Below are 144,179 nucleotides of genomic sequence, written 5' to 3' on the forward strand. Positions count from 1 at the left end.
TTTTCAGGCAGACTGAAAACCGGACACATGATTCAAAACCCAGACTGTCCGGGTGAATCCCAGACAGAGGGCAACCCTACTTGACCTCCCTCTTCTGCAAGGATACCCAATCAGGGTCCTGTTAGTGCCACGGCTGTTGCCTACGTAGACCATCAAGGGACACTAGGAGTCTTGCGGGAAGCAAGTCCAATAATCCCATGGATGAAGAATGACTGTCCATGATCTGAGGTCCACATCCCAGGAGTGGACAACTGGAAAGCTGACAACCCCAGCAACTATCACTTAACATCAAGGGAAAGGGGCTTACCCAGAGATGTTCAATCCGATATGTCAGAAATGGGGGACTCCAGTGTACAGTGGACATCCTACCCTCCAGATTGAACAACAAACTACCTCTGTCTGTGGCCAGGATGAAAAAACCTGTAGCTCTGGCTGCTCTGATAATTCTCTGGTTTCAGTTCCGAATAATATATGGCTTTTCCACAGTTTAAAAATGCAAGAGAGGAATATTGTGATTCTTCTTGGACAGACATACTCAGAATTCTATTAAGATGACCCCTGGCCTCTCACCAGTGGGCCAGATCTGCTGTCACAGGGCCCCCTCTTCCAACTTGCTTCTTAATCTCTGGCTTTAACGGCATGGTTGTGGAAGCCCGGGTTTTAAAGTGTCACTAAACCCTTATGCTGTCTCTTGGATTTATTTCACAATTAAATTATCCCTAAAACACACAAATACATTTCAAAAATACTTTTTTTTTTTTTTTTTTAATCCAGTGTTTGGAGGTCATGTGTTCCACTCTGCACAGGCTGGGTTGGTGAAGCAGGATGAACATGCAGCATGTCACATGTTGTTGCAACTCTTTATTCTCCCCTGGTCCTGGCTGTGCAAAGCAGAATGAGGCTAAAAAATGTTGAGTGTAAGCAACATAAACAGTTGCCTGCCAGCCACTGCAGCACTTATATTATTATTCCACATACAGTATCAGTAAAGTGCTCCCATGTGCGATCGCTGCTGATCTCCACTATCAGTCTATCTGATGCTAGTACTGCCCATGTAGCTTAGCATATGAGCGCTGCTTTGTGCTCTACCTTGCTACAATGCACCATACCAAAAATTAAGAGGGCTTCAAATTAATAGTGCCATTCAATATAATACATTCACATAGCAAGGCTCCCTGTTTGCTGTCCTACCTCCCTTCTTTTGTCAGTGAATAATCGTACCACCCAGAAAACCATAGACTGCCATTGACATGGGCAGCTGAGCTATTGAATGAAACACAGTGTGCGATGCAGAGATGCAGGTTTTTTTGGATCATGCAAACTATGGTAGCAATGCTGCACAGGCTAGATCTGTGCAGTCATTGTAATGGCTGAGAAAAAACAAAAAAAATTGAACATAACAAAAAAATTTTGGTAATAAATAAAGGTCATATATAGTTAGAATCATTTAATAGGGCTGCTTTTATGATTGACTTGATTTTTCTTTACACTTTAAGAGATAGAGGGGTCTCTGAGTATATTATACCTACCTCGCTGAAAGTAAGAAAAACCACTTCCAGAAATATTGTATTATTGCTCTCTGCCCTGCCAGCACCACCCTTTGAACACATCAGAGATACTTCCTTAGATGACCTCTCATGCAAAGTGGACTTTATGGTTGCTTTTACATCTGTCAGAAGTGTTTTTGAGCTGGCAACTCTCTCCTGAGCATTCCTCGTTCTGCAAAATGACAAAGTAGTCTTATGTGCAAAACCAGCCTTTTTTTTTTCCTAAGGTGGTTTCAAGTCTTCCACCTCAGTGAGGACATAGTTCTACCATCCTTAAGCCCCGTACACACGCAACGATTATCGGCCGACTGATCGTCCGTCTTTTGTCCAGAGTTGTGTTTTGTTGGTTGAAATTTTCTCGCCCAACAAAATTCTACTTCAGAAGTGATGTCATGTGTTGGGTTGCTTTCCTTGTGTTCTTTCTTCACTGAGCATGCCTAGACTTGCTCATCAGATTTTTCCCTGTCCAAATCTGTACTGACTGCACGAAAATCGTCCGTTGTGTTGACGGCCAACAAAAATTTTATAGTCTGCACACCAGATTTTTTTCGGCCGAAAAGGTTGTCGGAAGCATCATACGAACAAGCCGAAAATCGGCAGATCGGTCGTCGGACGAAAATTCCCTGCCAATTTTCGACGCGTGTGTACGGGGCTTTATGCTCTGCTCCAAAACATCAAAAGGAAACCTCTCTTTATTACATGGAGGTAGACAGAACTATTAGAATTTACCTCAAAGCAAAATCTTCGATTTAGTAGGACGGATTCCCTATTTGTCCGGTCCTCCAGGACCTCACAATGAACACTCTGCTTTCATGTCCACCATTACTCACTGGATAAGAAATCTGATCACTGCAGCTTACACTGTTGAGAAAAAATCTCCCGCACCTTTACACACCCGTTCCACCAGATGGGTTTCAATTCCTGGGCTTACCAGGCACCAAGCTTCTGTAGCCCAGCTTCATAAGGCTGCCATCTGGGCCTCTGGTTATGCTTTGGCAAGATTCTACCAGGTGAATGTCCAATCTTCTGCGAATGCAACTTTCAGATTAAATGTTCATGCAGCTGCACTTTGAAGCTGGGTCTTTTGACCCTTGTTATTGGTCATGTTGGTACTGAATTGTTTGCCTAATTGTTGCCCACCTCTCTCATTAATTAAGCATAAACAGTAACTCACCCTAGCTCCACCGCACTGTGGGAAAATAAAGAGCTAAGTGTCGGTGCTCAGGCTGAACGTCCAAACCAAATGTTATATGAATAAAGCCGGCACACGAAAAGTCTTCTTCCAAGTAAAATGCTTTATTCCAACATGGATAGCGGTGACAACATGACAGATGCTGACGCGTTTCGGCTTTACGCCTTCCTCATAGCATAGTGCCACGGCTGTTGCCTACGTAGACCATCAAGGGAGTAAAGCGTAAAGCCGAAACGCATCAGCATCTGTCATGTTGTCACCGCTATCCATGTTGGAATAAAGCATTTTACTTGGAAGAAGACTTTTCGTGTGCCGGCTTTATTCATATAACCTCTCATTAATTGCTTGGGGATGTCCCATGGTATATTAATAATTTACCTGTGTCCTGTACTGTACAATTAAAATAAAAGGAATTTGACTCCCCTGTAAATTCCATATATCGAAATACAGGACACAGGCTCTTTCATTCCTTTGTTGCTCTGCATTGCTTGCTACAAAACTGAGGACTCATAGAGTGGGGTAGGGTTATAAGGGAGGCGCCCAGTGGGCATGTCCTTGAAAGCTTTGCTAGTGTCCAATTAACCTAAAGGTACGTGCCTATGAATACTTGCCTGGGTCCTGTACAGTACTCCAAGACATGGAATTTACAGCAAAGAAAGCTCTTTTTTTTCTTCCAGGGATTGCTGTAGTGCATCAGTTTATCACTTTTAGTAAATTTCCCTCTGCATATTTTTCTATTCAAAGCTTGACATTAAAGAAGAAATTGAAGAGGAGGAGAAAACTCTTGAAGAATGTGTGGACAAGAAGATGGGAGATGTGGAATTCAGCTTGTTAGAAAAAATGTACTGCCTTGCCAGTCAGTGCTTGAACCAAATGAAAAACAAAAGACCAAACATTATCACAGTATGTATTATATATTTATATACAGTATAGTACATGGTCATTATCTGTCAATATGAAACCTGGAACATGACGCTTTTTACCCTTTTTTTTTTAGGTGCTGCATAGTCTGGAGGATATAAATGACTCTTCTTCTGGCTCCTGATCAATGCAAACCTGTCTATTTTATGTACATATGTGATTTTATATTCAACAGCATTAAGCTCTGACGTTACAGGGACAGCCGTTTTCACTAGAGGTCAAATGCCTTGACCTGACAATCAGGACAAGTCAAATATAAACTCTTCTCCATCTTCTCTCTGAATATACTCTCTTGGTAAAGTGAAAATTTGTGTATTTATTTAAATGGCAAATACCTTAAGCCTCTGTTCACAATAAAGGCCACATGTGACTCCTACAAGAACCACACTGCATTCCTGTGCAATTCAGTGCGGTGCAATTTGAGCCCATTCATTTTTATTGGGCTCAAATCGCACCGCAGAAGTACAGGTACTTTTTTTGAAGCCGCATTATACCTCATCACATGGTTGTTCTGTACCATCTGATTCAGTGCGGACAAAATGCACTGCATTTGCTATCACTTTGGGGTGTCGTTTACTTTGTATGTTCAATTGCGATGCAGTGAGGGAAATGTGCAGGGATCGCTGCATTTCAAGCACTGCATATGTGTGAACCTATGCTGAATTAGAGGGACATAGCTTAGGGCGGGAACTATGTTTGGAAGCCTGTTACATTGAATAAACCCTACTCTGTGACATTCACAGAGTGCAGCTTCATTTGATGCCCTTCTGTTCATGCTGATTGAGACGAGCTTATGAAAGCTGGCACCTGGTTCAGTGAAGGACCTGAGAAATATTCAGAGAGCTTGGAGTAATACAGGCTGCCTTTTGAACTTTTGCCGTTAAATCAGAACTACGTTTAAGAGAACTGCAAGCAGGCAGCTCTTTTATTGCGATAGAGACATGCTGTGGGCATTCCTACAGGAACAATATTTCAGTTTGGGTTCCTTATGTTATCAATCGCTATTAGGCTTTATCGTAACGGTTTGGTTTATTTATAAAGGATTTGATCAGTGACATGTGCAAGCCATAGTGAAAGATGCCATAAAAAGCTTTTACCAGTGAAAATGTAGATGCTAAACAGTCTTGTACCTGGAAAAGACTGCTTTTAAATAGTAGAAAATCAAATTTCTTGCTGTGGAATTCTCCATTCATACTTTATTTAGAATTGTTGGAATTACTGTGAACAAATATTTTGTCACTGTAGTATAAAATTTAATAAGTTTTTAATATCCGTGTGCACGCAAAAATATACAGATTATGTACTGCCCAGATAAAACCTTACTACCTTCAGTACACCTATCGTTTACATCAAAATAAAATGCTCAAGTAACCAGCTTGGGGCAAACCTGTCAGAAGCTCAATGAAAAGGGATTGGCAAGGGACCAAATGTTGAAATATGTTAATAAAAGGCCTAAAAAAATGGAATTTTTGTAAAATCTTACCGTAAAATTCCTTTGTCTGAGTCCTCTGACAGTCGCCGCCCCTCATATAGTCTTCACCAATGGGTATTGACCTCTTATCCATAGGAGCAAGCTAGACATAAGACTTGTTAAAATACAAAACAATTGACACACCTGTAGGGGCTGTCCCACTGGTCCAATACCCTCCTGCTATCAGCATTCCCAACTGAGTTTGGTAGCAAGCACTAATTAGTCCCAAAATACCCCAAAAGAGGGGTGGGGGCGATGACTGTCAGAGGACTCAGAGAAAGGAATTTTACGGTAAGATTTTACAAAAATTCCGTATTCTCTTACGTCCTCTGACTGTTGCCGCCCCTCATATAGTCTTCACCAATGGGATGTCCCAAAGCAGTGTAGACATGAGTGGTGGGAAGCGCAACCGTCACAAAGGCAACGCAGCACCCAAGTCAGAGAAAGGAACCTTATCGGAACCGGAAAGGTAAACTCCGGGTAACGAGAAAGCTCAACAGGATCAAACAAACCCAGGAAAGCAAAGAAACAAAAGGGGAAAACAAACCCCAACAGATGGGGACAGGCTAACTCCACGGCCCCCTCAAGGCACTGCCACGCACAGAACTTTGCGGCCAAAGGAGGCATATGTGCCCCCTTGGTGATTGATGTAAGCCACCGCAGTGGCGTCGTCCGTCTGCACCCGCACAGGGCGGCCCCAAAGGGCGGCACTGCCGCGCACAGAACTTTGCGGCCAAAGGAGGCATATGCCGATGCCAAAACATCAAGTTTGTAGAATTTGGAAAAAGTGTGCACAGACGACCAAGTCGCCGCCTTGCACACCTGGGCCACCGAAGCCTGATGTTGGAAAGCCCAGGACGCACTCACCGCTCTGGTAGAGTGCGCCTTGACAGGGAAGAGCGGCACCCGTTCCCTAATGGAATAGGCCTGAACAATCGTCTGTCTGATCCATTTTGAAATGGTCACCGCAGACACAGCCATACCCTTCCGAGGGCCCTCGGAAAGGACGAAAAGAGAATCCGACTTCCGAAAGGATTCAGTAGACGACAGGTACACCCTAATCGCCCGGACTACATCCAAGGAATGCAAAGCAAACTCCCTAGGATGCTTAGGATTCGCACACAGCGAAGGCAAGACAATATCCTCGTTAAGGTGAAAATCGGAAACCACCTTAGGAAGGAAAGATTGGTTAGGTCGCAAGACCACTTTATCCCTATGAACAACCAGGTAAGGGGAGCGGCAAGACAGGGCCGCCAACTCTGAGCAGATGTGATCGCCACCAGAAAGGCAACCTTCCGTGACAGCACAGGCAGAGGAATCTCCCTGATGTACTCAAAGGGAGGACGTTGCAAAACGGACAGGACCAAATTCGAGTCCCAAGGAGGTAAAGGCGCTCTCCAAGGAGGAGCCAAATGATGCACCACTTGAATAAAAGTGCGTATCAGAGAATTTGACGCCAAGGGGCGCTGGAAAAGGACTGCCAGTGCAGACAACTGACCCTCAATCGTGGTCAGCGCAAGGCGCTGGTCCACACCAGATTGCAGGAAGGCCAACACCCTCGCCACCGAAAAAGAGTGAGGATGGACGCCCCGGGACTCACACCAGGCAAAATACGCCTTCCAGGTACGGTAATAGATCTTACCGGATGAAGCCTTCCTAGCCTTGAGCAGGGTAGGAATGACCGCCAACGAGAGACCCCGATCTCTCAGGACCTGGCTTTCAGCAGCCACGCCGTTAAAGCCAGCGACTGTAGAGCAGGATGGAAGATCGGCCCCTGAGACAGTAGATCGTCTCGTAACGCGAGCCGCCATGGAGGCACGATGACCAGTTGCATGATGTCCGCGTACCAAGACCGGCGTGGCCAGTCCGGGCCACCAGAATCACCAACTTCGGTTCCGAGACCAACCTGCGAAGGAACCTGGACAACAACTGAATCGGGGGGGGAAGGCATAAATCAGGCGATACTGATCCCAAGGCACCACCAGCGCATCCAAGGCCTCTGCCAGAGGATCGCGCATCCTTGCCACGAACCTTCCCACTTTGTTGTTTAGCCGAGACGCGAACAGATCCACATCCGGGGATCCCCATCGCGGACACAGCATCTGGAATACCTCTGGATGCAGGGACCATTCCCCCTGGTCCAGGGTCTAGCGGCTCAGATAATCGGCCTGCCAATTCTCCACACCTGGGATGTGAACTGCTGAAATCGCCGGGACCTGCGTGTCGGCCCAAGACAGAATTGGTCACTTCCTGGGACTCCCGGGCACTCCTGGTGCCCCCTTGGTGATTGATGTAAGCCACCGCAGTGGCGTTGTCCGTCTGCACCCGCACAGGGCGGCCCCGAAGATGACTAACGGAGCAGGCATATTCTGATCGCTCGCAGTTCCAAGATGTTTATTGGCAGGGAGGATTCCTCCTCCGACCAAGTGCCCTGGGCAGACGGAGTGCCCAGAACGCCACCCCAGCCCGACAGGCTGGCGACCGTGGTGACCACTGTCCACAACAACGGCCGGAAGGATTTCCCCTCCGTCAGAGCCGGAGACCGGAGCCACCACAGAAGATCCTCTCTGGCTTGGTGGCTCAAAGAGATCCTCCTTTCCAAGGAATGAGGATGCCTGTCCCACCTGGCCAGAATCTCCGCTTGCAGAGATGTGTGGAACTGTGCAAATGGTATCGCCTCAAAGGCCGACACCATCAATCCCAGGGACCGCATGTAGGTCCTGAGCAATGAGGATTTGTTGTTCCTGAGGGACCTGACCTTGTTCTGCAGAGTCCGGAGCTTGTCCTCCGGCAGAAAGACTTTTGCCTGTGTGGAATCCAGGACCATTCCCAAATAAGGGAGGCGAACAGAAGGGGACAAAGTCGACTTCTGAACGTTGATGGTCCACCCGAACTCCTGGAGCGTCTGAACCGTAGTAGACAGATTGCGTAACAGGCACTGGCTGGCATTCAATCTTAACAAGAGATCGTCCAGATAACCCAAGATCGCAATTCCCTGCGCCCGTAACAGGGCCAGAACAGGAGCCAACACTTTGGTAAACACCCATGGAGCCGAAGCGAGACCGAAAGGTAACGCCACAAACTGATAGTGTTCCTCCGTGATTGCGAATCGGGGGTATCTCTGATGGCCCTTGAATATGGGGATGTGTAGATACGCATCCTTGAGATCGATGGAAGCCAGGAAATCTCCCGGGCTCAGGGAGGCCACCACCGAGCGGAGGGATTCCATGCGGAATTTTTGAACCCGCACGAATCGGTTCAGAGCTTTCAAGTCCAGAATCGGACGTACCTTGCCCTCCTTTCTGGGCACAGTGAACAGATTTGATTAAAACCCCCCGAAATCTGTCCCGATGTGGCACCGGGACGATTACCCCCTGGGCGAGGAGATCCTGAACCGCCTGATGAAGATCTTGTACACGATCTGGGGTCAAACGAAGATTTGAGGGAAAAAATCTGTCCGCTGAACGCGAAAGGAATTCGATCTTGCAACCTGATCTAATGATTTCCTGAACCCACCTGTCCGGAATCCGGAGCAGCCAAGGTTCGAGAAAACCGCGCAGACGTCCCCCCACCCCTGGAACGGGTGAGGGGCGTCCCTTCAGGTCGAGGCGGACTGGGCCGCCGCGCCAGCGGCTTTTGACTTGCCCGCCCACGGCTTCTTCTGGCCACCATGGCCTTTGAAGGATTTGCCCTTGTCCTGTGCCTTGAAGGCCCGAAAGGACCCCTGATTTGGTTTAAAAGAAGGGCCCCGCTTACCGTGGAAAAACTTACCCTTGGGATTCTCGGGCAGCAGAGTGCTCTTGCCCCCAGAGACCCCTTTAACCAATTCGTCCAGAGAGTCCCCAAAAAGGCGATTCCCCCCGCATAAGGGATGTCAGACACAGTCTTCCTGGAAGTCTGGTCAGCCGACCAGCTCTTTAGCCATACCAAAACGACGGTTTAGCACCGCGACAGCAGACAGTCGTGCGGCTAAAGGGGCCTCATCCAAGGCCGCGTCACACAGGAATAGAACAGCCTGAATAATCTGGTCCACCATCTCCAAAGTAGCAGGAGGGGCGGAATCAGCCATAAGGGTGCGTCTGAGCACCTTGGCCCAATCTACCACAGCCTGAGACACCATGACCGAGGCGAAAATAGATTTCAGCAAGGAACCCACCACCATATAGCAGTGGCGAGCAAGAGATTCCATCCGCCTATCCGTCGAGTCCCTAAACACCGGAGAATCCTCCGCGGGCATAAGAGTGGTCTTATTCAACCTGGACACCGTGTGATCCACTTTAGAAGCCACGGACCAGCGTAAATCCGTAGGAGAAGCAAAGGGATAACGGAGCTGAAACTGTTTTCGCACCACAAAATTGCGCTTTAAATTGCGCCATTGTTCGTTTACCGTTTCGTGAAACTCAGCGGGACAAGGAAAGACTTGCGCCACCTTCTGGGTTCTACGGGTCCCAAAAGAAGACCGCTTACCCGGCGGGATGGGCTCATCCTCTAAATGTAGTGTATCCTTAACAGCGGTAATAAGCGCAGACATAGCAGCACTTTCTCTGGCCGTCCCAGGGGGGGGGAATCATCCCCCTCCTCATCCTCCGCCTCCCCTTCCGACTGAGACCCTTCAGGGGCACACTGTCCATGGCAACCATATCAGATTCTGAATCAGAGGAGTGAGAAAGCCTAGGCCTTTTTCTAGAAGCCCGTTCAGACATCAACAGATCCACTTTGGACGCTAAAGTCGCAAGTGCAGCAGTAATCGTGGATGATTCAGGCGTACCTGAATCTTCCACCAAAGCTGGGGGGAATTTGCTGTCCTGGGACTCCATAAAAACTCTTTTGGCGCTGGCCCTTTAAATTGCGATAGCGGCGAACCCCACCGTAATGCACCGCAATAAGGACTAGACTGAGGTACCCCATAGGAAGGAATATAACTGGTAGCAAAGGAATATCCCCCGAAAAAACAGCAGAAAAAGACCCCCAGAAGTGAGCTATACAGTTACCACGCTTGCTGAACTATCTGGCTGCATGAAGAGAGGAAGTGATGTCACACCACTAGAGGATGAATAGAACTTAGGCTAAAGAAAAATGGTTGCCTATAGGAATCAATGGGAGGCTCTGGGAAAATGGCCGCCGAACACGTGTATAAAAACACCTTGCCACATCAAAGATGGTGCCTACACAGAAAATGGCTGCTGAAGTGCCCTTACTGAAGCCAGAGCAGCCGCCTATACCCAAAATGGTGGCCGCGCGGTTTTACACCGCAGCGACCCTCAAATGCATGTCTGCACCCCACAAAAACACACACAACAGTGCCGGAGGGGACAAGGACCCCCACAACCCCCCCCCCCCCCCACAGAGCATCCTGGACGTATAGTGCCCCCGCAAGGTCCGGGAGGGAATGCAAGCCCCAGATACACACAGACATGAGGGGAGAACACAGACTCTCAGCAGACTGACATCCCCAGAGCAGAGGCCCCACACAGAATGTACTCACCGATCCATGATGGTGTGGGTGCCGCTCTGCGACGGGAAGCCTCCCACCGCAGGTGGTGGGGGTGCCGTCAGCCAAACAGGATTCTAGCAACACACGAAAACCACAGTTGAGGCTTCCTAGCGAGGTAGCCACCCCGTAGCCTTTTGTCCCTGAGGACAGGGACAGGTCGTTTGCGAGGCCAGGGCATACGCATAGCCTGCTAAACGCTCAATGGCGGGCTGGGATTCCGTAAGGATCTAGTACAACCAGTCCGATTCCCAGCTCCGCAAACGCTGTAGTCTTTTGAAGATCCGACTAAGCGCAGGAACAAATAAAAAGCTAGTAGTGCAAGAAAACACTTAGCAGAAATAAAAGCAATAAAACAGAAGAAAGGCTGAGACTGTAGCCCCAGCACAGGGAAGCCGATCTTACTCCTAACTAGGCAGAAGACAAAATGAGTTGGGAATGCTGATAGCAGGGGGGTATTGGACCAGTGGGACAGCCCCTACAGGTGTGTCTATGCAAATTGTTTTGTATTTTAACAAGTCTTATGCCTAGCTTGCTCCTATGGATAAGAGGTCAATACCCATTGGTGAAGACTATATGAGGGGCGGCAACTGTCAGATGACGTAAGAGAAAAGTGATTTTCCTATTGTAAGGAATTATTCAGCATTCTTTAGAATACCTCCCAGAAATTATACCAATAAATAAAGCTGGTATGGTGGCCTTTTTCACTGAGTTGTCCTTTATAAACATATGCCCAGCGAGACCAGCAATGCTCTGCAGTAACCTGTTTTGCTGCGGCTTACACAAGCACGTACCACCATCTTCCTCTTATGTCATCTGAGAGCTGGCTGTCTCTTCCCGATTCTTGTAGCTGGGCCCCTGATGATCAACATGGCATATGCACTTTAGCCCAAGGCCCCCTAAGAAAGCCTGATGTTGTATTCCTAGATGAGACCCCCAGAAGTACAGGGAGGGTTCCCAAAAAAAAAAAATAAAAAATCATGAGAGATGTGGTTGGAGAAGTACATTGATGGAAAGTGGGTGGGTGGGGAGGGGGAAGGGCTGGTTTAAAGAGACAAATGTCACCAGACCATTCATTTCAACAAAATGTTTCTATAAGATTGGCAAGTTCAGAGGCACACTGCAAGTGAATAAATATTTTAGGGAAAAAATGCTGCAAGCTTTAAAATTCCTACTTCCTCCACTGATGGTTGGTGCGTCCTGTATACACACACAAGATTTGTGAGTAACCAGACTACTTTATAGTTGTAAGTGTCCTACCTTACATATTGTATGTGATGTATTGATTATTGCTTCTATTTTACCAGCATATTCGGGGATCTCTTGAGGAAGCTACTATAGCGAAACACGTTGAACTCACAGCCACCTTTCTACACAATTTATACTTATTCTTGTGCTATTGGTACATTGCACTTTTTGTATGGCTTCGAGAATTAATAAGTTGCATATAGGCTGATGATATTTGATGTATACATGCTTTTATTTTTTGCCTTACATATGGGGTTTTAATTTTAATCTTTGTATTTAATAAAACGTCCTTTGTTTTATATTCATGTGTGGTATTTTCCTGAGATGTTTGGTACTGAAAAGTCCCATTTCTCGATCTAACAATTTATTTCAAAGGTCTTTTATAGGAATGTGGTACCCTTTATACCCTCCTCACCAGTTTCCTTTTTGACAGGGATTTTTGATGGTAGAACCCATAACTCTCATGTGATGCTTATATCATGTTTTCCCTGGAACCTTCAATCAACGTGATTGCAACTACCAAGTTAAAAAAAAAAAATAATAAAGTGTTACCATTGCTATGACCGGGGCCATTTTTCATTACAAGTCTAATACCAGTTGGTATGGGCAGGTGGATTTTTGGATTTGATGAGAACTAATCAGAACATATAATTCCCCCCCTTCTCCCTGAAGAAGCCCATCTAGGCGAGCACTTTTGGTTCTTGTTTGTGGATTCATCAATATGAAGCAGCTATTTAACTGGCACCACATTGGAAATGTGGGGTAGAAATATCATTGTTTAGATATATATTTGATGGGGTTGATGTTCTGTAACATTTCTCATATTATGAGTACTTTTAACATGGGGTTTATGAACCCCCTTAAATATTTAGAACAATGTTCATTATTACATAAATCTAAAGTATATTGATGTTCTTTCTGAGACCAGCCACCTGAAAATCCTCTTTAGAGCAGTGGTTCTCAACTCCTGTCCTCAGGACCCACGAGCAGGCCAGGTTTGCAAGATAACAAATACATCACAGGTGATATAATTTGCTGCTCAGTGATTGCAGTATTCTCTCCAAGGTAATACTTAAAATCTGGCCTGTTAGTGGGTCCCTAGGACCGGAGTTGAGAACCACTGCTTTCGAGTGTTGCAGTACGCTCCTCTATTTGAAAAGTGATACTGAGCTAGCGTGGTTGACAGCTTGCTTCCTCCCGATTAGTGCTATTAGCAAGGAAACAAAGTGAGAATGACAGGCCTAGAGAGAAGGGATGGTGGTGAACAATGCATGTAGAGAGAGGCCTTGAAACTTTGTAACTGAGGAAATACTATAGAGCCCCAACTTGCCAACCTATTACTGCAGGGAGATTACTAAAGTAATGGATGCCAGTTTGTGTTTTGTTTGATAGTGGCTACAAGATCAGCGTGGTCATTCATAAAAACACAATCCAGCAGCTACTACTCTAGCCCCTCTCCTGCAATAGCAGGTGTGCTTAGTACTAGCTGCCAGCCTGTTTTTTTTTTTTTTTTATTATGGCACTGGCCACCATCATTCTTTCACTTCTCCCTTTTAGCCCTGTGCTACCAATGCACAGAGATAAAGTAGAAGGGCAGCTCCTCCCAAAAAGTGTTCCAAGACAAAGCTGGCGGCAACTTGGCACAGGACTAGAATAGTGACCATTAGCTGTATTTTGTGCTGTAATTGTCAGTATGAGCACTCTGCAGGAAAGCAGAGGTTTCAGCACAGACAAGAAGCACGTAGTCAGTGGTGAGTACCTTTTGTCTGTGCTATGACTATGCCTGTCTGCCAGTCTTTATTCCCTCTGGATGGATAAAGCTGATCAACAGTGCTGTGGGTGTTCACATTCACTATACAGGAGAATGAGGAGGGGGTAAGGGCCTTTTGCTGCGCCCCCATCGGAACACCCAGACTGGGGTGCAACTATAGCCAGCATAAAGATTTGATTTTTATGACATAAAGCAGCCATTGATCCGAATGGGAAGAATAAAAAATAGTGATGCAGTCGGGATTAAGCCTGGTACACGTTTATGTTTTTTTTCCATTCAACCCAGTGGGCTGAGAAAAAAAAAAAACAGATCGCTCTACTAACACAGGCAGAGTGGAATCTCAGCAACACTGGGCATAGCACAATAATCCCTGGGCAGCTGGCTGTCTACCTTTCATGTAAGTGGTTGTTTGTGTAATAAAGAAGATTGCTTTTCTTTGGGAGTTTTCCTCCTTTAGCTTTTAGGTGGCTTTCTTGCTTACTGCCTCATCTGCACATATCATTGAAACGTTTTATAGTATTTTAAATGACACTACCTTTTACTAGGTACGGCTGGGCTGTTGGTTGGAACCGCACATGGTCCACACCAGACATTGCATTGCACCTCAGGGCCATACCTAACTAATTTGTTGTCAGAATAATTTATGACAGACTGATTCCATCTAACAGTTGTGTTTGTGCTAGGGACAATTTGTTTTGTTTTTGATCCAAATGGGACCAAGCGCTTCTTGCACTTGACCACAAGGCTAATAAAAAAACACTATGGTGACTGTTCTTTTTTAGGTCACCCATAGTTAAGCTGATCCACCACTTGTAAAAAGGGTTCTTCCCCTGTGTTTCAGATGGCCTAAAGCAGGGGTGGGGAATCTTTTTTCTGCCAAGGGCCATTTGGATCTTTGGAACATCATTCGGGGGCCGTACAAAATAATCAACTTAAAAATTAGCCTGTTATATTTGACCACAGCGTGCCCCCTTTCAATGCAGAGAGACCACAGCGTGCCCCCTTTCAATGCAGACTGACCACAGCGTGCCCCCTTTCAATGCAGACTGACCACAGCGTGCCCCCTTTCAATGCAGACTGACCACAGCGTGCCCCCTTTCAATGCAGACTGACCACAGCGTGCCCCCTTTCAATGCAGACTGACCACAGCGTGCCCCCTTACAATGCAGACTGACCACAGCGTGCCCCCTTACAATGCAGACTGACCACAGCGTGCCCCCTTACAATGCAGACTGACCACTGCGTGCCCCCTTACAATGCAGACTGACCACAGCGTGCCCCCTTACAATGCAGACTGACCACAGCGTGCCCCCTTTCAATGCAGACTGACTACAGCGTGCCCCCTTTCAATGCAGACTGACCACAGCATGCCCCCTTTCAATGCAGACTGACCACAGCATGCCCCCTTACAACGCAGACTGACCAAAGCATGCCCCTTCAATGCAGACTGACCACAATGCAGAGTGAACAGCGTGCCAAGCCCCCCAGACCAGTGCACTTGACTTACCTGTTGTAGCGGCGGCTTCCTCTCTTCAGTCCCCGCGTCTCTTCGAGTCCTCCCGCCTCCTCCTCGGCAATGGCATTGGCCGAGGAGGATCCGTGAGACAATAGTGAATTTTCATTCGCTATTGTCACACAAATGGGCGGGCTCGAGGCGCACTGCTCTGCGCCTCGGGTCCACCCTTTTCAGAGACTCAGTGTCAGGACGGAGCCATCGGCTTCTTCTGACACAGCGGCACGGGGAGGGGGGGGGCGGACGTAACGATCGTGCGGGCCGGACGTCACAATCATGCGGGCCGCAGGTTCCCCCTGGCCTAAAGTGTTACTAAATCCACAACAGTAAAAATCAGCCTGTATATGCAGTAAAGCATGCTCGTTATACTCACTGTAAAATCAAAGGGGTTAATCCTCTGCATTGTGTAATAAGGCTGTTTGATCCTGCCTTCTCTGATCCTTCACTTCTTCCACTGTCCCCAATCTATCTGCTGATAGAACTGAGCTTTGAGGGCAAGTTGAACATGCTCAGTTTGGTGTGGATTGCTAGTTTTTTTTTTTTTTTCCTTGGGAGAGTCCATGTGATTAGCACTGTCCAGATAGAGGGTCAGGGGTCTTGCAGCCTCATAAATCAATCATTGCAAAATGAAAACTCCTACCAGCTTTACCCAGACACTGATGAGAAAATGTCCTTAGCAGTTTCTATTTACCAAAATAGCATTTCCATGTTCTGTGGGAGACCAGATATAGTGAATGCAGGTTCCTGGGTTTAGTAACACTTTCTGGTACACTCTTGAACTGTATGCACACGGAAATCTGTGCATGAAATAGCATTTATATTTTTCTTATCAAGTATCTTTTTCTTATAGTAGCAAACACTCTATTTGTATTTTTACCTACAGGTTAGCCTTTATGGAAGCTTACCTGTAGGTTAAACAAATATTTCCTAAAACATGCACCATTTAGGAGAGATTCTAGAGAGCAGCAGCCAGTGACGTCACCGACACATGTGCTCTGAAGGAACGGCATATACCCGTGCCACTCCTTTAAAGCTATCTGGAAAGCAGGAATCAAACACACGGATGCTTTTAACGAAGGTTTTATTCACAAACATTCTTCATCATGTGTAGGATACTTTTGAAATCCATCCCATCATTTGATGATCATACCTACATATCAAACAAATTTTCACTACTACATTTAAATATTATTGCAATCAGTCCAGAATTATAAAGTTGCATAACAGAATTGCATCAACTGTAAAACCATGCCATTCTTACAAAATCATTTCATTATACAGCAAACACACACACTATGTCTAAAGTTAAAGCCTTCAGAGAAAGGTGCTGCAGCTTTTAGACAGAGAAAGCTGCAATATAAAAACTAGATGAAGTTAAGCCCATTCACAGACTGGACTTGATTATTCAAGTATATTGCAATGGCCTAAAGAAAAGGAGTATTTTTTTTTTCTCATAGAGGGTACAAATTGAGTTCCTGAATGCAGTCAAAATAGGTTTGTGGTACAAAACGTATCAGATCGATCTTTGGTTATATAAAAGCAAGGATATGCTGATTATCCTACAACAGTAGAATAATTATAAAAGAGTTCATCAAAAGCTCAGGATATCTGCCAATGAATGGGCGTTTCACTGTATAGAAGTAGCTAATCATGTTTCTATTATAAAATATAATGAATGCCTTACAATTGTTATTGGGACATTCCACTAAATATTGCTTGATATTACATAATGAGCAGATTGTGCTGTATATATTTTAACATCCCAGTTTAGGCTGATAATGTCCTAAGCCAGAATCTTGCTCCGGTTCTTTGATTTGAGCAAGGAGCTATAGGTTAAAAATCCCAGTAAGTGCCTAAAAAGATTTTATACCAACACCTTCCTGAACAGTTGCAGGACTTGTATATACAAATTTGCTTCATAGAACTGCAGAATTAAACATTGCATTTTTATATCTTTTGACATTATTCATCTTGGGAGTAAGAGTCTCAGCTAAACCTGAATTTGTAACTATAAAGTAACATGGCCTCAGCAGTTATAATTTTCTCATCTTTTTATAGCCCATATTGATTAATATGTATAAAAAAGCCAGGATTTTTGTCTTCTTTCTACTCTTACATAATCACATAGTGACTGTTTCCAAGAGTAAACTCTGCTAAAGAACACAAACAGCAGTGACAAATTACATAGACAAGCTATGTAACTGATACTTTCTTGCACTTTTTGTCGCAGTTATGTTATCAGCAGAAGAGACCTTTCTCAATAGTTACCTACCTGCTAAAAGAAGACTCACTATACTCCAATTTCTTAGCAACCAGTTTGAAAATTCACCTCTTTCCTGCTTGCCAGAGGCTGCATGCATTTACCTTTCCGTGTAGAATACTAGCTTGGTGGGCTTGTCATTCACTGCAGGCTGTACAAACCGGCAGGAGGAAACAGTGAGGTTGATTTACTAAAACTGTAGAGTGTAAAATCTGGTGCAGCTCTGTATGGTAGCCAATCAGCTACTAACTTCAGCTTGTTCAGTTAAGCTTTGACAAAAAAAAAAAAAAAAACCTGGAAGCGGATTGGTTTCTATGCAGAGCTGCACCAGATTTTGCACTCTCCAGTTTTAGTAAATCAGAGCAACAGGTATTTAACTCAAATGGTACAATACCTGCAGCAGCCAGCAAGTAGCAGAGGTAACATTTCAACAAATGAGTCCCCTAAAAAGATATTCATAGCGACTCTTCTTTGAGCAAGTATGTCATTCTATACAAAGTGACCCTGTGCTGACAAAGTCACTTTAATAAAGTTACTTTTGGGTCAAGGAGGATGTTCTGTGTGTTCTAGAGACCCATAATAATAATAATACAAATAAAAAAACATCATCTATTTTGCAGGCAAGTAGCAGACATGCAAAATGATTGGACTCCGAAGAGCTCTGTTTTAAGTAATGTCTAAGATTACAGCAATATACCTTGTTAGTATTTCCTACTAAAACAAAATTATCAGCACCATGAATGCTTCATTAGCTTCAAGTTTCATGGATAGTAAAATTATTACTTATAGGATTTCCCTGTATGGAATGAATATAAAATGTGATTACAGCTGTGTTCAAAATTTAGTTTTGATATATTTGCATCACAACAAAGTAGTGTTTTTCAGATTTTTATTCCTAAAGGGTGGAACTTTTAGTGTTGCATAGTTTGTTTCCATGTATTCAACATGGAAGCTGCTGCTTATTTAAATGCATAGATTTAAACCATACCCCTCCAGATTATTATCTGGTGAAATCCATCTCAATTGATATTCATTTCCCCTGAATATAAATATCTGAGGATTAAAGAGACACAGTGCGGTTTGGCTTTCATCAGCCACAAGCAAACAATTTTTATGTGCATAGGGATGTAGGAGTAGTGGTTGGGATTAAGTGCATGGCAGTGTTCTTAGTGAATATTACCAGAGACCATGCACTGTATATCAAGTGAAGTAGAGACCAGTACAAAATGTACTTTTGAATGGCTGAGGTAAATACTTACTGAGTGCTGGTTACTGGAATGGCTGCGCCAGGCAGCCACAGGTTTGATTTCATAAGATACTAAATCCAAGTAAATCATAAAATATACACACAAAAAAATAGTGTTTTCTCTACTTCTATTACAGAACTAAAGCCGGATCAAAATCTATTTCATATTGCCAACCTAAAAAGTAAAAACATGTATGTGGATACATCAAACAAATCGGAATCTAATGTCAAACCTAAACTAAGGAAAATGCTAAGTAGGTTGATTTGCTTAAAAGAAAAGAAAGTAAAAGAAAATAATCCTACGTTTCATGTTATCAAGCAATCTACTTTACCCAACAGATCAATGACATGCTGTACTGTCAATCATTCTTTGGAAAGACTGTACACTGTGTAGATCAGTAATGCACTGCCACACATCTCTACTTCATCCATTTACGTGTGTGTATATAACACACTAGAACTCTATATTCTTCCAGCCTGAAATTAAAAAAGGGAGTAACATAAAAGGTGCAAGTGGAGTTTACTACATGGAATGACACACCTTAAGAGACATTGGGCCTTATGACTAAAAGCATCTGACGAGAGAATTGTGCTATTTGCTCATCAAAACCAACCAAATTCCCCCTTTATGCTTTCAGTGCAACATAGGAGAATAGGATTTATTGCTATAAGTAACAAGAGCTGTTCCCATCAGACCCTTTTGATGATGAAGCACTTTGTATTCTGCCTACAAAAATAAAAGGCATGGAATGATTACAGTCCTGTATCTCCACACATGATGTCTTGCTTCTAGTCGCTGGTCATTTCAGCTTCTGCTGGACCCCTGATCAGCCTCCTTATACCCCTCTTCCCTGCTGGGCCTTTGGGCTTTGCAAAATTCTGCTTGTGTGCATGTTGCTTCGGGTGTACCTCATCGTAAAGGAAGTCTGAAGTTAGTTCTTCTCCATTGTCTATCTCAATCTGTGTAAATGAAAATGAAAAGACTGAAGAGTCCTGGTTGTGCCATCATTTACATGCAATATATACTATCAATAACCGTATATGAACATGAAAGGTTAGAACTGAAACATACATATGCAACAGTGTGAGTTGGTGACACATGTAGCCCACAAAGACTCCAGAGGAAGACAGCATGATTGTACTTTTGTGCTGATGGTAGTACACAGTTCAAGAAAGTATAGAACACTGTTATACTGCACATAGCATTAGTAGCACCATTTCTTCAGCACATTTATACAAAGATTACAATAAAAAAAATACTGTGGATAAACTAATTATACCTCTTATTATTATAACAACAAATACTAATTGGCATTATGATGTTTAACCACTTTACCACCGGAGGATTTTGCTGTCTTACGTCTAGACCACTTTTTGCGATACGGCGCTGTGCGACTTTAACTGACAATTGCGCGGTCGTGCGACGCTGTACCCAAACAAAATTTACGTTCTTTTTTTCCCCACAAACAGAGCTTTCTTTTGGTGGTATTTGATTACCTGTGCGATTTTTACTTTTTGAGCTATAAACCAAAAAATAGCGTTTATTTTGAAAAAATAACAATATATTTTTCACATTTTTTTTATATGAAATTCCCCCCCAAAAAAATGTAAAAATCTAATTTTTTTTAAATTTTTGGCCAATTTGTTTTCTGCTACCTATGTTTGGTAAAAAAAAAATCACAATAAGCGTATTTTGATTGGTTTGCGCAAAAGTTATTGCGTTTACTAACTAAGGGAAAGATTTCTGTCATTTTTGGTGTTTTTTTTTTTTAACGCGTAATGGCGGCGATCTGCGATTTTTTTTTGCTGGACTGCGACATGGCGGCGGACAGATCGTACCCTTGACTGACATTTTTGACACTTTTGGGGGTACCAGTGACATTACTGCAGTAATCAGTGCTATAAATATGCACTGTTACTGTAAAAATGACACTGGCAGGGAAGGGGTTAATTTTATTGGAGAGGGAGGGGTTAATGTATGCCTGGTGCTTACTAACGTGTGTGGGGGGAGGTGACTGAGTGACAGGAGGACAGATCGCATGTTCAACTATGCTGAACCATGCTATCTGTCCCTGCCTGTCACTTAGGAGATCCGCCCGCTCTGTTTACACAAGCGGGCGGATCTCCAAACTAGATTCCCCGACGATTGGCGATCGCCGCCGCTCCTCCCCTGGCCCGACTCCCGCTGTGACTGAACACAGCGGGAGCGAGCCTCCGGTGGCGCGCGCGCGCCGCCCACAAGGGGCGGAGTCCAGCGACGTAGGTCTACGTCGCTGGACGATAACGAGCCACATTGCTGCAGTAGCAGCAATGTGACTGGAGGTAAAGTGGTTAAAACTGGAGAGGAAAAGAAAAAAAAAGGACATGAATTCAAATATATATGTAAAAAAGTGAATGTGTATATATAACCTAACAAAATACAGAAACACCTTTCCAACAAATTAAAAAAAAATAAAAAAAACAACATACCTTTTTGGCAATTTCCATCATCAGCCGGTTTTCAATAACATCTAACAAAGGCAGCTTGCAGCTGGAATAAAGCATACGTTCTCGTATACTGCATGTATAGCCCGGCATTGAATAAATAAACACTGAAGAAAAAAAATGCACATAATGTTATTAGAATCACAGGAGTAATTATGGTTCAGTATTGTATCTTTTAGTATGGATAACATGGGGAAAGGTTAGAACAAATGTCAGATTTATTTTACTGCTTCTGTTAGACAGTAAAATAAAGCTGACCCTTTAAGATTCACCATCTATATCTGTCCTGATCACCATTATTGAGACAGAAGATTATGGGCATTCCAAAATATTACACATATCAGAACAGAAATCTTCTCTAGGGTCACCTATTCTGGGGATAACTAAGACTGGGTTACTACTCCGCTTGCAGGCAGAGTTTTATTTTCACTTCCCTTTGTGTCTCAGAGCTATCTCTGGGATAAAACTATTCCAACCTTGCACCCCCTCTAACTGATGACTGCCAAGAAAAAAAAACCCCTATGGTTCCTTTCACACAGGCAGTCTGCATTCTGATCAGCAGGGGATCCGCTCACAGATCCCCTGCTGATTGGAACAGAGCAGGGCGGATGACAGGTTCGTGACCACTCAGTTTTTGCAAAGCTCTATGGGTGGCCAGGAGTAAATGGACTCTGATGTCAGCTTACACCCAGCTGCTTCTGATGCGGTCTGCCCAAACAGAAAAGAATGCAGTCATCCTCCATTTTATTTTTAGGAGGCCTGATTGAACCTGGAGGTAGGCAGGTGTAAAGGGACACAAATACATTTACACTGGCTGGTCCATAGGAATGTATGCAACATCCAATCAGGCCTGTCTGAAAAACTGACAGGCGGACCTGATGGAATCGCCAATGTGAAAGACTCTATATCTAAATACCCGTTTTGAAAAGTTGCAGTGACATGATGTGGAATATATTGGCTGAGTGGGACTTTAGGGTAAATCTTCCCAATCAGACATAGCAAAAAAAAAAAAAAAAACTGGTTCCAACCATTCTGTGGTCTCCCCAAAACTATACTTTAGCAACAGAAAAGTTTTGACGAAAGTCAAAATGTGAATTCTAAGCTCAGCCACAGCAGGGGAGAGTTAAGGTGAAGTTTTCCCTTCCAACACTTTGGATCATGCAGTCCACCTAGTTTAGTAATGTCCTACACTCTAATAATACATGAAGAAGCTAAAAACAGTACCTATAGAATTTAAATAGTCTCCTTCATGTGAATGCTTGTACAAGAAAAAGTGATAGCGTGCGGCATCCTTCGGAACTCTTGCCGGTAAATCCTTCATTTCTGTGTATGCTGTGTTTGCCAAAACAATGACTTCATTTTTTATATCTATTTTCTGTAGACAATAAATACAATTGTTAATAAAGACAGCTTGTATAAAATACAAAGCATATTGTACATATAATACATTTGCATGTAAGCGTTTCATTTGCAGTGTGTTCACACTAGCAAAGTATTGTCTTTAGCAGGGGCATCACAACCTGCATTCACACACCCTGTACAATTTCATTATGTGGGCACTTAAACATATAAATACATAAGTTAAATTTGCACAAAATACTTACTCCGTGCAATATGGCAAGTTATTAAAGCTACACGTGGGCTAAAATACTATTATTGATAAACAAATATGCAGATTAGGGACATCAAATGATTTCAGCAAGGGGGCCAACATATGATTTTGCAGTAACATGCCGAGCTGCTTATTGATAAACTGCCCATGTCTATTAACTGCTTGCCGTCAGCCTCATATAAGAGTACGATGGCAGAGCGACTCTCCTGTGCTGCATCACGTACCTAGTACCTGATACAACACTTTCGGGTAGAGGGGCGCGTCGGCTGTGCTGTTAGGCACACATGTAACCCTTTGATCGCCCTAGAAATTAACCCCTTCCCAGCCAGTGTCATTAGTACAGTTACAATTACAGAGTATAATTTTAGCACTGATCACTGTATTAGTGTCACTGGTTCCCACAAAGTGTCAGTTAGTGTCAGACTTCCGCCATACATTACAGTTCCTCTATAGGTTGCCGATTGCCGTCATTACTAGTATTAAAAATAAATAAATAACTCCAGTATATATACACACACCATAGTTTGTAGACGCTATAATGTTCGCATAAACCAATCCATATACGCTTTCTGGGATTCATATTGGCCTAAAATTTATGAAGAAAATTGGATTTCTAAATTTTTTATTGGATATGTTTTAGATTAGAAAATAAAACACATATATATATTATATATATATATATATATATATATATATACACACATACATACATACATACATACACTTATTTCCAAATGTTTAGTCTTTGTTTATAACGCAAAAAAAAAAAAAAAAATAGTGGTGACCAAATACCACCAAAAGAAAGCTCAATTTGTGGGGGGAAAAATTATATAAATTTCATTTGTGTACAGCAGTGCGTGGCGCACAATTGTCAGTTAAAGTAAAGCAGTGCCAAAAAGCATACAATGGCCTGGTCAGGAAAGTGGGGTTAAATCTTCAGGAGCTGACGTGGTTAAAATATACTTCTGGACTTACAGAGATCACATCTACTAAGGTGTGATCAATAAATCAAAAGTTAAGACACACATGTAGATTTCTTTTATTAATTTATTAGTATACAAAATAATATATGCAATGAATACCAGAATTGGTTTGTCTTACCGGAGTCGATTCAGCATTAGCTGCTGCTAATCTATGGCAATTGGAACATGACAGCTCTCTTTCAGTAAATTTGTATTTAGGAAATGTAAAACGTAATCAGCAACCTGGACCACTACCTATACTGCTTATTCTATACACTTGCACTAGGCAGCATTAAGCTGAAATTCAATACAGAAGTCATACAGCTTTCTCACATTTCAGATGTGTTCCCACACCACACAGCCAATACTAGGGTGTGTAAATGTAAGCTTGCAATCGATAGCCTAGTGTAGACTTTTCAACCTTTTCATTATGCCATGACCCTTCTGCAATATATAAAATTATAAATCACCCAATCTATTAAATTCCTACCTTTGCTATTACATAAAAAGGTAAACTAACCAAGTAATGTTTCTTAACTTAATAAAAAAAACCTGCTAAAACCCTATTATTTTGCCTCAAAATCTCCAGTAATACAAAATGTGTTTTCAGTCATTGACAAAAGAAAATGCAAATGTGCTTCTAGGTTCACATTAGTGTGGTTCTGCGTGCCGCGTTTGCAGGGGCATAGCAGCCTATTTATTTCAATGAACTGTTGGGTCTGCACTTTCCTGTAGGAAAAAAGGTTCCTGCACCTTTTTAAAACCAGGCCGGAGGGAAACCGCATGCTGCTTTGGCACCATGCAATTCCGTATTCAGGAACCCGCACTGCCCTTTTTAGTGTGTGGGATGTAAGTCATGCAACCACTCACAAAATGTGGTGCTTAAAAAGAAAAAAACGGAGGGGTGCCATTTAAAGCATCACATTTTGTGTGGGGCTGCATGACTTACAGCCAGGCTTGTTCCACATAAACAATAAGGCTGAACTTCCATACTTTTCAGAGTTTCACTTTTAAAAATAATTTTACAGAGAAAAAAAAAACATGGAAACTACTGGGAAATTACAAATGGTACATCAAAAAAATCATATGTGCAGATAACACAGCATTAACCTGCAAAAGATAATGGTGACATTAGGTACAATCTACATTAAATATCATATTAACCGCTTCCATACAGAGCAGTTAGACACCCTTCCTGCCCAGACCAATTTTCAGCTTTCAGCACTCTCACACTTTGAATGACAATTGCTCAGTCATGCTACACTATAACCAAACAAAATTTTTATCATTTTTTTCACACAAATAGAGCTTTCTTTTGGTGGTATTTGATCACAACTGGGGTTTTTTTTTTTCGTGATATATGCAAAAAAAGAGCAAAAATTTTGAAAAAAAAACACTTTTTTTTAGTTTCAATTATGAAATTTTGCAAAAAATAAATTTTTCTTCATACACTTGGGCCAAAATGTATACTGCTACATGTCTCTGGTAAAATTAACCCAAATTAGTGTATATTATTTAGTCTGTGTGAAAGTTATTGAGTCTAGAAGCTATGGTACCAATTACTGAAAATTGATCACACCAGATGTACTGACTGCCTATCTCCTTTCTTGAGGCCCTGAAATGTCAGGACAGTACAAATACCGACCAAATGACCCCTTTTTGTAAAGTAGACAGTCCAAGGTATTTAGTAAGAGGCATGGTGAGTTTTTTGAAGTTGTAATTTTTTCCCACAATTCTTGGGAAAATGAAGAAAAAATTTTTTTTTTCTTTTTTTTCCCACAAAGTTGTCAATTTATAAGCTATTTCTAACACATAGCATGTACACAGCAAAAATTACACCCAAAAATACATTCTGCTACTCCTTCCGAGTATGGCGATACCACATGTGTGAGACTTTTACACAGCCTGGCCACAAAAAGAGACTCCACGTCCAAGAAGCACATTCAGGCGTTCTAGGAGCATAAATACACATAAAACTTTCTTACTACCTATCACACTTTTCAAGGCCCTAGAGCACCAATACAATGGAAAAGTCCACAAAATGACCCCATTTTGGAAAGCAAACACTCCAACGTATATTCTATGAGGCATTATGGGTCGTTTGAACATATCATTTTTTTCCACAGGTTTTTGGAAAATGTGGGAAAAAAATGAAAACTTTTTTTTTTTACACAAAGTTGTCAATTTATAGGATATTCCTAACACATAGCATGTACACAGCAAAAATGACACCCCAAAATACATTCTGCCACTCCTCCTGAGTATGGCAATACCACATGTGTGAGACTTTTTCACAGCCTAGCCATATAGAGGGGCCGAACATCCAAGGAGCATCATCATGCATCCTAGCCACTTGCCTAGGCCTATTTTTGACATTTGGTGTTTACAAGCTAAAATCAGTTGTTTTGCTAGAAAACTGCTTAGAACCCCCAAACATTATATATTTTTTTTTAGCAGAGACCCTAGAGAATAAAATGGAGATTATTGCACTATTTTTTATCACACCGTATTTGCGTAGCGGTCTTCCAAACGCAGTTTTTTTGGAAAAAATTCACTTTTTTTAATTAAAAAATAAGAAACCAGTAAAGTTAGCCCAATTTTTTTCCATAATGTGAAAGATAATGTTACGCCGAGTAAATAGATACCCAACATGTCATGTTTCAAAATTGCGCACGCTCACGGAATGGTGACAAACTTTGGTACTTAAAAATCCCCATAGGCGACAATTTAAAAATTTCTACAGGTTGCCATCTTTGAGTTACAGAGGAGGTCTAGGGCTCAAATTATTCCCCTTGCTCTAACGATCGCGGCGATACCTCACATGTGTGGTTTGAACACCGTTTACATATGTGGGCGGGGTTTCTGTATGCATTCGCTTCTGCGCGCGAGCTAACGGGGACAGGGCGCTTTAATTTTTTTTTTTTTTTTTTTTTACTATTTATTTTATTTATTATTTTTTATTTTTACACCGTTTAAAAAAAAAAAAAAAAATTGATCATTTTTATTTCTATTAAAAGAAATGTAAATATTCCTCGTAATAGAAATAGGCACGACAGGACCTCTTTTTTGTGAGATCTGGGGTCAAAAAGTCCTCAGATCTCACAAGTACACTAAAAGATAGAAAAAAAAAAAAAAAAAAATAATTATAATATAAAATGAAAAAAAAAAAAAAAAAGGACCTTTAACCACTTAAGCCCCGGAGGATTTGGCTGCTAAAGGACCAGGGGTTTTTTTGCGATTTTTTACTGCGTGACTTTAACGGACAATTGCGCGGTCGTGCGACGCTGTACCTAAACGAATTTGACGTCCTTTTTTTCCCACAAACAGAGCTTTCTTTTGGTGGTATTTGATCACCTGTGCGATTTTTTGATCACGCGCTATAAACAAAAAAAGAGCGTAAATTTTGCAAAAATAACAATATTTTTCACATTTTTTTATATGAAATTCCCCAAAAAAAAAAGTAAAAATCAAAATTTTTTAACATTTTTCGGCCAATTTGTTTTATGCTACCTATGTTTGGTAAAAAAAATTGCAAAAAGCGTATTTTGATTGGTTTGCGCAAAAGTTATCGCGTTTACTAACAAAGAGAAAGATTTTTGTCATTTTTGGTGTTTTTTTTTTTTAACGCGTAATGGCGGCGATCTGCGATTTTTTTTTCGGTACTGCGACATTGCGGCGGACAGATCGGACCCTTGACTGACATTTTTGACACTTTTGGGGTTACCAGTGACATTACTGCAGTAATCAGTGCTATACATATGCACTGTTACTGCAAAAATGACACTGGCAGGGAAGGGGTTAACTTTATTGGACAGGGAGGGGTTAAGTGTGTCCTAGGGGCGTGCTTTCTACTGTGTAGGGACATGGCTATTGGTGTAAAAGCAAAGATCAACCGTTCTACATAGTAGAACGGTCAGATCTTTACTTTTACACAGGGAGAACTGACAGGCAGCTTGTTTACACAAGCTGCTCTGTCTTTCTCCCTTCACAGGAGCGATCGCAGTGTGACTGGCGGACATCGAGTTCGCCGGTCACACGCACTGACTTGCCTGTGAACGAGCCGCGGCGGGCGCGCGCCTCGGCGGGCGCGCGCCCGCTCGCTATAGGCTCGCAAGTCAGTGACAGGCAAGTGACGTACCGATACGTCACTCTGCCTGGCCGGGGCTGACCGCCGCAGTATATAGTCGTGCGGCGGTCGGCAACCGGTTAAACTGGTTGCTAGGCAACAACATTTTCCGTAGCTCCGGTCCTCCAAGACCATAGAGTCAAGTGAGGGCAAGCTTGCCCTCACTCGACATCCTGTCTGTGAGGATTCGGGACCGGATCGTTTTCCCCGCTGCCGGCGGGTCCGGTAAGCGGGGAAAAGGACCGGAACGCGTCGGGAGGGGGGGGGGGCGCCTCTTCCGCCATCCCGGAAGGGTGATCCCACGGCGAATCCGCCGCTGGGACCACCCTTATCGGAAAGCCAACCGTCCACCGTTTAAAAAAATACCAGGGTTATGGCAGCTATCTGCTGCCATAACACCGGTATTTAGGTTTAAACGGACGACGTATATAAACCTTTTTGGACTTGGACATGGTGGCTGTATGAAGGGTGACAGGTACTCGGGTACTTTGTTGGGCAGGTGACAGGTACTCTGGTACTGATGAGCAGGTGGCAGGTACTCGGGTACTCCGATAGGCAGGTGACAGGTACTCGGGTACTCTGATGGGCAGGTGACAGGCAGGTGATAGGTACTGATGAGTAGTACTCACTGACTGATAGGTGATAGGTGATACTGTACTGATGGGTACTGATGATCAGTACTGATACGTGATAGGTACTGATGAGTACTGATGAGTAGTGATGGGTACTGATGAGCAGGCGGCAAGTACTTGGGTACTTCAGGCGTCAGGTACTCTGATGAGCAGGTGGAAGGTACTCGGGTACTCTGATGGGTAGGTGACAGGTACTCAGGTACTCTGATGACGGGTACTCCGTTGACAGGTACTCAAAGTACCCGAGTACCTGTCATCAGAGTACCCGAGTACCCGTCATCAGAGTACCCGAGTACCTGTCATCAGAGTACCCGAGTACCCGTCATCAGAGTACCTGTCATCAGAGTACCCGAGTACCTGTCAGAGTACCCGAGTACCCGTCATCAGAGTACCCGAGTACCCGTCATCAGAGTACTCGAGTACCCGTCATCAGAGTACTCGAGTACCTGTCATCAGAGTACCCGAGTACCTGTCATCAGAGTACCCGAGTACCCGTCATCAGAGTACCCGAGTACCTGTCATCAGAGTACCCGAGTACCCGTCATCAGAGTACCCGAGTACCCGTCATCAGAGTACCCGAGTACCCGTCAGAGTACCCGAGTACCTGTCATCAGAGTATCCGTCATCAGAGTACCCGAGTACCTGTCATCAGAGTACCCGAATACCTGTCACCAGCCCATCAGAGTACCCGAGTACCTGTCATCTGAGTACCTGATGACAGGTACTCGGGTACTTTGATGGGCTAGTGACAGGTGCTCTTTATTGGGGGGGGGGGCAATCAGTGTGGTTGGGGTGCACTGTAGTTGGTAACTAGCTGTTACCACAATCTCCTCCTCACACAGGATCAGTGTGTGAGGAGGAGAACACGGTGACAGCTAGTTACCGTGTTCTCTGTTGACATTTGTGACCGGCTGTGATTGGACACAGCCGGTCACGTGGTAAAGAGCCAATTTCATTGGCTCTTTACCTAGATCGGGGATTGACTCTGTCCGAGGGACGAGCCTCGTCCCCGATCGCTGCTCTGCGCGCCCCCGGGGGCGCGCATTGCAGAGAGAACGAGCGGCTCGTGCTGGAGCCGCTCATGTGATCGGCTGTGATTGACACAGCCGATCACGTGGTAAACAGCCAATTTCTATTGGCTGTTTACCTTGATCAGTGATGGGCTATGTCCGAGGGACGAGCCTCATCCCTGATCGCGCCGCTGCGCGCCGCCGGGGGCGCGCAGTAGCAGCTAGAACGGGCCGACGTCATATGACGGCGGCCCGGATCTAGACAACCACCTTGCCGACGTCATTTTACATGACTCGGTAAGGAAGTGGTTAAACAATCATCTGCATCAAATATATCTTGCATTTAATTTGCAATAACCAATATTAAAAATCAAGTTCTACATACCAACTGAACATAGTTTAGCTTATAGTTTTTTAGCTGTTCCAGCGCCTGGAATGCATCGCTCTGTATTGGGAAAGCAACCCCTTGGAGAGTCTGTTGTTTTGTGTCTACTCCAATATCCGTTTGAATCTGAAAGATTAGACATAACCATACAGGATTAGATGAAATAGCCCGTGTTTAGGTACAGCAAAAAAGTATTAGTTCCCCAGCCAAACATGAATTTTCCACTGTCTAATATATTTACTTTGCTGGACCATGCAATTTTTATGTAATATGCTGCTTTGAGTTATTTGCTCACATCTGTGTTTTTACATTACGCCATTTATGTTTGCTGACTGGATACTTTTTTTTTTTTTTTTTACGTATTTAATGAATGACTATATTGATACAAGACTTTATAAAGGGTTTTCCAGCATTAATGGTGGCATAATAAAAATGGACATGTAAAGAAGGTTAATAAAATTGTGTATTAAGGCCTTTCTGTGAAAGCAGGTAAAAGCAACAATAACTTGTATAATGTAATATTTTGTATGAAAAGGATATATATATCTGTTCAGATTAAATGATGGGAGTAAAATGTGAAGGGTCCTTATCATACTACTGTGCAAACAGTTTAAAAAAAAAAAAGTTTAAATGGTTACAAGCCAAGTTTTACCTCATTAATCTTGATTTGCCTAAGCTCTTCTTCTGATGCAGTGAGAGGGGCAGGAGCTGAACGGCAAACTAAATACTTATTATATCCACTAAGTGAAACATCCTCCTGTTGAAAAATCAATCATCAACAAACAAATTAAATTAAAATTCTACAGAAAAAGTGAAGAAAAAAAAAACTGCTAGATAATGGAATATGTAAATGTCAAATATATAATGCACTGCAATGTACTGCTGTAATTTCCTTTTCTTTCAAACACTCAATAAAACAATTAAAACAAAATATGTAATGCAAAAGAATAATTTCAGAAGTTAAAAGCAAAGGGCAAATCAAGTATAAAACAATATATAGTGAGTGGTACAGTCATAAAGTAGAAAACTTTGAGGCTCGATTCACACCTGAGCGTATTGTTTTCAGGCGTTTTTTGGGGGGCTTTTTACAGGTGTTTTTGTCTGGCTTTTTTTCAGGCTTTTTTGCAGGTATTTGGAGGCAGGCATTGACATCTATCAAAAACGCTTGTAATCTGCCAAAAAAGAAGCTCATGTACTTTAAGTTAAGCTTCAGGAGACAAAACGCTCAGATGTGAACAGGGGCCATTGAAATGAATGGGATTTTGCTTGTTGGGCGTTTGAGACTTCAGAGATGAGCGTTTTATGAGCTAAAATACACTCAGGTGTGAACAGGGCCTTAGTCCAAGACATCCCTGAAAATCAAAGGGAACAGGGGCATCTACTCTTGGTTGTTTTTTTTTACTTTGGAAGCAAGAAAGAAGGTGGGGGTGGGGTAGAACTAGAAGAACAGAAATAGGAGGCCAGATGTGAGTAAAGGTCTAAGGGTCAACATAATTGGAAAAGGGGGTGGTAATCATGTGAACTGCAGTATGTAAAGGAAGGAGGGTGGGAAAAGAAAAAAGGACATGAGGGTAAAGAGGAGTGAGGGGTGGATCTTGGGAAGAAGTAGGCGGTGGTATAAGTGGAGCTCTCAGGTGAAGTGTCCAAGGTGGTCATGGGTCTCCATTCACAAGAGCATTGCCTCTGAAATCGTAGAATCTATAAAACATTTTTGGTATGTCTTATTTGTGAAGATCTTCCATCAACCTGTTATTCTCTACTCTACGGAATAAAAGATGTAAAAATAAGAAAGCAGGGTTTTCCAGGAAAATGAAATCTCTAAATTTCTGAGACATTTTTATAAAGAGAAAAGGCCTGTTTGGGACAAGACCAGAAGACATTGAGGACTGAGCATACGTCAGAGTTCCTAAAACAGCACAGGTAAATTACCTCAGGGTATAATAAATGGAGGATTGACTGAGTTCTGTACCATGTGAATAAAATTTTAACACTGGTTGCAATAGAAACATTTTAAGGTATACCGTATTGTTTGTTTCACAAAGTGATCCTAAACAGCATTTTAGCTCCCTTCAAACCAGCTATTCAATCCATGAACAGTTGGTCACCCAGACATTTTTTTTTTAAATTTACCTTGAATTTGTGTGCTTGATTTACTAAAGTAGCACCTTTTTCCCCACTTAGGGCAACAAAGTAATATACAGTACAATTCAGTCATCCAATTATGTGCAATTATTTTTTCTAGTATGATCAGGTGTTCTATTGACTAAAAAAGTAGGAATTTTGTAAAAAAGTAGGAATTTTGTAAATCACATTCCATGTGTACAGGTTTGACTGTTTTCAGATCTGCTGTTCAGGATTACAAAAAGAAACAAATCTTAATAACTCCTTGTAGGCAGACAATTTGTTGATTTATCAGGATTCCAAGCCTTAACAGCAGGGTGGTGGTCCTGCACCTGGGCCTAGGTGAATCGTAGCTACGCACCTATGTGGTAAATAAGTTGTTACTTTGTGTCACATTAAATATTCTGTTGAGTTAGAGGCCTATGACATTAACAGAGTGATAGTTAAGTACGCCAATATTTTACCTTGCCTAGACAGATTAGAGTTGTGCAATTTATTTAAAAGTGCAAATAGTACTGCAATGCATTTATTCAATGGGGAAATCTTTACTTGCAAGGTAACATTATAATAGAAGTAATAGTGCGTATATACAACTGAAAATGTTTTGTTATATCTGTCTGGTAAATGCAGAAAATACCTATTGATCATGTCAGAAATTTGGAGCTGTCCTGTGCCTTACTATGTTATCTCAAGGAGTCAAATTATCCCTCCTATTTGTTACTTTGGCACTATAGAAGGATTAGCCTGTAAACTAGGACAGGGGATGGTTTGACTAACTTAACAAAACTTGACAGGTCTGACACCATTCAGTCAAAAAAATGCTGTGTGTTGACAGCCCACAACAAGACTTGGTGGTGAGTGCCTCCAAGTGCAGTCCCTAGATCATGGCTCCTTTAGGGCTTTCTATACTCTAAAGACATTCCATATGCACCCGCTGTTGTTTTATGGAGACTGGAAGAACCCTGACAATTTTTCTGTGGTTCCAGCTATTTCTTGTTCATAAGTTTAGAGGTGACCGTGAATAAATGGCCTAGATGTATTGTTAACATTCTGGCATGCGTGGTGATATGTAATGTGTAGCCCAATCAATGATTTTGTTTGTAGGCACCCCCAACATATGTGTTTACATTCATATGTGGGGCTCAATTTTTGGGGGCAAGGTTTCAATGCTCTTCTGTAAATTAACTTTTTTATATCTTTCTTTTTTAAACTAAACTTAATTTCTTATCACAAAGAGGACAAAAATCCCCCTATGTGATACTTTTAGTTGTGGTAGGTTCTCTTTTAAACCTTGATGTCTCACCTGTCCTCCACTGAAGTTACAGAGCTTCTTCCCTAGCCACAGTAGCCAGAAAAAGAAACAACAGGACCCGGAAGCGCTTCTGGGTTCCTACTAAGATCAGCAAACGGACAATCACTGGTCTCCCTCCCCTCTATCCGGTAGCCCGAACCATGCCAATTCCGGGTCTGTCTAAGGGAGCACTGAGCCTGAGAAAATTGGTGGGGGCATGTACAGGGGAAGGGGGAGACTAATGATCCTGAGGTGTGTGGAAGCAATTGGGCAGCTGCCGCCCAATAGCTTCGATCTGACAACCAAAAGTTGGCTTGTAGGACTTACAAACATTCCCAGCTGCTATTTTTTCACTAAACATTTTTTTTAACACATAGGGGGGAGAAAAGTCACCTATGTGGTACTCAAAAACAAATTCTAAAAAAATTGAATAGACTATAATTATGTATAAAAAATACGGTTTTCGGCCAAATGCATCCTAAATTTTCAGTTTCGGTGCACCACTAGTTTAGCACCAGACTATATAAGCATTTAGATTTCTTTGTATTTTGAGTCATGGAGGTATCTGCTTTAAAGGGTGGAATTCATAGATCAACTGCAGGTCAAATGCACCCATCAAATAATTTTGAATCATCTCCAAAGCATTTCACACTAACGTCATTGACACAAGCTCAAGGTCCATTGACAAAGGCCCAATAGTTACTGCTTTTGTATACATTTTGGATGAGTAGTATCAGTTTAACACAGCCTTCTAGGTTTGCTGAAATCATAAAACTTAATAGATATTTTCCTTCTAAACAGTGCATCAAAACATAAAAATAAATCTAGTTTAATTTAAAGTATTTGTAAAGTTAAAAATAAAAAACACACTGCCAGCCCCTTCGTTTTATGAATCCATCCTACACACTGTTAGTGTAAAAATACCTTGTGGAGTGCCTCTAAATACCTTATCGATTATCTTTTATGGCCGGTCACTCTCCTCCTCTGATCAAAGAGCTACAGCGGGAAGGCCAGAGATCCCCTCTGACGTCAAGTGGGGAAATCACCAGACCGCTGTCCTGCCCGCTCAGCCCCTCCCGCTGTAGCCTAAGATAGAAAAGGTATTTAGAGGCATCATTTTACACTAACATTTACACAGTTTAGGATGGTTTCATAAAAGAGAGGGGCTGGCAGTAATATTTATTTAACTTCACTTTACTATTAATAGTGGCAGAAAGTAAGAGGAGGAGCGGCTCAAACACACACAGGAGCTGACAGGCAGGGGGAGGGAGGGGGAGAGAGGAGAGCAGCGGGATGACCGAGGCACATAAACTGACCATGCCACTGTAATCAGGGATCAGCAGTCATGATTACCTAAGGGGGACACAGGAACAGGCAGGATCAGCCAGGTTTTGACAGGTTAGACAGCCCAAGCATTGTGCTAGAAGAGAACAAGAGCTCTTTTTTTTTTTTAGGGTTACAACCACTTTGAGGAATGGTAAGTGTGTTGGAAATTTACCAATATGCTACCCTTTAATTTGCATTGACAGTTTAGCTTAGTCAACAGGGCTTCAATTATCCAGTCATGTGCAGCTGAAATAAGTAAGCAAATGGGTATTATGCCCATAGGTGTCCTTTAGTCCCTCTGTTCTCATTTGTTTTCCTCTAAAAAAATTGAAGTGTCTGCCTGAGCAGTGGGTTTTCTTAAAAGGAGAAGTTAAAAACTAATGCTAAACCTGCTCTTTGCCACTATTCTATCTAACCCTGTAAAGCAAAAATCGCTGTACTTAACTTTTCTACACCCGATCCGGTCCAGTCCTATGCTGAGTTGTCAGCAGTGGCTTCAGCATGGAGGCGGGTGCAGGAAAGGCACTCAACTGAAGCCCCATAGTAACTCTAGGGGTGATGTAATCTCCCATTCATTATACAGCCATTGTCTGTCCCTCTCCTACACAGAGCTTCATCGCTGGAGACCGGATAGGGTGCAGAATAGGTAAGTACAGTGATTTTTGCTTTACAGGGTTACATAGAATAGTCTTAGAATGTGGCAAAGAGCAGGTTTAGCATTCGTTTTTAACTGGACTTATCCTTTAATGTCAGAATACCTTGCATTTTCTGTGTCTCGCTTTATACTACCATGCTACTTTGAATCCTCTTTGTATTATGTGAGATATTACCCATTCTGTTGTACATTGCTCTGCTGGATGCTTTTTTCTTTTATATAAAGAATTTGAAAAAAAAAAAAAAAAAAAAAAAAAAAAGCAAATAGGAATTCGTTTTTACATGGTTGGATAATTGAAGTGAATATTCACACACTTTATTATGTGAACATAGTCAACTCCTTTAGTAAATCAGCCTCAGTCATAAATAAGCTTTAGAATTTCACACACCTTAGTGGTTCCAAAAAGCTCCTCTTTTATATGCCCGCCTCCGAATTCCTTTTTCACAGTGGCTCTAGTTGCAGCATACAACATTTTTTGTCGTACCTAATAGAAATAATTAGTAGTTGTTACAATCAATTTAAAGCATACCTGCATATACGGTTAAAGACAAACAGCCAAGTACACAGTTGAAATGCACATAAGGTAGCCATTTTTTCTTCCAAAAGGATTTGTATTTGTCTATCCATCCTGAAACTTACACAGCCTAGCCAGCAAGGCTGAGCAAACCAGACATAAGTTCAATTCATTGGATGTTCGGTGAACCCAGTGGGAAGTCCGTGAACCCTAAACGTCGTGCCAAACACTATTGAAGTTTATAGGAGCCAAAAATTGGGATTTTTGACTTACCGTAAAATCCATTTCTCTGATGCTTATTGATGGACACAGCTCCGGATCTTCTTAACCATTGGGTTATACTGCCCCCTACAGGAGTAAGACACTAGGCAGAAAAAAAAGTCTGGCTACGCTTATAGGCAGTTCCAGGGGGTATACTCCCTCTCTCTGCTATAGGTACTCAGTTTTGTTACAAGCAGTGTCAGAAGAAAATACAACTCCACAGAGGGGTGGGTGCTGTGTCCTTAAATGAACATCAGAGAAATGGATTTTACAGTAAGTCAAAAATCCCATTTTCTCTTTCGTTCATTGACGGGGACAGCTCCTGATCTTTTTAATCATTGAGAAGTCCCAAAGCAGTGTTAAACATGAGGTGGGAACAGCAAAAAAATTCCCAAGGCTAAACAGTAGCCAACCAGGCAACAGGAGCTCAACCAAAACAACTGGAGCTAGCCTGGAAAAAAAAAAAAAAATATATACCCTCAGAGGACCAGGTCCTCTAAACAGCAGCCTGCAAACCCATGCGGCCAAAAGAAGCATATACAAATGCCAACACATCCACTTTATAGAACTTTGTGAAAGTGTGCATCGACAAGCAGGTGGCCGCCTTGTAAACCTGCGTCACCAATGCCTGATGACGGAAGGCCCAGGAGGCAATGAGCGCCCGAGTAGAGTGCCCGATGGAATAGGCCTGAATCACCGTCTGTCCGATTCATCAGGAAATGGTCGTGGAGGAAGTGGACAAAGGCCCATCCATATGCAAAATAGAGAGTCTGACTTCCTAAAAGACTCCGAAGCTGCCAGGTACACCCTAATTGCCTGAACCACATCCAAGGCATGCAAGGCAATTTACTTAGGATGTTTAGACCTGGGACACAAGGAAAGCAACACAATGTCTCCATTCAAATAAAAAAACAGAGACAACCTTTGAAAGGGACGGACAGGCTGAAGGACCACCTTATCTCTGTGAATCATCAAGTAAGGTGGACAGGATAAATCTGCAATTCTGACACCCTGCGTGCAGAGGTGATAGCCACCAAAAAGGCCACCTTTGAGACAGCGTAAGCAGGGGAATTTCCTGAAGATTCTCAAAGGGAGGCTTCTGGAGAACTGTAAGCACCAAAATTGAGGTCCCAAGGCGGCAACGGAGACCACACTGGAGGAACTAAATGTCGAACACCCTGAAGAAAGGTATGCACAAGGGAGTGTGTGGGCAAGGATCGTTGGAAGAAGACCACCAAAGCCACCACCTGACCCTTGATGGTACTCAAGGCCGATTTCTGTTCAACACCCCCCCCCCCCCCGTTGAAAGAAGGTCAAGATCCGAGCGACCGAGAAGGAGCGAGGATGAACCCCAAGAGACTCACACCACGCGATGTACTTCTTCCACGTAGGATGGTAGATCTTCCCAGAAATAGATTTCCTAACTTTTAACAGTGTTGGAATCACCGATTCAGACAAACCCCTATCTTTCAGCACCTGGCTTTCAACAGCCAATATGTCAAAGCCAGTGACTGAAGCAGGGTGGAAGCCCTTGGAACCACAGATCTTGCTTGAGAGGAAGCTTACAAGGAACATTGGCAACCAGCTGCACGAGATCAGCGTACCAGGTCCGACGAGGCCAGTCCGGGGCCACTAAGATGACCGGAATCCCTTCTGCCTCAATCCTGCGTAGAAGTCTTGGCAGTAGCTTGAGAGGAGGGAAAGCGTAAATCAGACGATACTGACCCCACAGGGCCACCAGTGTGTCTGTGGCCTCTGCCAGAGGTTCCCGTGCCACGAACCTCTGCACCTTTCTGTTGAGCCGAGACGCCAACAGATCCACCTCGGGGGTGCCTCACCGGAGACACAACTGAAAAAACGCCTCCGGATGCAGAACCCATTACCTCTAGTCCAACGCATGCCGACTGAGGTAATCCGCCTGCCAGTTTTCCACTCCGGGAATGTGTACAGCAGAGAGGGCTGGAACGAAACGTTCTACCCACCTGAGAATGCCGGCTACCTCCAGAGCCACCAGGACACTTCTTGTGCCCCCTTGGTGATTGACATAAGCCACCGCCATGGCATCGTCTGATTGAATGCGCACTGAACATCCTTGGAGACGATCCGTCCAATGTTCCAGGCACAGTCTGATCGCCCAGAGCTCCAGGACATTGATCGGTAGTCTGGACTCTTCCAGGGTCCAGACCCCCTGAGCAGAATTTCTGTTGAGAATGCCTCCCTACCCAGATAGGCTGGCATTAGTGCTGACCACTGTCCAATACAAGGGGAGGAAGGATTTGCCCTGCCAGAGCGCTGGAGAACAAAGCCACCAGATCAGGGACCCTTTTGTACCCAGCTCAGCTGGATTTGGTTGTCCAGAGACTGCAGATTATTGTCCTATTTGATCAGAATCTCCCTTTGCAGGGACCTCGTATGGAACTGTGCAAACAGGATCACCTCGAAGGTCAACACCATCAGGCCCAGCAGCCGCATGCAAGTCCGGAGGGATGACTATCTGCTGGACAGCAGGAAGCGAATTGCAGGCGGCAGATTCTGGAGTTTGTCCAGAGGAAAGAATACTCTGGCTAAGGCCGAGACCAGAGTCAGACCCAGATAGTCTAGCTTAATGGAAGGAACCAAGCCAGACTTCTGAAGATTCAGAATCCAGCCATATTCCTTTAGTGTCAGTAAGGTGATCTCCAGGTTTTCCACCAGCGCAGTAGGAGACTCTGCTTGCAGAAGAAGGTCGTCCAAGTACCAAAGGACCGCGATTCCCCCACTGACATAACAATGCTAGCACTGGGGCCAACACTTTTGTGAAGACCCGAGGAGTATAGGCAAGACCAAAGAGTAATGCCACAAACTGATAATGCTCCTCTCCCACGGCAAAGCGGAGGAAGCGCTGGTGACCAACACATATTGGAATGTGAAGGTCCTTGATGTCGATGGAGGCAACAAAATCCCCCTGATGCAGGGAAGCCACCATCGTGCGAATGGATTCCATTCTGAACTTCTGCACCCACATAATGCAGTTCAGCACCTTGAGGTCCACAATTGGATGCACTTTGCCTTCCTTCCTAGGGTCTGTAACAGGTTTGCATAAAAACCCCTGAAAACATTTCGAACTCTGAATTGGGACGATCACCCCTTGAAGCAAAAGGTCTTGCACCTCCCCAAAGAGAGCCTGTAAGCGGACCAGTGACAGTCGCACGTTGGATTTAAAGAACCTTTCCGGAGGGTAAGAACGAAACTCGATCTTGTAGCCGTCACGTATGACTTTGTGGACCCACTTGTCTTGTACCAAGGAAGTCCAGGCGTCTGGTAAACTTCCCACCCCAGATACTGGTAAGGGCGCACATTCATGCTGAAGGGGCCTTGTCCACGGGTCTGGAGAAGCCCGCTCTTGACTTTTCAGACCAAGCTCGCTTGGATCCTCCAGAGGAGGCCCTGAAAGGCTTTGATCCCTTGTCAGTTGACCCTGAGGGACGAAAAAACTTCTAATGAGCCGAGAAGGAGGGCCCACGTCTACGAAGAGGGTCTTTGCCCTTATTAGCCTGTGGAAGAAAGGTACCCCCCTGTGAGACCTTTAATGATGTCATCCAGGGTAGCACCAAACAGGCGATCTCCTTAAAAGGGAAGATCAGTCAAGGCCTTTTTAGAAGTCTGGTCCACAGACCAGCATTTGAGCCAAAAGACAGGCCGAAGTACCACAGGTGAAACAGAGAGCCAAGCCGCTAGGGGAGCCGCATCCAAAGAGGCATCACAGATAAACTGCAGCCCCTGGACCAGCTGGTCCGCCAGCTTAGCAGAGGCGAGCTGCTCCCCCTCCAGGTCACGACGCAAAGCTTAGCCCATTTGGTCTGAGTCTGCGACACCAGGGCAATGGTGAATACCAGCCCCAGTGCCGAACCAGTCAGGGTGTACATATTGCGGGCCACAGCATCTGCCTTCCTGTCAGCTGGGTTCTTAAAGGTCGGGGACTCTTCAACCGGAATCATAGTTGCCTTGTTTAAACTGGAAACCGGAGGGTCCACCACCAATGGAACAGTCCACTTCTTAAGAAGGGGCTCCTCATAGGGGTATCGCCCAGCAAATCACTTTGGGACCCCAAGGGGACGCTTTGGTTGTCCCTACTCTTTAGTGCACAATTTTGTCAAAATAGAAGGTGAAAGGGAACACCTTTGCTGCTCTGGATGGCTTGGGAGTGCCAAAAAAAACCTGGGCCTCCGTCGCAGCTGCATCCTCCATCTTTAAGGTCTCAGCGCCATTTCGTGCACGGTTGCAGAAGTGGAGGAAACATTCTCACTATCTGAGGATTCAGGGTGCGTGGTCGCAGACCCAGCAGGGTGACCCACGTCCCTGGCCGCTGAATCAGATTCAGGATCTGATGAGACAGATGAGGCAGGGTAAGGCGGGGGGCGCTTTTTGCCCGTCGCCCAAAAGCCACCTCCACCTGAGACACAAAGGACTCCAGGACCGCTGTCAGTGCATTGATAGATGGTTGGAACCCGGAGGGCCCCGCAGCCTCAGAAATCGGATTAGGTGGTGAGATGTGCTCCAAGATTCCATGAGTCACCAGGGGGACCCTACAAAAAAGTGGAAAACACTGCTAAGGGACAACTCCCACCGCTCTGGCAGCACAGCCCAGTTGCCAGTCAAAGAGCACCAATGGCTCCTCGGCAGAGAGGGAGAGGACCCCACTAGACTCACCACCCCGCAGAAACCAGGCACCGCAGCCACCAGGAGAATCTGCACTGCACGAGCGGCGATCAGGAAATGAAAGTCCAGGAGTCAGCATCAGGGGATGAGGAGGGGTTCCCACCGCCGAAAATGCTGCCCAAAAGGCTACACAGACATGGAGCTCCAGCTGTTTTCAATGGCAAACCACCATAAAATGGCCGCCGGACTACACAACCATGGCCACCGTGCATTGCAGCACAAGGCTACAACAAAATGGTGGCACCACAAGGCTCCAAGGGACCCAGAAAGGCCTAGACCTCAAGGACAGGCACAGGCAGGACAGGGGGCCCTGGCAGGAGCCCCCCCACGATGGCAGCCCCCCCCCCCCCCTGCACAGCCGATCCTCCTGTTGCAGGCGGCGCACCCCCCCCCCCCACCCCCATTGCCAGCATAGCACCATGCCCCCACCCCAGGAGGTGGACCAGACCCCCCAAACAGCCCCAACAGAAGTGGGGGGTAGGATGGGGGGACAGCCTGACAGGAAGGAGGGGGAACCCGGGGGTCCCACTATCCCATGGAGGGGCCCATGTCCACCCCCAAAACCTCCAGGGGGAGAGGCGGGACAGCTACTCACCATACCAGGTACCAGGCGGGCACCGCTCCAGACAGAACCCCTCTCTATCGAAATAGGGGGGACTGCCCGGTCTATTGCCATAACTCATTACCTTGTAGTTGCTCAGAGTTACCCTGCTAACATTTTTAGCTCTACTGTGTGCTTTCTTATGTAATATTGTTTTGTTGATATCACATGTTGGTGTTATTTACCTTACAGAAGACCTGTTCCCCTGGTCCTAAGTCCTGTACATCTCAGTCATTCTCTCCTACTTGCTTACAGTGACCCAGTTAGGGCGGCCCCCCATTCGGGTGCCTTTTTTTTTTTTACCCCCGCCTGGGGATCCATTTTTCTCTGGTACTCTAGACCAGTGGTCCTCAACTCCGGTCCTCAGGGCCCACTAACAGGCCAGATTTTAAGTATTACCTTGGGGCGATGCAGACTAGGGAACTGCAATCACTGAGCAGCAAGGTATATCACCTGGGATGTATTTCAGTTATCTTGCAAACCTGGCCTGTTGGTGGGCCCTGAGGACCAGGGTTGAGGACCACTGCTCTAGACTACTCCTTCCCCCCTTTTCTCTCCCTTCTTTTTTCCTCCCCTTTCCCCCCTCTCTCTACTGCCCCCCCCCCCTTCTCCTCACCCTTCCATTCTTTTTTCTTCCCTGGGCCTGGCCTCTCCGGCTCCGAAGTGTTATGGGTTCCCCCACCCTGCTACATTGCGGGACGCCATGGGTCCCTTGAAGATCATCTCCCTCAATATACGGGGTCTGACTATCCCTGAAAATCACTCTCGACTGTTGGCTGACTTATGCAAATTCAAACTCAAGTGGCCTTCCTACAGGAGACCCACTTTAGGGGTGACAGCATACCCAAACTCTCCGGTTAGGGATTTCCCGTTAGCTTTAGAGATGGGGGACGTGCTGTGGTAAGCTAAGGGAGTCAGTATCCTGATTGCCAAATCGGTACCATGGATCTTGGGGGTGATGCAGCCGGATGTCTAGGGTTGCTTCCTCCTTCTCAAGGGGAGGATTGGGGAGGTGCAAGTTACTTTTGCTAAGGTCTACTTTCCGAACTCAGACCATCCCCGGTTCCTCCAGGACCTTATCCTGGTACTACTGGACTTCATGGAGGGGACTCTGGTCTTTGGCGGTGACCTTAACTGTGCCATGGATCCTCAACTTTATGTCTCCCGTGGTTCCTCGCATCTGTCGTACACATGCCTGCGACATTTAAAAACAGACCTCTCCTCCCTCCAATTGATTGATCCTTGGAGACTATTGCACCCAATGGATAGGGATTACTCCTATTTTTCGCAAGTCCACCACAGGTGCTCCCACCTCGATTATCTCTGGGTTGCCCACAAAGACTTCACCAAAGTAGTGTCGGCTCAAATCGATCCCATCTATCTCTCAGACAACGCCCTGATACATCTTACCCTTCATTTATTCATCTCTCCTAGGACCCCCCTCGATTGGAAGCTTAACAAAACTTTGCTTCAATCTTCAGACTCGCTTACTGCGTTACAGACCGCTCTGATGGACTATTTCACTACTAACCGAGATTCTGTGGACAACCGTTGTACTGTGGGAGGCTCATAAACCGGTAGTTAGAGGGATCCTCATTAAAATAGGGACTAAACTCAAAACGTGAACAGGCTACCGATAACCTTTTAAAAAAAACTGCAGACCCTTGAGCCCTCACACAAGGCAACTCTCGCCAGCTCTACCTTCTCAGAACATCTCAAGGTCCGCGAGGAACTGCAATTCCTCCTCTTTCACAAGAAAAAACAAAAAATGGCGTGGGCTCGACGCTCCATGTTCGAGTTTTCAAACAAAGCCGGTACGTTACTGTCCCGTGCCCTACGTGGCCCCCGCACCAGGACTTTTAACCATCTGTTTTGAGCTTTAACGGCCTGAAACTAATCGCTTCTAGGGATATAGTGGCGGAATTTTGCTCCTTCTTTCAGATTCTCTATAACCTTCACTCTAACTCGCCGGCTTCCCAGCTCTCTGTGGAGACCATCCGGTCCTACATTTCTGCCTCGGGCATGCCTTCGCTCCCCAGGGAGGTGAGGGAGGAGCTTGAGGAACTCATTACCATGGAGGAGCTGGGGGTGGCCCTGGTGAACTCCAAGCCCTAAAGGGCCCCAGGACCCAAATGGCCTCACTCCTATCTACTACAAATCCTTCTTTGGGACCCTCTCCCCCATCTGATTACGGCATTCATCTCTCTTAAGGACAGTCACCATATGCCCTTGGACACACTTAGAGCCCACATCTCTTTAATTCCTAAAGAGGGCAAGGACTTAACTCAATGCCGGAGCTATCGCCCTATTGCTTTATTAAACACTGATCTAAAATTGTTTGCAGAAATTTTGACCAATAGGTTACTTCTCCACATCCCGAGTTTAATTCATACTGACCAGGCCGGTTTTATCCCACTTAGAGAACCCTAGGAAAAGAGGATCAAGGTACTTAACCTCATTCATGCATCCAGATCCACCTGACATCCCCTTCTCCTGCTATCTACAGATGCGGAGAAGGCTTTAGATGGGGTCAATTGGCAGTTTATCCAGGCCACGCTGTCGCATATTGGGCTGGGGCCATCGATGTTGACATGGATCCTTTCACTTTACTCCAACCCCTCTGCAGCAGTGGCGTTTTTATTTTTATTTTCGGGATTTCTAATGGCACCCGACAGAGTTGCCCACTCTCGCCCCTGACCTTTGTGCTCTCCTTGCAGCCATTTGCGTGGTCCATGGGGATCCAAGGATCGCAGGCTTCCAGAAGCTGTCTGGAGCCCACATAGTCGCAGCATTTGCGGATTACCTGCTTATTTTCCTTACAGACCCCCTGTCATCACTACCGCACTTGCTGCAGGCCCTTCATACATATGGGTCATTATCATGCTTCCAGATCAATTTCTCCAAATCCTGGGCCCTACTCTTCGCATTGGACAGTACCACACTGTAACAACTGCATCCGCTCTGCTAAGTTTGGCTTGGTTTGGACTCATTCTGTTACCTAGGAGAGAGCATCGCTGCCGACCCCGCCAATCTATATAGCTCTAATTTTGACCCTCTGCTCCAACAAATACCTAATGACCTATCACGCTGGCACTCTCTCACCCTTATCTGGTTTGGCCACTGCAGCGCTCTGAAGATGACCATTCTACCCAGGATTCTGTACCTGATGCAGGCCCTACCCATCCACCTTCCTCTCCTCTTTTTCAAGCATATTGACACTGTGTTCAGGGAATTTGTTTGGTCTCATCAGAGACCACTCATACAACTTCAGTCTAGGAGGGGTTGGTCTACCATGTATCAAGACTTACCATAGAGCTGCTCACCTCACCAGGCTGGTCGACTGGCCTTGTCACACTGCAGCCAAGAGCTGGGTGGCCATGGAAATGGGAGGACTCTGGCAACACAGCTAGAAGTTGGCCTTGGATTACCCTTCCTCTCCCAGAGGAATTCCGTAAACACCCTACCCTGGGGAGCACACTCACGGTTGTCCGGGAGGCTCTCCCGTCACACTTCAATCTCCCCTATGCCCTCTCCGATGTGACCCGTCATGGACAACCCGGATTTTTGAGCCAGGCCTTGGGGGTATGCAATTCCAGAACTTGAGGCTTGGAGGCCGCCTGCACCTTTGGGACTTCCTCGGGCCTGACAGAGAGCTTCCAGCGGCCTCCTTGACTGCACCTGGAGATTTCCCCCCCCCCCCCCTGGACTTCTGGCGTGGTCTCTAACTCAGGCATTTTCTTTTGTAAGTGCAGCCGACTTCCCGGTATTTATAGACCACTCAGGGACTTAGAGCGAATCTGCCACAAGCGTGAGCCGCTTAGATATTGCTTGTCCATTATGTATGCCTCCCTGATAGGTCCCCCTCCTGACTATTTCCCTCCATTTCTGACGAGGTGGGAGGCTGTCAAATTCACGGACTCCCAAAAAGAGGAAATCCTTCACTTCGCTCATAAATCATCCATGGCTACAAAAATTCAGGAAACTACAAGATACTCACAAGGTAGTACAGGGTGCCCTCACTCCTTCACCGTTTCTTGATCTCTGCTGGCGCTGTTACACATTTTCCAAATTTTTTTGGGACTGTCCCAAAATTAAACCCTTTTGGCAAGCGGTTACTGACTTTATATGTCAGCTGACCAATGTAGACCTCTCAAGACGACCCTGCGGCATGCCTGCTCCATCTCTCCCTGAGGCCCATTAAAAAATATAAGGCGTCCCTTACCATTTACCTATTGAACACTGCTAAAGCCTGTATTCCGCTCTGTTGGAGGTCGCCTGCTGCACCCCCGTAATCCCTCTGGTTCTCTAAGGTCAACGAATTGAGAGACATGGAGGCTCTCACAGCCATGCTTTATGACAAGGGGGAGGCCTTCTGGGACAAGTGGAGACCCTAACAGCATTTTGTCTTTACGGATACTTATTTGCAGGAATTCCCACAGTCGGAGGCTCTGGAGCCGGGGCTGGAGAGGCCCTGCTCAATGCCCTATCTCTCTTCCCATTTCCCAGGCTTTCTTTCTCCCTTCTCTCCTCCTTTTCCTTTCCTTCTTTTCCCATTCCACTATATTATTTACTATTTCAGGTTATCTTCCCATTGATCATGTCTTTTACCCTCCGGTGAACCGTAGTTACCGGACGTCTTAGTAAGAAACAAAAAATACAAAATTAGGTTGTTATTTACTGGACCAATTAGTCTCTCTTACGTCTGTGTCCTTTCAGACAGTTGCTGCATTGTTGTGATATAATTTAATCTTGTTGCTCTCATTTGATGTGCTGCGACACTATTATCTATTCAGTTGTGCATTATGTTTTCTTGCTATCGTACAGATTGTTTACCAGGTATTGTAACAATTTATTAAATAAAGAATTACAAAAAAAAATAATTTAAAGTGTGCTTACATATAAAAATGTACTTATATAGTGCTGTCAATTTACTCAGAGCTTCACATATATAGTACATTGACATAAGACCCTTACCTCAAGGAGCTTACAATCTAAGGCAGTGGTCCTCAACTCCGGTCCTCAGGACCCACTAACAGGCCAGATTTTAAGTATTACCTTGGGGAGATGCAGACTAGAGTACTGCAATCACTGAACAGCAAATGATATCACCTGTGATGTATTTCAGTTATCTTGCAAACCTGGCCTGTTAGTGGGCCCTGAGGGCCAGGGTTGAGGACCACTGATCTAAGGCCTCTAAAAGTTAGTACACACTAGAAGATAATCGGGAGAATATTTTCGTACGATTTTTGTATAGTGTGTACACAACTTTCAACAACCGATTCCGACTTTTCGTACGAAAATTCTCAAAGGGACAGACTCAACAATTTTTCTCGTACGGGAACAAAACTAACAATTTTCGTTTAATGTTTACTGTTTTCGTACGAATTTTGTACAAGAAAAATCAGAAAAGAAAGACTGCGCATGATCAGAAACAAATGACAAAAAAAGCCTTTGTCGTAAGAGAATTTTCATACAAATTTTCGTTCACTGGTTCCGATTTGCTGTAAAACGACGAGGAAAATCGCACTATCGTTCGCCCGATTTTCTTATAATGTGTACCCCACTTAACTCACATTCATACATACACATTCTAGGGCAAATTTAGACAGGAGACAACTACCTACCAGCAATACCCAGTGAAGCAACTAGCCTCAGGTGTTGCACAGAGATTAAACAAATTCCCCCACGTAAGTTATACCTGTTTATCTGCAGCAATTTATTGTCTACATCCCTTCAAAAGTCCAGAATTTGCACAGGATCCCTCAGCTCTGACAAGCAGGGAGCAGGGATCTGAAGTCTCACAGTGCAGATCTCAGAGAGAATAGCTCTGATCTCCGATTTGAGGGGAGGGGAGGGAAGGGAAGGAACCCCCCTTCGCCTCACACAGTACACAGAGTACATGCAGAGCTGAAGAGATCAGTACCAAACTGTGTGCTGGAGCTTTCCTCCAACACTTTTTTTTTTTTTTTATCTCTTGGGTTGGGAAAAGCTGTCACAAGTGACTCATGCTGATAGCAGCGGAAGGACGCAGCAGACAGAAATCAGTGCTTTGGATAGAGACAAGCACAAAATCTAGGAGGGTGTACTTTGTTCATATTTCATGTCTGATGGTTACAACAACTTTAAGCACCATAAACTCTGACCAAATCCCCTAATCGTATTTAATTTTCTCTTGTAAATGTATTTTGCATGCCCCTTACATATAATCATCTTTTTTTTAACAATAATGAAAATAGATATCAATTCTGTAAAGCCAGCTGTGGCCTGCACTTACATGAGAGTAGTCTGGTGACCAGGCAATGAAGACCCATTCGTAGCCCTGTGCATTCTGGGTATCCAAACGATACAAAATGTAACATGGTTGCTTATCTTCTAAAACTGGCAATACAAAGTCGTCGTAGTCTTTGTCCCAAGAGCTTACTGGCTTTTCACGAACACTCACAGTCAATTGCTCTATTAGTAAAACAAAGAAGAATTTAGAGGAGACTAGAAATGTTCTCAGTACATTGCTGCTATACCTAGATTTCAGGACATATATGCAAGGTTTCATCTAATATATATGCCCATTTCAACAAATACTTGATTGCTTTAGTTACATAGAAAAAACACAAGCTGGAAACTGCCCTCTGGATTGCATACAGCAATGATATTTAAAAAAAAAAAAAAAAAAAAAAACTTAAAAGCAGTATTTAACCCCAAAACAGAATTGGAATACATGGCAACTTAGACATTTTTAGATGTGGTGGCTTGCGTTAGTTTCCTTTTTTTTAATTTTTTTCCACTGATTTTGACCTGTTGATCCCGTAATCAAATCTTCAACTTCCTTTAATGGATCAAGCTGTCCAGCAAAAGTGGCAGTTAGAAGGTTGAGACAAACCATTTAACACTGACTGGGGCGCTTGCAATGTTCAGCTTTTATACATATTAAAAAAACGTATTTAAAAAAAAAAAAAAGAAGAAAAAAATGTTTGCTGTAACATTTATGGTTATTGTAATAGCTGTAGTTTGGCTCTAATTGGTTAGTCAAGTTCATCGAAATCTGCTAGTGCATCTAACACTACCCTCTCGTCAAATATGCAATGCCAAAAGACGTCTTTGTTGCTCCTTCAGTGGAGTGGGTGGAAAGTGTGTTGCTGCCTTGCTGGCCAGATAACCAAGGGAAAATAAAGGAGAAAAAAAAAGCCAAAAAACAAAAAAACGAAAGCAGCCATCACATTTAAAGTGTTACTAAACCCAGGACCCTACATTCACTGTACAGTATCTGGTCTCTCACAGTACAAAGAACATGCAAATGCATTTATTTTAGAAAATATAAACTGCTAAATACATTTTCTCATTAGCAGTATATAGCAGTCTTGTGACTTCTATCAGTGTCTGGTTAAAGCTTGTAAGAGGAGTTTTCATTCTCCTCTGACTGTCTTTGAGGCTGCAGGACCCCTGACCCTCTGTCTGGACAGTGCTGATTGGGCATGTGCTAATCACATACACCCTCCCAGAAAAAATAAAAAAGCTCTCTAGCAATACACACTAAACTGAGCATGTGCAGAGTGCCCCCAAGGCTCTGTACAGGTAGGAGATGGATTGGGGACAGAGTAAGAAGGGGAAGATCACAGAAGACAGGATCAAACATCCTTTTTACACAATGCAGAGGATTAACCCCTTAGGTTCCACAGTGAGTATAACCAGCATGCTTTACTGCATATACAGACTGATTTTTACTGTTGTGGGTTTAGTAACACTTTAGGAATTGGTAAGCTGCAATATATTCTATTTCTGTTTTGAGGTTTATTAAGGCTTGAAACCAATGTAATATATTGCAGCTTACCAATCCTTGAATGTGATGGCTGAGTTTGTTTTTTTTTTTTAGGCTGCTTTTTTGTTTAGGCTGCTGTTTTCCCTGTTTTCACCTGGTGATCTGGGTGCCCTCACTCTGGATGAAGGAGAACAGGAGCACATTTGAACAGCAGCATTGTCAGTCTGGGTGGTGGGTAATGTTAGAAAATTTAAGCCAAGCTCCAGCTCACAATGCAGTCACAGCATCAGTTTTTTTTCTTTTGGGATAAAGGTTTTACATGAATAAAAACTGATCATAGTAAGCACCCCTGCCAGTGATGAAGGGTTTGTCTCAAGACTAACTGCTACATTTACAGGACACTTTGTTCCGTTGAAAAACAACAGTGTTACTTAGCCAGATCACCAGGCAAAAATAAATGAAAGAAAGCCTAAACTATAGCAGGCATCACATCTACGAATTGGTAAGCTGGAATATAAAAAAATGTTTGCTTTTGGGTTTAATACTTCTTTAAGTCGTTTTTCTTTTTTTAAAAAAAGTATGTCTACAGGAAAATGGTTTTTCATTTTGGATAGAGAAGAGAATAAAATCTGATTATGCTTTATATGTGTCATCTGTGTTCCTTTTGAAAGACTTTCCCTAAAGAGGCACTGTTACTTTTCACATTTATATTTCCAGCGATCCAGAGCTGCAGTCATCCTGTGTCGGAGGACAAGGGGAGTGGGGTTATAACCCCCCCCCTCCCCCGTGTCCTGTGACAGTGCTCAGGCCTAGTGACCTGTACATGGTCAATAACTGGATGTCATATGCTCCCCCATATCAGGAAGCATTGGGTTTTCTATCTGGTGGCAGCTGATGCAGCAGCAATGCTGGATCACGGATAATGTGAGTGTAACTGATATAGATGGGAGGGGAGGGGAGTAGAAACACACTCTGGATAGCACAGTGACATTATCACTTTAACCAATGTCCCTATTACAAAACTCCCCATTTATTTTTGTTCGAGCGACAACTTCAACTTTGTTTTTCCTTCACTTCCAGTCCTGGTAACCATAGTCACCAGGACACACAGAGGAATTAAATGAAAAAACAACATAAAACTGCTGTTTATGAGGCATGGAAGGAGCAGTTCTCTAAATATATCTGTACTCTGGTGCATGAACACGCACTTTGCATTGACGGCAGAAAGAATAGAACTGTATTACAAACCATCTTCTATATCCAGCTTTAGCAGTCTGTACTTTCCATTTCTGGCTTTGGCAAAGGTTTCTCGAACATCGTCGCTTGCTGTTAATAAAAAGAGACATTATTGTATGGTGGTGGTATTAAAAATGCAAAGACATTTTTTTCTAATCAGTTTGAATCAGATTAGCATTTCTTTTTTCAAAGCAGTACTGGTGGGGTAATACACAAATACATCTGGAGTTTTAAGTATTTAAATTGTATTTGGGGCATATATCCCTCCATATTACTCAGTACAGCATCCAGCCTTCACGTATTTTAGCCTTTCATCAATTTTGACAAGCCGCTGACAGCGACTAAAGACGACAAACAAACACAAGGGCGCACCGGCCTAGTGCATTATCCTTAAAAAGTCTGTTAAAATAATGGAATAAAAATACTCACAAGCGAGTTCTTGATAAAGGCATATCAGACAAAATATAGAGTCCTCAGCATCGAGAGCAAGATTGGATCGCCCCCCGAAGCTGTATAGGCTTACACATTTCGAGGCATCGTTTCTTCTTCAGAGCCAGATCGTCAGAACAAGATGCTGCCCCTGTGCCTATCTGGTGCCTGAAAACATCAAGATTTGATGCTCACAGGCCAAACCGCCTGTATTCACGTAGCCTAAAGCCTAGTACACACGCAACGATTATCGGCCGACCGAATGTCCGTCTTTTGGCCAGAGTTGTGTTTTGTTGGTTGGAATGTGCTCTAGACTGCCCACAAATTTTCCCACACGACAAAATTCTACTTCAGAAGTGATGTCATGTGTTGATTTGCTTTCTTTGTGTTCTTTCTTCTCTGAGCATGCCCAGTCTTGCTCATAAGATTTTTCCCTGTCGAAATCTGTACTGACTGCACGAAAATCGGACGCGTTTTGATGACGGAGAAAAATGTTATAGCCTGCACACCAGATTTTTTTCGGCCGAAAAGTCGGAGTCGGTTGTCGGAAGCATCATACTAAACAAGCCAAAAATCTGCAGATCGGTCGTCGGACGAAAATTCCCTGCCGATTTTCGACTCGTGTGTAGGAGGCTTTAGGCTCCATGCACACTAAGGCTCCATGCACACTAGTGTTCTTTTAACCACTTTACCACCGGAGGATTTTGCTGTCTTCCGTCCAGGCCACTTTTTGCGATTCGGCGCTGTGCGACTTCAACTGACAATTGCGCGGTCGTGCGACGCCGTACCCAAACGAAATTTACGTCCTTTTTTTCCCACAAACAGAGCTTTCTTTTGCTGGTATTTGATCACCTGTGCGATTTTTACTTTTTGCGCTATAAACAAAAAAAGAGTGTTTGTTTTGAAAAAATAACAATATTTTTAACATTTTTTTATATGAAATTCCCCCCAAAAAAGATGTAAAAACCAATTTTTTTAAACATTTTTGGCCAATTTGTTTTCTGCTACCTATGTTTGGTAAAAAAAAAAATCGCAATAAGCGTATTTTGATTGGTTTGCGCAAAAGTTATTGCGTTTACTAACAAAGGGAAAGATTTCTGTCATTTTTGGTGTTTTTTTTTTTAACGCGTAATGGCGGCGATCTGCGATTTTTTTTGCGGGACTGCGACATTGCAGCGGACAGATCGGACCCTTGACTGACATTTTTGACACTTTTGGGGGTACCAGTGACATTACTGCAGTAATCAGTGCTATATATATGCACTGTTACTGTAAAAATGACACTGGCAGGGAAGGGGTTAATTTTATTGGAGAGGGAGGGGTTAATGTATGCCTGGTGCTTACTGACGTGTAGGGGGGGGAGGTGACTGAGTGAGTCATGGACAGATCGGATGTCCAGCTATGCTGAACAGTCCGATCTGTCACTCCCTGTCACTATGGAGATCCGCCCGCTGTGTTTACACACAGCGGGCGGATCTCCAGACTCGATCCCCGACGATCGGGTAAGAGCAGCGGCGATCGCCGCTGCTCCTCCCCTGGCCCGACTCCCGCTGTGAATGAAAACAGCGGGAGCGAGCCTCCGGCGGCGCGCAAGCGCCGCCCAGAAGGGGGAGTGCCTGACGACGTAGTACTACGTCGTCAGACGATAACGAGCCACTCTGCCGCAGTAATATTACTGTGAGCAGAGGTAAAGTGGTTAAGCTACAAACACAGCTATTAGTAGCGTTTAGGAGCATTGAACATTTATTTATTTTTTTTAACTGGAAAAACACTGCAAGAAACTTTTTTTTTCTGCTCCTAGATGCCGAAGCTCAAAAAACGCTAATAGCGTAGCGTGCATGGACACATAGGATAACACTATTTAGCTCCTAGGAGCAGAAAAAAAATGCTAATAACAGCTTCTAGTAGCTTAAAAAAACACTAGTGTGTATGAAGCCTGAAACAGAAGTTGCCTTAAACAAATAAGAAATAAAAGATATTTGTAGTTTTACATATCACAATATATTAAGATTCTTTGGGTTTCCAACTGCAACAGTATTTTTTTTTTCAAGTTTATTAGTGTTTATTAGCCTGGGTTTACACCAGAACGTGGTGTGGGAAACCCACGATCTGTGGCAGTTTCCACACTGCATTCAAAATGCACTGCAGTTGGGTGTCCATGTTAAGTTAACCCAAAAAATGTCACCAGCACACCAAGGATCTCAAGAGTACCTCCTAACCTTTAATTAGCAATCACATAGTTACAGCAGATAGCACCATTTCGCAGAGTTGTATAAAGTACTCGAAACCCATACTTGAGTAAAAGTACAAGTGCTCGATCAAAAAGTGACTTGAGTAGAAGTACTAAAGTATTCAACATTTTTTGTACTTAAGTATTGCAAGTAGTTTTTAAAAAAAAAAAATTGCTACTCAAGTACTGAAAGTAAAAGTACCAGTAGTTTTGAAAAAAAATTGCTACTCAAGTACTGAAAGTAAAAGTACAAGTACTGTGCTATGTAGTTATTAAAGAAAGAAGTCAAAAGTTTGATCATCATATTGTTTTTTATTATTTCAAATGCAGCTTTTATTTTTACATACAGTAGCATTTATTTTCGTATGCGCTGATAATACACATATTTTGAGCTTCATGAAACCTGCTATCTGCTGTTCTGGCAGTGGTAATTTTTATAATTGTAACGAGTAACTATGCAGCACAAAAAAAAAAAAAATATCGGAGTAGAAGTATTGAAATCATTGAAAAAAATGTAGTGAAGTAAAAGTGGAAGTAGGAGAAAAAAATTCTACTCTAGGAAAGTACAGATACCGCCTTTCGGTACTTAAGTACAGTAGTGAAGTAGTTCTACTTAGTTACTATACATCTCTGCCATTTCGTAACCACTCAGGAACCCTTCATCAGGCATGCGATGAAGGGGTCCTGTATGGCTCTGAAACATTGTTATCTCTAACTACGTGATCGCTGATTAAAGCTTTGGCCCCACTCTGGAGATCCTTAGTGTGCTGGCGACATTTTTTGATTTGACTTGACACAGTTCCAGCCGTTGGTCTCTACAACAACCACATTGCTACAGGAATGTGTGTGGTGGGATTAGTGTGTTAAATGGTAAAGTAACGACACCCTAAATGTAGGTCACAAACGCAGTGCATTTGCACCAGATCGCATGGTATAAAATGTACCATGCAATCCGGTTGCAGTGAGTTACTAAAAGTAGTGCATGGACTACTTTTGGTGCAACACAGTGCAATTTGAGCCCATCCAAAAATAAAAGGGCTCAAACTGCACTGAGTCACATGTGATTAAATAGGAACGTGGACGGCACTCCTGTGCCAATTCATAATGTTACCAGGGCTTAGTCAGTACCATATTACTTGATTTTGATATAGATACGTTGTCCCATGCTTTTCAGAGCTGATCATTTTCCACCTTGGAAACGGTTTGATACATGGTTTTATTTGGACACATGCCATTTTTGGCATGAGGGTAGTCAAAAGTGCGGGTACGATTTGTCCTCTTCACAGGCACTTATGTCTGTATGCATCTCTAATTACAGCAATGGCATTTGGAGGGAGAGGGGCGCAAATTGGGCAACTACCCAGGACCCCCATAATCCTACAATTTCCCTGGTTGTTGCCAAACTTTCACTGAGCATAATCTCCAAACCTGCTATTGTAGAAACTTTGTTTTATCTATGCAAATATATTTTTCCATCTGCATATTATTTCAGCACATGGGGACCCACTTAGAGCCCTATTTTGTCTAAAGCTGGCCCCTCTAATCACAGTTTGCCTTGGCAGATCTATTTTGTTTAAAGGCTAAGTTCACCATCAGGAGCAAGGTACATGTTATACCCATATTTAGGGTGCACTATGTAACATGATCGATCCTATGCAGCAATCTCCTGCCGCTAACACTCCCCACTTTGTGACAACAGGCGGGGGATCTTCTGCTTGCATCTGCTGTCACAATTGGAAAAAAGCCCGGGCATGCGGGGCACTGCCCATGCAGCCGTGTCATTCATTCACAGCTTCCTGTGAATAAGTTAGTCCATTGGTACCGCCACCCATTGCGGATGAAGGCTTGTAGTTCACAATGAAGTGCAAAGGTGCCGGTGAGAGCTCTTGTAGTCCATTGATCTTCCTGCCATTCATTAACCAGTTCTGGACCAGAAGGATTTGCCCCCTTAATGACTAGGCCATTTTTTGCAATTCGGCACTGCGTTACTTTATCTGAAAAATTGCGCAGTCATGCCACACTGTACCAAAGCAGAATTGATGTCCTTTTTTTCCCACAAATAGTGCTTTCTTTTGGTGGTATTTGATCACCTCTGCGATTGTTATTTTTCCAGCTATAAATAAACTGTAAAAAGAGCGACAATTCTGTAATAAAAAATAAAATTATATATATATATATATATATATATATATATATATATATATATATATATATATATATATATAGAATATATATTTCACACTTTGCTATATAACATTCCCAAAAAATAAAAAAAAAATAAAAAAAAGAAAATCAAAATTTATCATCCTTTTAGTCCAATTTGTATTCTGCTACATATTTTTGGCAAAAAAAAAAAAAAATTGCAATAAGTGTATATTAACCGGTTGCCGACCGCCGCACGACTATATACTGCGGCGGTCAGCCCCGGCCAGGCAGAGTGACGTATGGATACGTCACTCGCCTGTCACTGACTTGGGAGCCATTTGCGCTAGCGCCCGCCGCGGCTCGTTCACTGATAAGTCAGTGCGTGTGACCGGCGGACCCGATATCCGCCGGTCACACTACGATCGCTCCGGTGAAGGGAGAAAGGCGGAGCGGCTTATGTAAACAAGCCGACCGTCATTCTCCCTGGTGTAAAAATGAAGATCAGACGGTTCTACTATGTAGGACCGTTGATCTTTGTTTTTACACCAATAGCAATGTCCCATCACAGTTAGAATCACGCCCCTAGGACACACTTAACCCCTCCCTGTCCAATACAGTTAACCCCTTCCCTGCCAGTGTCATTTTTGCAGTAACAGTGCATATGTATAGCACTGATTACTGCAGTAATGTCACTGGTAACCCCAAAAGTATCAAAAATGTCAGTCAAGTGTCCGATCTGTCCACCGCAATGTCGCAGTACCGAAAAAAAAAAAAATCGCAGATCGCCGCCATTACGCGTTAAAAAAAAAAAACACCAAAAATGACAAAAATCTTTCCCTTTGTTAGTAAACGCGATAACTTTTGCGCAAACCAATCAAAATACGCTTTTTGCGATTTTTTTTACCAAACATATGTAGCATAAAACAAATTGGCCGAAAATGTTAAAAAATTTTGATTTTTACATTTTTTTTGGGGGGGAATTTCATATAAAAAAATGTGAAAAATATTGTTATTTTTGCAAAATTTACGCTCTTTTTTTGTTTATAGCGCATGATCAAAAAATCGCACAGGTGATCAAATACCACCGAAAGAAAGCTCTGTTTGTGGGAAAAAAAGGACGTCAAATTCGTTTAGGTACAGCGTCGCACGATTGCGCAATTGTCCATTAAAGTCACGCAGTAAAAAAATCGCAAAAAACCCCCTGGTCTTTTAGCAGCCAAATCCTCCGGGGCTTAAGTGGTTAAATGGTTGGCGCCAAAGTTATCGCATCTACAAACTAGGGGAAAGATTTAGGTAATTTTTATTTATTTTTTACTAGTAATGGCGGCAATCTGCAATTTTTAGCAGGACTGTGACATTGTAGCGGACAGATCGGACCCCTAACTGACATTTTTGATGCTTTTGGGGGGACCAGTGACATTACTACAGTAATCAGTGCTAAAAATTTGCACAGTTACTGTAATAATAACATTGGCAGGGAAGGGGTTAACATAGTGGTGATCAAAGGGTTAAGTGTGAGCCTAGGGGATTGTTTTCTAATTGTATGGGGATGGGCTTTTAAAATAACCACAGAGACCTGTGATCCTATATAGAAGGATCACAGGCGCTCTATGATCATTCCAGGGAGAAGAATGGTCAGCTGTGTTTACAGCAGCTGATCGTCCTTCTCTCTCAGCGGGGAGTGATTGTGGGTGCCCGGCTGCAATCACAGCTGCCAATCCCGTGGGTAGGCATCGCCGCTGCCTAGCTGGGGGCGGGTGCGCACCAGCACAAGCTCGACCCCCAGCACTACATGCGCGACCGACGTAGGGCTGCGACGTTTCGCGCAGCCGAGCCAACCTGCCGCAGTAAATATGCGGTGGGCGGTCTGCAAGTGGTTAACTGCCTGCCATTATTGGTGGTACAAGAAAACAATATACTCACAGTCTGCAGGATTCAGAAATTGTACCGTGATCTGCTGATTGCAGGTGCGCTGCTTTACAGGATGCAATGAAACAAAATAATAAATGCAAATTTTTTAACCTGCAAAATGTGAATTTATTATTATTTTTTTTTTTTTTTTTTTACAAAAAGGTGAACTTAACCTTTAACATCTAAAGCAAAGTAGAGGGAGTGCACTGCAGGTACCTCCAACACCGGCTTATCTCAAGAGGAAACAATGCTCAAGACAAGGTTTCCACTGCCTGACCATTTCTTTCTAGGCTGTTGGTGTTGGCAAGCACCTCATAAACAAAAAGCAGTTGAATCAACAGACAACCCATGTCTATGGGTAAATACAGCGATTAGCTTGAAAATAAGGAATTAGATCTGCGGGTTAACCCTTTTGCTGCCGTAGCCATTTTTGCACATGTTTTAAAACTATTTTAGGCATGAAGATTACATAAAACTCCCAAAACATTATATATATATATATATATATATATATATATATATATATATATATATATATATATATATATATATATATATATATATATATATATATATATATATATATATATATATATATATTTTTTTTTTTTTTGAACGCACACACCCCAGAAAAAAAAAATAGCAGTAGTTCCAATTTATTATGTTACACAAAATTGCAACGGTTTATAAAAAGCAAAATAAGGGTCCTTTCACATGGCCGCTCCGTGTGTCCGCAAATCATCCCATCCGTTTGCGGATGATTTGCGGACATAATGTAAGTGAATGGCACTGCGGGTGTCAGCGGAATACCATCCGCTGACACCCGATTTTCCTCCTTTCAGTTCTGTTCCGTTTTTACGAATGGAACAGAACCCCATTTTTCCTTCCGTGTAAAAAACGGAAAGGAAGGAAAATCGGATGTCAGCGGTGTCATCCGCTGACATCCGCAGTGCCATATACTTACATTATGTCCGCATATCATCCACAAACGGATGGGATGATATGCGGGCACACGGAGCGGATGACAGAAATGTCATCCACTCCGTGGAAAAAAAAAAAAAAAAAAAAAGTCCTGCAGCGGACCTTTCACACGGAGCGGCCGTGTGAAAGGACCCTTACAGTAAAAAAAAAAAAAACAAAAAAAAACCATTACACCTGCAATTGGGGAGAGGGGTGGAAGTTACCCGGCTGCTGCACATCCAGCAGATTGCTTCCATCTATAAACCCTCCAAAGCCACCAATGTAATAATAAAGTGAATGTCTAAGCAGAATTAAAAAAAAAAACTAGACTTACCTGATGTATGTCACACATTGTGCAGACAGCTGGATCCTGGAGAAATCTTCACTGTCAGGATGTCTGTCCTCTTCCTGTTATTAACAGTTTCAGGTCAGAACAACAGTCAGGGAAATGCTCCCTCCTTCCTCCTCCTCCACTACTGACCTGTGAATAGAGGGGGGGAGTCTGACCCAAGTCACAGGATTCCTTCCTCCATTCACAGATTGGGTTACATGCAGTGTAAATCAATGAAAGAACTTTTCTCAATGGAGAAGGCGGGGGCGTTTCCCTATCAGATCATCTGTGCTGCTGTTCTACCTGAAGACCTGAGGCTGTTACCCTTTGCAGGCATCCCATGCAGTGAAGATTTCTCCAGGATCCAGCTGCCTGAAATTGTGAAAAAAGTGAAACCAGGCAAACAGCTACACACATACACAAAATGCATATATTTTACGATTTTAACCACTTCAATACAGGGCACTTTCACCCCCTTCCTGCCCAGGCCTATTTTCAGCTTTTAGCGCTGTTGCTAAATATAACCAAATTTATGTCATTTATGTAATTTTTTTCCCACAAATAGAGCTTTCTTTTGGTGGTATTTGATCACCGCAAGGTGTTTTTTTTTTTGCTAAACAAATAAAAAAAAAAACTGAAAAGTTTGAAAAAAAAAAAAAAAGTTTTTTTGTTTATGTTCTACAATTTTGTAAATAGATACGCTTTTTCCTGCACTAATGAGCACTGATAGGCGGCACTGGTAGGCAATAATGGGCACTGGTGGGCAGCAATGATAGATGGCAATGATGGGCACTGGTGGGCAGCAATGATGGGGAGGGCACTGGCGGGCAGCACTGATGGGGAGGGCACTGGCGGGCTCCCTGAGCCCTGATTGCCATCCCTGGTGGCCATGGTGGGCATCCCTGGGGTCATGGGTGGGCATCCCTGGTGGTTCTAGTGGCACCCCCCCAGGGTCTGCACTGTTAGTCAATGATCTGATTACCAGTGCAGACCCCCCCGTCAGGAGAGCTGCAGATCGTCTCTCCTCTACTCGTGCCTATCAGGCACGTACTAAGGAAAGCCGATTAACAGCTCTTCCTGTGTACTATGTGACCAGCTGTGATTGGTCACAGCTGGTCACATGGTAAAGAGAATACATCAGTAGGCTCTTTACCAAGATCGGGAATGTGGTGTCAGAGTGACACACCGCAGCACCAATCGCCAATCTGCGCGCCCGCATTATCCTGCCGCCGTCATATGACGTCCGGTCAGGATAATGCAACCACCTTCCCTCCGTCAATCGCCTAAAGGGCGGGCGGGAAGTGGTTAAACAGAACATGACGTGATGATGTTGATTCACTGTCCACTGAGATCGAGGAGCTTGGGAGGTGGAGAGGTCGTATGGGAAGATGAACAGGCTTAATATTTAACCACAGGCGTCAATCACAGGGCTGTGTAGTATGAAAAATATACAGTGCCTTGAAAAAAGTATTCATATTCCTTGACATTTTCCACATTTTGTCATGTTACAACCAAAAGTGTAAATGTATTATTTTATTGGCGATTTTATGTGCCAGACCAACACAGTGGCACATAATTGTGAAGTGGAAGGAAAATGATAAATGGTTTTCAACATTTTTTACAAATACATATTTGAAAAGTGTGGCATGCATTTGTATTCAACCCCCAAGTAAATGCTTTGTAGAACCACCTTTCCCTGCAATTGCAGCTGCAAGCCTTTTTGGGTATGTCTCTACCAGCTTTGCACATCTAGAGAGTAAAATTTTTGCCCATTCTTCTTTGCAAAATAACTCAAGCTCTGTTAGATTGGATGGAGAGCATATGTTAACAGCAATTTTCAAGTCTTGCCACAGATTCTCGATTAGATTTAGGTCTGGACTTTAAGTGCTGGTTCACATTTGTGCGATGCGGGAACGCTGCGAATATGCAGCGTGATCCCGCATCGCATCCACACCCCTGGCAGTTCACACTGCCATGTGCGATACGCAGGGGGTGTCAATTAAAAGTTAACGACACCCCCAGTTGAGATCGCATATCGCAGTGCGATCTGCAAGTTCGCACAGAATCGGATCGCACTAGTGTGAACCACTATGCAATCCGATTCTGCTGCAAATAAAAAAAAAAGCCTCATGTGCAAGTTTAGTCCGGATGTGGTGCGAATTCAGCCATACAAAAGTGTATAGATGAAATACGCACCGCACATGAGATCGAATGTAATTTAGGAGCAGTGCGCTCCGAATTACATGCGATCTCCGCAATCGCACAAATGTGAACCGGGGCTGACTGGGCCATTCTAACACATGATACTGTGATCTAAACCAATGGTTCTCAACATCTGTCCTCAGGACCCACTAACAGGCCAGGTTTGGAAGATAACTGAAATATATCACAGGTGATAACATTTGCTGCTCAGTGATTGCAGTATTCTAGTCTGCATCTTCCCAAGGTAATACTTAAAATCTGGTGTGTTAGTGGGTCCTGAGAACAGGAGCTGAGAACCACTGATCTAAACCCTTCCATTGTAGCTCTCACTGTATGTTTAGGGTTGTTGTCCTTCTGAACCTTTCAAAGTCAGTTAGCCAATCAGGAGAGAGGGGATGGGGCCAAACAAAAGCTACATGTCTGAATGGACACAAGGAGCTGCAGCTCGGATGCCCACCCCATAGCAAGCTGCTTGCTGTGGGGGCACTCGACAGGAGGGAGGGGCCAGGAGCAGCAACGAGGGACCCAAGAAGAGGAGGATCCAGGCCACTCTGTGCAAAACCAACTGCACAGAGAAGGGAAGTATAACATGTTTGTTATTTTAAAAAAAGCATGAAGCGTTATAATCACTTTAAGGTTAGAGGTCACTAGTGGAACTTGTTTATCACTTGAGATTAGATGTGATAAGTGTATGCTGGAAAATAACATGCAGAGAATGTTAATGGAGCCAAAAACGTGCTATAACTCCAAAACAACTTCCAGAAGCCAAGAACTAATGTACTTTGCTATATTCTACATATCCTCCTACAATAACAAACTAGGCAAGAAAAAAAATCTTTTCTAGCTTGGACAGGTGTTTCATGTTTGCGCTAAACAGAATACTCATAAAATGGTAATAAAAGGTCAGGTATCCCTGTTTCACCACACGGTACAATATAAATAAGTGGAACAAAGTCCTCTGTTCAATGTCCACGCTCTCAGATAAATGGATATGAACAAAGATGGCCTGCATGTGAAAGATGTGCTTATGTGAAAGTCAGGGCACCACTTGACCAGGCAGGCCTCTGATCTGCTGTAATACATGATTTATTACATGTGCACTACTGATTACTGGGCCTGGAAAGTTAGCTCTGCTCACCTGTGTAACTTTACTCCTAAGGGTCCTTTCACACGGGCTTTCTGCCCAGCGGACTCAGTTATGCTCAGCGGGGATCGATCTGCCGATCCCCACTAAGCAGACGGATGATAGGTCCGTCTCCGTTTACTTTGCAGAGATGGAGCTGTCAGATTTCTGCTCTCCTCTATGGGGAATCGGATGAAAACGGACCGCCTGTCCGTTTTCATCTGATCCGATCCTCCAGACGGATGGAAAATGGGGTTTCACGGACCACATCGGATCGGATTGCAGTGGGTGTCAGCAGAGATGTCACCACTGACATCCGCTGCTCCATTGAGGTGCATGGAGCATCCGATCAGGTCCGCCTAAAAAAACTGACAGGCGGACCTGATCGGAAAACCCGTGTGAAAGGGGCCTAAGGGTAGACTAAAGCCTAGTACACATGATAAGAAAATCATATGAAAAATACCACTTTCGAAGGAATCATATGATAATCTGATCCTCAGTACACAGCTTTCGAGAGTCAATCAGGACAGCTCGTGCAAAATTATCTGATGGGATAAGCACAAAAAACTCTCTTGTATGATATTAAACCGTACAATTTGCATTTAAGTCAGGCATGTCCAACCTGCGGCCCAGAACCGCAGGCAATGCGGCCACTGCCCCCTGACAATTTTTCTTTCTGCTGGGGAGGAAGGAAGTCAGGTCGGGGGCACGGCCACAGCGGCTTCCAACTGTAGGCAGAGGCTGCCTCGGAGGGGGGGGGGGGGGGGTGGCATGTGCAGTGTTTCTGACTCCTACCACCATGACCACTTCAAATCGGTGAAGTGGTCATGGTGGTTAGAGTGTTCCTTTATTATCTCTCAGAAGAAATAAACCTATAATGATTCCATTTCATTTGGTCATCCTCTAGTTGTGTTATATTAGTGCGGGGGGCGCGGCTGCATTTTATTTATATATACCTAAACTACAGTATATATTTTATATGCGGCCCGGGAAAATTTCTCTACACTCATTGTGGCCCAGAGAAGCCAAAAGGTTGATTTAGCAGTACAGTTTTTGTCTTAAAATACTAAATACACAATACGTTACATCACTTCCAAATTTTTGTCCTACAAGAATTTTTGTAACTTTAGTATCCTTCATTTTCAAAATAGAGACTAGCATACAACCCACACAACCCCCCCCCCCCCCTTATTGTCTATTGTAGCTGAAGTGCCGGTTCACACTACCGCGGCACGACTTCGGGGGCGACCTGTGAAGTCACGTGCACCGCGACTTCGGCGCGACGTGCACGGACTTCATATAATGAATGTCTATGCAAGTCGCTCCAGGTCGCCCCGAAGTAGTACAGGAACCTTTTTCTAACTCGGAGCGACTTGTGTCACTCCTATTAGAACGGTTCCTGTAGCACACAATGGACCGCGACTTGTCAGGCTGACAAGTCGTGGTAGTGTGAATGGACACTAAGGGGGAACAATTAACAGAAGGAAAAAACGCAGCTCAACTGGGCATTTCAGCCACCCCCCAACCGCACACCTGAAAAAGCCTAACAGTAGTTCTCACCATACATCTTCTGACAGCACTGTAAGCATTTACTGAGTTTACCTTTTTTTACCATAAACAAACAGCTAGTTCTGTGTATAAGACAATCATGCATCTGCATGACAAACAAAGTATCCAAATAAAAGAATGTTTGAACAAATTAGTTCCACAGTGATATACTCAGAGCCGGTTCACACTGAGGCGACACGATTCCTTACTACTTCGGGGGCGACTTGCGCATTACATTGCACCACGATTTCGGAGTGACTTGCAGGGACTTCACATAATGGAAGTCTATGCAAGTCGCCTCCAGGTCGCCCCGAAATAGTACAGGACCCTTTTTCTAAGTCGGAGCGACTTGTGTCGCTCCTATTGGAACAGGTCCTGTAGCGGTCAATGGACCACGAGGGAGCGCGACTTGTCAGGCTGACAAGTCGCCTGACAAGTCGCGCTAATGTGAACCGGCTCTTCGAAACTAGAGATTTTACCTTTCATTAGTTGCGAAAATTCAGAATAATGAAAGACAATTGGCTACCATGGGTTACTGCACTTTCACTTACCTAATCATAAGCATTGTATATCTTCTAATTTTAGCCGTGTTTACATTTCTTAATACATATAGGCCTGCAATCAGCAGAGCTTGAAGTGAAATTAAAGGGTGGGTGCCCCACCATAGCAGGCTGTGTGCTACAGGGGCACTGCAGGCAAGCTCCTGTGTCGAGCATACTACTGGAGTTCTCAGGTAAGTGTTTAGGGATTGGGGCCGGCATTGGAAGGTTTTTACCTTTTTGCAAAGAATTCATTGTGTTTATCTACGGCTGAAATTTAAAATCATATATTTATTTCTATATTGAAGTTGAATTATTTCTAGCCAACTGCTTTTAATCTGAGCAATCATGAAAGCAGTAGTAAAGCCAGGTTTTCTTTTTACTTTAATGCATTAATCACCATGAAGGTAAAAAAATTCAAGTTAGACTTACCGGTAACTTGTTTTCCAATAGTCTTTCAGGACAGCACCTTAGAGAGATGGCTCCTCCCTCTCCTCATCAGGAAACACCCCATCCACCAGATTTTAAAAGGAGGCTTCTCCCACCATTCATCAGTTTGTAGAAGAGTACCTCCGGCCCATGCTGGAACACATAAACAGATATGGTTAATCACAGCAATACATTTTATACAATAGGGCGGGATCCTCCTGCTGTCCTGAAAGACTATTGGAAAACAAGTTACCGGTAAGTCTAACTTGAATTTTCCCTAAAACGTCTTTCAGGACAGCACCTTAGAGAGGATTATCGAGACTTACTCAATTTAGGGAGGGACCACAGCTTGCAGGACCTTTCTGCCAAAAGCCTGATCTTCAGCTGCCAAAAGGTCCAACCTATAGTGTCTTGCAAATGTAAAGTAGCTTGACCACGTAGCCGCTTTGCAGATCTGATCTGGAGTGGCACCAGCTTTCTCTGCCCATGTAGTGGCTAACGCTCTAGTAGAGTGAGCTCTGATCCCCTGTGGGGGAGACAATTTCATTTGGGAGTAAGCCTCTGAAATAGCTGATCTGAGCCATCTGGCTATTGATCCTTTTGATGCCTGGCGACCTTTTTTGTTGCCAGAGAAAAGAACAAAAAGAGAGTTTGATGATCTAAACTCTTTAGTAACCTCCAAGTAGTGTATAAGAACCCTTCTTACATCTAGGTAGTGAAAGCTTTCTTCCTCATCTCCTGATGGATTAGGGCAGAAGGTAGGTAACACAATTTCTTGTGAGCGGTTTCTCGTTGAAGCTACTTTTGGGAGAAACCCTGGATCCGTCTTGAGAATTATCCTGTCTGGATATATGGACAAGAAAGGTTCGATAGCTGATAAAGCATGTAATTCACTGATTCTTCTTGCTGATGTTATTGCCACCAAGAAGACCGTCTTGAGGGTAAGGTTTTTTAGTGTAACCGTTTCTAGTGGTTCAAAAGGTTCCTTTGTGAAGGCCTGAAGGACCACCGACAAGTCCCATTTGGGGAAGCTTCTGACAGGCACTGGTCTGGAGCGGGTAAGGGCCCTGAAGAATCTGATGATTAAAGATTCTGAAGAAATGGGCCTTTCCAAGAATACCCCCAGGGCTGTAACTTGTACCTTGAGGGTACTTACTGCCAAACCTTTTCCTGCGCCCTCCTGTAGGAACTCCAAAATTGAAGTAATACTGTTCAATTTTTGATCTTTCGATTCACACCAGGTATTATATGTCTTCCAAACTTTTGCATATATATTCCTTGTGACTTTTTTCCTACTGGAAAGTAGAGTAGCAATTAATGCGTCTGAAAATCCTTTCCTTTTCAGCAGTTGCTCCTCAGATACCAGGCGGTGAGCTTTAGCTTTTCCACTTCTGGATGATAGACTGGACCTTGAAGCAGTAGGTCTTGACGAAGAGGGAGCTGAAAAGCAGGTTTGACTGATAGTTGAAGGACAGTCGAAAACCAAACCCTTTTGGGCCAATAAGGTGTGATCAGGATCACTGAGGCTCTTTCCATTTGGATTTTTCTCAATACCAACGGAATGAGCTGGAAGGGGGGGAAGGCATACCCCAACCTGAACCTCCAGGGATGTGCCAGGGAATCTACTCCCAGAGAGTTGTCGTTTCTGTGGAGTGAGAAGTAAAGTGGAAGTTTTGCATTTTCTTTCGTTGCAAACAGATCCACCTCTGGCTTTCCCCAAGTCTTGGTTATCAACATGAAGACTTCTGGGTTCAAGCTCCATTCTGCTTCTCGGATCTTCTGCCTGCTTAAATAATCCGCCACACTGTTTAGTGTACCTTTTAGGTGGATTGCTGACAAGGAAAGTAACTGCCTTTCCGCCAATTGCAGAATTTCCGTTGCCAAAAGCTGTAGGGTTTTGCTTCTTGTGCCCCCTTGCTTGTTTAGATATGCCACAGTAGTGGCGTTGTCTGAAAGGACTTGAACATGAGTCCCCTGAAGATTTTGAGAGAAGGCAGTTAGGGCTAGGCCGACTGCCTTTAATTCCTTCCAATTTGAGGATTTTCTTGTCTCGGTCTGAGACCAAACCCCCTGTGCCAGGTTTTGGTTCCAGTGGGCTCCCCACCCCCACCTGCTGGCATCCGTTGTTAACCTCTGGTCTGCCGGGAAGGACCAGGCCAAACCCTGAGACAAGGTTATCCGATTTCTCCACCACCAAAGGGACCTCTTGACCTTGGTGGGGATTTTTACCTTTAAGTCCAAAGTCTCTGGATTGTGATCCCAGATTCTGAGGAGGAAATATTGGAGTGGTCGAAAATGCAGCCTTGCCCATTGGACAGCTGGAATTGACGCAGTCAGGTTTCCAAGGACTGACATGATCTCTCTGATCGACCACCACTGATTTGTTTGTAGCCTTGCTACCAAATTCTGTATTTTGACCTGTTTGTCTTCTGGTAGGAAGATTCTTTGTTCCACAGAGCATAACTGAAACCCTAGGAACTGAACCCGCTGAGCCGGTGTGAGATTCGATTTCTTGATGTTCACTATCCATCCCAGAGCTTCTAGATGACCTCTTGCCTTGTGCAGGTCCTCTTGAAGTTTTTCCTTTGACGGGGCAAAGAAAAGCAGGTCGTCCAGGTAAGGCACCACGGAGATTCCCTGAAGGCGGAGGGGAGCTAGACACTCTGCCATTACCTTCGTAAAAATACGAGGGGAGGATGATAGCCCGAAAGGGAGTGCTTTGAATTGGATATGGAGCATTTCCTTTCCCAGATTTACTGCCAACCTTAGGAATCTCTGTGAGTGAGGGGCAATAGGGATATGTAGATAAGCATCCCTTAAGTCGATTGATGCCATGAAGCATCCTTTTGTTAACAGGGTTCTGACTGTAAGAATTGAGTCCATTCGAAACTTTTTGTACAGAACTGACCTGTTTAATGGTTTCAGATTCAGTATAAGACGAAAATCCCCCGATGGTTTCTTTATCAAAAATATGTGGGAATAAAATCCCTGATGTTGTTCCTCCACTGGAACTGGACAGACAACTCCCTGTCGCCTCAGGTCCTTTAACAGGTCCATCATAGCCAGGGCTTTTTCTGCATCTCTTGGGAGGTTTGTGACAAAGAACCTTTCGGGTGGCGTCTCTGAAAACTCTATGTTGTAGCCTTGGGACAGCATACCCAGAATGTATTGATTTTCTGTTATGGCTGCCCAATAGGGGAGGAATTCCCTCAATCTTCCTCCCACCGGCAATGTCTTGTCATTGTGTTTTGTTGGTTGACACAGGAGGATGGAAGAGAACACCTCCTTTCCCTTTGGGTTTTTGTGTCGACCAGTTTCTTCTCTTCTCCTGGGGTCTGCTATTTTGCTGAGCTTTTTGAGGTCGAAAAAGCTTCTTTGCTGCCTGTTTCTTCTTCACAGGAAAAGACTTCTTTTTGTCTGCTGTTCTATCTAGAACAGAGTCTAGCCCAGGCCCGAATAGTAGATCCCCTTGAAAAGGAAGTCCACACAGCTTATTTTTAGAAGCTGTATCTCCAGGCCATGTCTTTAACCAAAGAGCCCTTCTGGCTGAGTTGGATAAAGCTGCAGATCTTGCTGTCATCTTCACTGACTCTGCTGAAGCGTCAGCAATGAAGGCTATGGCCGTGGAGAGCGTGGAAAAGGAATCCAAAATTTCCTGTTTAGGTGAGTCTGTTGTGATGTGTGCTTTTAGCTGGCTAAGCCAGTATTCCAAATTCCTGGACACACAGGTTACTGCCATGGCAGGTTTCAGACTCCCCATGATGGATTGCCAGGATCTCTTAAGTTGCTGGTCCATCTTCTTATCCATGGGATCCCTCAGTATTCCCATGTCTTCAAATGCTAGGTCTGTTGACCTAGAAACCTGGGAGAAGGCTGCATCAATCTTTGGCATCTTATTCCAGGGAGCTCCTGGGTCCTCATCAAAAGGAAATCGCCTTTTAAAGGCTTTAGGGAAGAAGGTTTTCTTTTCCGGATCAGTCCACTCATGTTTAATTGCATCTGAGATGGTCTGATGCACTGGGAAGATACGGCCCTTAGGCTCTTCCAAGCCTGCATACATTTTGTCATGTAGGGACAGTTCCTTCTTTTCCTCCTCTAGACCCAGGGTGATGTAAACTGCCCTCAGGAGACCATCCACTTGCTCTAAGGATAGTTTGTATTTAGTGGGCCTGCTTTGTGCCCCTCCCTCCTCTTCTTCCTCTGAATCCTCCTTGGAATGTGAGGGGGAATTATCTCCTTGGGTGGAAGGAACCCCTTCTGTCCCCACCGAAGGAAGCAATTGTGAACCCTGAGAGGACAGTGAGGCTGATGGCTGACTCAGGGCAGGGTCCTGTAGGGATGACCGAAAAGATTGGATGGTAGCATCCAATTCCTTCCTCACAGATGCGACTAAATCGCCACAAACTGTAGATGCTTCTTCCTTTACTAGTGCATCAATACATCCCTGGCAAAGTGTCTTTTTCCAACTTTCCGACAACTTTGCTTTGCATGAAGGACACTTTCTCTTGAAAACAGTTTCAGAGCTTTTAGCCTGGAAGACATGAATGGGAAAACATACACATGCTTCTTAAAAGTCAGCCTGATTCTCAGGGCCACCAAAGGTGCACAGAAAGACATTTAAAGGGAAGTCCCATGTGCCCTGACAGGCCCCCAGCCACCGGGGGGGAAAGATAAAAGGGATGGAGAGAGACCCCACAGTAAGATAGGCCATATAAAGATACCCCTTACCTGGGCCTTACTGGTGCCTGTGCCTGTCCCACTCGCTGAAGAAGCTTCCATCGCTTGGCAGCGGTATCACCCGTGGCTTCGGTACCGGAGACCAAAGCGCACCTGCACTGGACCGGATCCGGAATAAGGCACCAGCTTGCTCCTCCCTTCTTCCTCTGCGTCCGGCGGAAATGACGCCATACGCCCCCTGCAGAACGCTGCCCTTTCCGGAACCTCACTTCCGGTCCGGACGAGCGTCACTCGATCCGGAGAAATGGCGGCAAATTTGAAAAAAAAAGGCGGCGGACCTAAGAAAAAAACGTTCCGCTCCTCCAAGATGCCTTCCCAGGGCTGTGCTCTGCGGGGTCTTGACTCAGCCTAGAGCACTGAAGAGGAAGAAGGAGCCCATGCACTGCAGTCGGTCGCGTGAATGGGAGAAGCAATCGTCTCCAAAAAAGGGTAGGTGGACGTAGGAAGCCCGGTCTCTCAGGATAGCACCTTAAGAGCCCAGCTCCCCACAGAGGTGTTCCTCGGCCGGAGGAAACACAAAAACTGATGAATGGTGGGAGAAGCCTCCTTTTAAAATCTGGTGGATGGGGTGTTTCCTGATGAGGAGAGGGAGGAGCCATCTCTCTAAGGTGCTGTCCTGAAAGACGTTTTAGGGAAAAAAACCTTCTGCATTTAGCTCCCCCCTAGCCCCCACTAAATAATTTACCTGAGTCCGATTTGGATCCGGGCACTGTGTCTTAGAGCAGCATATCTCTCCTCATTACCCCCCCCCCCCTCAACTGGAGGCAGCAGTGGGAGCCATGCTTTTACTGCTGTCAAAACCAGTGAGGGCAGAGATGGGGGGGGGCTGGGTGGGAGGGTTCTGGCCGAGTCACGCTGTGCATGTGAATGGGCACACAGAACCCGGCTCAGGATCAACCCCACATGAGTGTCTCTGAAGCAAGCAGCATTAAATGCACACAAGCAACAGAGCCACAGGAAAACCACACACGTGTGAACCTTGCTTAAGGGCAGATGATGTAGCATTTACTTCATGGAATTCAGCTGCTGTTAGCTCAGGCATGCAGGCAGGAGGATGTGCTTAGCTGAGAAAGCCCCTCCTCCCCTTCTCTAGAGATGCATGACATCCATTTTGGCCTAGGCTAGAAACCAGAAAGCAACAGAAAAATTGCAAAGAAAAAATGTAAATGAGCAAATATAGTATACCTTCCTATGTACTAATGCTAGCAGCAAAATGATTAAAAAATAAATAAATAGGCAGACTCAATGGACCACTTGGTCTTTTTTCGGCCCTGACTTTTCTATTTTTGAAGTAAAATAGTTAACGCTGATTGAGAAAGTTCAGGTCCACTTTAAAGCAGAATATAATCAGCCTTACTTCCTAGTCTGTAATATAATCAGACTTACCTCCTAGTCTGCTCTCCTGCGAGGTGTTCTCTGGAGCAGCTAGCATAATGTTGCTGCTTATGGCAGACTTTCCTCCTAGTCTGCTCTCCTGCGAGGTGTTCTCTGGAGCAGCTAGCATAATGTTGCTGCTTATGGCAGACTTTCCTCCTAGTCTGCTCTCCTGTGAGGTGTTCTCTGGAGCAGCTAGCATAATGTTGCTGCTTATGGCAGACTTACCTCCTAGTCTGCTCTCCTGCGAGGTCGGTGCTCCCCACCCTGTTGCTCAGTTGCTACCATGGCTATCCTTTCCTGGTCTTCTTTCTTCACTGACTGAGCAGCTATTGATACCGTAACTCTGACACGTGAGGATTATAAAATGAACTTGGTAGTCAGTATACAATTTTTACAAAAATTGCCAACAGAAAGTTTTTCTGGTAAAAAGAGACATACACATTTTTAAAATGTTAAATCTAGATGCTCTGGAAGTTTGAGGTGAGAGGTCATTTGGAGTATAAAGCTAGTAATACAGGGCTTCAATTTCCTGCTCAATTGGCCGAAATTCAATCCATGGATGGCCCTAGCGATACCACCTGTATTGACCAAAGTCTACTTTAACCATTTAAGGACCACCCCACATGCATTTACTGCGGCATGGCAGCCCTTAAGCGCAAAATCACATACCTGTACATGAGTTTTTAGAAAGGCACTAGGGGGTGGACATACGCCGCCGGAGCTATGTTTCCGCTGTGATTCGACACAGCGGGAGTCAATCAGCGGGTCCGGTGGCTGCCGACCACAGGCGATTGTTTAGGAGAATGACAGAAAGGCGGTCGGTTTGCCTATGTAAACAAGGCAGACCACCATTTTTTCAGACAGGAAGAGAGATCTTGTGTTTCTACTAATCAGGAACACAGATCTCTCTCTTCCTGCAGTCTGTCCATCCCCCACACAGAAAGTACTCACTAGGAGCACACTTAAAACATTTCATTGCCCCTGGTGTTAACCCCTTCCCTGCCAGTGTCATTTATACAGGACCGGGGCATAATTTTAGCTTAAACTGATAAAGAAATTATATTTTTTTAATGGATAGGTTTCATAGCAGAAAGTAAAAAATATTGTTTTTTTTTGTGGGGGAAAAAAAAAGACATCAATTTTATTTGGGTACAACATCGCACGACCGCACAATTGTCAGTTAAAGCAACACAGTGCCGGATCACAAAAAATGGCCTGGTCATTGGGGGGGGGGGGTAAAACCTTCCGGAGCGGACGTGGTTAAATTGGCTTAGCTAGATGGAAAATTTTGGGCCAAATTGGGCCCAAATTTAGCCAATTGGGTATTTAGGCAGCCACAAATGTTGCTGCTGTGTGAATACAATAGTTGGAAGTGCAGATTTAGGAATAATAACGAAGGCGATAAATCTAAATATGCATAGCTACCTCCCTCTCCCTTTCAATTGTAAGCTCCATGAACAGGGCCCTCCTTTTCCTTCTGTATTGAACTGTATTGCAATTGTACTGGCCCCTTTTACATTGTAAAGCGCTGCGTAAACTGTTGCCGCTATATAAATTCTGTTTAATAATATTAATAATGTTAATATAGCTAGCTTAACAGTGACTGACCTGATAACTGCCACCCCTTATGCTGTTAACACAATCTGCCTACAGAAGTGGCATATTAGTATCACTTAACAGATCCTAAGTTAAGAAAAATAGTAGCATTAGTTCGGGCAATGAGAATGGTAGCCGATTTTAGACCCCAAGGGGCCTTGTACCTCTGACTCATCCTCAGGCAAAATAATTAACATTAAATATGTGGGTAAACTTCAATTTCTCACAAGTAACTATTTTAAATTATAATTTAAGACAAAAGGTCTTAAGACTGTAAGACAAATGAGAGCCAATAGGAAACCATTTGCCTCTATCCTCCTATACGACTGGTGTTTCCAAATTCTAATGCACAAATAATGAATAGAGAAAAGTATTCGTCCATGTGTGCATAGTGAGTCAAACTAAATGCATGCTGCGGTGTCAGTCAACACTGGCTTTAAATCTGTGGCTTCTGTCAATAGCTCCTTCCCGAGCAGGGCACTACCTTCTGAGAAAATAAAATCGATGCACCTAACATGCTTCTATGGACATTCCTAGGCCCTGCACATGGTTTCGCAATATAATGCATCTTAAGGCTGGGTTTCATAAAATCAGTTATAGATTAACCGACTGTAAAAATGACTGGCCTTTATCACTAGAACACATAATATAGATATTGCTTTTACAAAAGTAGTAAACACAGAAAAGGCCTTCAAATCTGTTACCCAGAAACTACATGTATGGGATTGAGTAATTCTATACAAAAAAAAAAAAAAAGAGTGCCTTTCCTTATATTTTTCTATAAAATGAGCATTTAAAGTATATGTTAAATAAAAAGACGAAGTGGCGCTAAGGCTCCGTTCACATTATAGCGTATGGATCACGGGCAGAACCGCCGCGGTTCTGCCCGAGATCGGGAGATTATTGCAAATCGCGGGACGCCTGTGCGTTGCCCGTTGATTTGCAATAGACCCCCAAACGCTGAGCGATGTTGCCGCGATTTCCGCCTGCCGAATCGCGGTAACATCGCGCAAAAAAAATCGCGGGACGCAATACGATCCAAAAAAGCTCTTGTACTTTTTTGGTCGTATTGCGTCCAGCATTTTTTTTTGCGCGATGTTACCGCGATTCGGCAGGCGGAAATCGCAGCAACATCGCTCAGCGTTTGGGGGTCTATTGCAAATCAACGGGCAACGCACAGGCGTCCCGCGATTTGCAATAATCTCCCGATCGCGGGCGGAACCGCGGCGGTTCTGCCCGTGATCCATACGCTATAATGTGAACGGAGCCTAAATCCTAATAGTGCAATCATGAATAATCGTATGGTAAACAATGTGGCATGAAAACTAAACATGCAGTAAATAAAATTATTAGCAAAATATATCATATATCATAAATATATCATTTATTGACACTTTTGTTTAATATTGAAAAGGCTTTTTTATGTTCACCTAACACTGGATTGTGCATCTATTTCATTATATCACTTTCATATGATTGATTTTTTTTTCAATGATATATTTTGCTCATAATTTATTCACTGCATGTTTAGTTGTTTTCATGCCATATTATTTACCATATGATTATTCATGATTGCACTATTAGGATTTAGCGTCACTTCTTATTTTTAGTGATCATTTACAGCTGGTATGGCCAAGTGGCTGCTTACCTTTTTGCTTGACCTAGCGCAGATTTTTTTCATGTTTTATATAATGTATATGTTACCCTGGACATAGTCCTGATATGTGTCTGCACTACCATGTACTTGTTGCAAAAAGTATCCTGTACTCTTTGCATTATTTCCTATGTGTTAAACACCTGCCAGTCCCTCTGCTTTCCTATATCAAACTAATCATGGCAGGAATTGATCAACAGCCATCCTAGTGTGGTCAGTTTTTTTTTCTTTGCTTTCTGCTTGGGAGCACAGCCTGCCTGTACTCGAATGCTCAGACTTGTGCTGGCACCACCCCTGCACAGCTAAAAGTATATTTAGGTCTGCATTTTACATGTACATGTGTTCTGGTTCAACTTCTGTTGCCACCCGCTCCCCCCGCCCCCCCCCCCTGCCATTCCTAATATGTCACAAAGAGTCTTCGTCCCCATCTCTGTAAGTCCCTTATGCAGCTAAGAACAGGGAGATCACTTAAAAAAATGTATTTGCTTTGTAAATCTAAAATATTTTATATATACATTATTTCCAGGCTCTTTTAGAGCCTGGATGCTGGATGGAGAGTGATGCTAAACTTGTCTCTTCAGAATTCCCCATAGGTGTTCGATTGGGTTCAGATCAGAAGACATACAGTACTTGGCCACTGAATCACTTCACTCGGTTCTTCTTCAGAAATGCAACAGTGGACTTAGATGCATATTTTGGATCATTGTCATGTTGGAAAAGTGCCCAACGACCAAGGGCACAGAGTGATGGTAGCATCTTCTCTTTCAATATAGAGCAGCCGTGAATTCATGATACCATAAATGAAATGCAGCCCCACAGAAGGACACTGCCACCACCATGTTTCACAGTAGGAACCACGCATTTTACTTTGTACTCCTCACCTTTGCAAAACCATACAGTTTTGAAGCCATCAGTTCCAAAAATATTTATCTTGGTCTCATCATTCCAGAGTACAGAGTACAGTAGTCATCTTTTTCAGCATGGGCCCTGGCAAAATGCTAGGTGGGCTTTTTTATGTGTGGGCTTTAGGAGAGGCTTTCTTCGTAGACGACACCCATGCATGCCATTCCTTTGCAGTGTATGCCGTATTGTGTCACAGGAAACAATCACCCCAGTTTGGCTTTCTACTTTTTTTAGCTTACTGCAGTGAACTTGCATGGTGATTTTCTTCCACCCTTTTCATCAAAAGACACTGTAAAGATGATATCTTCCGTGGACGGCCAGGACGTTTCTGTGAGATGGTTGCAATTCCCTCTTTGTTAAATGTTTTTATTACTTTTGCTACAGTATTCTGATTGATAAGTAAAGCCTTGCTGATCTTCTAGTTTTCTTGTATAAAGAAAATATTTTCTCTTTCTCGGGCCTTGTGACTAGAGATGGGCTCAGATGTGTTGAGTTCCCACATGCCCGATCCCGCCAGGAAGCCGACACCGCACTCCGCTAATCACAGACTGTGAGACATTTCCCGATCCACAGCTGCACAGATCGAGAAATGTCTCAGCGCCAGTGATTAGCGGAGTGCCAAGGGGTAGTCACATTAAATACTGATTTAATTTCGATTTTTCTTCTGTTTGCTCACTTTGCATTTTATAAAATCGATGAAAAACAAACAATTTAAAATATATTTCTTTAAAGCATTCTTTACAGCATCTCTTCACACCAGCCTAAAACTATAGCACATTACTGCATATACAGAATATATACACACAGTGTTTTGCCTTCAATTTTGATTTTAAAAAGTTAGGATTCACATAGACTTGTTGAAAGCCTTATTTTTTTTATGAATCATAATGTGATTGTCACCTCAAATAGACCACCTCATGGATTTGTACAAGCAGCTGCATGCAAACACTTCCACTGCAGAAGGCATAAACCTATTGCACTTCACGATGCATGGGCCCTTATAAAAGTGAATGTAGTCATTGGAGATATTTAAGAATAGATAGCTTTGAAAAGCGATTATAAAGAAATATGAAGCTGGTGCTTTTACTCGCCTGTAAATGCAATCTGTAATGCAAACAGTCTGGCTAAGTCCACCAGCTAATCTCAGTGTGCACAGTTCATTTGTTGCTTTGCACCAATCTGACCAGAGAAGGAAATCAGGAGCGGCAGCTCCCATATTTATTACATGTCATGTTCAATAAACTGCCATTATTTAGCTGCCCTTGTCCAAGTATAGCCAATAACATAGAACAAAAAGCTTAGCAGTGAGTTAAAGCTCCATTCTGGGCAAAATATGATCTCCTTTCCATCTATTCCCCAACCCATCCTATTGGGTTTTTATTTTTCATTACCTCGTGAAGAAAGTTATACTCACCCAAGTCCCTCACCAGAACCTTTTCGAGGTGCAGGAACCATCAATGTAGTGCTGCAGATGGTCCCTCGAAAGCCAATCCCCTAGTGATTAAGTCACTCCTCTTCTGGATCCTGAGAGCACCCACTGCTTTACAGCCAACAGGAAGTGCCACCATCATTCTCCACGATAAGTTACAAGGGAGAGCCCTATTGTGGGTTGACAACACAAAGCATTTTTCTAAATGGAGTAATGTCAAGCCCAGCAATTGTACCTAACCACTCCCACTTATAGATTTCTACAACATGCAAGCTAAACATCCTGTAGCCCAAGATAGGAACTTGGGAGGGGGGGGCAAATAAACTGTTCAACACAGAAAGCATGGCGAGAACATAGTACAGTTCCAAATTTCTTCTCCCCCCCCACTTATCAGATGTAACAAACTGCTTCCAGGACCAAAAGGGAGCAAATATGAGAAGTTCACTATTAGGGTTTGCATACAGTACACTTTAAATACTATGTAAACATGTCTGTATAAATATAGAGACTTTACAAGTCTGTGAATTTATTAGCATTTTAGATTTTTTATTCTAGATCAATTAAAAGCCTAGGGTATTAAAGTCCAGCTCCAGTATTACAGTATTCCTAACTGGTGTTTGACGCCTTACCATCACAAAATCATTAAAAGTCATTTCGTTTTTTTAGCTCCAAAAAGTAAGGCCTCATGCACACAGGGTGTTAGAATAAATGAGCTGCAAAGCCACTACCAATGCCAAGCGGCTGTAAAAACGCACTTTTAGTCGTTTTTTGCATCATCATTAATGCGCGTTAGCTTTTAGCAGCATTTCTCTGCCTCTATTCAAAATCAATGGTTCTCTATGAGAGCCGTCTTAACTGATCCAACTTTCAGCCCATTGATTTGAATAGCAGTCGCATCCAAGTCAAATCATGATGGTGCAATTTGTGCTCTGAGGATCTTAAAGAGGAACCCCACGCTAAAAAGAAAAAAAAAACAAACAAACACACACAAACACAGCATGGGGTCCCCACCCAAAATCCATACCAGGCCCTTATCCGAGCATGCAGCCCGGCAAGTCAGGAAAGGGGAGGGGGCGAGTGAGATTAAAAAGGGGTCCCCCAGATCCCAGTCCCCCTCATGTGAATGAGTATAGGGTACATTGTTCACCCATTCACCCCAAAAAAAAAAAGGCAATGTAGCTTGTCCCCTCCCCTTTCCTGAGCTGCCAGGCTGCATGCTCGGATAAGGGGCTGGTATGGATTTTGGGGGGGACCCCACACCATTTTTTTTTTTTTCATCATGTTCCCTTTCAAGATCCATACCAGACTCAAAGGGGCTGATATGGATGTTTTTTTTTTTTTAATCTGATGTGGAGTTCCCCCTTTAAGATCCTCAGAGCACAAGTCGGATCATCATGATCCGACTTGGATGCAACTTCCATTCAAATCAATGGGCTCTCATAGGGAACCACTTATTTTAAAATGTGAAAAAAAAAAATGCTTGACGCAGCTTAACAATGTATCCAGCCGTAAGCCGCATTTAGCAACATTAGACGTTTTTACAGCTGTAAGGCTGGTCCTCAGAACATGCTGGCCCTGGGGTTTTTTTTTTTTGCAGCTTGAAATCTAAATCTAGTATAATTTTACCTTTGACATCATAACTGCACGTCATTTCCCCCTGACATCCGCAACTTCAAGTCCCATGATTCCTACATGGTTCTTCCTCTTATCTCCCGAACTGGCCAAAGGGGAGGTGGAACAGGGCAGACTGTGGTAAAGCGGTAGTAAACTCCGCTTTTTTTATTTATACCTACAGGTAAGCCCATATTAAGGTGCAGTAAATATCTCCTATACGGGTATTGTTTAGGAGAATTTTACTTTAGTAGCAGACGGTGACGTCACCGGTGCACTGCCCTCCCAATGGACACCACGCAGTCCATTGAGAGAGTTGCGCCGCAGCCATGACTCCCGTGCGCATGCCCAGGATTTACATCATCGTGGCTCAGCCATTTAATTAGCCGAAGCCCGCAAAGCCAGAAGGAAGACCAGGTGAATAAGGAAGCCCTGTCAGTAATGACAGCGCAGCAATGGAAGGATTTGTTTTAGGGCAATCTGTCATAATGTGCTAGTATGCCATGTATACTAGCATAATATCCAGCTAGGGTCTACCCACATCCTCTTCACGCTGAGGCTCTGATGTCAGGCACCTGAGCCTGAAGAACTACAAGCAGTCTGGCCCCTGAACAGATAACGAGTGGTGAAAAGTGCTCAGTCCTTAGGGCAGGAAATTAGCTTTCCATATTGAGGAAATTGTGACTTTGAGTGATTACACTGCGTGATTGAGCTGGGAAGTTCTATTAGCAAGCAAGAGCAATTCATGCACTGTGCATCATTAAATTTTGATGTTTGCCTGGGCTTGAGCTTTAAGTACTATATGACATACAATGTCTTTATGGTAAGAATACTTTTGGGACAGTGGGATGCTTGCTGACCCTAATACTGGGAGACAAAGCACAAATAATGAAAAAACTACTCAACATTGCTATCCCAGAGTGAGGAATAAAATCAGGGCAAAGACTGCTAAAACTAATCAAAGCCTACCGATCTACTGTACTACTTAATGTATATGTGAACCCTCACCTTGTAAAACAGTCTATTTAGTTTAAAATAGAAATGAAAGGCAACGTGCGTGTGTGTTTATATATATATATATATATATATATATATATATATATATATATATATATATACACACACATATACATATACACACACACACATACTTTATTATTTTTTTTTTTAAATCAGCAATGGGGGTGGAGAAGCAAAGGCACACTGATCTTTCCAGTGAATGGCTATGGGAGGGCATGTCGGCAGAGCTCTGATCACTGGAGGACCAGCAATTTGGTCTCCCAGCACAGCCAGAAATCTGACCACGCTGGAATGGATGTGCTCTCATACCTAGTGTAGTCAGTTCTGAAATAGGAAAGCAGGACAACTGACAGGATCACCAGGTATTTCACACAAAGGAAGCAATACAAAGAACAGGATATAACAGATACATGTCAAGAATATGAAATGTTGGGGGGTAACATGGTAAAGTGACTGTTATTTCCCAAAAACAATTGTTTTCTCTGTGCCCTGTTCACACCATACATGTGCAGAAAAGCACAGCTCAGTGTCCTGATGTGAAAAATCTTCCAACCTGTTTCAATTCTAAAAAGAACATAGAGTAGTAATTTTGCTTTGAGAACATGAGAATCTAAAAAGGATGAAACCTGTGCCCACTTGTTGATTAGTGTAGCAAACCTGCCAGATATCCCTATCAGATGACATATCTGCTAACACAGACACAAAGAGGTTTTTCTATTGAGACGCCATGTAGCTTTGTTTGCAGACAAATTCCAATGCAGCAGGAAGCAACTTTTCTAAATTTGCTGTTAAAGGGAGCAGAAATGTTTACAAAGATTAGCACAAAAAGAATCCACAAACGGGAAATATAGCCGTTGATTTATTTACCTACCTATTGTAATCTAAAGTACTTTTTTTGCCCCAAAGGTCGTGGTAGGGCCTGTTCAAAGACTGTATTGTTAATCAGGCCTCATTCACACAGGTGCTGAACTTGTTTATGTGCCTGGAACCACCAGGTGCTGCGTGCTGGCAGTGTGCCAGTCTGTGGGGACCCAGCCACTCATCCTAGTTTGACAGGCAAGCTGGTGTGGGTCAGCAGCCCCAACATAGGCAGTTTGCGTTTGGGACTGCTTACCTGCACGCATGTCAAATTAGAATGAGTGGCTGGGTCTGTACAGCAAATTAATTCCCATAGACCTACAGGGGTTGCTTGAATGCAGTTCTATAGACTTACAGGGGCTCCCTGCATTCAGCCCCTGGTGGCTCCAGCAGCATAAACATATGGCCAATTCACAGTTTAGAGGCCTCAGCGCCCAAGTGAATGAGGCTTTAACAGTTACATATTAAAAAGTTTAGAGGCCTCAGCGCCCAAGTGAATGAGGCTTTAACAGTTACATATTAAAACATCAGCTGAAAAAGGGCCCATTCTATGGCATTATGGCAATTCACGCTGTGCTGCAACACACAAATACACCTTAAAGGAGTTGTTGCAATGCAGTGCATTGGTTTGAGGTGCACCCCAATGCACCATACTGGCAAACGTGTTGCTTTGCAACGCACAAACAATCGCCGAATGTGGCTGCTGCATGGGAAGACAATGTAATAGAGCAGCACGAAATGCCAGCAGAATGCTTGGATGTATAGGGAGAGGTATAAGCAGTAGAAAGAGAGAAGTGCTTATGCCGCTGTACAGAACACTGGTGAGACCTCACTTGGAGTATTGTGCGCAGTACTGGAGGCCATATCTCCAGTAGGATATAGATACACTAGAGAGAGTTCAGAGAAGAGCTACTAAACTAGTACATGGATTGCAGGAAAAAAAAACTTACCAGGAAAGGTTAAAGGACCTTAACATGTATAGCTTGGAAGAAAGAAGAGACAGAGGGGATATGATAGAAACTTTTAAATACATAAAGGGAATCAACTCGGTAAAGGAGGAGAGCATATTTAAAAGAAGAAAAACTACCACAAGAGGACACAGTTTTAAATTAGAGGGGCAAAGGTTTAAAAGTAATATGAGGAAGTATTACTTTACTGAGAGAGTAGTGGATGCATGGAATAACCTTCCTGCAGAAGTGGTAGCTGCAAATACAGTGAAGGAGTTTAAGCATGCATGGGATAGGCATAAGGCTATCCTTCATATAAGATAGGGTCAGGGACTATTCATAGGATTCAGATATATTGGGCAGACTAGATGAGCCAAATGGTTCTTATCTGCTGACACATTCTATGTTTCTATGTTTCATACCTTCCATTAGAAGGTGTGACAGGATACCATTCAGAATGAATAGCACCGTATCACACCAATGCATTTAATGTGAATTGTTGGAAAGCAAAAATGAATGCATACTTTACCACAATGCCATAGTGTGACCTTGCCCTTATACATTTTTAAACCAGTGTTTTATTGTATAACTGTTTACTAATAATGCAATATATGTTTTTATGAACATTTAATAAATGACACAGGACTCCCAGAGCACTACAGGTTAGCCAAAGCGACAGAAAGCACCAGTTGTCTCTCACTCCATTCACACTTGCGTGACTCAAAAGTGGCATGATTTACAGCGCAACTTTGAGAGCGACTTTACACTCTCTGGCACTAAGTGATATCAAAGTAGTGCTGTGACTTTGTCGCACCAATCTGATCAGGTGCCATTGAAAACAATGGGCTGCGTCATGCAATTTTGTGTGTCCAAAGCCACATAACAAGTCGCACAAGTGTGAATGGAGCCTAAAACTATACAGTGAGCTGTCAGATAAGAGAAAAGTAACTGTGATAAGTCATTCACTTAAGAATGTAAAATTCAGCCTAAGCCACTGAACTTTGTAAACAGTCTTTTCATTGGTAGTAAAGAGATGTAAAAAGAAGCCAAGAGCTCCACTCACTGGATGGATAAAAGACTACATTAGTACTTTTAAAAATATTTTTTTAGTCCTGTCCTTAATAAATAAAATATGGACAGTTCAGCTAAAGATTCCCTTTAAAAGTTAAATGATATTTCAGTACCTTGTGTTACTCTACATTCATAAGAGTAAGTAAGAGGGAAGTAAATAGTTTGATCACTTCAACTGCATAGAAGAGTGTTGTACAGAAGGCTTCTTCCTTATTAGGAGTGGACAAAGGCTGGTTTTGGTGCCTGATAACACTCAAGAGAAGGGACATGGCTATTGTATTGACACTGGAATGTAATAAATGTAAGGCAGTGTATACTTCTAAAACAGAGATATTCTGAGAGCACAAACACTGACATGCCCTGCTACAGTATGGAGTGTAAAGGCAGTTAACGGCAAGTCTGAGAACAATCTTGTGAAACCTGTTCAGTATTTTAGCAACCAACAAAGGGATAATTGTAAAAATCCAACCAAAGCACTTTCACAGGGTGATATTTAAAACGTCGCAACAGCAAGTGTGTCTGTTATGGAGACAAGAAAATGTCAAAAATCTATACATGGCTTCAGGGGCGTAACTACAGGGGTTGCAGGGGTTGCAATCGCTACCGGGCCCCATGCTCCAGGGGGCCCGGTAGCAAAACAGTGGGTGAACCTCTAGGATCTCAAAGGTCACACTTGCGACCGGGCCCTGGCATTTCACCACGGTGGGGAGGCCCCAAGATTGCAGGAAGGGGGCCCACTGCAGAACTTGTGAAAGGATCCTGATGCGGGACCATAATAAAAGGCCATGCAATGAGAGTAAAGAGCCCCAGGATTAGTGGGAAGAGCCCCGGGCTTGAAGGGAAGGGCCCCGGCCAGGGGTCTGGGGGGCCCTTCATGGTTTCTTGCATCGGGGCCCTGAAGGTTCTAGTTACGCCTCTGCATGGCTTATAGTTGACCTCACTGGGAGCATTGAATAATCTGCCACCTATGAGATTCCGATTGGCCCTTCTTCCAGCACTGATAGCATCTGCAATGAAAATACAGCTGGGGACCGACCATGCCTGTGTAGTGTGCCTTGAAAAATCCACCTATAGGCTGTACTGTCATCTGCAACAAGAGGTGCCTGATCAATGCCCTTATAACAGACTAGTTTAATAAAAAGGCTGCAGATTGTAAAATATTCTTATCATTACTGTACAGGATTTCCTTAAAAACGCAGTATGCCTATTTAAAAAATGCATCTCACATTTTGAATGTGCTTTCAACCTGTTTTTGTTGCATTTTCTGGTTTACCAAGGCTCCATTCACACCTGAGCGTATTGTTTTCAGGCGTTTTTTTCGGACATTTTTTACAGGCATTGACATCTAACAAAAATGCTTGTATTCTGCCAAAAAAGAATCTCATGTACTTTTTTGAGCTTCAGGTGACAAAACGAAATTGAAATGAATGGGATTTTGCTTGTTGGGCGTTTTTACGAGCTGAAAAAACGCTCAGGTGTTAACAGAGCCTAATTCCCAGTATAAACCTATGAAACATATGTGAACTGAGTTTGTTTCTAAGAAACTTATCAAGAGCCCCGTCTTTGGAATATATGTACTTTGACTACCATGCTGTCTTTATGGTGACTTACTCACATTGGGTCTGGATGGTTCCCTATTGGGAAGTTGGTCCTTTTATTCGAAAATTATGTGTACAAAACCATTGTCTGTTTACTGAATGTACCTGAATTTTTCACCTGAGAGACAGTGGCTTCACCTTGGCTTACTCATTTCCACCACCATGGGGAACATACACATGCTATGAATTTCAGTCTACCCTACTGGCGATCATTATTCTAGTAAAGATTAGGAGTGGGTTCCAGTGTATTCATGTGCTCATATAAACCGATTCCTGAAATGCATCCACATGTTGCAAACCCCTATGTGGAGAGTAAATTTTAATGTTGTGTGATAGATTGTTTAATGGTATATACAGTATCTCACAAAAGTGAGTACACCCCTCACACTTTTGTAAATATTTTAATATATCTTTTCATGTGACAACACTGAAGAAACGACACTTTACAGCTACAATGTAAAGTAGTGAGTTTACAGCTTGTATAACAGTAAATTTGCTGTCCCTCAAAATAACTCAACACACAGCCATTAATGTCTAAACTGCTGGCAACAAAAGTGAGTACACCCCTACGTGAACATGTCCAAATTGGGCCCAAAGTGTCAATAGTTTGTGTGGCCACCATTATGTTCCAGCACTGCCTTAACACTCTTGGGAATGGACTTGACAATAGCTTCACAGGTTGCCACTGGAGTCCTCCTCCACTTCTCCATGATGACATCACGGAGCTGGTGGATGTTAGAGACCTTGCACTCCCCCACCTTCCATTTGAGGATGTCCCACAGATGTTCAATAGGGTTTAGGTCTGGAGACATGCTTGGCCAGTCCATCACCTTTACCCTTATCTTCTTTAGCAAGGCAGTGGTCGTCTTGGAGGTGTGTTTGGGGTCGTTATGTTGAAATACTGCGCTGCTCCCCAGTCTCCAAAGGGAGGGGGGTGATGCTCTGCTTCAGTATATGTTGGCATTTATGGTTCCCTCAAGGAACTGTAGCTCCCCAGTGCCGGAAGGACTCATGCAGCCCCAGACTATGACACTCCCACCACCATGCCTTACTGTAGGCAAGACACACTTGTCTTTGTATTCCTCACCCGGTTGCCACCACACATGCTTGACACCATCTGAACCAAATAAGTTTATCTTGATCTCATCAGACCACAGGACATGGTTCCAGTAATCCATGTCCTTAATCTGCTTGTCTTCAGCAAACTGTTTGCAGGCTTCCTTGTACATCATCTTTAGAAGAGGCTTCCTTCTGGGACGACAGCCGTGCAGACCAATTTGATGCAGTGTGCGGCGTATGGACTGGTCACTGACAGGCTGACCCCCCCCCCCCCCCCCACCCACCTCTTCAACCTCTGCAGCAGTGCTGGAAGCACTCATACGTCTATTTCCCAAAGACAACTTCCGGATATGACGCTGCGCACTCAACTTCTTTGGTCGACCATGGTGAGGCCTGTTCTGAAGGGAACCTGTCCTGTTAAACCGCTGCATGGTCTTGGCCACTGTGTTGCAGCTCAGTTTCAGGGTCTTGGCAATCTTCTTATAGTCTAGGCCATCTTTATGTAGAGTAACAATTCTTTTTTTTCAGATCCTCAGAGAGTTATTTTCCATGTGGTGCCATGTTGAACTTCCAGTGACCAGTATGAGAGAGTGAGAGCAATAACGGCAAATTTAACACACCTGCTCCCCATTCACATCTGAGACCTTGTAACACTAACGAGTCACATGACACCGGGGAGGGAAAACGGCTGATTGGGCCCAATTTTGGACATTTTCACTTAGGGGTGTACTCACTTTTGTTGCCAGCAGTTTAGACATTAATGGCTGTGTGTTGAGTTATTTTGAGGGGACAGCAAATTTACACTGTTACACAAGCTGTAAACTCACTACTTTACACTGTAACAAAGTGTCATTTCTTCAGTGTTGTCACATGAAAAGATATAATAAAATATCTACAAAAATGTGAGGGGTGTACTCACTTTTGTGGGATACTGTAAGAGTCGGTTCACACTGGGGCGACACGACTCCATACTACTTCGGGGGCGACTTGTGCATTACAATGCACCACGACTTCGGAGCGACTTGCAGGGACTTCACATAATGGAAGTCTATGCAAGTCGCTCCGAGGTTGCCTCGAAGTAGTACAGGACCCTTTTTCTAAGTCGGAGCGACTTGTATCGCTCCTATTAGAACGGGTCCTGTAGCGGTCAATGGACCGCGACGGTGCGCGATTTGTCAGGCTGACATGTCGCGGCAATGTGAACCAGCTCTAAACAAGTTGTTTTTATAGTACTGTTTCTCTTCTATATGTCCACACAAAGTCCATGACTACATATTCCTTTCATAGTTGTACATGATTTGCTAGGATATCACACAGTCTGGGCTTCTCGCTCGCTATAGATACCTGTGAAATGTGACTTAAAAAACCCACCAAAACTGCAGTCATGATGCCTTTTTGATGCCTGCGGGATCCCTGTGGAAGCTGGAAATCACTGTATTAGTCTCCACTGCTACAGTGATTGCCGCTAGCTTCTAGTTCCTGTGCTGATGATCATCCATTTACATCCCTCTTTCCATAGGAATGCATTGATGTCTGTTTTTCATCCATCAGCGGATGGATGAAAAACGGACGAACAGTCTGCATGTGTGAAAGGAGCCTTAGGCTCCATTCATACTTGTGCGACTTTGGACATCAAAGTCCTATGACAAGTCACAGCCTATTCTTTTCAATGCACCTGTTCAAATTGGTGCGACTTAAAGTCGCAGCAACTTTGAAAAGGTGCCTGCACTACTTTGGTGTGACTTTTGTTGCGACTTTGGTCCAGAGAATGCAACATTGGATCAAAGCTACACCAAAAGCTGCATCAAAGTAGCACTAGAGATTGTGCGATTTTAGAGATGCGCTAATGTGAATGGAGCCTTACCAAAACTAAATTTGAGGAGCTAAACCACCCAATCAATTTCTATACAATCAGGCAGGTCCTTGCACTACATTGCTGTTTTTTTTTTTTTTTTACCTTGATCCCCTGGGGCGCAAGACTCCACTCACACTACATTGCTGTTGGCGTATATAAAGAAGACTGCGCAATCAGATTGCAACATTTGTGGTGAGCTTCAGACACATGTATGAAAAGTAATAACAAGCAATTATTTTTGCTCATAGAGAATCATTTAGATCATTATCTAATTTTTACCTCCACACTCTATTAATAATAGTAAAAAGCCGTCAACAAGAAACTTTTTACAGTAAAGGCACCATGATCTCTGTCTGACTTGCCATAGTACATGGTTAGAACAGCAGGAGTTCAGCATGCTCAATGCCATAGTGAAATGTGGTGCCAGGCCACTTTTCTTTCACCAGAACGTGTGTTCTTGTAATGTTCTTTATTTTCCACTTTACTTTGTAACATAATGTATCGGAAACTATCCAGCAAAGTATAAAGAAAATGATAAAGTAACTATAGAAGCAAATTGTAATCAAAGCTATAAAAGCAGCAACAAACATTGCAGGTTCATGTATCACCATTAACCATAATTAATCAGGATCCATTGACACCACTGAGCTGCAGCTACATAAACGCACCTAGGCAGCGTAGCACAATGCTTTTTGTTTTAAAGTGATACTAAATCCACACTGGTTTTTTTTACATCGTCCCTTCTATTTCTGTATGTGGATGATGGCACTGTAATTATTTTAATTTAAAAAAAATCTAAGTACCTTTTTCCTAATCAATATATATAGTTGTCACATGGACCCAGTTCTTTCCCAATCTGTCTGCAGGGAAACATAAGCAGGAGAAGCTTCTAGTCCTCTACTGCTGGTCACATGTTCAAAAAAAAAAAAAACCAGCCCTTGGGATACAGAGTAAAAATTATTCTATCAATAAACTGTTATAAATTGTCATACAAATATATTTTAAATCAAATCCTTATTATTTTGTTGAAAGAACATGGTGTGGTCAGATTTCTGCCAGTCACGCCCTCCAGTCTTAGAATAAGAGGGAGGTGAAGCCACCAATCAATATATATATATATATATATATATATATATATATATATATATATATAATATCCCTATTGTGTTTGGCTGGTTAGTGGGCTGTTATTTACCGCTGTGTACACACCCACATGTGTGACTCTATAGTCACATGGGCTGCTCAGATGTGCTAGGGAGGAAATGATCAGCATAGAAACTCTGAGCGTGTGCAGAGTTGCCACCACAGCTGTAAAATCCCTAGCTGAACTGGGGACGTAAACAGAAGGAGGAGATAGAGAACAGCAGGGTTAACCAGGTTTTTTGTAGAATACAGAAAACAAATCTCTTAGTAAAAAGAGTGAGTCTGAACAGCATGTAATACAACATTAAATGGTAGTTTTTATGATGTGGGTTTAGTGACACTTTAAAGCGGAGTTCCACCTAAAAGAAAAAAAAAATGACATAAAAATACCCCCGGGACAGTCAGGGCTAGTACATTCCACAATGGCTAGCCTCTGTACTGTCCCGGGGTGCACTTACCTGCAAGAAATACTTACCTTGAAAATGTATTCTCCAGCGCTGCCATCTCAGGTGAGAGCAGCTTGAAGCCAGCGCGATCCTCTTCTGCGTCCTCTTCGGTCCCACGATGCACTGCACCGGCCCCGCCGTCACCTCCGGTGCGGCAGCGTCATCCCTGCACAGCTTCTGGGCATGCCCAGAAGCTGTTTAGAAGGGAATGACGCGTGTGCACCGGAAGTGACGTCGGGGCTGGTGCAGGCGCATTGATTCCTGGGAGCGATGACGTTCAGCTCCCAGGAATCATTGCAAGCCAGGAAGTGACGACTCGCCGTGGCCGCCGAGGGGAGGAAGAGGAAGTAAGGTAAGTATATTTTCTTCTAATCCAAGGTAAGTAAAAATAAAAAAAAAATGTGATTATTCATTTCTTTTTAAGGTGACCTGGACCAAGAAGATGGACAGAAGTGTAATTTTTAGGGTGGAACTCCACTTTAAGAACCACAATGCACATATGTGAGCTGGTGTGTAGGTTGTGGTAGGCAGCTTTCTAAAAAATGCTACACATTCATTAAAATATACTTTGCCGTGTACTGGCAGCTGATTTAAAATGAATAAGTTATCTTGAAACAATGCGCAGTTAGGCCATTAGCGATTAGAGGCAACAGACCCAGCAGGGGTACCCAATGATAAGTTGCAGGCAGAAGCCCCATTGAAAGCAATGGGAGGCTGACAGCTCCTGCAGCTATTTGCGGCCGTTCACAAGTATTTGAACAAGCAATGATTACCTGCAAATGATCGGCCCTGGATCCAATGCTTTGTGCACTGGTGCAATTTATTTGATGAAGGGGGGATTATGGCGTGGGGTTGTTTTTCAGGGGTTGGGCTTGGCCCCTTAGTTCCAGTGAAGGGAACTCTGAAGGCGTCAGCATACCAAGACGTTTTGGACAATTTCATGCTCCCAACTTTGTGGGAACAGTTTAGGGATGGCCCTTCCTGTTCCAACATGACTGCGCTCCAGTGCACAAAGCAAGGTCCATAAAGACAAGGATGAGCGGGTTTGGGGTGGAGGAACATGACTGGCCTGCACAGAGTCCTGACCTTATTTCTATAGAATTTCTTTGGGATGAATTAGAGCAGAGACTGCAAACCAGGCCTTCTCTCTACATCAGACGCTTCTGGAAGAATGGTCAAACATTCCCATAGACACTCCTAAACCTTGTGGAAGCTGTTATAGCCTCAAAGGGTGGGCCAACTCAATATTGAACCCTACGGACAAGACTGGGATGCCATAAACGTTCATGTAAAGGCAGGTGTCCCAATACTTTTGGTAATCTAGTGTAATACCCATATTTACTGAAGACAAAGGGGCTTGGGGCTTCATGTGCTGGTGGTGCAGTGATTACCCATACTGCCCTACACTGCTACAGCACAGCTAGCACCAGATACTCACCAGAGCGGGGGGGGTTCGGGGGCTGTAATTTAATACCTCTCTAAGCTGCTCATTCTGTTCTGCAGTCCAGGGTCTGATTCCCCCTAAAAGCCATGATCTAATTTCTGGAGGAAAACCATATGCACTGTAACTAGCTTCTCTCCGAAATGGCCTGACTGACTGGCTGTATGCAGATGGATCAGTTAGAACCTTGATCTCGAGGGGGGGGGGGGGACTTTTAGCTATAACAAATAATATAAATATCAGAATAAAAGTGAGGCATTCAGGAGGTGGCAGCATCTCCTCCAGAGGCCCTTTAAAAAGAAGTCCACTACAGATTGCTTTGCTATGTGGGGAAAGGGCTGCCCATGTGAATGAGCCCTTAGACAGCTGCCAAAGAACAAGTGTCCCCATTGGATGAGTTCCTCTCTGTTATTAGGATTTGTCCTCACTTTCATTCCCAGTGGCACTGGTTATCAGGACAATTAGAGAGACTTATGCCCCATACACACGTGCAGATTATCTGCAGACTTTTGTCTGCAGACTTACCAAAACCATATAATATGAGGTCAAACCTAAACACTTTCAATTTGTATGCAATCCGGCAGGCCCTTGCACTACATAGAAAAGGTAAGTCTGCAGACAAAAGTCTGCAGATAATCTGCACGTGTGTATGGGGCATAAGGGCCGATTTACATCTATGAGAACGCATGTGTTACAGCAGCGCACATTACATGGCATTGATGCGCTGCAGTGCCATTCATTTTGAATAGCACCCCATTGCACACAGCCTCATCCAACAGGTGTTGAAGATAGGCAAAAACAACTGGGACAGCGCTACAACCTCTACTGTGATCAAAAGGTGGCTCTAAAACGCGGTGCTCAGGCTGCAAGGTCTCTGGAATCTCACTAATGCACAATACCACAAAGAAAAGCTGGCACATCAATATACATCAGCATATGTCTATATGCTAGCCATGATTAAAGTGGTTCAAAGGATTTTACCTGAATGCATTCTCTGCATTAAGGTTAAAAAAAAAAAAAAAAAACTTTTAATAGTGGTTTCCCCCCCAGGCGCCCTAAATACTCACCTGAACTCGATCTCTGTCCATCGCTGTGCATGTCTGCAGCAGCTCCTCTCCCAGCTAACACAGGCTTGGCTGAGAGCAGCAGGGGCCATTGGCTCCTACTGCTGTCAATCAAACCCTATGAGTGGGGGGGGGGGTGAGGCCGAGCTGGGCTCTGTCTCTGAACAGACACAAACAGTCTGGCTTGGGATCAAGCCCACACCAGTGCCCCCATGGGAAGCAGCTTCCTATGGAGGCACTCAGTAGGGGAGGAGCCAAAAGCACCTGTGGGGGACGCGAGAAGAGGAGGATCCAGTTACTCTGTAAATAACCAATGCACAGAGCAGGTAAATATGACAGATTTGTTTTCATTTCAAGCTTTACACTCACATTAAGGCCTGAGCACCCGAAACACGTTGGCATTTTTATGGCTGTGTTTTACTCTGTACAATAAAGGACAACCACTATGCTGATCTATAAAAATGTGCAGGCTTCTCTTCATGGTATTAGTAAAATAGGCAGTTGGGTTGCATATTTTCTGCTTCCTGACCGCCTATCAACGCCACTCGCAACTTGTAAAGCCGGGAGTTGATGGAGAGGCGTGTAAAGGGCAGTGTTAGTGTTTGCCTTACGTCACAGTGAGGCAAATATAGTGCTGCCTGCTGAGTTCTGCAGACCTTGATATTTTGCAACCACCTCTATCCACTTCTACTGAAATGTGCCAAAAACACACTACAGAGTGCAAAAGCTTTAAAAGTGATCACTACCTCTTTTACCAATGTAAAAAAAAAAAAAAAGAAAACTCACAGGGTGTTCGGGGCTTATTGCAACCTTAACATCTGTGCAATGCACAATGAATTTTAAAGCAGCCTTTAGGTGCCTAGACAAACTTATGTGTCACAGCACCTATAGGCTGCTTTAAAATTTAGCATTTGTGTGAATTTAGCCAAAGCACATGGGATGCAAGGTAGTGCAATGTATCATAACACGTAGGGATGCACCAATACCAGTTTTTTTAAGGCCCAGTACAAGCACCGATACTTTTTCTCAAGTACTCGCCAACACCAATTACCAATACCTATTTTGTCTTTGGATGCATTGATTTTTTTACACACCATGGTTCACACCAGTGTGGCTTTAAAATCACACTACCTCAGCACGATTTCAAAGCTGCAGATCAGTGCCATTTGGACCTCCGAATTCATTGCAGCTTGCAACTTTATTTAACAGAAGTTAATGCAAGTCCCAATAAAATCATAAAGACGTAGTGCAGGAACCTTTTTTAGAGTCGCCACGATTTGAACTGTTGTATTGTGGCAACTGGGTGGGAAATGTCAAATCGCATGACAAACCTCACTGGTGTGAACCAGGGCTTACAGTCTGAGGACTTTAAGGTATCAGTTTTACTATTGGAGCATTTTCAGGACTACAAATACTCATGCAAATGCTTATTATCAGCACCTATACTGGTATCAGTGCAACGCTAGTAGCACGTTGTGGTGCTCTGCTGAAAAACATTCTGCATCATGTTTGAACTGGAGGAAGCCCAACGGCTGCCTTAATGCAATGCATGTTAGTGGGCGCTAACCGGAATCAAGAAGAGCTGTTGTATGGAGAGCTGGGTGGAACGCGGACTCCTTCACACCAGTGACGTCAACGCGTTTCGCATTCATCATGCACGCTTCGTCCAAAACGCGTTGACATCACTGGTGTGAAGATGTCCGCATTCCACCCAGCTCTCCATACAACAGCTCTGCTTACTTTCGGTTAGCTTCTGGCTACAATCACCGAGTTCCAGACGCCGTGCGTACGGCGTTAAAGGCTTCTCCAGCGGCTATAAAAGCAACTCTTTGAAAATCAGCCGATGACTTCTACAAGGGGACCAGTATCCGCAATGGATGGGGGTAAGGAATTCACACTTAAAGCCAAAAAGCAACTTTGTTCTGGGGATCCCTATTATCAGTATCAAGGACTGACTTGCATGTTGAATCCTACCCCAAAGAGTCTGTTTCAAGCTGATTATGCTACCCCCAGTTAAATGCATTATGTGTCGGCATCTTATGCTAGCAAACTGTCCGGCCATCTGTATTGGGTGCAACGCTGCCGCGTGGAATTAATGTGTTTATGAAGCCTATATGACTGAAGGTAATCTGTCCAGTAAACCTTCCAGAGATACTGCAACATTGCTGGGATTACCTCCAGATTCAGGATTGGAAGTTTACTATTATGAACTGCTTTACAGCCCTGCGCTATCTTTGGAATTAAACTTCCTAACAAACAGTGCCAACAATAATGTGGACAGTTTTTTATAACTGCTCAATAACACGGATAAAGCAATACTGAATGACTGTGAGCTGTAGAGTACCTCGGTTCTCTGCTACAATGAAGGGGAGCTGTTCCCCAATGAGCTGGATGTCTAACTATTTACATGGAGCTGTAATACACTACTAGGAATCCAGTGCTTGCCTAGTGATGGCCCGACTGAGTGACTATGCCAATTTGCTGGCTTGAATGTGGCTGTATTGCCAAGGATAATCTCAGCAGTATTCTGTGGTCCGAGAGCATGGATGGACGTGTGGGGCCCGTCTATGTGCCGGCTGAGTGACTGGTACTTTTAATGTGTGGCATCACTGGGTGTCTTAAGGTTTTTTGCCAGCTGCTAATTAGACAGTTGGATCGAATGCGTCAGTCTACATTTAATAAAAGCTATTTTTGCATTTATATCGGTGTTGAATTCCAATTGCAGCTTTTCTGTTGGATTTCCTGCTTGAGGCAGGACTCCGACTCTTTTATTGCTATTATGACTGTAATAGCTGCTGGAGCTCCCGGTCCAAATGACCGTACGATAACCTAATATATTCTTAAGGAAGTACCATCTCCAACTTCCACGGCTTGCTGATGGTTTTAGGACCTTATGAACTATTTTACCTTTTGTGTTGACAGCAAGACACATGTCCGCTAACATCTGCCGCCCCATAGAGAACAAGGGTGGTCCAATCGGGTCCGCCTGAAAAACAGACAGGGGGACCCAATTGGTCCGCTGGTGGAAAAGGGGCCTTACAGCCAAGGAAGCGGTTTCTTTTTGATATGCGATTGCCATGGAGCTGCACTGATCAGTTAGGACAGTGGTCCTCAACTCCAGTCCTCAGGGCCCACTAACAGGCCAGATTTTAGGTATTACCTTGGGGAGATGCAGACTAGAATACTGCAATACTGCAATCACTTAGCAGCAAATGATATCACCTGGGATGTATTTCAGTTAACTTGCAAACCTGGCCTGTTAGTGGGCCCTGAGGACCAGGGTTGAGGACCACTGAGTTAGGACACCAGCCATTTCATGGTTTGACAGTTTAGTTGAGGACGTAAGCAAATGAATGACAGTTCACAGGAACGTTAGGTCCCTTTCACACATGTGGACCGCTCATTTCATCAGTTCAGTCGCGTCAAAATGGATGAAGTATTCATCAGTATTTTATCAGGTTTTCATCAGTGCTCGTCAGTTTTTTTTTACATCCAGAACCAATGCAAAAACGAATGAAAAACTGACCATTTGTCAGTTTACATCCGTTTTTCATCCGATCCATTTTTTTTTTTTTTTAACGGAAGAAAACTAGAGCTTTGATCAGTTAAAAAAAACAGATGATGACGGGTGCTGATGTAAATGGATGATCATTCGTTTTTCCATAGAGATGCATTGATGTTTTTTATCCGTCAACGGATGGATGAAAAACAGACAAACGAACAGCATGTGTGAAAGGGGCCTTACTAATTTTTAAACAAGCGCCAGGCTCCCTCAGAAAAAAAAGTCAGCATCAAAAAATACTGTAGTTGCTGACTTTTAATATTAGGACACTTATTAGTCCTGCAAGAATTTGGCCTCTTTTGCTGCGTTAACTGTGCTACACACAGTGAGAACAGTTACTGGACAATTTTTTGTAGAACTGGTAGATCAGTGGCCCCCCAATACCACAGATTGCAGTGGGGTGTTATCTGAGTATACTTTTATACGGGGGGGTGAACTTCCGGATGACTTTGCCGCATTGAAGTCACCCGGAAGTGGGAGCGGGTACTTGTCAAAACCAGACACCTGCTCCTCCCTTTCCCTCCGAAAGGTGCCAAATGAGGCGGTGGGTGGTGCAAATAAGCGGCGCTTCCCTTTTTGGGTGGAGCTCCGCTGGAAATTGGTGGGGTTAGTTTCCGCTTTATGATCTACTGCTGTTCAGGGGCTCGGGCTTTAGAAAAATGGCAGCCTCCAGCAAGAAGAAACAGGAACAATGCTGTAGGAAATTGGCAGCACATTATTGAAGTGTAACTCCACTTTTGTTATTAAAAAAAAAACATTATCCTCTGGGTGATCTCTGTACATTGCAAGGATCACAAACTTTGTTGCAGATTCCTACTTTTTGTGATTTTGAGGAATTCACGGTTTGTTCCTCTGTGCGGAGTGGGTCTAATGGGAGTGGTTTCATAATTATCAATCAGCTGTGCACCTGCAGAGCACGAATGAGGAAATCTGCTGGTCCTGCATCCCTTTAGATGTGTTCCTAGTGCAACTATCTCACCAAAAACGTGTTCCAGGGGATGCCAGAGATCTGACTCATGTGTTAGTGCAGAGTTCTGGGAAAGTCAGTGAGCCAATCACACAAGCAGGAAATTATTTTTGGGGACATATACAAATTCGGTTTACAGAACACCTCCAGGTAGCCGTATTACATTCAATTACAATACAATTGAATATAATTACAATATGCCTTGTGTCGCCATTGTACACGCTATATTGTTTTTTCTTTTGTTTACCCTTTAATGTAGAATTCATGTTCCTTGCTAAAGAACATTATTTTTTATCATGTCATTATGGGTAAGTTCTGCTCTAACTACACCTATGTGAACAAGGCCTAAACCTCCCTAATGGGGACACAAACAGCAATACAAAACCAAAAGAAGGTTCTACCTCTCACCACTCTGTCCAAATGTAAAATAAAAAATAAAATAAAAAAAACTTCTGTCTTTATATACTTTAAGATAGCGCAGAGAAAGGGGCAGGTGCCTCATTCTCCTATACAGAGCCCTTTATTGCTGTTAGATAATAACAAGGAAGTACAGATAAGAAGCAGCGTGTATCCTCTTCATACATCCCGGAAGAGCACAGCACAATGGAGTCACACACAGGTAGAGCCCCTCTCTCCCCTCTTCCCCCCCTCACTCACCCTGAATGCCGGTCTGGTGAGACATGACGGTGAAGAGCCCGCAGCTGGTGAGGGTGAACCAGGAAGTGACAGGGCTGAGCCGGCACCCGCGGGATACACGTCATCGGCCCGTACACTGGTTGCCGAGCAACCGAGCCCAGTCCCAAACTCAGCCAGCCTAGGACACGCCCTCTTGTGGTGTGCAGGGACGGAGAAGAACGGCGCTGCTATGATCCTGACTGACCTCATTATACACACACCTGTCCTCTTCCTGGAATGTAATCCGTCACACACACACACACACAATAAACACAGCTTCCAATGTCGCCGCTCAGGTTTTTTTTTTTTTTCTGACAGTTCCAATCTGTCAAGTTGTAGTTGCTGTCCCCTATAAAGAGTTTTCCACTTACTTCCTGTCCTGGAGTTCATCCTAAAGGCGAAGTCCATTGAAATTAACCAATTCAATTAATAAATCAAAATTGGTTGCATGCAAAAATGTAAGAACTGCACCCGTGATAGAAAAAAAAAACTTAAATATATATATAAAAAAGTGCATTTATTAACCATTTGCTTACTGGGCACTTAAACCCCCCCCTCCCCCCCTGCCTAGGCCAATTTTCAGCTTTCAGTGCTCTCACACTTTGAATGACAATTGCGTGGTCATGCAACCCTGTACCCAAATTAAATGTATATCATTTATTTCACACAGATAGAGCTTTCTTTTGGTGGAATTTAATCACGGCTTGTTTTTTTTTTTTTTTTTTTGCTAAACAACCACAAAAAAATTTGAAAAAACAATTTTTTTTAGTCGTTTGCACCCCTTTAACCCCTCCCCACTGATGAGGCTGCACTGATGAGGCTACACTGATGGGCAATGATGAGGCTTCACTGATGAGGCAGCACTGATGAGGCTGCACTGATGGGTACTGATGAGGCAGCACTGCTGGGCACTGATGAGGCAGCACTGATGGGCACTGATGAGGCTGCACTGATGAGGCGGCACTGATGAAGCAGCACTGATGAGGTGGCACTGATGAGACAGCACTGATGGGCACTGATGAGGCAGCACTGATGGGCACTGATGAGGCGGCACTAATGGGCATTGATAAGGCAGCACTGATGAGGCTACACTGATGGGCACTGATGAGGCTGCACTGATGAAGCAGCACTGATGGGCACTGATGAGACGGCATTGATGGGCAGTGATGAGGTGGCACTGATGAGCACTGATTTGGAACTGTTGGGAACTGATGAGCACTGATAGGTTGCACTAATGGGCACTGAGTTGGAACTGTTGGGCACTAGTGAGGCGGCACTAATGGGCACTAATGAGGCTGCACTGATAGGTGACACTGATAGGTGACACTGATAGGCAGCACTGATAGATGACACTGATGAGGAAGGACTCAGTGATCATAGAGCACACTGCCCACGCACCGCAGAGGGCATGCTGGCAGAGCGCTCATGGAAGGATGTCATCCCGGCAAAGTAAGCCCCCTCTCTAGCCATCGTTTGGGAGTGATTAACCCCTTCACTGCCAAAGCCATTTTTGGGGGGGGTTTTTGCACACAGGTTTGAAAAGTAATTTTAGTCCTGATAATTACTTAAAACCCCAAACCTCATATATTTTCTGAAAGCAGACACCCTAAAGAACAAATTGGCAGTAGTTCACATTTTTATGCCAGACATTATGTGCACAACGGTTTGTCAAGCATGGTTTTAAGTGCTTGGGTGTAACTTTATTTTTTCAGGTCCACCTGAAAAACTGACAGACTGAGCCAATCAGAAAGCCTGAATGAAAGGGTCCCTAGTCTACTAGTCCATCTAACACTACAATCTCCTCAGTTTGATAATGCTGCTGTCCAAAGGTGACTCTGTTGATCCTCCATAGATAGAGGAACCACCCTAGGCCTGAAAGTGTGTCACTGGTCAGATCACCAGGTGAAAATAAAGGAAATACAAATAAAACAAATGCAGCCACCACAGCTAAGGATTCGTAAGCTACAATATATATTACATTTTTCTTTTTGGGTTTACATATGCTTTCATTTTTTGCATGGGAGCCTTCAAAGATTTGCAACTGCTCTGCAAACTATTCCTCCAGCCAGAAGCCTGTACTGAGGTACAGACCTTGTGTAATGGGCCTGGAGGAAGTATAATGTACTACTAGTGGGGTGACATCACTACATTTGTGCTCTATTCATATCTATTATTCCCTCTGCTGCAGTGGCAGATGAGACTTGTAGTCTCTCCATTCATGGATCTCTGTGAATGGATGAGATGGCTCTGTGGGTAGACCCTCACACAGTCATGCCGATATCAATAAATTAGCCTGCAGAAAGAAGCACCCTTGTAGAAGCACAAAAATCTTTCACACTTTTAGCACCCTCCTAGATAGGTGCTAGGATAAAAGCATTGTTATGCTTCATCTGCTTATCAGGGGAGCCTGATCTGTAAGTTATGCCAGTTGCATGTGTCCAGGTGTGAGTCACTTGATCTGAGGGAGTGTCCCCACTGTATCCAATAGGGGGAGCCTGTTGGACAGTGGAGGAAACCTAGCCAGTGGCAAACGGGGTTTTGTGGCAGTCCCAGTGGGAGGGCACCACTGCAGTGCATCCAGGGATTGACCATAAAAACCAAGGGCACATGTGACAGGGCGTCTTTGGCGGAAAGCAGAGTCCCAGGAGGAGGATGACAGCTATCTCTCCTCCTGCAGTCTGAGGAAGGTGGTCACAGGCAGTCGGCCTTGTCAGCCAGGTGTGGAGCTGAGCCTGAAGGGTCCTGGAAAGCTGAAAGTGGAGCTGCAGGCATAGTCAACTAGGAAAAACAGTGTCCGTGAGTTCCAGGGGGCTTGCCAAGGGGTCTGCCCAGGAAGGGGGACCACTCCAGTGAAGTCAGAGGGCAGAAGGTCAGCTTACACAGTTAGCAAGAGTAAAGGGGGGTGCCAAGTAGAACCCTGAAGAGTAAGAGTAAAGGGGGTGCCAAGAAGAACCCTGAAGAGTAAGAGTAAAGGGGGTGCCAAGTGGGATCATGAAGAGTAAGAGTAAAGGGGGTGCCAAGTGGGACCATGAAGAGTAAGAGTAAAGGGGGTGCCAAGTGGGACCACGAAGAGTAAGAGTAAAGGGGGTGCCAAGTGGGGCCATGAAGAGTAATTCACTACATAGTTCGCCTATCAAATACTTCCCTTCAATGGCAAGGTGAAGCAGCCGCCTTGCCGCACTCAATTCAGTTAGAAATCCTCCAGTTGTGTATAGTTCATCAAGTTGGAGTATCCCACTCATCCCTTCTCCCATCCCAAGTTCTAATAAGATACAAAAAACCAAATCCCCTGGACTGTTTCCTGACTGAGCCAAACACTTAAAGTACTAAGAATCCATAAGTTGTTGCTATGGGTAACCCAGGGAGATCTGCATCAAGCAGCTCCCAAGGGAATAGTGCTACACACTCTTTACAACTCTACCCACTTCTATGACAATAAATGGGACCCCTGGTTTAAACATGCGGGAATTCTATTCCAACCAATTTCATTCAGATAATAACAATTTTAATAAGATGTTGATTAGGGTTGAGCGGACACCTAGATGTCCGTGTTCGACGGGTTCGGCCGAACTTTAAAAAAAAGTCCGGGTCCGTGTCCCGGACTTTTACCGAACTTTTCCCGGACACCGAACCCCATTGAAGTCAATGGGGACCCGAACTTTAAGGCACTAAAATGGCTCTAAAACACCAAAGGAAAGGGCTAGAGTGCTGCAAATGGCAGCAAAACGTAATTAAGAGCATGGCAAGTGCTCTGCAAACAAATGTGGATAGGGAAATAACTTAAAACAACAAAAAAAAACAGAAAAATAAAACAATGTTCTTCTTCATCTCTGAAGGACGAGGCCCATATGGAGTAGGAGGGAGGTTGAGGTGGTGGTGGATGTGGCGGTGACATAGGCGTGCGCACAGGGTGTGCTGGGTGTGCCTGGGCACACCCTAATCACCTAGGGCACATAGCATTGCCAGTGAGGAGATGGGAAAGATCTCCCTGGGACCTGCTCTGCTCTATTTCTCCTTGCCTACAGGTACATGGCCCCGATACATTACTCTCCCTGCTGGCAAACACATGCATGTGTATTTCAACTTTGGGGTGCACACCTTAATGCAATAGGCTGCGCACACCTATGGGCGGTGTAGGTGGAAGCGGCGGTGGAGGAGGACCAGGGCCGGATTAACAGCATCATGGGCTTGGTGCTGAGGATTTTGAAGGGCCTTAGGGCCGTGCCTTGCCATGCACCCAGAGGAGGAAGGGTGCAGCCATGCATGCCTAATTCAACATGGGATGCTGTCTCTGAAGCCCATAAACACATCCATGCATCGCCAACTGTCCCTCCTTGTCCGGCCTTCACGCTGTGTGGGGAGGTTCTGAGGGTGCTGCCTGGGGAAGCGAGCATAGAAGCCAGACTTCTGTGTTTACAAGTGACAGAAGAGCGGTAACAGTGAATATGGCCAACCCGGGGCCTATATAAAAGGTAGGGGCCTGGAGCTGCAGCTCCAATAGCCCCTACATTAATCTGGCCCTGAGGAGGAGGACGAGGTAGCCAACACTGCTTCTTTTCACAAATTTTAAATGAGGGTACACCCCAAAAGAGTGAGAAAGAGCAAAAATGGAACAATGGGTGGGTAAGGTCGGTATCCATTGCTATTCTGCATAAGGTACGGAAAAGTCCCGTGGGATCCATGCCTGGTTCATTTTAATGAACGTGAGCTTGTCCACATTGTCTCTGGACAGGCGGCTGCGCTTGTCTGTTATAACGCCCCCAGCCGTGCTAAATACCCGTTCAGATAATACACTGGCTGCAGGGCACGCCAGCACCTCCAAGGCGTAAAGGGCAAGCTCAGGCCATGTGCCCAATTTGGAGACCCAGAAGTTGAAGGGGGCAGACCCGTCATTCACTACATGTAGGCGTGTGCACACATACTGCTCCACCATGTTGGTAAAATGCTGCCTCCTGCTAAGACGTTCCATCTGAGCTGCTGGTGCTGCTGTTTGTTGTGGCGTGCTGACAAAGCTTTTCCACATTTCGGCCATGCTAACCCTGCCTTCTGAGGTGCTGGCGGTGCCCTGGTTGCGTTGGCGACCTCCTCCTCCTCCTCCTCTGCCTTGTGCTTCCACTGTGGCCCCGCTGTCAGATGGGAATGCCAGCAGCATGGCGTCTACCAGCGTGCGCTTGTACTCGCGCATCTTGCGATCGCGCTCCAGTGAGTGAATTAAGGACGGTACGTTGTCCTTGTAACGGGGATCCAGCAGCGTGGCCACCCAGTAATCAGCACAAGTTAGAATGTGGGCAACTCGGCGGTCGTTGTGGAGACACTGCAGCATGTAATCGCTCATGTGTGCCAGGCTGCCCAGAGGCAACGAAAGGCTGTCCTCTGTGGGAGGTGTATGGTCCGTGTCCTCTGTATCCCCCCAGCCACGCACCAGTGATGGCCATGAGCTGGCCTGGGTGCCACCCTGCTGTGAACATGGTTCCATCTCCTCCTCCAGCTCCTCCTCCTCCTCATCCTCCTCATCCTCCAGAACTGTGCCCCTGCTGGACAATTGCGTCCCTGGCGTTTGCGTGTGCAGGAACCCACCCTCGGAGCCCCTTGCGAATGACTGCCCTGAAAGCCTTGGAAATGTTACCTCTTCATCCTCCTCCTCCTCCTCATCCTGTGCCACATCCTCTTCCATCATCGCCCGAATTGTTTTTTCAAGGAGGCATAGAAGTGGGATAGTTAAGCTGAGAACGGCGTCATTGCCACTGGCCATGTTGGTGGAGTACTCAAAACAGCGCAACAAGGCACACAGGTCTCGCATGGAGGCCCAGTTATTGGTGGTGAAGTGGTGCTGTTCCGCAGAGCGACTCACGCGTGCGTGCTGCAGCTGAAACTCCACTATGGCCTGCTGCTGCTCGCACAGTCTTTCCAGCATGTGCAAGGTGGAGTTCCACCTTGTGGGCACGTCACATATGAGGCGGTGAGCGGGAAGGCCGAAGTTACGCTGCAGCGCTGCCAGGCGAGCAGCAGCAGGGTGAGAACGCCGAAAGTGCGCACAAACGGCCCGCACTTTCTGCAGCAGCTCTGACATATCGGGGTAGTTTTTAAGGAACCTCTGCACCACCAAATTCAGCACATGCGCCAGGCAAGGGATGTGCGTCAAACCGGCTAGGCCCAGAGCTGCTATGAGATTTCGCCCGTTATCGCACACCACCAGGCCGGGCTTGAGGCTCGCTGGCAGCAACCACTCATTTGTCTGCTGTTCCATGCTCCTCCACAACTCCTGCGCGGTGTGTGGTTTGTCCCCCAAACAGGCAAGTTGTAAAACTGCCTGCTGTCGTTTACCCCTGGCCGTGCTGAAGTTGGTGGTGAAGGTGTTACGCTGTCCGGATGAGGAGGCGGTAGAGGATGAGGAAGCGGAGTAGGAGGAGTTAGGAACAGGAGGCAAACTGAAGCGCCCTGCAATCCTCGGTGGTGGAAGGACATGCGCCAAATTGCTATCCGCCTCAGGCCCATCCGCCACTGCATTTACCCAGTGTGCCGTTAGGGAGATATAACGCCCCTGACCGTGCTTACTGGTCCACGTATCCGTAGTTAGGTGGACCTTGGCACAGATGGCGTTGCGCAGTGCACACCTGATTTTTTCCCCCACTTGGTTGTGCAGGGAAGGGATGGCTTGCCTGGAAAAGTAGTGGCGGCTGGGCACGACGTACTGTGGGACAGCCACCGACATAAGGTTTTTAAAACTGTGCGTCTCCACCAGACGGAATGACAGCATTTCAAAGGCCAATAATTTTGAAATGCTGGCATTCAGGGCCAGGGATCGCGGGTGGGTAGGGGGGTACTTCCTCTTCCTCTCAAGTGTTTGGGAGATGGAAAGCTGAACGCTTCCACGGGACATTGTGGAGATGGTTGTTGGTGACCCAGGTGGTGGTGTTGCTGACAGATCGTCTGTTTGCGGGGTGGCAGGTGCCGGTATCACTACAGATGTGGCTGGAGCGGCCGAGACTGCAGCAGAAGAGGAAGCAGGATGAGCCAGAGACGTTTCTTGGTTTTGAAGGTGTGTACTCCACTGCAGCTCGTGCTTTGCACTTAGATGCCTGATCATGCAGGTTGTGCTCAGGTTGAGAAGGTTCATGCCTCGCTTCAAGCTCTGATTGCACAGGGTGCAAACCACTCGTGTCCTGTCATCAGCACATTTTCTAAAGAACTTCCACGCTAGAGAACTCCTTTGAGCTGACTTTGGTGCGCTCGTTCCCTTGCTGCGTTGGGCAGTAGCGGGCGTAGTGTCTAGGGCACGGCCGCTCCGCTTCTGCACCCTGCTCCCTCTTCTGCTGTGCTGGTGGCTCTGTGCGACCACCGCCTCTTCCTCCAAACTACTCAGTTCACCTGCATGACGTTCATTCCATGTGGGGTCGAGGACCTCATCGTCCTCCACATCATCTTCCACCCAGTCTTCACCCCTGCCCTCCTTGTCGGTCTCCACAATGCTGAACGCCGCAGCAGTTGGCACCTGCGTTTCGTCATCATCGGAGACGTGCTGCGATGATCCTTGCATGTACTCATCTTGAGAAATAAGTGGTTGGGCGTCGCTGCACTCAATCTCTTCCACTTCTGGGGCAGGGCTAGGTGGATGGCCCTGGGAAACCCTGCTGACAGAGTCCTCAAAAAGAATAAGAGACTGCTGTATGGCTTGGGGCTCAGACTGCTGGCCTGATTTGCAAGGGGGTGAGGTGAAAGACGGTTGGACATTGGCTGCAGGTGCCAACTCTGACCTTTCTGCAGTAGACTGGGTGGGAGACAATGTGAAGGAACTGGAGGCACTGTCAGCAGCAAACCAATCTACTATCGCCTCAACTTGTTCTGGCCTCATCACTTCTAGGGGCGTTTGATGCCCTACCAAATACTGATGCAGGTTCTGTCGCCTACTCACACTTGAGGAAGGTGTTTCACTTGTGCGTGTAGCTGGCACAGATCGACCATGTCCTCTCCTTGCAACAGGAGCTCTACCAGCAGCACCACGACCCAGGCCACGGCCCTTATTTGACGGTCTCCTCATATTTCTGTAATTTAAGATCTTGCCCTAGAAAGGTTTTTATTGAATAGCGGAATAGAAAATATGATCCAAAAAAAGTGTATGTATATCACACGTACACAACCACACTAGGCCCCAATTACTATTGTTTGTACCCCTAAAAGGCTAGATGAGGAGTAGGGGGAGTATGGAACAGGCAGCACCCTCAAACCTTCAGAAGTATGAGATGAACCCCAACAACTTGGAAAGGTGGATCTCTCTCACACGTACCGACACAGACTATCCCCCAATTTAACTGATCCCCAAAGGTTTTTGATTAAATAGCGGAATAGAAAATATGATCCCAAAAAAGTGTATGTATATCACACGTACACAACCACACTAGGCCCCAATTACTATTGTTTGTACCCCTAAAAGGCTAGGAGTAGGGGGAGTATGGAACAGGCAGCACCCTCAAACCTTCAGAAGTATGAGATGAACCCCAACAACTTGGAAAGGTGGATCTCTCTCACACGTACCAACACAGACTATCCCCCAATTTAACTGATCCCCAAAGGTTTTTGATTAAATAGCGGAATAGAAAATATGATCCCAAAAAAGTGTATGTATATCACACGTACACAACCACACTAGGCCCCAATTACTATTGTTTGTACCCCTAAAAGGCTAGGAGTAGGGGGAGTATGGAACAGGCAGCACCCTCAAACCTTCAGAAGTATGAGATGAACCCCAACAACTTGGAAAGGTGGATCTCTCTCACACGTACCAACACAGACTATCCCCCAATTTAACTGATCCCCAAAGGTTTTTGATTAAATAGCGGAATAGAAAATATGATCCCAAAAAAGTGTATGTATATCACACGTACACAACCACACTAGGCCCCAATTACTATTGTTTGTACCCCTAAAAGGCTAGGAGTAGGGGGAGTATGGAACAGGCAGCACCCTCAAACCTTCAGAAGTATGAGATGAACCCCAACAACTTGGAAAGGTGGATCTCTCTCACACGTACCAACACAGACTATCCCCCAATTTAACTGATCCCCAAAGGTTTTTGATTAAATAGCGGAATAGAAAATATGATCCCAAAAAAGTGTATGTATATCACACGTACACAACCACACTAGGCCCCAATTACTATTGTTTGTACCCCTAAAAGGCTAGGAGTAGGGGGGGTATGGAACAGGCAGCACCCTCAAACCTTCAGAAGTATGAGATGAACCCCAACAACTTGGAAAGGTGGATCTCTCTCACACGTACCAACACAGACTATCCCCCAATTTAACTGATCCCCAAAGGTTTTTGATTAAATAGCGGAATAGAAAATATGATCCCAAAAAAGTGTATGTATATCACACGTACACAACCACACTAGGCCCCAATTACTATTGTTTGTACCCCTAAAAGGCTAGGAGTAGGGGGAGTATGGAACAGGCAGCACCCTCAAACCTTCAGAAGTATGAGATGAACCCCAACAACTTGGAAAGGTGGATCTCTCTCACACGTACCAACACAGACTATCCCCCAATTTAACTGATCCCCAAAGGTTTTTGATTAAATAGCGGAATAGAAAATATGATCCCAAAAAAGTGTATGTATATCACACGTACACAACCACACTAGGCCCCAATTACTATTGTTTGTACCCCTAAAAGGCTAGGAGTAGGGGGAGTATGGAACAGGCAGCACCCTCAAACCTTCAGAAGTATGAGATGAACCCCAACAACTTGGAAAGGTGGATCTCTCTCACACGTACCAACACAGACTATCCCCCAATTTAACTGATCCCCAAAGGTTTTTGATTAAATAGCGGAATAGAAAATATGATCCCAAAAAAGTGTATGTATATCACACGTACACAACCACACTAGGCCCCAATTACTATTGTTTGTACCCCTAAAAGGCTAGGAGTAGGGGGAGTATGGAACAGGCAGCACCCTCAAACCTTCAGAAGTATGAGATGAACCCCAACAACTTGGAAAGGTGGATCTCTCTCACACGTACCAACACAGACTATCCCCCAATTTAACTGATCCCCAAAGGTTTTTGATTAAATAGCGGAATAGAAAATATGATCCCAAAAAAGTGTATGTATATCACACGTACACAACCACACTAGGCCCCAATTACTATTGTTTGTACCCCTAAAAGGCTAGGAGTAGGGGGAGTATGGAACAGGCAGCACCCTCAAACCTTCAGAAGTATGAGATGAACCCCAACAACTTGGAAAGGTGGATCTCTCTCACACGTACCAACACAGACTATCCCCCAATTTAACTGATCCCCAAAGGTTTTTGATTAAATAGCGGAATAGAAAATATGATCCCAAAAAAGTGTATGTATATCACACGTACACAACCACACTAGGCCCCAATTACTATTGTTTGTACCCCTAAAAGGCTAGGAGTAGGGGGAGTATGGAACAGGCAGCACCCTCAAACCTTCAGAAGTATGAGATGAACCTCAACAACTTGGAAAGGTGGATCTCTCTCACACGTACCAACACAGACTATCCCCCAATTTAACTGATCCCCAAAGGTTTTTGATTAAATAGCGGAATAGAAAATATGATCCCAAAAAAGTGTATGTATATCACACGTACACAACCACACTAGGCCCCAATTACTATTGTTTGTACCCCTAAAAGGCTAGGAGTAGGGGGAGTATGGAACAGGCAGCACCCTCAAACCTTCAGAAGTATGAGATGAACCCCAACAACTTGGAAAGGTGGATCTCTCTCACACGTACCAACACAGACTATCCCCCAATTTAACTGATCCCCAAAGGTTTTTGATTAAATAGCGGAATAGAAAATATGATCCCAAAAAAGTGTATGTATATCACACGTACACAACCACACTAGGCCCCAATTACTATTGTTTGTACCCCTAAAAGGCTAGGAGTAGGGGGAGTATGGAACAGGCAGCACCCTCAAACCTTCAGAAGTATGAGATGAACCCCAACAACTTGGAAAGGTGGATCTCTCTCACACGTACCAACACAGACTATCCCCCAATTTAACTGATCCCCAAAGGTTTTTGATTAAATAGCGGAATAGAAAATATGATCCCAAAAAAGTGTATGTATATCACACGTACACAACCACACTAGGCCCCAATTACTATTGTTTGTACCCCTAAAAGGCTAGGAGTAGGGGGAGTATGGAACAGGCAGCACCCTCAAACCTTCAGAAGTATGAGATGAACCCCAACAACTTGGAAAGGTGGATCTCTCTCACACGTACCAACACAGACTATCCCCCAATTTAACTGATCCCCAAAGGTTTTTGATTAAATAGCGGAATAGAAAATATGATCCCAAAAAAGTGTATGTATATCACACGTACACAACCACACTAGGCCCCAATTACTATTGTTTGTACCCCTAAAAGGCTAGGAGTAGGGGGAGTATGGAACAGGCAGCACCCTCAAACCTTCAGAAGTATGAGATGAACCTCAACAACTTGGAAAGGTGGATCTCTCTCACACGTACCAACACAGACTATCCCCCAATTTAACTGATCCCCAAAGGTTTTTGATTAAATAGCGGAATAGAAAATATGATCCCAAAAAAGTGTATGTATATCACACGTACACAACCACACTAGGCCCCAATTACTATTGTTTGTACCCCTAAAAGGCTAGATGAGGAGTAGGGGGAGTATGGAACAGGCAGCACCCTCAAACCTTCAGTATGAGATTGTGTTCACTGTACCCCACAAAGATTGAGTTCACTGCACCCCACAATGATTGTGTTCACTGCACCCCACAAAGATTGTGTTCACTGCACCTCACAAAGATTGTGTTCACTGTACCCCCCAAAGATTGTGTTCACTGCACCCCACAAAGATTCTGTTCACTGTACCCCACAAAGATTGTGTTCACTGCACCCCAAAAAGATTGTGTTCACTGCACCCCAAAAAGGATGTTGTTCACTGCACCCCAAAAAGGATGTTGTTCACTCCACCCCAAAAAGATTGTGTTCACTGCACCCCACAAAGATTGTGTTCACTGCACCCCAAAAAGATTGTGTTCACTGCACCCCAAAAATGATTTTGTTCACTGCACCCCAAAAAGGATTTTGTTCACTGCACCCCAAAAAGGATGTTGTTCACTCCACCCCAAAAAGATTGTGTTCACTGCACCCCAAAAAGATTGTGTTCACTGCACCCCACAAAGGATTTTGTTCACTGCACCCCAAAAAGATTGTGTTCACTGCACCCCAAAAAGGATGTTGTTCACTGCACCCCAAAAAGGATTTTGTTCACTGCACCCCAAAAAGATTGTGTTCACTGCACCCCACAAAGGATTTTGTTCACTGCACCCCACAAAGATTGTGTTCACTGCACACCAAAAAGGATTGTGTTCACTGCACCCCAAAAAGATTTTGTTCACTGCACCCCAAAAAGATTGTGTTCACTGCAGCCCAAAAAGATTGTGTTCACTGCAGCCCAAAAAGATTGTGTTCACTGCAGCCCAAAAAGATTGTGTTCACTGCAGCCCAAAAAGATTGTGTTCACTGCAGCTCACACACAGAAAAATGGATGTGGATCACTGACACCTGCCTATCTCCAATCCCACACCACACAGCAATATCGATTGTAGTTTGTAGAACACAGTTTCCCTAAAATTCAGCAGACTCTGTCCCTAACAGGATTGAGAAGAGATCGTAGATCAGGATTGAGTGCAGACCCCACCCCCCACACAGCAATATCGATTGTAGTTTGTAGAAGACACTGACCCTATATAATTCAGCAGACTCTATCCCTAAAATGCCTACAACTCGCCCTGCCTAAACACTCCGACCTGTCCCTCAATTCTATCCGGACACAAATGGTTTTTTCCTGCCTATCTTTCCCTAATCAGCAGCCAGCACGTTGATGTGTGCTCTGTCCCTGAATCTAAGCAGCATAATGACGCCGCTGCGGCTGCCTCGAACTTATAAAGACTTGGTCACATGCTTCAGACGGCCAATCACAGCTACTGAGACATTTGCAGGCATGGCTGGGATGGCTTAAGGCACACCAGTTAAACGATTGTTGATTGGCTGTTGAAAGCCCGCCATGAAAAGAGCGCCAAAGCATGCAAAACCCGGAAATAAAACGACCGAACACGGATTTTTACCCGAACATACAGTAAAGTGTCCGTGTCCGTGTTCGGGTACAAAAAATCCAATTATTCGGTACGAACACGAATAATACAGTCCGTGTTCGCTCAACACTAATGTTGATCCTTTGCCTTAAATGACTTTTCTGAGTAAATATGCCATTAGAAATATACAATATACTGTGACACCAACCACTAAATACTTCTTCTATTTTTATCTGACTGACAACTACAATGATTCTGTGATAATAATCTATTTGTAATACCATGCTTGTTGATATACAATGTTCTTTTGTACCACTGTTTTTTCCCCAAATAAAAAGTTTGTAAACAAAGAAACTCAATAAAAACATGCACAAGAGCACAAAAAAAGCACAAGCTTCTTCAAGCTGTAATAAAAGCTCAAATGCCTGTAAAAGCAGCTTTTTTTTTTGAGCTGCAGTGTGCCTGACCCCTAATTATCTCAGTGGATGAATGGTGCTTCTGTTGTATAGATACATTGTGGTTTATCGATGTCTGTGTTAGCCACTGATTTGTCTGAATGGCAATAATCCATGGAGATGGATGCAGATTCTCATTTCTATAGCACAAGGGTGGAAGAGGGAAGCTGCATCCAGAGCTGTAGGTGTTTCTCTCCTACGCCCTCTAGTGGATGCTATGTGGAAACATCTGAAGAATTCACTTTGGCTAGGTTCACCTCTTTCCATTTCCATAAATTTTTTTTTTCTTGCATTGATTTTTATTGAATAAAAGAATACAATTTAACAAGAACCTACAAGAATTAATGTAACAGTACCTTATGCACAGGAGGTAATACAATGGATGGTTTTAAAGCAATTAGTAAATACAAGCAGGGATTAAGATTGAAGAGGGTACAAAAGATGTTTCTACAGTCACAGCAATATGTTAACAACGACATTGTTGGAGTAGGCCATCAACTAGAGTACAAGCCTAACAACGCCCCAAATGGGAACATAACGCATTGGGAGGGCAGATATGGCTATTATGTCAGACTCCAACATCTTTTGATACATTTTTAGTGCATTTTTCAGTGAGCGGTAACATCGCGCAAACAAAATCGCGGGTCGCATGCTTGTATTTACTAATTGCTTTAAAACCATCCGTTGTATTACCTCCTGTGCATACGGTTCTGTTACATTAATGCTACGCTAACATGTGAACGTAGCCTAAAAGTTGGCCATCGATGTATCTAATCACCATGGACTAGCAAATATTTCATCCATTTATAGCCAGGCTGGTTGTACTAAAGTCGATTCATCGATCAACTTCAGTACAACCAGTCTGTCAGGTGTTTGGCCTGCGATCACTGCCTGAGGCTACAGCAGCCAGCAGTGGTCATCGTGTTCTGCCGGCAGGGGAGGCTCCCAGCCGTTAGAACACAATAGAGTTGTGGGAGGGATTCACCCAACAACACTGACTGTATTGAGAAGGAAATCAAACAATTTTCTTTCCTTTCACTCTTGATGGAAGGAAAGAAATTGCATAATCTATAGCCGGGGTCCTCAATAGGCGGACTCCGGGCCGCCTCCGGACCCACACGGATTAAAATCTGGAGCCGGCCCAGGAGGCAGGACTTTGTAGGACATCCTCTCCGCCTCAGAAGAACTTGTACTCGGCTTTTTGTAATCATGCAGTGCTGTAAGTGTAAAACACAGCCACTCCGATCCTCCCGATCCTCTCAATTCTAACCCCCCCGCTGATGACAGAAGGAAGCAGACCGCTTCGGCAGTCCAGATTAATGGGGGCACGCACACTGGTCAATCTGCAATATTGGGGGCACGCACACTGGTCACTCTGCATTATTGGGGGCACACACTGGTCACTCTGCATTATTGGGGGCATGCACACTGGTCAATCTGCAATATTGGGGGCACGCACACTGGTCACTGCATTATTGGGGGCACGCACACTGGTCACTCTGCATTATTGGGGGCACACACACTGGTCGCTCTGCATTATTGGGGGCACACACACTGGTCACTCTGCATTATTGGGGGCACGCACATGGTCGCTCTGCATTAATGGGGGCACGCACACTGGTCACTCTGCATTATTGGGGGCACACACACTGGTCAATTTGCATTAATGGGGGCACGCACATGGTCGCTCTGCATTAATGGGGGCACGCACATGGTCTCTCTGCATTAATGGAGGCACGCACAATGGTCAATCTGCATTAATGGGGGCACGCACAATGGTCACTCTGCATTAATGGGGGCAAACACAATGGTCGCTCTGCATTAATGGGGGCACGCACAATGGTCGCTCTGCATTAATGGGGGCACGCGCACTGGTCAATCTGCATTAATGGGGGCACGCACATGGTCGCTCTGCATTAATGGGGACACGCTCTGCATTAATAGGGGCACGCACATGGTCGCTCTGCATTAATGGGGGCACGCACATGGTCACTCTGCATTAATGGGGGCACGCACATGGTCGCTCTGCATTAATGGGGACACGCTCTCCATTAATAGGGGCACACACATGGTCACTCTGCATTAATGGGGGCGCGCACATGGTCACTCTGCATTAATGGGGGCACACACACTGGTCGCTCTGCATTAATGGGGGCACGCACATGGTCACACTGCATTAATGGGGGCACGCACAATGGTCGCTCTGCATTGGATGGGGGCAAGTTTTGGGGAATGCCTTTTTTTGTTGTTGGCGTTCTGTATTTGGAATTTGACGGTCACTTTTCCGGACCTCGGACTGAATGGAAAATTTGTAAGTGGACCTTTCAAGTTTACATTTGAGTACCCCTGATCTATAGGCTGCTTAACTTCAGCTTTCTTATCGCTTTAAATAGTTTGTTTGGGCCAGGTTGGCTCAAACACACTACTCCCTTTACTAAGTGTTGCAGTCACTGCCAGCCCTGTATCGTTTTTTGAATGTAGTGCAGTAATAGAGCCACTTTGTAAAATTTGAATCCTTTTTGTTACTACTCTTCTTTGAAGATGAATTGGAGCAATGCATCTGTTTATAAATGACACAATTACATATGTTTATTTGATAAACATATTTTATAGTTGAAAGGGGTGCATTGGCTAACCATTATAATAAAAAACAATCATGATATTAAAAAGGAGGTTACCATATGCTTTGACATATAATTGGTATTTCTTTTTTATCCATTGAAAGACACAGGGGATCAGTTATTCCAAAGACAGTTAGGTTATATGGCTGCCATCGGGGGTTTAGACAATGGCAAATAAAGAATCCATTAAACCAGTCCTCATATAATTCTGCCTCCAGCTCTGATGCCTCAATAATGTGAGCAAGGGACTGCTTGCATAAATCCAAAAACACCAAAGGGTGGGACCTGTATCCTTTAATAGACTCCAAGAAATAGATTTAAATGCAAAAAATATGAAAAAAAAAACTGTTTTCTTTCTTGTTTATTAAGCTAAACAAGATTCAGGTATTCTTAAGACAATTGTAATGTCCAGAAGCAGTCCAGTTAAAGAAGGACAACAGCTATAGAGATCCAACAAAATTGTACAGTTTTAACTAGTATAAGATCCAAGGTTGGACACTTTTTCCCCAGCTTTTTAAATTTTTAAATTTTTTTTTCCTTCTATCAACCTTTATGGAGCTTCACTCATGCTTTTTCTCTACAGTCAAGATTTTTCTATGCTGCTTGCGCTGGTCTCCACACAGCAGCTATCCATGGCAATGCCTTGGAGGCCATACCCTGACCCCAATGGACCAAAGACTTAAGATCCTGCCTGAAATGTGATGTTTGCGCACTGGACTCTGCCAGTGGAGCTTTCCAAACCCTATTGTACTTTGTTAGTTAGCTACAGGATGTTCTCCAGGTCCAGAGCCGTGGCACGACCTTAGGTGTGGATAGAGTTTCTGTTGACTCACTTTGTGAGTAGGACCATGGACGAAGAGAGAATATGGCAAGAAGATAAATTTAGTGTCCTTTAGGCATTGCCATTGCCAATGTGCCGCATTGGGCTCTGCATTGTGGTGCCTTCTACTAGACATGTGTGTACTGTGTGGATCAGTTAGCCACAGAGCATTCTTCAGGTTCAGAGTAGTTGCGGCCTTGGATGTAACCTAATCTCCATTGGCTTCCTACTGTATGTAGGTATGCCTCTAACAACAGTTACAAAAATCCCAACATGCAGCATTTGAGAACTGAGCTCTAGATTATGGCACTTCCAGTCCAGTGAGTACTGTCTGTGTGAGCTACAGAAAGCTCTCCAGTTTTAGAGTGAGGTTTGACTCTGGTGTAACCCAGTCTCTGATATCTTCTAAGTGCAGGGGGCCGGAAAGCCGAGTGGTCAACCACAGGTAGCTGACAGGTGGATCATGACTACAGCTCTACCCCCACCAGCCTCTGCCCCTCTTGTTCAATGCAGAGCAGAGAGCGGGAGGCAGCATAGTGCTGGATGGAGGGCAGGAGCAGGAGCTGCCTCAGTGATTGGTTGCTAGTTATGAAATGTTGACTCTGACAGCTCCTGCTCCCACCTTCCTCCCAGCACTATGCCGTCTCCTGATCCTGTAGACACGCTAGCAAGTAGGAAGTGCTACCTACACAATGCTGTGTGCATGTGGGGGGGGGGGGGTGATGTATAGGGGACAGAGGAGACACTGTTGGAGGGGGGACAGGGGAAACTACAGTGGGGGGGAGGGATTGTGGTGAGAAATGTACAGAGGACATTGCTTTGGGGGATGGCGAGGGAGAGGACACTACAGTGGGGGGGGGGGGTGATGTGAGGGGGGCAGAGGACACTGTTTTGGGGGGGGGGTACAGGATACTACAGTGTGGGGGGTGATGGGAAGAGGGCAAATGACACTGCCTTGGGGTGGACACTACTGTGGGGGGAGGGGGGCAGAGAACACTACAGTGGGGGAAGAGTGATGTAAAGGGGGCAGAGGACACTGCATTGGGGGGGTACAGGAACTTACTGTGGGGGAGGGGGGCAGAGAACACTACAGTGGGGGGGGGTGATGTAAAGGGGGAAGAGGACACTGCGTTGGGGGTACAGAACACTACGTCTACATCTTTTTATTGGGATATTTCTTCTTTTTTTTTTTTTTGTAAGAGCGCCGCCTTTTGAATTTTCTTTGTAATCAATTTCTTAACAAATGGTCCCTACTCTGTGAAGACTCCCCAGTTCTTTACCCTAATACATCTCATCACTTGACCTTTACAAAACCACAACGTGGAAGACCATCAATATTGGACATTCTGCACCCCTCCTTCATTAAAAAACTCAATGAGTGCACATTGCTTCTGCTTGGAATCCCTTAATTACCTGCAATGTAAAGAAAGAAGAAGAGCTACTACAGAGAGAGAGTTACTCTACTAGCACGTACAACTTGAATTACCTGTGTATAATAATAAAAATATTATGCCCACTTTTGCATTACTTTCAGTATAGGCTTGGTATGTGTGAAATGTCAGTTTCTATTTGTTACATTTCACAGGGCAAATGTAACATTTCCTAACATTTCTTTCTAAGAGAAAATAGACTTAAAGTGGTTCTAAAGCCTTAGGGCTCTTTCACACGGCCGCTCCGCTTATCCGCAAATCATCCTATTTTTTTGCGGATGATTTGCGGACATAATGTAAGTCAATGGCATTGCGGATGTCTGCGGAATACCATCCGCTGACATCCGATTTTCTTCCTTTCAGTTCTGTTCCGTTTTTTGGAACGGAACAGAACCCTATTTTTCCTCCGTGTAAAAAACGTAAAGGAAGGAAAATCGGATGTCAGCGGTGTCATCCGCTGACATCCGCAATGCCCATAGACTTACATTATGTCCGCATATCATCCGCAAATGCATGGGATGATATGCGGACACACGGAGCGGATGACACAAGTGTCATCCGCTCCCTGAAAAAAAAAAGTCCCGTCTGAAAGAGCCCTTAGGGTTTTTCTCCTAATGCATTCTATGCATTAAGGTGAAAAACCTTCTCTGCTGCAGCTGCCCCCCCTTTCCTTACCATTCGATCCAGCTATTTGCATGAGGGATGTGCTCCCACTGCTGTCTCTCTCCTCATTGGACTGATTGATAGCACTGGGAGCCATTGGCTCCCGCTGCTGTCAATCAAATCCAGTGACAGGGGAGCAGGGGGAGGGGCGGAGTCCCGCTGTCTGTGTCAATGGATGCAGCAGGGGAACTTAGGAGCGAGCACGCATGGGGCACCCAATGAAGAGGAGGCACTCAACAGGGAGGAGGAGCCAGGAGCTCTAGCGGGGGGGGGGGGGGGGAGGAGGATTAGGGTAAGTATAGGCATGTTTGTTTAATTCTTATAAAAAAAAAAATGAAGCTTTACAACCACTATAAGAACATTTGAATAGAAGAGTAAGCAACATTGAACCAATAGAGAAAATAGCCTAGCAATATAGGCCAGGGACATTCGACCAAACAAGAAAATATGAGCAAGACCTCTGTTAAGTGTATGGAGATTCATATGGTCACCACTGACAGTGCAGTGAATCAGCTGTTGCAGAGAGGGAATTTCTATACAGAATTAAAGGGTTGGTCCAGGCAAAATCTAACTAACGCTAAAACTGCTCTGTGCCCCATTCCAAGCCTAATCTATCGATCACTGTAAAGCAAAAATCGCTGTACTTACCTTTTCTGCACCCGATCAGTCCCCAGCAGCGTAAGCTCTGTGCAGGAGAGGACTGACAACAGCTGTGAAATGAATGGTAACGTCAACCATAGACTTACTATGGGGCTTCCATTGTCGAGTGCTTCTCTTGCACCCGCCTCCACCCTGAAGCTGCCGCTGACAGCTCAGCCTGGAACCGGACTGGATTGGCTGCAGAATAGGTAAGTACAGTGATTTTTGCTTTACAGGGTTCGATAGGTTAGGTTTAGAATGTGGCACAGAGCAGGTTTAACATTAGTTAGGTTTTGCCTGGACTTCTCCTTTAATACAATGTTGCAAAAACAGAACTATATTGTTTACATGATCTGTAAGGTTTCAGTCCAGTAAATTTGCGAGACAACAGAGCTTTGTCTCTCCAACGTTGTTTCAATTCTGTATAGTGATTCACTTTCTGCAGTAGCTGATTAACCACTTAAGGACCGGAAGGTTTTACCCCCTTAATGACCAGGCCATTTTTTTGCGATTCGGCACTGCATTATTTTAACTGACAATTGCGCGGTCATGCGACGCTGTACCCAAATAAAATTGATGTCCTTTTTTTCCCCACAAATAGAGCTTTCTTTTGGTGGTATTTGATCACCTCTGCTGTTTTTATTTTTTGCCCTTTAAACAGAAAAAAAATATATATATTTTTTACTTTCTGCTAAAAAACATATCCAATAAAAAAAATTTAAAAATCAATTTTTTTCTTCATTTTATGCCAATATGTATTCTGCCACATATTTTTGGTAAAAAAAAAAATCCCAATAAGTGTATATTAATTTTTTTGTGCAAAAGTTATTGCATCTACAAACTAGAGGATAGATTTATGTCATTTTTTTTTTACTAGTAATGGCGGCGATCAGTGATTTTTAGTGGAACTGCAACCGTGCAGCGGACATATCAGACACGGAACTGACACTTTTGACACTTGAGGGGAGCAGTGACATTACTACAAGTAATATCAGTGCTAAAAATATGCACTGTTACTGTACTAATGACACTGGCAGGGAAGGGGTTAACACCAGGGGCGATCAAAGGGTTAAGTGTGCTCCTAGGGAGTGCTTTCTAACTGTGTGGGGGTTGTACTCAATAAATGAACTTAGAGACCTGTGTTCCTAAATAGTAGTAACACAGGATCTCTGTATTCATCTGTGATAGAACGGCGGTCTGCCTTGTTTACATAGGCGGACCGCTGTTTTGTCTCTATGGGGAGCGATCGCGGGTGGCCGGGGGACATTTCACTAGCTGGACCCGCTGACTGGCTCCTACTCCAGCCAATCGGCATGCCCCCAGTGTCTATTACACTAAACGACGTACAGGTACATCCTTTTGCATAATAGAGCCGACCTGCTGCAGTAAATCTACAGTGGCTGGTCGGCAAGAGGTTAAAGTATCAAACCTAAAAATTAAAAAAAAACACTAGCAGGTAGGATTTTTATGAAAGTGGTGACAATATTGGTTTCTTCTGTTATAAACCCTTTTCCCACTTGTCAGCATCTACAGTATGTACACCAACTAAGCACATGCACAGCTCAGCGTACATTTATGGCACCGCTCTATGCCATGAAGATGTGACTCCTGTGTTCTTGCATGGGAGTGACAATATCACAGTATGGCTAATCAAGTGACTGAAGAGTGAGAACTAGGAAGGAATAATGGAAGAAGATGGTATCCTGTGACCGGCAGGAACACTGAAATCGCAGTGCTGGAGGGGATTGCTTGCCAGGTAAGTCTGCGCTAATGTGCTAATATGCTGTGGAAACTACCATATTTACCTAAAAACTCCAGGGGCCCAAATAATAAAATGGCAGAGGTTTAAATCTGTTTTAATATAGTGAAAATAAATTGCTAAAAGTCCATATCAAAATGGAGTCTATCAAAGGTAAATAGAGTGTATGAAATGGTCAAAATCCAATGTATGTCTTGAGGGAAACATCACTGATATTGTGCAGAGATTGTGCTATTCCTTTAATTATTTAATTGTAATAAATGCACTCTTACCTGACTGAAATTACTACACTACAGTCTGATTCACCTATTATAATTACTTTCACCGGGAGCATTCAGTCCACACCCATTGGTTCGAATAAGTCAGGCTGGCTTTCTCTCCGAGATTAATAAGGACAATAGAATATCCACATGGAATCAAAGCAAGGAAAGCCACATAGTATAAATTGGCTAAAAACTTTAACTGATTTATACTATGTGGCTTTCCTTGCTTTGATTCCATGATATTCGAATTTACATATGGTCACCATTGTCCTTACTAATCTGGGAGAGAAAGCCAGCCTGACTTATTGGAACCAATGGGCGTGAACTGAATGCTCCCACCCGGTGAAAGTAATTATAATAGGTGAATCAGACTCTGTAGTGGAGTCATTTCAGTCAGGTAAGAGTGCATTTCTTACTATGGTGATGGCTCACATGGTGACTACATTAATGGAATAGCACGATGTCTGCACTATATCAGTTATGTTTGCCTCAATGCATACATTGGATTTGGACTATTTCATACACTCTATTTACCTTTGATAGGATTGATATGGACTTTTTTTTTGTTTTTCAAAATTCTTTATTTAAGAAACATCATACAGATAACAAGGTAACTGTCACGAACCGGCAGGACTGGTAGTGGATCCTCTGGACCAGAGAGACGATGGCGCGGGTTGTACTAGAGGACCGGTTCTAAGCAGTTACTGGTCTTCACCAGAGCCCGCCGCAAGGCGGGATGGATTTGCTGCGGCGGTAACTACCAGGTCGTGTCCCCTAGTAACAACTCGATCTCTCTGGCAGCTGATATGGCATGGTACACAGGGAGTAGGCAAGAGCGTAGTCGGACGTAGCAGAGGTCAGGGCAGGCGGCAGAGGTTCAAAGGCGAGATGTCGGTAGCAAGGATTCGGCAACAGGCAAAGCAAACAAACACAGAAGGGAACGCTTTCACAGAGGCACAAGGCACAAAGATCCGGCAGGAAGCTGTGTGAGGAGAAGGTATTAATGAGCAGTGCACAGGTGAAGCCTAATTAAGTCAGCACTGCCTTTCACAAACCTTAACCCTTAATAACCAGTCTGGGCCAGGTACCAATCACCTGTGCACTGGTCCTTTAGATCTAAGAGTCCCGGTGCGCTGTGAGCGCTTCGAGGCCAGCAGGGGGCCCGGAGCGCTGAGCGTAACAGTACCCCCCCCCCTTTGGTCTCCCCCTCTTTTTGGAACCCAAGAACTTGCGGATGAGGCTGCGGTCCAGGATGTTCTCCTCCGCCTCCCAAGATCTCTCCTCAGGGCCGCAGCCCTCCCAATCGACCAAAAAAAATCTTTTCCCCCGGATGACTTTGGTCGCTAGGACTTCTTTGACCGAAAAAATATCAGAGGTACCAGCGACAGGGGTGGGAGAAAGAAGTTTGGGAGAGAAGCGGTTAAAGATAGCAGGTTTGAGAAGGGAGACATGGAAAGAGTTATGGATTCGGAGAGAGGGTGGAAGATGGAGCTGGTAGGACACCTGGTTAATGCGGCTCTTGATTTTAAAGGGACCCAAGTAACGAGGGCCCAACTTGTAACTTGGGACCTTAAATCTGATGAATTTCGAGGAGAGCCACACTTTGTCACCGGGACTGAATTCCGGAGGAGCTCTGCGACTTTTATCGGCCTGGAACTTCATACGGGCCGAGGCCTTGAGGAGGGCTGAGTGGGTCTCTCGCCAAATAGAAGAGAAGTCCTGAAGGAGGTCCTCTACAGCTGGTACAGAAGAGGGAGCAGAGGTCCGAGGCAGAGGTGGCAGAGGATGACGACCATAGACCACAAAAAATGGGGATTTATTGGAGGCAGAAGATTGCTTGAAATTGTAAGAAAACTCTGCCCAAGGGAGTAAATCCGACCAATCATCTTGACGGGAGGACACAAAATGGCGTAGATAATCTCCCAGAATCTGGTTCACCCATTCCACTTGGCCATTGGACTGAGGGTGATACGAGGAAGAAAAGTCCAACTTGACTCCGAGCTGACCACAGAGAGCCCTCCAAAATCTGGAAACAAACTGCACCCCACGGTCCGAGACGATGTGTCTGGGAAGGCCGTGGAGGCGGAAGATGTGTAGAAAAAACTGTTTGGCCAACTGAGGCGCGGACGGGAGACCAGGCAGGGACACAAAGTGAGCCATCTTTGAAAATCGGTCCACCACGACCCAGATGACCGTCTTACCATGGGAGGAGGGAAGATCAGTGATAAAGTCCATGGCGATGTGCGACCAAGGGGTCTCAGGAACAGGAAGAGGCAGAAGAAGACCCGCAGGTTTCTGACGAGGAGTTTTGTCACGAGCGCAGATCACACAGGATTGGACGAATTCTGTGACGTCTCTCTCCAGAGTGGGCCACCAATATCTTTGGGAAATTAATTGAAGAGATTTTTTAATTCCAGGATGACCGGCAAAAAGGGAAGCGTGGCCCCACTTGAGAATCTGTAACCGCTGACGAGGAGGAACGTAGGTCTTGCCGGGGGGAAGAAGAGGCAGGTCCACAGGAGCAACCGAGATGAGACATTCTGGAGGGATAATGTGTTGAGGAGTGGGTATGTCACCCACCACATCTGAAGAGCGAGAAAGGACATCCGCCCTGATGTTCTTAGCAGCTGGGCAGAAATGAATCTGGAAATTGAAGCGGGCGAAGAAGATGGACCAACGGGCTTGGCGGGGATTTAGTCTTTGAGCTGACTGGAGGTAGGCTAGGTTCTTGTGGTCCGTAAAGATGATCACAGGGTGGGGAGCACCCTCGAGAAGATGTCTCCATTCCTCCAAGGCTAATTTAATTGCCAGCAGTTCTCTGTCCCCAATAGAGTAATTCTTCTCGGCGGAGGAAAAGGTTTTAGAGAAGAAGCCACAAGTTATGGTCTTGCCTCTGGATGACTTCTGAGTTAGCACAGCTCCGGCTCCCACTGAGGATGCATCCACTTCCAGATAGAATGGCTTGGAAGAATCTGGCCGGGACAGAACAGGTGCAGAAGCAAAGGCGGCTTTCAGGGACTGGAAGGCCTCTTCAGCGTGAGGAGGCCAGGTTTTGGGATTTGCACCTTTTCTAGTCAAGGCCACGATGGGGGCCACCAGGGTGGAATAATGAGGAATAAATTGTCTGTAGTAGTTGGCGAAACCCAGGAACCTCTGTATGGCTTGGAGGCCAGAGGGGCGTGGCCAGTCCAGAACCGCTGAGAGCTTGGCAGGATCCATTTGAAGTCCTTGGGCAGAGATGATATATCCCAGGAAGGGCAAGGAGGAACGCTCAAACAGACACTTCTCAATCTTGGCATAGAGGCGATTACTCCTGAGACGGGTGAGAACTTGTTGGACATGGACTCGGTGTTGCTCCAAATTAGAGGAAAAAATAAGGATGTCATCCAGGTATACTACTACACAAGTGTAAAGAAGGTCCCGGAAGATGTAGTTCACGAACTCCTGGAAGACTGCAGGGGCGTTACAGAGCCCAAAGGGCATCACTAAGTATTTAAAATGACCGTCCCTGGTGTTAAAAGCAGTCTTCCACTCGTCTCCCTTTCGAATGCGGATCAGGTTGTAGGCCCCGCGGAGATCCAGCTTGATGAAAATCTTGGCTCCTCGGAGACGGTCAAACAACTCAGAGATTAGAGGCAGTGGGTAACGGTTTTTAATGGTAATTTTATTGAGTCCTCTATAGTCAATGCAGGGGCGGAGCGAACCATCCTTTTTAGACACAAAGAAAAAACCGGCTCCAGCAGGGGAAGAAGACTTCCTAATAAACCCTCTCTGTAAGTTCTCACGTACATAGTCTGACATGGCCTGAGTCTCTGGAGGTGAGAGAGGATAAATTCTGCCTCGAGGTGGAGTAGAGCCAGGTAATAGGTCAATAGGACAATCATAAGGCCTGTGAGGAGGAAGAGTCTCAGCTTGCTTTTTACAGAAGACACCCGCAAAACGGTGGTAAGTCTTGGGGAGACCTGGTGGCGGAGGAATTAGTGGGTCCCGTTTGATAGGAGCAGGCTTGAGACACCGGTCAGAGCAGGAGGAACCCCAACGCAAAATCTCACCGGTGGACCAATTCAGGACAGGACAATGGCGTTGCAACCACGGTAGACCCAGCAGGAGTTCGGAAGAGCAAAAGGGAAGAACAAAAAATTCCAGAGTCTCTGTGTGAAACACCCCAATGTCCATCCGCAGAGGCTGGGTGGGGTATTGTACCGTAGCAGAGAGTCTCTCCCCGTTGACCGTAGAAATGAGGATCGGCTTGGGAAGACGAATTATAGGAATTCGGTACTTGTCGACCAAGGAGGCGTGAATGAAGTTGCCGGCTGAGCCGGGGTCCAAGAAGACTGCAGCAGAAAAAAAGGACTTGGACGACAGGAACAACTGCACGGGTATGATGAGACGTGGAGAGGAAGAATCCACACCTAGTAATGCCTCTCCCACATTCACCAGGTGCGAGCGTTTCCCGAACGTTGGGGACGAAGAGGACAGTCCTTAAGGAAGTGCTCGGTACTAGCGCAGTATAAACACAGGTTCTCGTCTCTACGACGGCTTCGTTCTTGCGGGGTCAGGCGAGACCGGTCCACCTGCATGGCCTCCACAGTGGAAGACCCAGAGACAGGTTGAGGTGGACGCTGGAACACAGGGGCCAGACGAGGGTAGCGTTTACGACGAGCTCTTTCCTTTTCAAGATGGAGTTCTTCTTGTCTCTCGGAGAAACGTTTATCGATCCTGGTGGCCAGCAAGATGAGGTTACTCAGTGTAGTAGGCAGGTCACGTGCAGCAAGGACGTCCTTAATGTCACTATTGAGTCCCTTCTTAAAAGTGGCACAAAGAGCTTCATTGTTCCAGTTCAGCTCGGAGGCAAGGGTACGGAACTGGATGGCATAATCACCCACGGTAGAAGTTCCTTGGGACAAGTTTAGCAAGGCAGTCTCTGCGGAGGTAACTCGGGCAGGTTCCTCGAATACGTTACGAAACTCCTGACAAAAATTCTGGACAGATGCGGTGACTGGATCAGCGCGGTCCCAAAATGGTGTAGCCCAGGCCAGGGCCCTCCCGGAAAGCAGACTGAGGATGAAGGCTACCTTGACTCGCTCAGACGGAAACTGGTCAGACAGTAGCTCGAGGTGAAGAGAGCACTGAGACAGGAACCCTCGGCATAATTTAGGATCTCCGTCGTACTTGTCCGGCAGAGACAAGCGGATTCTGGACCTGGTGGCAACTGCTTGTGTGGGAGGTGCAGCAGATGCTGACGGAGGAGCTGGCTGTTGCTGAGTTGGCAGGAACTGCTGAAACATAGTGGTCAGCTGAGCCAACTGTTGACCTTGCTGGGCCACAATGGTGGTGAGGTCCGCTAGGCTTGGCAACGGAACATCAGCGGGATCCATGGCCGGATCTTACTGTCACGAACCGGCAGGACTGGTAGTGGATCCTCTGGATCAGAGAGACGATGGCGCGGGTTGTACTAGAGGACCGGTTCTAAGCAGTTACTGGTCTTCACCAGAGCCCGCCGCAAGGCGGGATGGATTTGCTGCGGCGGTAACTACCAGGTCGTGTCCCCTAGTAACAACTCGATCTCTCTGGCAGCTGATATGGCGTGGTACACAGGGAGTAGGCAAGAGCGTAGTCGGACGTAGCAGAGGTCAGGGCAGGCGGCAGAGGTTCAAAGGCGAGATGTCGGTAGCAAGGATTCGGCAACAGGCAAAGCAAACAAACACAGAAGGGAACGCTTTCACAGAGGCACAAGGCACAAAGATCCGGCAGGAAGCTGTGTGAGGAGAAGGTATTAATGAGCAGTGCACAGGTGAAGCCTAATTAAGTCAGCACTGCCTTTCACAAACCTTAACCCTTAATAACCAGTCTGGGCCAGGTACCAATCACCTGTGCACTGGTCCTTTAGATCTAAGAGTCCCGGTGCGCTGTGAGCGCTTCGAGGCCAGCAGGGGGCCCGGAGCGCTGAGCGTAACAGTAACAGCCAAAATCAGAGACATAACAACGTAAAGTATAGAGAGTATTCAACAGAGGTAGTCATTTTTCTTAAGTTGCATAATAAAGTAATCTGAGAAGACATTAGCAGAAGTCTGTGTTTATATTATTAGGGGAATATGTCCGGAACCCGTGTAAGCGACGGGAAGTGGATCCTCAGGTAGGGAAGGGTGAGCGGGAACACATTTTGGGGGGGGGGGGCAAAGGAGGCACCAGAGTATGAGCTCAGCTAAGGATCAGACTATTTAATCACCTAGTAGTGCTTTGCCCTCATCGGAGTAAATAAACATATCCCAGAGTGACCATGTTTTTGTATATTTTCTCATCTGTTTTGGGAAGTCAGTACCAGGTCTTCTAGGGTATTGATAGACCTGACTCTGTTGAGCCACATGGCAATGGTAGGCAGGTTGAGGCTTTTCTAACACAAGGAGATACAGGACTTTGCTGCGTTTAGTAGGTGACGCAGAATCGATTTTTAGTATTTCCTAAGGTGCATCGGTGTACAATGGAGCAGGAAGAAGGTAGGACCCTTGGGTATTGGGAGATCAGTAAATTGTTGGGTAATGGCCCATTTTTTGGGTTAGCCTAGTACAGCTCCAGAATATATGAAATAGGGTCCCCGGTTCCCCTTGGCATCTCCAATATACATCCAACGTATCAGGGAAGAGTTTACATAATGTGGACAGGGTATAGTACCAATGGGATAGGAGTTTATAATTTATTTCCTGTGCCCTCGTAAAAATAGAGGATTTTAGCGCCAGGTGAATAATGTTTTGTTGTTGAGAAGACGAAAAGCTGCGACCCAGGGCCTTCTCCCACTTCACCAACCCTGACATCACAAATTCCTCCGGAGGGGAGACGAGTAAGGCATAGACCTTAGAAAGAGAGTGGGGCAAGGGATCATCTCCCAAACAGTAGGATTCAAACACCGTAGGCTGGCAGCAGTAGGTCTCTGGGGGTTGGAGCGACCTAAGGAAATGCAGTAGTTGAAGTGCTTGCCAGAGTTTCAACTTATATCTACCATCTCAATTGGTTAAATTGTCAACGGAGGGCCACAATCCTCCCATCACAAAATGTGAAGCCTGCAAACAACTATTGCTCAAGAGGCCCAGTTCACAGCCAGGTGGGAAGGCAGGGTTGCCCAAGATCGGAGACAGCTAGGAGTGGGGGGGGGGAATATTAGGATTACGGCACATAGAGGCACAAATCCTAAGTGTGGGCTCGATGGTGGGGTGTGTTATAATAGGTCGAGGGAGGGCCAAATAGCACCAAGGTGCTCTGTTCAAGGGAACAGGTCTACAGCTTTGTTCAATGGTCGTCCAAAGTTTAATAGTTCCATGTCTGCACCAATCGGTCAGCCTCCCCAGATGAGCTGCGTGGTAATACTTAGTCATATCTGGGACCGCTACCCCCCCCCCCCCCCTATATGTCTTAGGCAGTTGCAGAAGGCGTCTTTTCAATCTAGGGGGTTTCTGAGCCCATATGAATCTGGTAAAGATCGCATTCACTTGATGAAAATAGGTAATCGGAACAGAGACAGGAAGGGTCTGAAGAAGATATAGAAAATTGGGGAGGATGCTCATCTTGATAATATTACAGCGGCCAAACCAAGAATGTAGGCCTGGTTGCCATTTGTCTAGAAGAGTAGGACCATACTCAGCAAGGGTGGGAAATTTAAAGTGAAAAGTCTCCTCGGGTCTGATGGGATAAAAGTGCCTAGATACTTTAGAACTGATGGGAACCATTTAAATTTAAAATTGGATTGTAGATGTCTGGTCATCGAGGTTGACAACAGTACGCCCATGGCTTCTGATTTAGTAAAGTTAATTTTCAGATTGGATACTGTGCTGTATCTGTCAAATTCCGCCATTAGGTTGGGGGGGAGGTGTGGGGGTCAGTTAGCGAAAAAAGTAGGTCGTCAGCGTAGGCTGAGACTTTGAAATGTGTTTCTCCTATTTGGAGTCCCCTAATGTCAGGGTTAGACCATACGCTGCTCAAGAAGGGCTCCAAAGTTAAGGCAAAAAACTGGGGGGATATAGGGCAGCCCTGACGGGTGCCATTGGAGATGGGGAATGGTTCAGATAGCATACCATTAACCTTCACTGAGGCCCGGGGTGCCGAGTAGACAGTGCAAATACATTGAGTAATGCGTTCCCCAAGATCAATGCCCCGCAGGACGGTGGATATAAAATGCCAGCTCGCCCTGTCAAACGCCTTCTCTGCGTCCGTACTTAAAAAGATACACGGGGTCTTCGTGACCGTAGCTCTGTGGATTAGGTTAATCACTTTAATAGTGTTGTCCCTTGCCTCTCTGGAAGGGATGAAACCGACTTGGTCCAGATGTATCAGTCGGGGCAGGTAGGTCTGCAATCTAGTAGCTTTGTATGCCTAGTATGTCGCTGCTGCCATACATTGTCTCTGATCACTGCCACAGCAGCACAATATCACCAGATTAGTGAAGCCAGCCATGTCACCAGACCAGTGTCCCCAATCCCTACTGTAACAGTTACAGTGTCCCTAATCACTGTCACACCAGTTGCAGTGTCACCATAAGGCCTCAGTCACACAGGACGTATGCATCTGTGCCCCATGTGATGGTCATGTTTACCCGCATGGGATTGTACAGGTGTTCTGTGTATCCCTGTGTGGCTAGTCCCATTCAAGTCGATTGCAGAGGCTGTACGGACACAGCTGCTGCTCCAAATGCATATACTATGTGTATGCTATATGTGAGAAATAACTTGTTAAAATGGCAAATTTGTGGGAAAAAAAATATACAACATTTTACATTCTTTATGGGAATTCAGGCCGCACCTATAAAACCTCCCTCAATCAAAACATTCCCCAAAGAAAACAAGAAATAAAAATACACTCCAGAGTCTATTTAGTGTCAAAAATATAGCACTTTATTTGGTTTGGAATATAATAACCGTACAATAAATCTCATCATTAAAACAATATATATAAATCCATGCTTAGTCATAAAAACTCAAGCAAACAACCAGTTTACAGAAACAAGTCCCCACCAGCCGGACTTATATCTATAGCTCCGGCCTACCCTTAGCCGGCGGCCCGCTCAAAACAGTACTGAAGGTCCAGGTTAAGTACATCATTCCAGATATCGGAAAGATTAATCAAATCTTGCCTATAAAGGCCTGGGATGCCTACTTCCAAATCAATATGACGAAAAGAAAACCCTTCAATCAGAGGCATAAATTTCTGAATACATCTGTTAATCTTTTTACGTATCTTATTCAGTTTTCTAATCTCAGGAGAAACCAGCCATGCTAAGCGTGGAATAATCTCAGAAAAAATGATGGCTGTCTATGGGGAGGCCATTTTAAAATCGGTACAGGTCACTCTTTATCATATGCATGAGGTCTAAAGTTTTGGTACACCCAATGTCATTACCTCCCAAATAAGAACAGAAGGGGGAGGCCAAATCTGCATTAACCTGTTGAGGTGAAAGTTCAAATTCACCCATTTCAAACCTCTAATTCCTTTCCATAGAAGCGAAAAAATCTGGAGTTAGATTTACGGGTAACTCTGTTTCCTGGACAGCCCTTGAGAGATGGAGCTCCTTCCACCTGACAGGAAACTCAATGCCATTAGCTCTTTATCCAGTTGCCCACTGCAGATATACTGTGGCAGGGTGGCTCAACTGCGCAAAATCATGTATATCTATGGGATGTCCTTCATGCGATCTGTGTTTAGACACAGCAGGAGACGGGCCACGGGAGGAGTGGCGGCGATCGCCGTTGGCCTTACGCGATCATCAGAGAAACTACCAGAAGACCCGCCTGCTATGTAAACAAAGCAGGAGAGTCTTCTGTCACACAGGCAGAGAGAGATCAGGAGTTTCAGCTAAGCTGAAACCCCGATCTCTCTGTGCCTGTCAGAGCCATTCCCCCACACAGTCAGTAAGCATATTTAGGCATACGTTAACCCCTTTGATCACCCCCAGTGTTAACCCCTTCCCTGCCAGTGTCATTTTTACAGTAACAGTGCATATTATTTAGCAGTGATTACTGTATTAATGTCACTGGTCCCCAAAAAGTGTAAAAAATGTCAGTTAGAGGTCCGATCTGTCCACTGCAATGTCGCAGTCCCGCTAAAAATCGCAGATCGCTGCCATTGCTGATAAAAAAAAAAAATAAAAAGTCCAAAAATCTATCCCGTAGTTTGTAAACGCTATAACTTTTGTGCAAACCAATTCAAATACGCTTTTTGGAATTTTTTTTACCAAAAATATGTAGGAGGAATACAAATTGGTCTAAACTGATAAAAAAATTAGATTTTTAAATTTTTTTATTGGGAATGTTTTATAGCATAAAGTAAAAAATATTGTTTTTTTCTCAACATTGTCGCTCTCTTTTTGTTTATAGCGCAAAATCTAAAAATCGCTGGGGTGATCAAATACCACCAAAAGAAAGCTCTATTTGTGGGGGAAAAAAAAGAACGTCAATTGTATTTGGGTACTTTTCGTAATTTTCGTTAAAGTAACACAGTGCCAAATCGCAAAAAATGGCCTGGTCATTAAGGGGGTAAAACCTTCCGGAGCTGAAGTGGCCCTCAGGCACCTGGTCAATTTATCCAAGAACCGAAGGACGGAGCTGAAAACCTTAGTTAGACTTACCGGTGACGGTACTTCTAAGAGCCTTTCAGGATAGCACCTGGGGATAGCGTAGCTCCACCCAACTTCACAGGAAACACTGCAACCTTTAAAATCCCTCCTCTTCCACCATGCCTTCAGTTATCAGAGTAGCCTCTGACATGCTGGAAAATAGAACACATAATAACAAAACAACCAACTCAAACAGTTAATTGAGTAATTAAGAAAAAAACCTTGGGAGGGTAATAGGCTGCTGTCCTGAAAGGCTCTTAGAAATGCTGTCACCGGTAAGTCTAACTAAGGTTTTATCCAATCACCTTTCAGGACAGCACCTGGAGATGATAACCTAGTAACTTACCCTAGGGCGGCACCACTGCCTGCAGTACCTTCCTACCAAAGGCCTGATCTGCAGCCGACTGTAGATCCAACCTATAATGCCAAAGGAAGGTAGAGAAACTGGACCAAGTAGCCGCCTTACAGATGTGAAGAGAGAAGAATATTGGAGCTTTTGCGTTCGGTTGACTCGCAAATAAATCTACCTGAGGATAGCCCCAAACTTCTGCAATCATCAGGAAGACCTCCTGGTTAAGACTCCATTTTTTCTTCTACCATCTTTCTTCTGCTTAGGAGATCTGCCTGGAGATTTTAAGAACCTTTCAGGTGAACTGCTGTTAGCGAAGCCAGATTTTGTTCCGCTCAGGCAAGTAGCTGCAAGGCTAGATTCGAGAAGCTCCTGCTCCTGGTTCCCCCCTGTTTCGATACATAGGCTACAGCTGTCATGTTGTCTGACAAGGCCTGAACGTGTTGGCCCTTGACAGCCTGTTGAAAGGACAGAAGACCCATAAAGATGGCCTTCAGCTCTTGCCAGTTGGATGACCTCCGGGCCTCTGCGTTCGATCATGAACCCTGTGCAGTACTGTCGTCTAGATGGGTCCCCCCCGCCCCATGCACTTGCATCCATGGTCAACCGCTTGTTTAGTGGAAAAGACCATGTCAGGCCTTTTGTTAGATTGTCCGGATTTCTCCACCACCAAATAGCGCTCTTTACCTTAATCCTGATCGGTTTTTCTAGGGATTCTAGATGTAACCATTTCCAAAGAACATCCATCTGGAGGGGGCGGAAATGCAACCTGTCCCACTGTACGGCCGGAATGGATGCGGTAAGCAGGCCCAGTACTGCCATTGCCACCCAAACAGTTACCTTGAGGTTGGTCTGAATCTGACCCACTGCAGACTGGACGCATTGAATCTATTGTGTAACCCAAAAAGCGATTTTCCACCGTTGGAGTCAAGTTGGATTTTTCCAAGTTTAGGAGCCAACCCAAAGTCTTGAGACTAGACTAGGTTGCCTGTAGGTCTGCTGACATCCGTTTTCTGGACTCTGCAAAGAGCAGAAGATCGTCTAGATAAGGGACAATGGATAGCCCCCCTAATCTCAGTGGTTCCAGGGCTTCTGCCATCACCTTTGTGAACACTCTGGGAGAAGATGAGAGACCGAAAGGAAGAGCCCTGAATTGCAGATGCCATATTGTTTCTCCCACGTTGACAGCAAACCAGAGAAACTTCTGATAAGGTTGAGCTATTGGGATGTGTAAATAAGCATTCCACAGATCCAAGGACGTCTTGAAACACCCTGGGGACAACAGCTTTGTCACAGAGTAGATAGTGTCCATTCAGAAGTGTTTGTACCAAATTGACTTGTTCCAAATTTTTAAGTTTAGAATCATGTGAAACTTGCCTGAGGGTTTCTTTACCAGAAAGATGTGCGAATAAAAGCCCCGGCCTTCCTGTTCCCTGGGGACATGAGTTACCACTTCCTGCTGTATCAGTTCCTGTAAAAGAGACATCATTGCGGAAGCTTGCTTGGAGGTGCTGCAGAGAACTCCAGGTTGTACCCCTGGGCCACGCTATTCCTGACAAACGGACTTGAGTTTATCTGCTCCCACTGTGGAAGGAAACTTGATAACCTTCCTCCCACCCGGGGGAGGCTGTCATTTACTTTTGGCGACCTGCTCCGGAGGTCTAAAAAGAACCCCACCTCTTCCTTTGCCTCGGTGAGAGGACCAAGGCCTTGTTTTGTGGTCCTGGTCTCTATTTTTCTGGGACTATGAAAAAAGACGAAAATTTTTCTTGAGAGGTGGTTTCTTTTTGGATGGAAAAGCTTTTTTCTTATCTGCCATTCTATCTAGGACTGATTCCAACTCCGGACCAAACAGGAGATCCCCTAAAAAAGGAATTCCACACAATTTGGTTTTAGAAGCTGAGTCCCCAGACCAAGTTTTGAGCCAAATATCGCGTCTAGCCGAATTGACTAATGCAGAAGACCTAGCAGCTATTTAATTGATTCTGCAGAGGCGTCTGCCATAAACCTGACTGCTTTAAGCAGTAAAGGGAAGAACTTGAGTACATTTTTCCTCGATGTTCCCGCTTCCACATGCTATTTAAGCTGTTCTACCCAGCATTCCAAATTTCTGGCGATTACTGTGGATGCCATAGCCAGTTTAAGACTAGATGACGTGGAACCCCATGCTTTTTTAAGGAGAGAATCTGCCTTTTTGTCCTTTGTATCCTTTAGGACGCCAATGTCTTCAAATGCCAAATCTGTGCGACGAGAGACCTGAGAAAAAGCCGCATCCACTCTAGGCCTTTTATTCCATACATGGGCCTTATCTTGCTTAAAGGGAAACCTTCTCTTAACAGACTTAGAGAAGAGAGGAGCCCTGTCAGGATCTTTCCATTCCCTTATAATTGTTTCTAAAGGACTTTATGCACTGGAAAATACCCTATGCTTGGACTCATCCATCCCCTGATACATCTTGTCATGTACGGAGAGCTGGATTTTTTCCTCCTGGATCTCAAGGGTAGTATAGACGGCTTTAAGCAGATCATCTACTTCCTCCAAAGATTTGTAACCAGAAACTTTGGGAATATCCTCTTCTTCCTCCTCATCGGAGTCTTTGAGGGAAATAAGTGTACTTGCTCCTTCTCCCTCAGAGTCACTGGCCACTGCCGACTTTGGGGTGCATGCAAAGGAGCTGGACAAAGTACTTTGCTGGGAGTCTGTCTGTGTTGCTGGCACCTTCCCTAACAATGAACGGACTGAACTCAGTGTGTCTGTTAACTCTTTAACGGAAGAAAACAAATCTTTACATTGCTCCAATGATTCCTCTTTAACAAGATCTGCTATGCATCCCATGCAAAGCGGCTTTGGCCATGATTCTTTCAGGTATTTTTTGCAAGAAGGTCATTTCTTCTGAACTAAGGGAGGACATTGAGCTTTAACTGTGGTTTTAACCTAAAGAAACAGAAAGAACCTGCAATCAATAACATCTGACCTAAAAACCAGACTGCCACCACCTATGAGAACCACCTGTACCAGCACACACTAAAATGACAGACACCCCGCTTGACTGTAAAAGCTGAGAACCATAATACACAGCAGTTACAGTACAGGCTCCTGCTACAGAAGGTTACAGTAAAAACACACAATAAAGCCTGATAGTATAAAAAGGGCACCACTGCATCCCTCTTACCTGGGCCTGGCCGGTGCTGAAGGTGCCTGCTTCCGCCGATGCTGCAGCTTTCTGCTCCATGTTATGCAGAGTGCGCAGCCGAAGAAGACAGAACGCTGTCCATTTAAAATTCCCGCTTCCTAGCGTCTCACTCCATGCGAGACCGGAAGCACAGACCGAAGGACCGGCCCCCTGACCCATGCGTTCCGGGGGTCGAAACCACAGCCGCCATGCCCCCGCCGGAAGTCCCGCCTACCGGAAATGACACTCTCGCTGTCCGGGATCCAGGACCGTCATGTGGGGATGCCGAATGAAACGGCTCCCCGCCAAATTCAAAACCTGCGGACCCTGGGCACCCAGGCAGCACTCCCAACATGGCCTTTATTCCCCTGAGCCGGAAGAGCCGGGGACTCCGTCTCACCCCTCCCCTTCTCGGAGAGGTGTTGGGCTGGTCTTCTAAGTCTAGAGGTAAGCCTACCTCCCTCCACCTGGAGAGAATGCAGCTCCCCCAAACTGGTTCATAGCAGCGCTTCCACCATGTTGGAGGAAACACTACAACTGAAGGCATGGTGGAAGAGATTTTTAAGATTGCAGTGTTTCCTGTTAAGTTGAGTGGAGCTACGCTATCTCCAGGTGCTGTCCTGAAAGGCGATTGGAGAAAAATAGTTAAACAGTACACCAAATCACCTTATAAATACAAAAGGGTAAGAATGTGCTGTCCTGGAAGACTCCTGGAAACAGAGTTACCAGTAAGTCTAACTCTGGTTTTCCCCCAGTTGTCTACCAGGACAGCCCCCTTGAGAGGATGAACAAGTACTAACCCAGTTTTTAGGGGGGGGGACCACTACTTGGAGGACTTTCTTCCCAAATACTTGATCCTGGCTACCCAAAATGTCTAAACGATAGTGTTGAATAAACTTTGAAATACTTGACCACTTCACTTGGCAGCTTTACATATTTGTTCTGGGGTAGCACCAGCTCTCTCTGCCCAAGATGTGGCTAATGCTCTGGTGGAATGTGCATTCAGCCCCTGTGGAGTATCATAGTGTAGATGGCCATCTTTATCCACCTAGCTATAGTCCCTTTAGAGGCTTGCCTCCCTTTATTCTTTCCTGAGGAGAGGATAAACAAGGCCTCTGATGTTCTAAGCCCCCGTTCACACTGGGGCGACCTGTCAGGCGACCTGGTCGCCTGACAGGTCGCCGTAGGTCGCCTGGCATAGAGAAGCTGTGGACCCGTTCTAATAGGAGCGACACAAGTCGCTCCGACTTAGAAAAAGGGTCCGGAGCTTCTTTGGGGCGACCTGGAGCGACCTGCATAGACTTCAATGTTATGAAGTCCGTGTCGGCCGCTCCGAGGTCGCGGTGCGAGCAGCGTGCCGCAACCTGTGAGGTCGCCCCGGGAAGTAGCGTCGCCCCAGTGTAAACAAGGCCTAAAGCTCTTTGTTGCTTCCAAGACTTAAGACACCTTCTGACATCTTGCAAATGCTCCTCTTTGCTATTAGATGGTCTATTGCAGAAAGAGGGTAGTACTATATCCTGACTCAGGGCAGCTGTTAGAAATCATGAGGCCCCATACAGCCTACCTGACAGGCCCCTCTCGACCCCACTCCTGACCCCATGCTGTCACAGCGCGGGGAGGAAATCAGGGAAACTGGTGGCAGGCCCATGTTACATATTCCACCCTAAAAACAGGTGCAACATGTTGCAAAAAAGGTGAACTTATCCTTTAATAACCATTAATATTCTAAAATTATTACACATACTATAAAGCGGTAGAGATGTCTTATTTTAGAACTTTTTAAAACAACGAATTAGATGGGATGAGCACAGGTGTGTTTGGACCCTAGTCTGAACCCACCATAGCTTTCCTGCCAGGAATCTGTCACAGTACCCCAGCAATCATAACTGGAGCTGAATGAGACAGATGTCAGTGTTTTGATGTCCTTGACCGTTCAGAGTGTGTCCACATACACCACGGACTAGTGGTGGCTTTATGGGTAGCCAGATGTGAATGGACTTGCGTCCATTTACATCAGGCTAACTCTGAGCTGTCACAGAAAGGCCAGAATTTCTCCAACCTTCCTCCCACTTGCTTCTGGCGTCACTGCAATTTGGAATTGTGGTCGGGAGGGTTAAAGAGCATGTTTGCCCTTGGCCTCCCCTTCTGGCCAGTCCAATGCTTTTTCCATTTTCCTCTGTCCTGATCTCTAGTTTGTCCCCTATAGGGACGAAAACAATTTCTAGGAAATTGCCTCCTTTTAACTGGGAAGGTTTTCTCCCTATCAGCTGTACGCTCCTGGGCTTCATCCAACTGAGGGCTGAAAAGAAAATTGCCCGAAAAAAGGAACGCTACATAAGCGCAACTTGGAGGCTGTATCCCCCAGCCAGGTTTTGAGCCAAAGTGCTCTCCTGGCTGCTACTGATAGAGAAGCTGCTCTGGCTGATAATTTCACAGACTCAGCTGAGACATCTGCAATAAAGCCTACTGCTTTAAAGAGCATGGAAAAAGATTTTAACAACTCCTCCCTGGGGGTACCTGCCGTCAGGTGCTCTTGCAGTTGTTTTAACCAAAATTCAAAATTTCTAGCTATACATGTCGTAGCCAAAGCCGGCCTAAGGTTGGCCATAGAGGTATCCCATGGTCTTTTCAGGATTATATCATTCCTTTTATTAATGGGGTCCGCCAGGTGCCCCATGTCCTCGAAGGCCAGATCTGAATGTTTTGAAACCTTTGCTGGGGGCGCATCCAGCTTTCGGCACTGGTTTCAGACTGATTTTGGGTCCTCATCGAAGGAGAACCTTCTTTTTATACGACTTGAAAAGAAGGGCCTTTTCTCTGGTTCTGACCACTCCCTGAGCACCATGTCGGTCATGACTTGGTGCACTGGGAATACCTTGGGATTCTTCTTGCTCAGCCTCTGGTACATTTTATCATGCCTTGATAGCAGAGCTTCTTCTTCCTTAATCTCTAAGGTATTGTATATAGCTCTGAGAAGTGCATCAACTTCCTCCAAAGAAAGTCTGAACCTTGTTGAGACATCTCCCTGACCCTCCTCCTGTCCCGAGTCTAATTGGGAGAAATCCGGGTCAGTAATCTCAGGGGGGTTCTCCCTACTCTCTGAAGGATCTCATGAGCCTGAAGCTACAGGAATAGGAGAGGTGGGCACCTGATCTGACTGACTAGCAGCCGTGTTTGATACCTGCACATCCGCAATAAACTTTCAGAATGATTGAAAAGTGGATTGCACCTCATCCTTAAAAGGAGCAAAGGAATTTTGAAAATGGAGAATCTTCCTTGCTTTTTAATAAGGTCTTAGTATAGCTAGATGACAGCCTTGCAGCACAAGAAGGACACTTTTTCTTTTCAGTCAAAGCAGCTGCTTTTTATGATCTAGAAGTTTCTTTCTGATAGGAGATAGATAGAAAAAATAAAGGAAAAAAAGGGGAGTCTGTTTAATAAGAGGCCCCTTGTCCAGCCCCTCCTCATAGTGCCTAAGCTCAAGGTGCCCAAAACAAGCTGCTAAAAGATTCCCCAAGGATCTTTAATGCTCTCCCTGTAAGGCCCAACCACCTGCATTCCAAAAATACATTACACAGGATAATATGGCTCTGGCCACTGCCAGCCTACCTGTGATGAGCCGGTGCTTGTCTTCCCTGGGGCGTGGGATTCCTCTATGATGTCCCTCTGCTCCCGGTCGCTGGCGCCTTAAGCCCGTGCTGTCGCGCCTTTAAGACACCGGCTCAGCCCTTCTCTTGCTTTCTGCACCTGGAGTCCAGAACCACGACCTCCAGCATGCAGTGATGACCTCACATACACCAGAAATGACGCCCGGCGTCTTCTGGTTTCTTGAGTCCTACAGCGAGGACGCCTAAGGCCTTCCCCACTGCTGCTGCCGCCGATTCTCGTCCGTCACTGCCCTCTCCCTTGCCAGGCATTTGAGAGAGGGAGGGGGGGGGGGGGAAATCCAACACCTGCCGAGAGAACCCGAGGCCAAAGGTTGCTCCATGAAAAAAGGTGAGGGGAACTCCTGGCTGACGCTGGTAGCCCTTGAGCGATGGAGCTCATCCAGTCCTCTCTTTAAAACACGGTTCCTCCAGGGAACATGTCTCCTCCAGAGTGAGAAAACACAAAAAACTGACCAAGTGCCTGAGGGACCGCCTTAAAGAGCTAATGGCAATGTGTTTCCTGTCTGGTGGGAGGAGCGCCATCTCCTGGAAGACGACTGGGGGGGAAATGGAAGTGTTCAAAGACAAATTCGTAGAGTAGCAACGCTGCGATGCAAGTTTTGAGGCCCAAAACACAAATGAGTGGCCGATAATCTATATGTAGCATTTATGACCTAGGAGTTAAAGACATGAGAACCCCGACACCATGCTGCCTAATTTTTCGCTATGGCTTCTTCAAATGAACTGTAGGATACTGATAATGATTTAAAAGCTATCTTATCGTTTACAGAACCCCCTTTGGGAAACGAGAGGTGATGTATTAACTTAAATTAATTAGGTTCTTCTTTGTGCACCACCCCCAATGGTGAAATTCTAAAATTGGGAAAGAGTGGGGAACAAAAAGGACCTGCCATACGCCCTTCACTAATTTTTTTAGACAATTTTTCTCTGACTTCGAGGATAAACATTTGACTTTAAATTACCAACCACCTTGCATCCTAAACCATTAAACTTAGGTAAAACCAAACCATTGGTAAAACCATCAGTTATGAACAGAGCTGTCTCCCTGTCTGGATATCTGTCCAGCCAGGAGCATGTTTGCCATTTTCACAGGAGTGAACGCTTTTGGACAAGGTTTCACGCTGTGCTTGGCTAGCGGAATTAGCCCTTTAAAACATTTTACCACCGGATGATTTCCAGAACAATGTGAACATTCGTGCTTGTACTTACAAGCCGCATTCCACTTACATTGGCTTTCATTGTATGCAAAGCAGAAACCTTTCCTGTAGGGAGAGACTGAAGAAGTGGTTTACAGTACAATTGTTAGTATTTACCCTAGATAGCAAGATGAGGTTCAGCCACAACCCTACGTCTTTCATGCCCCATTTCAAATATGATGAATTGATAGCTTTTGGCAAAACTTTTATAGGCTTCAAGTACATTTTCCAGATGCTGAAAATGCCCACTGCATAATTCAGGGTGCTTTTCACCCAAAATACAGGAAAATATACAGTTATTGAAAGATCTAGACACTGGCCTGCGTCTGTCATTCTCCACGTTAGCTTCCGCTCTCTTACCTGAGCGAGCATTGAAAACCTTATAAAAAGGGAGTAGAAATAATATATCCACAAATACTCCCCTCCAAATCTTCTCCTTCACTGACATAGGCAAGTGAAAACCCAAGGGCGATATATCACATGGGAGAACCTCCTTGAAGCAGAACTCAGGGATAGTATGTCTATTGACAGAAGGACTAGCAGAAATATTAGTGCTTGGACAAAGCCCAGAGACCCCAGGAGGGAGAGAGGTAACATCATTGGAGATAGCCACGCTCTGCAGAGGTGTAGGAGGAGGAGCATTAACAGCAGAAGAGGTACTAGATAATGCATTACCAATTCTGAAAAGAGAACCAACCAAATTATTCAATATTTGCATGTTAAGTAATTCACCCTGTTGCAGAGCAGGAATATCAGCATCATTATCTAAAAGACTCACAGACTGGTCATTACTGTCAAAAGCAGGGAAGGCTGTAGAAACAGGCTGTGTCACTCCTGGCTGAGATAAAAGCTGGAGCCGCTGACCTGCCAGCTACTTCTTCCCCCATGGACTGGGTTCCCGCTGCTGAAGCCATTTGGAGACAGGTCCGCAGCCACTCCTCCCCGCGGCTGCTTTGTGCCAACTCCAGCACCCGTTGCATCAGGATTTTCCATGACACAGGAGCTGTAGCTCTTCTTCTGTGATGATCCACAGAGGAACATGCCTGGGCTAACAGCCCCTTTTATAAGGACCCCCACACCTTCTGGCAGGTTCTGCTCAATCTGATTGGACACAATTTTACCTGTGCAGTCCTTACTGGCCATATGTATAAAAAAGTGTGTGTGGGGGGCAGCCGCATGCCCATGCAAGTGTGCTCAAATAGATAGAGCCCACTTGAGCATGAGAATGTAGGCCGCACCTATAAAACCTCCCTCAATCAAAACATTCCCCAAAGACAACCAATAAATAAAATACACTCCAGGCTATTTAGTGGCAAAAATATGGCCATGGCACTTTATTTTGGTTTGTAAAATAATAATTGTACAATAAATCTCTGACTGGCCATATGTAGAAAAGAAAAGGGGGGTTGCAAGTGTGCCCAAATAGATTGAGCCCACTTGAGCATGAGAATGTAGGCCGCACCTTTAAAACCTCCCTCAATCAAAACATTCCCCAAAGACAACCAATAAATAAAATACTGTGCTCTCCAGACTATTTAGTGGCAAAAATATGTCCGTGGAACTGGTTTGGAAAATATTAACCGTACAATAAATCTCTGACTGGCCATATGTAGAAAAAAAAGGGGGTTGCATATATGCCCAAATAGATTGAGCCCACTTGAGTATTTTCCAAAAAATTGTGACAAAAAATTTCAACCTCAAAAAACTCACTATGCTCTTTCTAAATACTTTGCACTGTCTAATTTCCAAAAAGGGGTCATTTTTGGGGTATTTGTACTGCCCTGTCATTTTAGGACCTCAAGAAATGAGAACATCCGGACAGATCAATTTTCATAAATATAGTATATTTTGTTTCAATGGTATAGGCAGTTGATATTTTAGGAATATACAAAATAACAAAACTGTGCAGTGTCCAGTTTACAGTAAAAAAAAAAAACCAATGTATCAGCGTTGAAATGTTATTATGGCCTTAGCTCAAGAATGTGAATAATTTGTAACATTGCACTAGAGGGCCATTGTACTGTAAATGAAGGCACACCAGGATCCACACCTGAGCCTAGAGAGAACTTGCATTACTGCTCACATTTTTTTGAGCATTTGTTGCACTTTTTTGCTCGTCGTGCATAGGTCAGCAACTTGAATGGGCAGCCCTATGCATGACAAAGGCACCAAGAATACCTCCTTTTTTTAACCATGTATTTTTCACACGACAAAATACATGACTGTTACGTGTGGTTTGGGTGCCATTAACAATTAATAGCACTGCAAGCACAACACGTTTTTGCAGCACAGTTCTGGAACGTGCAGCAAAATGCATGTTTTCTGTGCACTTTGTCATGTGTTCTGGAAATGCCAGGTGTAAATGAGGTCTTAGGCTAAATTACTATGCCTCTGAAAAGCAATTTGCATTCAGATCACTTTTCAGAAGTGTTTGACTGGTGGTGAGCAGACAATTCAACTCCTCACTGCCTGTCTTAAGCCCCTTTAAATGCCTTACCAACACCAACATTCGTCCCCATTTATTTGAATGAGCTACATTCAGCAGTGGTACTGGCCGCCAAACAGGGAAGGAGTGATCAGTTTTGGCACAAAGCACATGAAGAGCCCTGTCTACTGCCTTTGCAGCTAAGGGGAAGGGGGCACTAAAAATGTATCCTAACAAAGATGTTTTTAACTCCCCACAACCACAAGTCTAAAAAATCCAGATTCCATGGGGATCCCACAGGCATGGCACATACATATTTACATTGGTCCACGCTGGACTATGTAGAAATTGCCATACCTAAACTTCAGATTCAAACCAGAACTTCAGGAATTATCTTTACTGCCAACATATATTAGTCCAGCTTGACACAATGTAGGTATCCTTTTTATATACAGTATCTGGAGGGCCACTGGTGATGCACAAAACCACTATAGTATCCGGCGCTACATAAGATAGTAGCAGCAACCTTCCGATCCTGCTTGAGCAGCTTCCCTTTTTACACTGAACACAGGGGTCGCTTGCTCAGCACTGCTGCCATTTATATAACACTTTGTATTTATTTTCAGTCAATACAAGGTGTTTTCTTCAGGGCTCAAGTCATTACAAGACAACCGACCTTCGGCTATGGACGCTGGTACCGCGGTGATGCCTCTAGCTGCAGGCATCACTCCAGTACAGCACTTTCCCTAAATAACGGCAATATCGGTAACCTCAGGGGCCGATTCCGATATATCGGGGAAAGTGCAGATCGACCCTTGATATATGGGCTATGCCGATAATAGGTCGATCCCTAATACATACATACACACACCTTTTGAGGAGCAAGGGCCACTTTAATGACTTGGTAACCAGTCGCAGGCCACAATGAGTGGAGCAGATGACAGGTCCGTGTCCACTCAGCATATGCAAAGCAGACACGGACACAGCCCGCTCTACTCTATGGGCCCTCTGATCCAATCCGACCAGACAGAAGGGGACGGATCTCCTTTTGTTTTTTAAAGTGGATCAGATTGGAGATAGGTGGGTGTAAACAGAAGTCTGTTTATATCTGCCACTCTATAGAGGCGAATGCATGGTCCGAATGGCTCCACCTGAAAACAGACAGGTGGACTCGATCGGACTGATCATGTAAAGGGGGCCTAAGGCTACTTTCACACTTCCTCAGGATTACTGCAGGTATTGCTGGCTGCTGCTGTCCCCCAGGCGGATATGGCTGGTGACTGCTGCTGGCTGTCCTCCAGGGCTGGTACTGCTGGCTGGAACTGCTGGCTGATACTGCTAGCCAATACTGCTGGTGGGTACTGTTGGCTGGTACAGCTGGTGGGTACTGTTGGTGGGGGAACTGCTGGCTGGAACTGCTGGTGGGTACTGCATGTTGGTACTTCTGGCTGGTACTGCTGGAGGGTACTGCTGGTGGATACTGCTGGCTGGTTGGCTGGTAATGCTGGGGGGTACTGCTGGCTGGTGCTGCTGGTGGGGGAACTGCCGGCTGGTACTGCTGGTTGGTACTGCTGGTGGTTACTGCTGGCAGGTATTGCTGGCTGGTACTGCTGGTGGGTACTGCTGGCTGGTGCTGCTGGTGGGTACTGCTGGCGGATACTGTTGGTGGGTACGGCTGGTGGGAATGGCTGGCGAGTACTGTTGGCTTGTACTTCTGGCAGGTACTGTTGGTGGGTACTGCTGGCTGGTACTGCTGGTGGGTACTGCTGGCAGGTACTATTGGCAGGTACTGCTGGTGGCTGTTGGTGGGTACTGCTGGTGGGTACTGCTGGTGGGAACTGCTGGTGGGTACTGTTGGCGGGAACTGCTGGTGGCTACTGCTGGTGGGAATTGCTGATGGGTACTGCTGGTGGGAATTGCTGATGGGTACTGCTGGCTTATACTGCTGGCTGGTGCTGCTGGTAGGGGAACTGCCAGCTGGTACTGCTGGTGGGTACTGCTGGTTGGAACTGCTGGTGCTGCTGGTGGGTACTGATGGCAGATACCTTTGGCTTGTACTGCTGGCGGGTACTGTTGGTGGGTACAGCTGGAAGATACTGTTGGTGGGTACTGCTAGCAGGTACTACTGGTGGGTACTGCTGGTGGGAATGGCTGGCGAGTACTGTTGGCTTGTACTTCTGGCAGGTACTGTTAGTGGGTACTGCTGGCTGGTACTGCTGGTGGGTACTGCTGGCAGGTACTATTGGCAGGTACTGCTGGTGGCTGTTGGTGGGTACTGCTGGTGGGTACTGCTGGTGGGAACTGCTGGTGGGTACTGTTGGCGGGAACTGCTGGTGGCTACTGCTGGTGGGAATTGCTGATGGGTACTGCTGGTGGGAATTGCTGATGGGTACTGCTGGCTTATACTGCTGGCTGGTGCTGCTGGTAGGGGAACTGCCAGCTGGTACTGCTGGTGGGTACTGCTGGTTGGAACTGCTGGTGCTGCTGGTGGGTACTGATGGCAGATACCTTTGGCTTGTACTGCTGGCGGGTACTGTTGGTGGGTACAGCTGGAAGATACTGTTGGTGGGTACTGCTAGCAGGTACTACTGGTGGGTACTGCTGGTGGCTACTGTTGGTGGGTACTGCTGGTGTGTACTGTTGGTGGGTACTGCTGGCTGGTGTCCCTCTGTTTTCAATGTGCAGATTGTGACCCCCTGTTTTCAATGTGCAGTTTGTGACCCCCTGTTTTCAATGTGCAGGTTGTGACCCCTGTTTTCAATGTGCAGGTTGTGACCCCCTGTTTTCAATGTGCAGATTGTGACCCTCTGTTTTCAATGTGCAGATTGTGACCCCCTGTTTTCAATGTGCAGATTGTGACCCTCTGTTTTCAATGTGCAGGTTGTGACCCCCTGTTTGCAATGTGCAGATTGTGACCCTCTTTTTTCCATGTGCAGATTGTGACCCCCTGTTTTCAATGTGCAGGTTGTGACCCCATTTTCAATGTGCAGATTGTGACCCCCTGTTTGTTTTCAATGTGCAGATTGTGACCCCCCTGTTTTCAATGTGCAGGTTGTGACCCTCTGTTTTCCATGTGCAGATTGTGACCCCATTTTCAATGTGCAAATTGTGACCCCCTGTTTTCAATGTGCAGATTGTGACCCCCTGTTTTCCATGTGCAGATTGTGACTCCATTTTCAAAGTGCAGATTGTGACCCCCTGTTTTCAATGTGCAGATTGTGACCCTCAGTTTGTTTTCAATGTGCAGATTGTGATCCCCTGTTTTCAATGTGCAGATTGTGATCCTCTGTTTTCAATGTGCAGATTGTGACCCCGTGTTTCCAATGTGCAGATTGTGACCCCATTTTCAATGTGCAGATTGTGACCCTCTGTTTTCAATTTGCAGATTGTGACCCCCTGTTTGTTTTCAATGTGCAGATTGTGATCCCCTGTTTTCAATGTGCAGATTGTGGCCCCGTTTTCAATGTGCAGATTGTCACCCTCTGTTTTCAATGTCCTTGAGCAGGCAGTTTGCAGCAATCACTGTATGTAGCCCCGACTACTACAGTGATTGTCACCTCCCAGAAGCCCTCCAGATATAAGATATGGGTAACTGCATCATGCCAAGCTGGCATAAAGATAGATCTTGAAGTTCCCGAAACTTTCCTTTTTCTAATTATCTGATGGCCCAAATAACCCAAACCTGTCACTAGTTGAGGGGCAGTAAAATGTCCTTGCTGAGCCATGCTCGTACCACCCCCCCAACTGCTCCCTGCTTTAGCTGCAGTGGCACTGGCTGGTGGTGTACACAATCTGCAGCCATAAAGCCAGAATTGAACCCCCTGTCACTCTGCATATAAGCAGATGCGCCTATCACTCTGCATATAAGCAGATACGGCACATGAGTGCAGTGATCAACAAGCAGGTGGTGCAGAGACAATACAACAACTGCTCACTGCCTGTCAAATACTCTGAAGAGCGATCTGAATGCAGCTCACTCTTCAGAGACCACCGCTCGTGTAGAGAAGCCCTTAGTTCAGCAGGACTATTGGTATCACTACCCTTCATCAACAAATCCCCCCCATTCTTCTCCCTGCAGCACCCCCAGTTCAGTTAGACCACCATCTGAGATCTCCCCTAGCCAAGCCTGATTTGAATACTAACTCCCGTACAGATCAGTTTCTAGAAGCTACTGGAACACATGACATATGCAGAGGACAGTCAGTGGTAGAAACGATGCAGGCTCCATTCCGATGAACTCCATTGCGATGACATCCCTCCCACGTGCAGCGATTGTTGAGTTGCCATGACGTCATTTAAAGGGATTGTGTCAGTGCTATGATGCCGATGTGCTGATGCTCTCGTGTCTGTCCGATCCCCGATGACAGGCGGTGACATGTCTGCCCCCGGACTGGACGGCGCTGACAGCTCAGAGGAGGGCGTGGTCTGATTCCTGGAAGCTGAAGCTGTGCCCTGGAAGCGGTCACCTCTCGGGCTACATTCATGAATAGCTGGTAAGTGGTGCCCTCCGGGATCACAGATCTGTATACAGAGGAAGGCTGTACCGGGGTGGATGACACAGGATCCTCTGTCACCTGGGCACAGCCTGTTCTCCATGGAAGTGACACAGATCAAGGTGTCAGCACCCTTCATCCATATCCACCAATAAACATTACGGTGACAGCTGACCATACACTGTACAACCTGATTGCACAATCTCATCTAGCATAAGTTAAAGGAGTTTTAAAGTCTCAAGGTTTTTTTATATTTATGCATTAGGGTGAAAAACCTTATTGGTTGCAGCTGTATTCCCCCTGAACCCGAACGTTCCAGCGATGTGCATGAGCCCAGCAGTTCCAGCCGTTGTCTTGGGTCCTCATTGGATAGATTGATAGCAACAGGAGCCGTTGGCCCCCCGCTGCTGTCAATCAGATCCAATGATGTTGGAGGCGGGGCCGAGTCCCGCTGTCTGTGTCAATAGATGCAGCAGCGGGACTTGTGAGCGCACCCGCATGGGTGCCCCTATGGAAAGCGACTTTCTGTGGGGGCACCCGATGAAGTGGAGGAGCCAAGAGTGCCGCTGGGGCACCCCAGAAGAGGAGGATCGGGGCTGCTCTGTGCAAAACCTTGCACAGAGCAGGTAAATATAACATGTTTGTTAACAATTTAAATGGGACTGCGAGCAATCTATGGTGGTGTACATTTTAGGATGCCGCTAGCACTGATCACTCCCTTGTTGTGAGTGTGTTGTGAATGAAATAATATAAATATGTGCTGCGCAAACTTGTGTAGCTTAGATTAATAATAAATTATTTAAACAAATAATGAATTTATATTGAAAAATTTGTATCACTCTTAGAAACTCTTAGAACTCTGTAGAAAAAATATATATATGTGTATATATCAACAGTTGTGGACTGATTTAATCCAATTTAAACACAATTAATAATTCTATATATGCAATATAACCATACAATGAACATTCAAACACATATAAACCATGCAAAGTGATGTAGTAAATTAGTGTCCAATTCCTTATACCTGGAATCCAAATTGTAAGTGTCCAAAGTATGCTCCTCTGTATGGAGATTAAATCCCAATCACCAGTGCTCAAATATGGTTTGTGAGCAAACTTGATTTCACCTCCAATCTCTGTGCACCCCCCCCCCTTCAGGTGGGTGCCTCACCTTTATGCCTGTGACCTCGCACTTAAGCTTGGTCAGTAATGTACCATGTATATCTCTCTTCCTATCCATGTGAGCCATCCGTGAGGGATAGGAGCACCCCGACGGCATTGAAAATGCAACCCCGCATCCATATCTATTGGCAGTGGCGGCTGGTGTATTG

At 44.9% G+C, this 144,179-nt stretch overlaps 3 protein-coding genes across 3 annotated transcripts in view; 2 read left to right on the top strand and 1 right to left on the bottom strand.

The window, feature by feature from the left end:
- The window catches only part of IRAK4 (interleukin 1 receptor associated kinase 4), a 54,755-nt gene extending 50,783 nt beyond the window's left edge, over positions 1–3,972 (top strand). The window contains exons 10-11 of the mRNA XM_082257142.1: positions 3,484–3,642; positions 3,737–3,972. Coding sequence (XP_082113268.1) covers positions 3,484–3,642; positions 3,737–3,784 — 207 coding nt within the window. The 3' untranslated portion in view covers positions 3,785–3,972. The remainder of the gene's footprint in view (positions 1–3,483; positions 3,643–3,736) is intronic.
- A 14,951-nt stretch (positions 3,973–18,923) lies between these two features.
- TWF1 (twinfilin actin binding protein 1) lies at positions 18,924–95,297 on the bottom strand. Its single transcript, XM_082255318.1, has 9 exons — positions 95,170–95,297; positions 50,340–50,417; positions 47,613–47,791; positions 35,653–35,748; positions 30,524–30,628; positions 29,872–29,997; positions 22,369–22,519; positions 21,130–21,251; positions 18,924–19,620 (listed from the first exon to the last, which is right to left on the bottom strand). Exons 1-9 carry the CDS (start codon positions 95,192–95,194, stop codon positions 19,450–19,452), a joined length of 1,053 nt encoding a protein of 350 aa, XP_082111444.1. The 5' UTR covers positions 95,195–95,297; the 3' UTR covers positions 18,924–19,449.
- A 47,484-nt stretch (positions 95,298–142,781) lies between these two features.
- The window catches only part of TMEM117 (transmembrane protein 117), a 404,157-nt gene continuing 402,759 nt past the window's right edge, over positions 142,782–144,179 (top strand). Inside the window, exon 1 of the mRNA XM_082255317.1 lies at positions 142,782–142,846. Within this exon, the coding sequence (XP_082111443.1) occupies positions 142,836–142,846 (11 nt within the window). The 5' untranslated portion in view covers positions 142,782–142,835. The remainder of the gene's footprint in view (positions 142,847–144,179) is intronic.

The sequence above is a fragment of the Pelophylax lessonae genome (assembly GCF_965119305.1).
Source record: "Pelophylax lessonae genome assembly, chromosome: 4".
Lineage (NCBI taxonomy): Eukaryota > Metazoa > Chordata > Amphibia > Anura > Ranidae > Pelophylax > Pelophylax lessonae.

Coding starts and splice junctions, on each gene's coding strand:
- TWF1 (XM_082255318.1), bottom strand. CDS start 95,194: ATGTCTCACCAGACCGGCATTCAGG. Junction 47,792..50,339: donor AAAGCTGGATATAGAAGATG/GTTTGTAATACA, acceptor TTTTACTAATAG/AGCAATTGACTGTGAGTGTT. Junction 30,629..35,652: donor AGCTTTTTGGAACCACTAAG/GTGTGTGAAATT, acceptor ATTTTTCAACAG/GAGGATGTTTCACTTAGTGG.